Source organism: Muscardinus avellanarius (assembly GCF_963383645.1).
Source record: "Muscardinus avellanarius genome assembly, chromosome: 15".
In the NCBI taxonomy this organism is placed as follows: domain Eukaryota; kingdom Metazoa; phylum Chordata; class Mammalia; order Rodentia; family Gliridae; genus Muscardinus; species Muscardinus avellanarius.
Window position 1 is genome coordinate 20,209,616 of NC_137801.1, and position 144,179 is coordinate 20,353,794.

At 41.8% G+C, this 144,179-nt stretch overlaps 1 protein-coding gene across 2 annotated transcripts; it reads right to left on the bottom strand.

Moving 5' to 3' along the window:
• Positions 1-1,686: 1,686 nt before the first annotated feature.
• On the bottom strand, positions 1,687-117,649 carry ASXL2 (ASXL transcriptional regulator 2; the record flags this gene model as incomplete). Of its 2 annotated transcripts, XM_080711755.1 has the most annotated exons (12): positions 1,687-4,137; positions 5,959-6,676; positions 7,447-7,552; positions 11,772-11,868; positions 17,747-17,910; positions 30,453-30,596; positions 32,393-32,525; positions 35,993-36,108; positions 50,033-50,183; positions 57,774-57,882; positions 79,624-79,706; positions 117,338-117,649. In XM_080711755.1, the coding sequence occupies 12 exons, from the start codon at positions 117,647-117,649 to the stop codon at positions 1,687-1,689; spliced, it is 4,584 nt and encodes a 1,527-aa protein (XP_080567881.1). The 2 variants fall into 2 exon arrangements, with proteins under 2 accessions (XP_080567881.1, XP_080567882.1); XM_080711756.1 differs by lacking the exon at positions 30,453-30,596 and having other exon boundaries at positions 117,338-117,394.
• Between the last annotated feature and the right edge of the window lie 26,530 nt (positions 117,650-144,179).

The following is a 144,179-nucleotide window of genomic DNA, read 5'->3' on the forward strand; positions in this document are numbered from 1 at the left end:
TTGAGCCACAACAAAAGATCCAGAAAAGAAAATGGAAAACAGTGAGTTTCTTTTGGCGTTCTGAGCAGGGACTGTATTTAAATGGTGTCTGATACAGGAGATGGGGAGGGCATAGGTGGGTAGCAGAACGGGGCAAAACAGATTATTGCCTCCTTTCTCCTAATCTGGAATGTGATTTAATTAACAGAACAGTTTAAACTGTTCTGAACTTTTCTAAGCATCACATCTTGAATATTAAGTACAAATAGAACTGTACTAGGTTGTGCTAATATTTTTACTTTACACACTGAATTAGAAGACTTGAAATAAAATATGTGAATGGTATAAACTGACAATCTTCTATTTCATACCAGATTCTGGTAAACTGTAGAATTTTTTTTTAAATGCTTTTCAACCATGACATAAAGAGTAGGTATTCAAAAATCTGCAGTCAATAGAGAATTCAAAAACAACAAAGAGAAAAAAAAAAAAAAACTGGAGTTAACTTCTCGTCTTTTCCAAGCCCAGTGCATTAGGCATGCCTCAAGCAGACAGCAGTGCTTCCCAATCAGCGGGCATGCTTCCTAAAGCAGCAGTGTCCTGTACGGTGCGAGTGTGCATACAAGTGTTTAAGCTAAGATCTAGTAAGATCACTCCATCCTCCTTAGATGCCTGGGAGGCCAAAAGAGATTGACAGAAGGAACCAATGTGTCACTAGGAGCTCTTAACTCTAGGTTAAGGGATGGAAGGGAAGAGAAAAAAAAGGCTACCTTATTTCTAGTGTTAAAATCATTTCCCAAAGTTCTATACATTCAGTTTATTAGAGTTCCTGCAGTTTCATTCCCCTTGTCCAACAGGACACGTTCAAATCACCCAACTCTAACACTTGTCTGTTCATCTTATACTAGTATTTCAACGTGTTTGTGGGCTCTCATGATGGGGTATTTATTGCTGGAACTGCCACTATGCACAGACTGCAGCCACACAGTGGGGCCCACAAAGGCCCTGTCACAGACACATTCACTGTCTCAGGCCAGGGGGTGGGATCAGGGAACAGCAGGGCTCCCCTTGGTGACAGTACTGGTTGACAGGAGCCAAGAACCCCGTCAGGGCTTCCAGGGTCAGAAACACTGCCTGTGACAGTGATACCTTACTAAAAACTTCCACCTCACAAGGTTCTGCCTAAGGTAAAGGACTGAGTAAACCTGCAAATCAAATTGTGTGAAGGCCAAATAACCTATGAATAACCTGCAGCCAAGCTGTGAAAACATCAGCGTGAACAGCTGTTCCTTTATACTCCTCCTCCTCCTCCTGGTCTCAGTTCAAAGGTCAGAAGGGAGAGATAGCTTCCTTTCACCATGCATGGCAATCAACTTTTCTCAGAGTCACATAAAATGGAACATAAATCTGAATTCAAAGTAACACATCATTACTTAAACACTTGGAAAAATGTTAAACAAAATGTGACATATTTACATGATTTTATAAGTGCAAACTTGTCACAAATTCACAAAGTCTTGCTTGACTTAGACTTACTATACAAGGTGCTCTTCCTCTAGAATGTAAAATACCTGTACTCTGTATTCCTGATTAATAGTTGTCTCAAGAGACAGCTGAAACCTTATTTCTGTGATTCTAAAAGAATGTAAAAACACATCTTGTTAATTCTTCCCTCCCCCTCCTATACAGTGTATCTTTCCAGTCTTATTACCGAACCACGAGGCAGGAGACGCACAGCTTGGAGGGCCCGATGCAATCATCGTGGCAGAAAGCCCCACACCCTTTGCACATGATCATGGCTTTCAACCGGCAGTAGCACTTTGAAGGCCTGTCCTCTATGCTATTCTCTTCAGGAAAGGCCTGCACGGGAATCTTCTGGCCATGGCTGCTGGGATTCATAGCTTGGCTAGCAGGGATGGCGGTAACAGTGACTGAGAAGGACATGACATCACCTACATTGCTAGACACCTGGCTGCCTGGCACAGCAGAGCTATGGTCCATGTCCGAGGAGGTGGATACATTGATCATGCCTCTGTAACTTGGCCCTATCTGTGTGGGGCTTCCATACAACTTAGGGGTCTGCAGTGGTGGAAGGAGCAGAGGCTGATGCGTGGGGCTGTCTGCAGGTAGAGAAAGAGCAGTGGAACTGAATAGCTCAGGGCTGCTGCGCATCGTCTTACCTCTCACCGCATGAGCCATTTGTTTCTGTGCTACCTGAATAAAATCTCTGGCTAGGGTCTTTTCATCAAATGTTTGGCCTCTGGTGAGCAGGTAGTTCTCCTTGCTCAAGGTGGTCTGCTCACTCACTGGTGTCTCGGCCTTCACATTCTTGTTAGCTAAGCAATCACTGGCTGATGGGGCTTCCCTACTGTGGGCTCCTGAACTCGTGTCATGCTTGCTAGAGCCCTGGGAAGCCTGGGGCTCCTCCTGCACCGAGCCAGCCTCCTGCTCGTCGCCAGTACTCTCCTCGTCAGTTTCACCTTCTTGGCTGCTGCTGCTATCTCCTGCCGCATTTTTGCAATCTGCGTATCCCATTCTCAAGGCCTCAGTGGGGCTACTGAGACAAAAGCGGTCTTCAGGATTTACGAAATGGGTCCTCCTAACGCTCTCTGAACCCCGGCCATAGGTGGAAATATTAAGTAAGTAGTGGCCTGCCATGGCAGGTTTGGATGTCCGTCTGCCAGCAAAGCCCAGCATGAACCTCTGGCTTGTGGAGATGTCTTCTAACTGGAAACCTGAGTGAGCAAAGTTGAACTGGGAAGGAGGCACAAATGAGAGGACGTTCTCGTTCTGCCTCTGAACCTTCTGGATGAGAGTCTGAAGGATCTGATCCTGGGTTGCTTTGCTTAGTCCTTCTTGGTACTGGTGTGTGTCAGTGCTAGAGTCCCTCAGGTCCTTAGATGAAAACAGCTGCAGGGGCCTAGGAACCTGGGGAAGCTGCTTATTCTGCAAGGTTTTCCCCAGCTGCTGGATCTGTGCCGGATGGGACTGTCTGTCAACAGCTTCCTCTCTGGTGGAATTTTCTGTTATACTGCTACCCATGAGTACGCCCATCCCCTTTTCCTCTTTCGTAGTCAGTGGAACAGTTTTCATCTCAATTTTGGTGAGAGGTTTAGGCAGAATTTGCTCCATGGGAACATCTTTGCCCTGGAGCAGCTGCGTAACTAAAGGATTATTAGCAGGGATATTAGAGCTGGGTCTTGAGATGGGCCCGTTCATACTTGCAGAAGTTCCTGGGGATTTAAGGCTAGAAGCTGCTGGCAAAGTGCTTGAGGATATAGCTGATTCGACAGATGCTACGGTTATAGTGGTCTGGGGGACAGGAAGCTTTTCTAAAGTGGTTGCTGTCAACGAAGATGTTAAAGGGGAGGGAGTTATATCCACTGCAGCACTAGCAGTTGTTTTTGCGGAGGCTGAAGGGTTTGGTGTATTCTTACTTGAACCTGCTTTGGGCTCAACTGTGCCATCAGCTACAAAACCAACAGGTGAGGCTCCTGAGATCATGGCAGGCCCTGCTGGGGAAGGAGCAGTCTCCTGCCTGCAACTACTGGGCCCTTGTGGGTGGCTAGGTGGAGCCACTGTGGCAATGGCTCTGGTGGGGTTCAGTTTTCCATCATTGGACTTCTCTAGGAGGACTGGTGATGGGACGCTTGTGCATGCTCCACTGATGACAGGCGTGGAAGGCACTGAGGGGGTTTGCTGTAGTTGTGCTCCAGAAACACTAGGAGGCTGTGCCTGGCCGGGGGTCTTGATCTCGGGTTGGGGCCGAGTCTCTGGACCACAGGGTAAAAGCTCTCTCGTACTTCCCCTGCTTCCAGTTCCTGCCAGTTCCAGTGTGGGGCCCTTTCCAGTTGCACTGACTCTGTTGGAGCCTGGGCTCCCTCCTCTAGCAGGATTTCTTTCACCACCCTCTCCTGGACCTTGTCCACCCCCAGGGCCAGGTCCTGGAATGGTCCCTCCAACTGAGGCGGCTGCGGCGGCTGCAGCTGCGGCGGCGGCTGCAGCTCTCTGTGCTTTGACCAGCTGGGCTTTTGCTTTGATGTCTGCAAGAGTTCTGGCTCCTGTTCTGTTAGGACTAGTGATGGTGACTGGAAAACGAGCCCTGGGAGAGACCTGCGATGTAGGGAACAGCATGGGGGAGATTCTGGAGACTGGGATCTGAAAGAAGTAGGGGAGGGAAAAGAAACAGCTTAGTGTTCATTTGTAAAACAAGTTTCACTAACTTCTGCATTGTTAAGACCATGAACACAACAGCACCTGTGATAAGATACGGAAGGTCTATAGCTGAGCCTCACACGTGTGTGTCTAGGTTCTCTTCCACTATGCTCATTCACATATAGGTTATATACTAATGTATTTAAGTAATTTTCCTACACTTATCTGTGCAGCCTTTTAAGAATATGTATGGTTTGGGTCCTATCCTAAAAATTACAAATTAGAGACCTTAAGGGAAGAAAAGTTTTTTGTGGTACTGGAGATGGAATCCAGAGACAATCTGCCTCTGAGTTATAACCCCAACCCTATTTTACTATTTTATTTTGAAACAGGGCGTCACTAAGTTTCAGAGGGCCTATGTTGCTGAGGCTGGGTGAGCCCTGCGATCCTCTTGTCTCAGCTTCCCAAGTACTGGGATTACAAGTGTGTGCCACCACACCCAGCTTAAAAATGATAAACTGATACACTATCAGGTTCAAAACCACTAATTTTCATATCATAAGAGAATCTGACTCCTGTCTTACATGATAATTTGAAAGCTACTGTAGTTAATTACAGGCCATCAAGATGTGGGCCTTTCTAGTAGCTGGCTGAGTTTAAAGGGGAGGCAAATAATTGTTAGAAATGTAGAGCATTTTATTTTATTTAAAAAGTAAGCCACTGAGCTCTTTTTGCCTTTTTTTTTTTTTTTTTTTTTTTTGGTGGTACTGGGACTTGAACTCAGGAGCATCTACCTCTAAGCTATATGGCCTTTTTAAATTCTTTTTTTTTTTTTGGTACTGGGGATGGAATCCAAGGGCTTTCTACCTTCAGGCTACACTCCCAGACCTATTTTATATTTTATTTGGAAACAGGGTCTCACTAAGTTGCTGAGAGCCTCACTCAGTAGCTGAGGCTGGCTTCGAACCTGTGTGATCCTCCTGTCTCAGCCTCCCAAGTGCTGGGATTACAAGCGTGCGCCACCACACCCAGCTTTATTCTTTATTTTGAAACAAGAGTCTCACTAAGTTGCAAGAGCCTCACTCAGTAGCTGAGGCTGGCTATGAACCTGCCACCCTCCTGTCTCAGCCTCTCAAATACTGAGATTACAAGTAAGCGCCACCATACCCAGCAAAGTCTGAGTTCTAAGTAAACGCACGCCTTCTTTCTGGAAATCCTTAAATTTATAATAATGAGGTCACTGAAATTTTCTCATTTTCATTTCTCAAAAGATTAGAAGTTCCAGGGGTGTATTCATTTCAAGTCACACCCCTCCCCCCCGTGCCATTTCTATTTTCTGTATTTCTGTCTTTCTAATAAACTTCTTAAAAAAAAAAAAGATTAGAAGTTCCAAAAAAGAAAAATGGATTCTCTTTTTAAAATTAATTAATTCATTATTTTTATGGTACTGGGAATTGAACCCAGAGGCATTTTATCTCAAAGTTATATCCCCAGCCCAATTTTTTTTTATTTATTTGGAAACAGGGTCTTGCTAAATTGCCAAGGCTGGCTTCGAACCTGTCTCAGCTTCCCGAGTACTGGGATTACAAGCATGCATCACCATACCTGGCCAAAACACTGATTCCCAACAATTCAGAAGTCAGAGCTGTAGATTTTATAATAGCTATCACAAAGTTCATGCATTTTAGTATCATGAGGTGTAATCTCAAAGTATCTCATAACTCTTTCTACATTAAGAAATGCCACAAATTACCTGAAATGTATTAGGCATAAACAAAAACTTATTGTTCACACTAGCTCTTTACAATTATCCCCACTCTTTACCTTGAGAGGTGGTACTTTTCGCACCTGGAGCCTGTCCCCTCTATTGAGAAAGGGCTGTGGCGAAACCGGAAATGGCTGCTGGTGCTGGTGATTCTCGGTGACACGCGGCCTTTTCTCCCAGCTCCCAGGGGCTTCTTGTTGAGAGAGAGAGGATTTCCTCTTGAGGCATTCTGGGCTCTGATCACCACGGGCTGCGGGAGCTCCTTTCATACTGGTCTCCTGAGGACCTTCTTCTGCGGTGGGCTTCACTGTTGGCTTTTCCACCTCAGGACTCTTGGGTTTGGTCGGGGATATAACTCGAGTTTCCTGGATCTCACTTTTGTTATCATGAGAAGCTGTGCTCAGATGATTCTCTTTCTCAGACTCCTGTTCAGCAGAGGTGACTGGCTTCTGCTCCAAGGGACCCTCGTCCTTTGGGCACTTGCAGGGGAGAGCGCTGCTGAGCTCTTTTGTGTCACCTGTTGAATCAAGGAGGGGCTCCGTGGGTTTGAAATCGGGCGCCGCCTCATCCCGGCTCTGGTGACCTTCCTTCCCGACTTGTGATGGCATTTGTACTGCTTCTTCTTTACACTCTGACTGGGGAACGCCTGGAACTACTCTGACAGGAGAGGCCTCAGCAGGAAGTGTGGATTTTGGTTGCTCAGATGGAGTCTTCTTAACTTTGAGATCACTGGGGGAAGCAGTCAATTTCTTTGAATCTTCAAGGCTCAAGCCAGAACTAAAACATAGAATATTCTAGTTGAGAAATGATACAACATTGACAAAAGCATTATAAGAAAAAGGACTATAGAGGTTTGTGTTTTGATTCAGTGATATAAATATCTTTATTAGAGAAGACACCTTCTAGTAATCTATATTCATTTTGGGGTAGTACTGGGGATTGAACCCAGGGCATTCTAACTCTGAGCTATATCCCCAGCATTATTTTATTTTTTTATTTTGAAAGTCTCTTTAGTTGCTCAAGCTGGCCTCAAGCCTCCAATCCTCCTGTCTCAGCCTCCCAAGTACTGGGACTACAGGAGTATGACTCCATGCCACCCTAGAGGAGAGCTATTTAATTACATGTTGGGTATAATGGCCCATATTAGAGAATTTCTGAGTGGCTCTGGGTAAATTATATTTTGGGATGATTACTATAAAAATACACAGAACATCAGTTATTTGGGAGGGTGGGATACAGGGGATTGAATCTAGGAAGCATTCTCTCAGAGCTACATCTCCATCCCTTTTTTATTTTGAAACAGTCTAAGACGAGGCTGGATTGAACATGTGATCCCCTCTTTCAGCCTCCCAAGTACTGGGATTATAGGTTTGCAACACCATGCTGAGCGTGTGCACCAGTGACTCTTAAAAAAACCTTCTTGGTAAAGAATTGTTGAAATAAAAATCAAAGGGAAACTGGGCATTAAAATTACTGTTAAGGTAAAGAGATCAGGCACTGAATGATGTGTGCAGGAATCTGGTTTAAATAATCCAGTTTAATATTACCTCTGACCATAGTAACTCTCAAAGAACTGTTCCTTCCATGGCTCCACTCTTTTCTCCTTCTCAATCTCTTGTCGAATTCTCACCTGCATCTCAGGTGTAAACTCGCCTGCAATGTACCCAAAATAAATTGAATAGAAAAATGCTATTTGTAACTTTTAACTATTTATAATTCACTCATGAAAGACTCATATAGGAATTTTAATTTTATTATGTGAAAGCAACAGAAGCTTCTCAGAGCACCTCACTGCAAAGAAAGACCTAAACGCCACCAGGTGAAATAAAAGTACATTTGCAATGTACTCCAAGATATATTCAGTACACAGCTGAGGGCAACAGGGCCTTTCCTCTGGGATTCCCCCATAAAGCTTCCTTCAAGCACCAAATGTCACATTTCAAACATATTTCTTTTATCTCTAACTTTGAAAAAAAAATTGGTACTGGGGACTGAACACAGGAGCATTCTAACCTTTGAGCTACACCCCCAGCCTTTTTATTTATTTATTTATTTTTGGCAGTACTGGGGAGTTGGAACCCAGGGGAATTCTACCTCCAAGCTATGCCCCACCCCTACTTTTTATTCTTTATTTTGAAACAGGGTCTCACTGAGTTGCAAAGGGCCTCACTAAGTAGCTGAGGTTGTCCTTGAACCGCGATCCTCCTGCCTCAGCCTCCCAAGTACTGGGATTACAAGCATGTACCACCACACCCAGCTTTATGTTTTATTTTTATTTATTTATTTTTGGTGGTGCTGGGATTCCTAGAAACCCTTCTTCCTCCGGGCTACACTCCCAGACCTATTTTATATTTTTTTTATTTGGAAACTGGGTCTCTTAACCTGTGTGATCCTCCTGTCTCCGCCTCCCAAGCGCGGGGATTCCAAGCATGCGCCACCATGCCCAGCTATGTTTTATTTTTAAACAGGGTCTAAGTTGTGGAGGGCCTAAGTTAGCCGAGGCTGGCCTACAACATGCAATCCTCCTGTCTCAGCCTCCCAAGTACAGGGATTACAGATGTGCACCATCATGCTCAGCTTCTAACCTTAAGTTTCTAATTTATGTTCTACCAGAAAAATTTTGTTCAAGTTAGGTTTCTCCAGGCCGGGCATGGTGGCGCACGCTTGTAATCCCTGCACTTGGGAGGCTGAGACAGGAGGATCGCACAGATTCAAAGCCAGCCTCAACTACTTAGTGAAGCTCTCAGCAACTTAGCGAAACCCTGTTTCCAAATAAAATATAAAATAGGTCTGGAAGTGTAGCCTGGAGGTAGAAAGCCTCTGGGTTCCACCCCCAGTACCACCGGAAAAAAAAAAAAGTTAGGTTTCTCCAAGGAAAATTTTATCTTAGGATACTTACTTTTAATAACAAAATGAAAAGCTCTGGATTGTTTAAAGGCATTTGAGATTCCAAGAGAAAAGGACGGGGGTTGTTCTGCAGCTGTTACGTTTCTCCCATCCCAGACACTGTACCAGTGCAGTGCCCTACCAACAAGACTCCACACACCCCAACAAGCTGCTCTGCACTGCCATTCACTGCATGTACTACCGACCACCTCAAGCCTTCCCACTCCAACAGCAGAGAACTGACTGCTCGTAGGCCATCTTCAACCTTGGGGCTCAGACAGGCTGCTCCCTTCTATACTCTCATACCCAGGACATCAGGGAATAAGAGGTAGAAATGGCAGATTTTGAAGTTTAAGACCTCCTGGGGGTTAAAAAAAAAAAGGAAAGAAAAAGCATTAGAGGACCATGGACATCACAGTCATGGGCAAAAGAGACTGAGAGAAAAGGAATTCGGCTGTTCGAGTCCAACTCCTGGTATTGATTCTACTGTGTGTCAAAGAATGATGAATAAAAGTATTAAACTCTGTTCACATACTGACAGTGCTCAGAACTTTTGTTGCTCTGAAAACATGATCACATAATTATAGGTCAATTCCTTATAAAAAAAGTAAAAGTAATAACCAAGGTATCATGGTTAATAGTATCTACTTACAAAAAACTGAGGGTTGAGGAAGCAAACTCTTCCTTATCTATGCTTTTTTTTTTTTTTGGTGGTACTGGGGTTCCTGGAAGCCCTTCTACCTCCGGGCTACACTCCCAGACCTATTTTTACATTTTTATTTGGAAACAGGGTCTCCTAAGCCAGCGCCTGCGGCTGGCTTCGAACCTGCGTGATCCTGCTGTCTCTGCCTCCCAAGCGCGGGGATTACAAGCATGCGCCACCACACCCGGCCTTATCTATGCTTTAAAAAAGGTAGCTATAACTGGCATGTTTTAAAGTGCTTGTGATTTCAACTACTTCAGAAAAAAAGTATGAAAAAAAGGACTAAAATTACCATCAGGAGATACCTTTCACATGAGTTTGCTCTAGGAAAGTATGTCAGGGGCTGGCAGTACAGCGCAGTGTGATACGCTTTGGGTTCTATCCCCGGCACAAGAAAGAGACAGAGACAGAGCGAGAGAGACAGGGAAGTCAGCAATCCCAGAGAGCGACATGGGTGTCTGTTACCCCATGCTTCTAACGCTGCCAAGGATATGATCAACGCAACCAGCGAACAGCACTCCTAATGCTCTCCTTACACACACTTTTATTTTAAAGCTCAGAATTAATTCAATCTATTCTTTGGCAATACTATGTCTTTTTAGCAATTATTTTCTATTCCAGGTATATTGAAAAACAGAGGTACTATTTGAAATAAAAACAATATACCCAGTGGCTTCAATTATTGCTGCATATTAGAATCGGTTGGGAAAACTTATAAACAACAACAAAAACCTCAACACTAATGCGCAGGGACTATTTTAGAGTAACTTAAATCTGACAGTGGTGTGAAGACATCGATGCTTTCAAAAACTCCCCAGGCGTTTTTCAGCAGTCTGGGTTAAAAACTGCAAATGCTGACAGATACTTCACATATTGTTTGAACACTCAACCATAAGTAAGATTTTAATAGTCTTGTTATTTGCCTCAGTAAATCTGTTAAATCAGGGCACATGTAGCACTAGTGGCCAGTCAATAATTCTCAGTCATGGCCCGTATTTATTAAAATGTACTACCATTTAACTATACGTTTCAAAGATGCCAATTTTATAAATACACATACAGCGCAGAGCGTTTTTTAAAAGTTTTCATCGATCTCTTTTTCTGTTGGGTACCCTGGGGGCTGGCATAATAAAGAGGTCACCTCACTGCTGACGGACTAGGATGCACAGCACCATACAAGAATCCTAATACTCTGATGAACAGAATCTCAATTTCTGGGCATTAATCTAGAATTGAATCAAAATGTTTAGAGATGGGGCCTACAAGACTGTATTGTTTCCAGGTGACCTAAATAAGAGAAACACATTTGCCCGACCCTTTTCTAGTTCACTTGGTTATACAGGCTCCAGGTAAAGTCCAGCACTGTGTTTCACTCAGATTAATTATTTACCCTTTTTTTTTTTTTTTGTGTGTGTGTGTGTGTGTGTGTGTGTGTGTGTGTGTGTGTGTGTGTGTGTGTGTCAATACTGAGGGCCTAGGAGTGCTCTACCACTGAGCTGTACTCCCAGACTTATTTTGTTCTGGCACCATGTTTCACTCAGATTTATTACTTTACCGTGTGTGTATGTGTGTGTGTGTGTGTGTGTGTGTGTGTGTGTGTGAATACTGAGGGCCTAGGAGTGCTCTACCACTGAGCTGTACTCCCAGACTTATTTTGTTCTGGCACTGTGTTTCACTCAGATTACTTTACCGTGTGTGTGTGTGTGTGTGTGTGTGTGTGTGTGTGTGTGTGTGTGTGTGTGTGAATACTGAGGGCCTATATGAGTGCTCTACCACTGAGCTGTACTCCCAGACTTATTTTTTTCTGAGACAGAGTCTTGCTAAGTTGCCCAAGCTGACCTCAAATTTGCAATCCTCCTTCCTCAGCCTTCTGAATAGCTAGGATTATAGACTTGTGCCACCATCCCCTGCACTTCCTGTCCTTTGCCTTCCAAAATTGTTTAAATACCTTATAAGGTGGAAAATTTCCCATTAATATGCCTTTGTTATGGTTTCAAGTGCACAAAGATCCTGGGCAACAACATAAGGTAGAACTCTTTCTGTCTTCCTTCCTTCCTTCCTTCCTTCCTTTCTTTCTATTGTTATATTTTTGGTGGTACTAGGGCATTCTACCTTTGAGCTACACCCTCAGACAGACCTATTTTATTTTTATTTTGAAACAGTCAAGCTAGGTTAAGAGTCTCACTACTTGCTAAGGCTGTCCTCAAACCTGCAATTCTCCATCTCAACCTCCCAAGAACTGGGATAACAAACGCATACCATCACAACTAGCAGAACACTTACCTTCTGAAAGTCTTTCCTTCCAGCCTTGGGCTGCTGACGTGAAGAACTCATTATTAAGGGCTGAGGCATTCAACTTCATCAAACCATCTGGACCAACCTGGGGCAAAGAATAAGCCAGAGAAAGCTTACAAAGAAAGTGAAAGGTATCACATGGACTTTCACTTTGCTTTCATTTTTTACAGAAACACCACGGCTATCTCCTATCATTCTATTTATTATGAACACCTTTATTTACTAACTTACTTATTTTGGTACTGGGGCTTGAACCCAGGAGGATATGACCTCAAAGATACATTCCTGGCATTTTTATTTTAAAACAAGGATCCACCGGGCATTGTGGTACGCTCCTGTATTTCCACTACCCAGGAGGCTGATACAGGATTGCAGGTTTGACGCCAGCCTCAGCAACTTAGCAAGACTCTTTCAAAATAAAAAACCAAAATGGGGCTGGGTGTGTAGCTCGAAGGTAGAATGTCCCTAGATTCAATTCCCAGCACCACACACACAGAGAATATATAACAAAGATGGTATTTCAAACAGCGAGGAAAAGAATTATAATGTGAAAAAAAATCTAGACAAATTAAAAACCTAAGTATAAATTTTAAGTGAAAACCATTTTTTGTTGTTGTTTGTTTTGGTTTTTGATCCCGAGACTTGAACCCAGGGGCAAAAATCTTGGGATATACCTCTGGACTATATGCACTGCCCTTTTAAAAAATTTTAAACAGCATCATGATAGATTGCCAAGGGTTTCTCTAAAAAGGCTGTCCTTGAACCTTCAATCCTCCTGTCTCAGATTCCCAAGTACTGAGATTCTCAAGTATGCCACCATGCCTGGCCATATTATAAAGAATGGCTTCCAACCTTTAATCTTAATATCAGAATTTTATAAATACTCCAAATTTCATCTGACAGTGAAGCTGCAATTTCATTTCATTATAACTGTATCTTTTCTACACACAAGGACAGTATCGCTCAGATTCTGTGCATTCCTCATATTAATACCTGAAAGAGAATGACTAAGTAAACTATTAAGAATATGCCACATGGAGAGTGTGGTTGGCTCACGCTTGTAATCCCCGCTTGGGAGGTGGAGACAGAAAGATCGCGCAGGTTCGGCACTGGCTTGAGACCCTGTTTCCAAATAAAAATATAAAAAATAGGTCCCTGGAAGCCCTTTTACCTCCGGACTTACAGGAACCCCAGCACCAAAAAAAAAAAAAAAAAAAACAACAACAACAACAACAAAAGCCACAGAGCCAGGTGTGGTGGCACACGCTTGTAATCCCAGCAGTTGGGAGGCTGAGACTGGAGGATCATGGTTCACAAACACCCTCGGCTATTTAGTGAGGCCCTCCGCAACTTAGTTAGACCCTGTTTCAAAATAAAGAATAAAAAATAAGGCAGGAGCTGGGCGTGGTGGTGGAAGCTTGTACTCCCCGCGCTTGGGAGGCTGAGACAGGAGGATCGCATGGGTTCGAAGCCAGCCTCAGCTACTTAGTGAGGCTCTCAGCAACTTAGTGAGACCCTGTTTCCAAATGAAATATAAAAAAGGTCTGGGAGTATAGCCTGGAGGTAGAAAGCCTCTGGGTTCCACCCCCAGTACCACCAAACAAACAAACAAACAAACAAAGGCAGGAGGAGTGGCTCAGAGTCAAATGCCCCTGGATTCCATCCCCAGAGCCGCCAAAAAAAAAAAATAATAATAATAATAATAATATACCATAGGACTGCCCTCTGTGGGAAAGTGAACTAAATGACTTCTAACTAAAAGCTTTTTTGTGGCAATCTTCCATCTGAGAGGACAAGGACCATCAGTTCTGAGGAACTAGCATCAGAGTTCCAAAACTAGGCCTTTAGTTAAGTCAAGTACTATCATTCCCAGTCTACTAGCCATAGTTTAAAAACAAAGGATGGGCCAGGCGTGGTGGTGCACGCTTGTAATCCCCGCGCTTGGGAGGCAGAGACAGGAGGATCGCGCAGGTTCGAAGCCAGCCGCGCACACTGGCTTAGGAGACCCTGTTTCCAAATAAAAATGTAAAAATAGGTCTGGGAGTATAGCCCGGAGGTAGAAGGGCTTCCAGGAACCCCAGTACCACAAACAAACAAACAAACAAACAAACAAACAAACAAGCAAGCAAGCAAACAAACAAACACAAAGGATGAATTAAGTAAAAAAAGAAGCACCAATGAGGTTCTTTAAAAATTCTAAATTCTCGGCCAGGCGTAGTGGTACACACTTGTATTCCCTGTGCTTAGGAGGCGAAGAAAAGAGGATCACGGAGATTCAAAGCCAGTCCTCACTGGCTTAAGAGACCGTTTCCAAATAATATATAAAATAGGTCTGGGAGTATAGCCTGGAGGTAGAAGGGTTTCCAGGAACCTCAGTACCACCAAAAAAAAAAAAAAAATTCTAAGTTCTCAGCTGGGGTGGTGGCCCATGCTTGTTATCTCAGCATTTGGGAGGCTGAGATTGGAGGATCACAGTCTGCACACAGCCTCAGCTACTTACTGAGACACTGTTTCAAAATAAAAAATAACTAATAGGGCTCATTAAGTAGCTGAGGTTGTCTGCAAACCGCCATCCTCAGGTCTTAGCCTCCCAAATTCTGGGCTTAGTGAGACCCTGTCTCAAAATAAAGAATTAAAAAAAATACGGCAGGGAGTGTAGCTCAGAGGCCGAATGCCCCTGGGTTCCACCCCAGAACCGCAAAGAAAAGAAAAAATCTAAGTTCCCCAAGAACCAGCCATCCCCCAAATTATCATTTCTCCAGGAAGAGTTAAGGTCACTGGGAAGAACGTCCCTATGGCAGGAAGAATACCTGCACAATTAAATCTGACCTGACATGTGGTGATTTATAAAAAGCTGGTATCAATGTAATCTAAAAGAAAGATGATTTCAGAATTAATACTTTGCTTTTTTTTTTTTTTTTTTTGGTGGTACTGGGGTTCCTGGAAGCCCTTCTACCTGTAGGCTACGCTCCCAGACCTATTTTTATACCTTTTTAAAATTTGGAAACAGGGTCTCTTTAAGCCAGCACGGCTGGCTTCGAACCTGGGCAATCCTCCTGTCTCTGCCTCCCAAGCGCGGGGATCACAAGCGTGCGCCACCACGCCCGGCTTCAATTAGCTTTCATGAGTTGTATAGCTTACTCTCTGGTATTCTCTTACTGTAAACTAGCAATAAGCCGGGCATGGTGGCACATGCTTGTGATCCCAGTACTTGGTAGGCTGAGACAGGAGGATCAACAGGTTCAAGAGCATCCTCAGCAACTCAATGAGACTCCCAACAACCTAATGAGACCCTCTTTCAAAAGAAAGACAACTAAAATAGAGCTGGGGTATAAGTTGGAGGGAGAATGCCCAGGGTTCAATCCTCAATACCATAAAACAAACACACACTCACACTAGGCAATATAACTAGTCCTTTACTGTGAGCTATGGAGTGCTTTTAGAAAGAGAGTGAAATGATTACATTATTTAGAACATGGTTATAAGTTTGGAAATAATAACAAACTAAAAAAGAAAGACCCTTAAGTAAACAGACCATAGAAAAATTACAGTGGTCCCTTTGTTTTTGTTTTTCTTAGTGACTGAACCCAAAAGTGCTTTTGCACTGAACTACCTCCCAGTCCTTTTTGTTTTGTAAATTTTGAGACAGAAATTACCCAGCTAAGTTACCCAGGCTGGCTTCAGATTCGCAGTTCTCCTACCTCAGCTGCATAAGTAGCTAGGATTTCAGGCAGCTATCTTTCTCTCAGAGGAGAAACAAAAGATCAGAAAGGAGCGTGACTTGGTGGTCACTGATTCATGAATGAAAGACCTTAGACCTGGATCACGCTAAATTTCTGGTTCCTGTCTTAACTCTTCTCAACTTTTTCTGCTTCTTGCAACTTTTCTTTTCAAAGCATAATTTACATTAGATTTTAAGTTCTTTTTTTCTTGGTCCTGGGGATTTAACTAGGAGCATTCTTCCTGATTTATACCTCTAGCCTTTTTTATTTATTATTTTGTTGTTTTTTGTTTTGTTTTTACAGTAGTGGGATTAGAACACAGGGGCCTTCTACCTCCGAGCTACACCCCCAGCCCTATTTTTATTCTTTATTTTGAAGAAGCATCTCACTGAGTTGCAAAGGGCCTCACTAGGTAGCTGAGGTTGTCCGAGAACCTCAATCCTCCCGTCTCAGCCTCCCAAATGCGGGGGTTACAAGCCCGTGCCACCACGCCAGTTTTTTTTTTTTTTTTTTGAAAGAGGGTCTTGCTAAGTTTCTGAGGATGAACTTGAACCTGCAATTCTCTTGTCTCAGCCTCCCAAATACTGGGATTATACTGCACCTGAAAAATAAACTATTTTTGTTTGTTTAAACAAGAGGTTTAAAGTAGGACCTCAAGCATCTAGGCAAGTGTTCTGCCACATTCCTGGCTCAGAATTTTAAGTTCTTTGCTATTAAATAAAAAAAAAGTTTCTTTCAGAACAAATTAACAAGGTAATAAAAATAATGAACATTCCCAATACTACCACTGTTAATCCACATTCTATGTCCTTACATATATATCTGTAAAACTGAATCCTTGTTTTTGTTCAGTTTCCACCCACTGAGGTACTGGACCAAGAAAACTCTTCACAGGAGAGCTAGGAAAACTTATTCTGTAATTACACAATCTAGTAAGAAAGCTCCCCCCACTGTAAGCTTTACGAAGCCCACCTGGTAAGACACTCAAATAAAAATATTCTTGCCCATTACATGCCTATAATCACAGCTACTTGGAAGGATGAGGCAGGAGGACCACAAGTTCAAGGGTAGCCTGGGAAACTTAATGAGATTCTGTCTCAAAATAAAAAGATCCTGGAGTCAGGATCATGTAATCTCAGCATTTGGGAGGCTGACACAGGAGGACCACGGTTCACGGACAGCCTCAGCTACTTAGTGAGGCCCTTTGCAACTCAGTGAGACCCTGTTTCAAAGTAAAGAATAAAAATAGGGCTGGGGGTGTAGCTCGGAGGTAATATGTCTCTGGGTTCTATCCCCAGTACCCCCCCACACACATACACACGAAAAAAAGAAAGAAGATGATGATGATGATCCAGGGGCAAAGGCATATACCTCTAATAGCTACACCTGTGAGGTTGGGGCAAGAGGATCATGGGCTCAAGATCAGCCTGTAGTAGTTAGGGAGACTCTGCTTCAAAATAAAAAATAAGATTGGGGATGTAGTTCAGAGATAGAATGCCCCTGGGTTTAATTCCCAAGTTATTACACACACACGCACACACACATGCACACATGCATGCGCGTGAAGATGCAGAGGCTGAGACAAGAAAAATTCAGGTTTGAGTAAAGCCTCAGCAACTTAGTGAGAGCCTCAGTAACTTAGCAAGACCCTGTTTCAAAGTAAAATAAATAAATAAAAGGGCTCCAGATATAGCTCAGAGGTAAATGTCTCTAGGTTCAAACTCCAGTATCAAAACAAAACTAAATAAATAAATAATAGGCTGAGGATGTAGCTCAGTTTAAGAGTGTCTCTTGGTTCTCTACCATTGGGGAGTATATACGTATTCTATTTCTATTACTTATTTTTATTTATTTTGATATTGAAGGTTTAACTGAGAGGCATGCTATCTCTGAGCTACACCCCTAACCCTTTTTATGTTTTGCTTGGAAACATGTCACCCTATGTTGTTGAGTGTCTCACTGAATTTCTGAGGCTGGCTTTGAAACTGCAATCCTCTTGTCTCAATCTCTCCCAAGTATTGGGATTACAGGTTTGGGGCACCACTCCTAGTTTCTATTTTTTATTTTTTTGTGGTAATAGAGATTGAACTTATGGCCTCATGGCATGCCAATCAAATGCTCTACCACTAAGTGCCTGGCTTAATACCACATCTTTATAGGTATACAGAAGAAGTTTTAAAGGTGATGAGTGAAAAGAGCCCCATTAATTATTATAAAGTTGCTATATTTAAAATGACACACCTGTCTATCCACCTCTGGAAGCAGTAGAAGCAGTCGTTGTTGGCAATCTCCAGGAAGGACTGAAAAGGTGTGTTTGTTTATTAGTGCTCGAAGATTTGTATTAACTAGAATGGAGTCCGGTGTCTCAACATCAATGTCAGCACATTTAGTCCTTTTCATTTGCCCTAAAAAAAAAGGAAAAGAATCATTTCGACCTCCTTAAAGATGTTTGTACCTGAACTATAGCTTGCAGTGCAAAAGAAGTTAAATATCACATTGCGAAGAAGGTAAAACTGAAAAATCTTAGAAATTTCTTCCAAGGCTAACAAAACAAATTGTGTTCATTTATAGAGAATAAAAGAATACAATTTATCCTCCTTACAAAAAGAACAAGGTCTGCAACGTAGATTTTTCACCAGACTAAAGATAATCATTTCCCTTCAAAAGCTGAGGAAGTTTATGAGAAATAATAAATGACACACAAAATATCTTAAAAATAGAAAACCCAAGCCGGGCGTGGTGCTGCATGCTTGTAATATCAGCATTTGGGAGGCTGAAACATGAGGATCGCAGTTTGAGGACAGCCTCAGCTACTTAGTGAGGCCCTTTGCAACTCAGCAAGACCCTGCTTCAAAATAAAGAATAAAAAATAGGGCTGCGGGTGTAGCTTAAAGGTAGAATGGTCCTGGGTTCCATCCTCAGTTCCAGCAAAACAACAAAAACAAACAAACCAAAAACAGAAAGAAAAAAAATAGAAGGATGGGAATATATAGCTCTGTGGTAGTATACTTGCCCAGAATGAGCCAGGCCCTGGGTTCAATACCGAAAAACCTGGAAAAAGAAAGAAAGAAAAAAGAAAAGGAAAACCCAATCTCATCCTACCACCCTTTTTCTCTTTCCATGAATTTTTTTTGCCACTAATTTAATTTAAAATGCTAAAATGTTATAATTGAGTGGCTAAGCATTTTAGGAAATCTGTCTACAACTAGATGGTTATAGTCTTTAAAAACAATGACAGATTTGAGTACACAAAGAATTAAAATGTAAATTAAATATACAAGTAAAAGAATGAATTGAATAAAAACATTTGCAAATTATGACAAAAGTTATTATTCTTAACATAAAAAGTACCTTTACAAATCAGTAAGAAAAAATATCAAAAGAGAAGTGGGGCCAGGCATGGTGGTGCACACTTGTAATCCCAGCATTTGGGAGGCTGAGACAGGAGGATCATGGTTCAAGAACAGCCTCGGCTACTTAGGGAGGCCCTTTGAAACTCAGTGAGACCCTGCTTTTTTTTTTTTTTTGGTGGTACTGGGGTTCCTGGAAGCCCTTCTACCTCCGGGCTACACTCCCAGACCTATTTTTACATTTTTTTATTTGGAAACAGGGTCTCCTAAACCAGCACGCGCCACTGGCTTCGAACCTGCGCGATCCTCCTGTCTCTGCCTCCCAAGTGCGGGGATTATAAGCGTGCGCCACCACGCCCAGCTGAGACCCTGTTTTAAAATAAAAAATAGGGCTGGGGATATAGCTCAGAGGTAGAATGGCCCTGAGTTCAATTCTCAGCACCAAAAATTACCAACAACAAAAAAAGAGAGAAATGGGCAGAGAGAATTAGCAGGCAATTCATTCAGAGTCCACTAACTACAACCAAATGCTAAAATTTTAATTAAAAAATGGAAGTTAGTTGGGCGTGGTGGCAGACAGCCCCAGCTACTTAGTGAGGCCCTCTGCAACTTAGTGAGACCTTGTTTCAAAATGAAGATTTAAAAATAGGGCTGGAGTATGCCCCTGGGTTCCTTCCCCAGTACCACAAAAAATAAAACAAAATTAAAATAGAGCTAAGAGAAATATATAGAGTAAAAACACACAGAAATGAACAAAGTAAAGGAATGCCAGGCAAAAAACAAACATGAGAAAGCTGGTATATGTAACATTTATTAATATCAAACAAAAGAGACTTCAAGTAAAAAGATTTTTAAGTGACTGATCAGGTAAATAAATAATGCTAAAATTTCAATCCAAAAGGAAGATTTTAAATGTGAACTAGTGCTAGGCACAGTGATGCACGCCTATAATCTCAAGCTAGTTGGGAGGCTGAGGCTGGAGGATACTAAGTTTGAAGTCAGTCTAGGCAACTTACTGAGACGTTGTCTCGAACAATAAAATAAAGGATTGAGGATATAGCTCACTGGCAGAGTGCTTGAGGCATTGGATTCAATCCTGAGTTACTAGCTGGGTGTGGTGGCCCACTTTTGTAACCCCAGCATTCAGGAGGCTGAAACGGGAGGATCGCGTTTTGCGGACAACCTCAGCTACTTAGTGAGACCCTCTGCAACTCAGTGAGACCTGGTTTCAAATGCTCCTGGGTTCCATCCCCAGACTCACCCCCCCAAAAAAAAATCCTGAGTTACACACTCCGCCCCCAAAAAGCCTCAGGTATATGAAGTAAAAACTGATAGAATATCAGGGATAACTGGACAAATTCCAGCACATCTTTCACAATTATTACTCAATCAAGCATAATCAAGGTAGCCCTTCCCCCAAAAAAGGTGAATTATTTCAGATTAACAAGCTTGATCCAACAAATTCAGAATTCTGTTGATCAATTAAGAAAATTGTTGATCACTTAGGAAAATTCATTATAATTAGGACAAAAGCCAGGAGTGGTGGCGCACGCTTATAATCCCAGCATTTGGGAGGCTGAGACAGGAGGATCACAGTTTGAGGACAGCCTCAGCTACTACTTAGTGAGGCCCTTGCAACTCAGTGAGACCCTGTTTCAAAATAAAAAATAAAAAATAGGACTGGGGGTGTAGCTTAGAGGTAAAAATGCCCCTGGATTCCATCCCTAGTACTGCAAAACAAAAACAAAAACAAAAAAAAGACAAAAAAGCAGGTCTTGGCGCGTAGCACGCCAGATGGGGCCTGGGTCGTGGGACCCTGGGCCCCAGGCCGAACTGCGAGTAGCACGCCAGACCCCTGGAGAAACCGGGCCCAGAACAGAAAAAGATAAAGAAAAATATCAGAGAGGAGGTAAGAAAGCCCTTATGGATGCCAGGACACTGGAGATGCAGACAAAACTTATCTAAATGCACTGGAACTTATGGAAAAATTCGCCGTGAAAGAGGACTGCTATTTCTCTATATTGTTAAGAATCTCAGACATCACCTGTAAGGAGAGAGTTTAGCGGAGACCAAGGATAAATGCGGTGTTGAAAGAGTTCTCCGTGATGGTGGTGGAGACTCGTATTCAGGAGAAGCAGAAACCGGATCCTACCAACTTTATTTTTTTGGAGAAATTACACCAAATGTCGAATGCTACCATCACGCATGCTTAGGAACACTGGACAACATTCAGAGTGGAAAAAGAGCCTGGGAAGGATTTGAAACGGTGGAGGCAGTGGCAATGCCAGTGGCCAATACTCAGGGGAGGCAGAGATCTGATACATTACACCTGGAACCTTTGAAATAATAACCACAGAGACAGCGATCGGAACCTGCTGAGGGGTTAGGCGGGCGCCGGGGCCAGTGGCCGACATCGGAGCTTGTGTGAGGGAAGGCCACTACTGAGGCCTCCGTGGCTGGGATTGAAACCTGCCGAGGGGTTAGACCGATGCTGGGGCCAGCAAGGCCGGCAATGGAGCCTGCCGTGAGACAAGGCTTGTGCTGGGGCCTCCGAGGTCGGGTCCGGAACCTGCTGAGGGGTTAGGCTGGTGCTGGGGCCAGCGAGGCCGGCATCGGAGCCTGCTGTGAGGCAAGGCCAGTGCTGGGGCCTCCAAGGACTGGACCGGAGCCTGCTGAGGGGTTAGGCCGGTGCTGGGGCCAGTGAGGCTAGCATCAGAGCCTGCCATGAGGCAAGGACGGTACTGGGGCCTCCGAGGTCAGGATAAGAGCCTGCCGAGGGGTTAGGCCGGTGCTGGAGCCAGTGAGGCCGGCATCGGAGCCTGCCATGAGGCAAGGCCGGTACTGGGGCCTCCGAGGTCAGGATAAGTGCCTGCCGAGGGGTTAGGCCGGTGCTGGGGCCAGCGAGGCCGGCATCGGAGCCTGCCGTGAGGCAAGGCTGGTGCTGGGGCCTCCGAGGCCGGGATAAGAGCCTGCCGAGGGGTTAGGCCAGTGCTGGGGACAGCATGGCCGGCATCGGAGCCTGCCGTGAGGCAAGGCCGGTGCTGGGGCCTCCGTGGCCGGGATAAGAGCCTGCCGAAGGGTTAGGCCGGTGCTGGGGCCAGTGAGGCCGGCATCGGAGCCTGCCTTGAGGCAAGGCCGGTACTGGGGCATCCGAGGCCAGGATAAGAGCCTGCCGAGGGGTTAGGCCGGTGCTGGGGCCAGACAGGCCGGCATCGGAGTCTGCCGTGAGGCATGGCCGGTGCTGGGGCCTCCGAGGCCAGGATAAGGGCCTGCCGAGGGGTTAGGCCGGTGCTGGGGCTAGCGAGGCCGGCATCGGAGCCTGCCTTGAGGCAAGGCCGGTACTGGGGCCTCCGAGGCCAGGATAAGAGCCTGCCGAGGGGTTAGGCCGGTGCTGGAGTCAGTGAGGCCGGCATCGCAGCCTGCCGTGAGGCATGGCCGGTGCTGGGACCTCCAAGGCCAGTATCAGAGCCGGCCGAAGGGTTAGGCCAGTGCTGGGGCCAGCGAGGCCGGCATTGGAGCCTGCCATAAGGCAAGGCCGGTACTGGGACATCCGAGGCCGGGATAAGAGCCTGCCGAGGGGTTAGGCCGGTGCTGGGGCCAGCGAGGCCGGCATCGGAGCCTGCCGTGAGGCAAGGCCAGTGCTGGGGCCTCCGAGGACAGGACCGGAGCCTGCTGAGGGGTTAGGCCGGTGCTGGGGCCAGCGAGGCCGGCATCGGAGCCTGCCATAAGGCAAGGCCGGTGCTGGGGCCTCCGAGGCCAGCATCGGAGACTGCCTTGAGGCAAGGCCGGTACTGGGGCATCCGAGGCCGGGATAAGAGCCTGCTGAGGGGTTAGGCCGTTGCTGGAGCCAGCGAGGCCGGCATCGGAGCCTGCCGTGAGGCATGGCCGGTGCTGGGGCCTCCGAGGCCAGGATAAGGGCCTGCCGAGGGGTTAGGCCAGTGCTGGGGCCAGTGAGGCCGGCATCGGAGCCTGCCTTGAGGCAAGGCCGGTACTGGGGCCTCCGAGGCCAGGATAAGAGCCTGCCGAGGGGTTAGGCCGGTGCTGGAGCCAGTGAGGCCGGCATCGCAGCCTGCCGAGGGGTTAGGCCAGTGCTGGGGCCAGCGAGGCCGGCATCAGAGCCTGCCATAAGGCAAGGCCGGTACTGGGGCATCTGAAGCCGGGATAAGAGCCTGCCGAGGGGTTAGGCCGGTGCAGGGGCCAATAGCCAGCATGCCTGGGGTGAGGCAAGTTCACTCCTGCGACCTCCAAGGCCGGAACCAAAGCCAGCTTAGGGGTTAGACCGGTGCAGGGGCCAGCGAGACCAGAACTGGGGTCTCCCATGAGGCAAGGCCGCTGCTTGAGCCAGCGAGGTCTGGATCAGTTCACTGAGTAGCCAGGCCACTACTGGGACCATCAAGAGTGGGATCGGTACTTGCAACGCAGCATGCACAGAGAAATATCGCAGAAAATATAAATCAGACGCTTCTCTTAATCAGCAATAACTAGGAGGAAAAGGGCAATAGGAAGAGATTGAGCTATAGAAAGGGCCCTATAGTGAAGCAACTAATGTGACCAATCAGAGGGTATGTAATACTGGAGGACGGAGCCTCTTTAAAACGCAGGAGGTACATAAACAAATGTATCAAAGTAAATCACCAAAGAAGCGTGGGATGGAGGGAGGGGAGGGAATGGGATGGGGGCTGGAGGAGGACTAATTGGATGATGTGTGCTTGTGTATCCTCTCAAGGCTTGTACTCCAATGTGATTGATATATGACAATGCACCAATTTAAAAAATAAATTAATAAAAAAATTTAAAAAAAAGCATGTCTTAATAATTTCAAGTATTTGCTATAGTAATAATATCTACAATAGATAGGACTTCCGGGAAGATGGCGACAGAGGAAAGCGGGGCTTACGAGCCCCGCTAACAACCAATCTCTTACCACAGAATCAGTGCCTTTCATAGCCAGAAAACACCATCAGCAGAGAAACAAAAAATGTAATTACAAGGGACAGAGAAAAAGAGGGCTGGAAAAACGAGACACCAGAAACCAGACCGCAGTGCTGCAGCCGGAGCCACGGCGTGGAGCGGCGGGTGCCATCTTCTTTTGCAGCACCAGGCACCAGAGAGGAAGGGAACTCATAACAGAGCTCAGAGCCACAGAGGAGATAAGCCAGCCTCACGCCTGAGGACACAGCAGCAGCGCCTTACTGCCGGTGGCAGCGGCGAGCTCACCAGACGGCTCTAGACCAATGCACTCAACAGCCCACCAGGCTCCAGAGAGGAGCGGTGGACAGCAAGCCGAGGTGAGCCGCTGTGGAATAGCCGGGCGGGATTCGGCCGATTTCTCAGCGCAGGGAGCATCTAAAGATCCCAGGGGCTGGGCTCTGCACACCTTGCAGGGACTCAGAGTACATCTCAAAACCAGAGAAGAAATACGCCAGCCTCACGGGCGAGGGTGTGGCAACAGTGCCATATTGCCACTGGCAGCAGCAGCAGCGAATTCACCAAGTCCACTACAGTTACATCTGCGCACTCAACAACAGTGAGTCAAATTGCGGGCCCTGGAGGAGAAATCCCAGTACTGACTCCCAGGGACTTGACCCAGTGGGGGAGTGGTGGTGGCAGAGATATCACACCATAGGAGAATGCCCAACCTGGCAACCCCCATGGTCTAAAGCAGCCTTGAATGACTCCCTGGGTCTGAGACTCTGCCATACAACCCAGTAAAAAAGTAGTGGTGACTGAGATACCACAGACTCGAGATCCAGAGCACCTTAAGTGAAGTCGTAGTGACCCAAGGGAACAACCCAGAGAAGGACAGGTCCAGGAAACTTATAGAACTCCCTTTAGACAGGATCGGAGAAGAGGATCCCCACGCCACATAATTGTCAAAATGACCAATGTGGAAGTCAAGCAGAGAATCTTAAAGGCAACAAAAACAAAGGGCCAAGTGACATTCAGAGGCAAACCAATTAGAATCACTCCAGACTTCCCAAACCAAATCATGAGAGCCAGAAGGGCTTGGAATAACATATTCCAAACTCTGAAAGAAAACAACTTCCAGCCAAAAATTTCCTACCCAGCAAAACTTTCTATCAAATTAGATGGGGAAATAAGAAACTTCCACGACAAACAGAAACTGAAGGAATTTATGTCTTCAAAACCAGCGCTAGAGAAAATACTCAAAGAGATTAACTACAAAGAAGAAATAGGTAACTCACACCAGCACCAGAGAAACAAGATTTTCCATTCAACAGACAACTAAGATTGGTTATCTGTGGAGATTCATTATTTATGTTAGTCTTTCACCTATCTCTAAATTGTATTGTTTGCTTTTATTGTTGCTAATTTTTAAAATTTCTAGTTGGAATACTAATATACCTTCAGATATAGCATTTGGAAATATTTTATCCCATTCTATCAGTAACTTTTAACTCGGTTTACATTGTCTTTGGATATACAATATGCTTTTATTTTTAAGGGAGTTTGTTTACCCTTTTGTTGCCTATGCCATTGAAATCATATCTAAGAAATCACTGCCAATTTCAATGTTGTGAGGTTTTATGACCCAGATTTTCTTCTAAAAGTTTACAGTCTTAAGATTTATATTTAGGTCTTTTATATATTTTGAGTTAATATTTGTATATGGTGTTACGTAAGGGTCCAATTTTATTCTTTTTCATGTAATTATTTTTCAACAATATTTAGTTAAAAGATAATTATTTCCTCCACCAAATGTTCGTGGAAACCTTGTCAAAAATAACTTGACAATATATGGAAGAATTTATCTCTAGGCTTTTATTTAACTCCAATGGTTCATATATCTGCCTTTATAACAGTACTACACTGTTTCAATTATTGTAGCTTTATATGGTTTGAAATCAGAAAATATACATTTTCTAGCTTTGTTCTTTTTCGAGATCATTTTGGGTATCTAGAGTCCATATTCCATATTAGGATAGATTTTTTGTGCAAAATAAATAAATAAATATATGATAGTTTCACCTTAAAAAAGAAAAAGAAAGAAATATTATCTGGTAAGAAAGAAAGCAAAAATAAATATTGAAATGTTATCCTTAAGTCATCAAAAGCTTGGTATCAGACAAATCAAACTGTTATGTGAGATTATCAACGTTAATACTGGATAAATTGCTATAATACTATATGTCAACCACTAAGCCAAGCATGGGAAGGAGGGATGGGGAGGGAATGGGGTGGGGATCGGGTAGGGGCTAACTGGGCGATGTGTACATGTATATCTACAAAAGTATTATTTTTATCCCATTATGATGTATGAATACAGTGCACCAAGAAAATAAATTAAAATAATAAATAATAATATCCACAATAAAAGCATCTGCAAAACACTAAGATAAGAACTGCCAAGGGCCAAGCAGTATTTAAAGCATTTGCATATCCTAACTGACTTGTTATTTTTCACACAATTCTATGATATAGGTAATATTTGGGGTTTTTTTTTTTTTTTTAAGATGGTATCTCACTATGTTGTCCAGGCTGGCCTTGAACTCCTGAGTTCAAACAATTCTTTGTAGGAGTAGGGATTACAGGCAGGCTCCATCATACCTGGCTAAAGTAGGTAATTTTTTTCTTTTTTCTTTTTTTTTCTTTTTTTTTGGTACTGGAGATGAACCCGAGCATTCTACCTCTGAGCTAAACCTCCAGACTTATTTTTTATTCCTTAATTTGAAACAGGGTCTTACTAAGTTGCAAGGGCCTTATTATTAAGTACTTCAGGCTGGTCGTGAACCTGTGATCCTCCTGTCTCTGTCTCCCAAGTACTGGGAGTACAAGCATGAGCCACCACACCCGGCTACATCATAATTATTAACCCATTGCAAAGGTGAACAAAGTGAGGCCCAGATATGAAAATTTGCAAGTTAATTAGTTTCAGTGTAGCACCCTGAATCCTGAAATTATAGTTTCAGAGTCTGGTGCTTACCTGTACCTGCAGGTATCATATGGCGTATGATTGCTAACCAGAAGATACTGCAGTTAAAGCTCATAATAAAAACATTAACAAAAATCCCTATATCTTTGGAAATGGACAATGACAATAACAGAAATTACCAAAATAACTCCTGGGACAAAAAAATTTAAAACTTTTTCAAAAAAATGATAACAAAAATACTACTTGAGATCTAAAGGTAAATGCTGTCCAAACTTTTTTTTTTGGGGGGGGGTGCAGATTGAACCAAGATGTATTCTACCTCTGAGATATACCTCCTGCCCCGCCGTTTTTATTTTGAGACAAGGTCATGCTGAGGCTGGCTTTAAACCTGTACCCCTCCTATCTCAGCTCCAAACACTTGTAGTAGTACCAAGTGGTTTCTACATTCAGTCCCAGTCTTCTTGACAAAAGACACTTTAAATTTAATGAAATGGCCAGGCATGGTGGCGCACGCTTGTTATCCCAGTACTTGGGAGGCTGAGACAGGAGGAAGTTCAAAGCCAACATCAGCAGCTCAGTGAAACTCTCAGCAACTTAGTGAGACCCTGTTTCCAAATAACATATAAAATAGGTCTGGAGGTGAGGCATGGAGGTTGAAGGCCTCTGGGTTCCATCCCCAGTACCACAAAAAATAAAGAAATAAATGAATTAAAGAAATGAAATCACAATATACACACTAATCAGTTTTGTTTAATTTCACTGAATATCTTGAACACCTTTCAAATTATCAAAAAGAAACCAATCTTCAGCCGGGCGTGGTGGCGCACGCTTGTAATCCCCGCACTTGGGAGGCGGAGACAGGAGGATCGCGCTGGTTCGGAACCAGCCTTGCTGGCTTAAGAGACCCTGTTTCCAAATGTAAAATAGGTCTGGGAGTGTAGCCCGGAGGTAGAAGGGCTTCCAGGAACCCCAGTATCACCAAAAAATAAAAAAATAAAATAAAAAATCAATCTTCTTCCCATGAAAAAAGCTGTATCAGCCAAGTGTGTTGGCACATGCTTGTTATCTCAGTACTTGGGAAGCTGAGACAGGATTGCAGGTTCCTGGCTAGGCTTAGCACTAAGTGAGGCCCTCTGCGACTTAATAAGACCCTGTTTCAAAATAAAGAATAAACACAGAACTAGGGGTTATAGCTCAAACGTAGAATGTCGCTGGGTTCAACCCCCAGTACTACCAAGAAGGAAAAAAAACCCACAAAAAACCAAAGACAAAAACCAAAGCCGCACCACACTCCAACGTGCATACCATGACTAATTTAACTGTATTCTGGCTGATGGTCATGCCCATGGTTACAATGGTTTGTAAAAACAAATGTGCTGAGCTGGACATGGTGGGTCCTGTGTTCAATGCCCAGTACCACAAAACAAAAACAAGAAGAATACAACTCAGAGCTTCTGTGACTGGGAAGAACAGCCTTTTTTCCACTTTCCTACATAGTAGCTCATGGAACTGGAGAGTCAGCATTGCTCAAATGATTTTTACTATTTTTGCATTCATTATTCAATATTTTGCACTGCACTCTTCAAATCCGCATCAAACTTCAGTTTAAATTTTAACTGTTTTGCCAGGCATGGTGGCACAGGCTTGTAATCCCAGCACTTGGGAGGCTAAATCAGGAGGATCACACAGGTTTGAACCAGCCTCAGCTACTTAGTGAAGCTCTCAGGAACTTAGTGCGACCCTGTTTCCAAATAAATTATAAAATAGGGCTTGGATGTAGCCCAGAGGTAGAAAGCCCCTGGGTTTTACCCCTAGTACCACAAAATGGGGGGGGGGGGGAGAAACAGGGTCTCACTAAGTTGCAGGTCTCACTAAGTAGCTGAGGCAGTCCTTAAACTCAGATTCAGTCTCAGCCTTCCAAATGCTGGGATTACAAGTGTGTGCCACCACACCTGGCTACTATTCCAATTTTCTTCAATTTACCTTTCTTTTCACTTGATCTTTCAGTATTTCCAATATAACTTTAAATTTCGCTTTCACATTATTGAACATTCTGCTTTTATACCACTGGATATTCTGGAACTCTTTATTCTCTTTTTAAATAATAGTGTCCTGATCTTTCAAGGATTTAATTTCTTTCTTCATTTCTTTCTGTGACTATTAGTTTTTAAAGTCACTTGTTTTTTATATTGCCTTCTTTCTGGACTCTGTATCTTTTGTTCCTATCTCTCACAAAGGAGAGTTTCTTCAAAGATGATTCTTAGTAATCTCTTGAAAAGAGAAACACTAAACAGATGACTGAAATTCTGTGAACATGGGAAGGTCTTGTCTAAGGGGCTTCAATGAGGGGTTATGAAGATAATCTGTTTAGCTGGGAACGTGTACATTTGCTTACAGACTTTTTTCTCTAAGGCTCTAAAATTTTTCTCTCTCTCTCTCTCTCTTTCTTCCCCTCCTTCCCTCCCTTCCTTTCTTTCTCTCTTGTTACAGGGAATGAACAGAGGTATCCCCGGCTCTATTTTTATTTGGAAACAGGGTCTCTCTAGGTTGATGAGTCTTACTACTTGCTGAGGCTGTCTTTGAACCTGTGGTCCTCCTCTCAAGTCCTGGGATTACAAGTGTGCACCACCATGCCTGGCCCCAATCTCTTTATCTCCTGCTGAAGCACTGTGGGAGAAGGAAGGAAATAGTGCTGGTAGTAATATGCCTCAAGATAACATTCTGGAAGCCAAGCAGGAGAAATCACTTTTCAATATTTGTATTTTACTTGATTTCCCACACTTTAGAACAGTACCTTATTATCTACCCTCATCTATTTTTAGTGCTGTCCCTAAAATACAATTCTTTTCATTCAATTTCACCTCAAATTAAACCTCCTATCTTCTGCCTGGGGGAAGCAACAAGCTGCTTCTCCTGTGAACTCTTGCCTTACTTCTCTCTTCTGTAACAGGTCATCTCTCCAAGTCTTGAGGTGTCCTGTGCTCTGCAGCCATACTTGGCTAGGTTATTACTGACAAGGGCTTTTCGCTCCACCCAGTTTTCATCTTTCAGAATTTGTTGACACCTGCCCATTTGGTTATCTCCTTATTTTCTTCACCTGAATGGATTGAATCTTTTGTACTTCCATACTTTTAGTGGAAATTCTGAGGATCAGGAAAAAAAAAGATTCATCTTGCCATATTTAATTATAAAATCTTCCATCTTTTGTCTACACAAATAACATGTAAATAATGTAGGACAAAGCAACCTACGGGTAGAAAGAGAAATAGCCACAAAATGACTGATAACAGAGCTTTCTCTGAAAAGAAGTTTGATATGGGGAGGAATATAAAAATAACATAAAGAATATAAAATAAGAAAAAGAATATAAAAATAATACCTCAAAAGTGAACAGGGAATAAAAAAAAATAGAAAAAAGGCAAATCAATTCTGCCTGTGTTTCATTTTTTAAAAATAATTATGCCAGGTGGCACTGTAGTTCAGTGGTAGAGCACTTGCCTAGCAAAGCACAGGCCTTAGGTTCAATCCTCAGCACCACAATTACAACAAAAAAGTAATCATGTGAACAGAAGAAATACATATGGCTATTCTTTGCTATAAAACTCAGATCACGCATTAAACTGAGCCAAATAGCTGAGGAATTTCAAACCTATAACTGACAAATCATGGCAATGAAAACCAAAGTCTCTATAAACTAACTTACTTGTGTGCAGTCTGTCAGACCTCTGGAAAGACTTCTTCCCCAAGCCTAGCAAAGGACTTTCCACTTTAACTGAGGAAGAAAAGCTGGAGTTTGAATTCTGGGGGCTGCTTGACTGTCCATCAGATTGCTTTCCTTCCCATATTGCTAGGGGAAAAAAATACATAAAGACTGGTGGCACTGAGGTTACAGACAGAAATCAGACAATCAATGCAACAACCATTCCATATTAATCGAAGGGAGAGATGTATGAGGAAATACAGCTCTGGCTAATGTGTTCTGAGTCTGAGAATTTTTTTTTTTTTTTTTTTTTTTTTGGGTGGTACTGGGTGTGGAACCCTTCTACCTACGGGCTACACTCCCAGACCTATTTTATATTTTATTTGGAAATAGGGTCTCTTAAGCCAGAGAGGCTGGCTTCGAACCTGCAGGATCCTCCTGTCTCTGCCTCCCAAGTGCGGAGATTACAAGCTTGCTCCACCACGCCCATCTTAAGAATTTCTTTTTCTTTATGGTAACAGGGATTGATCCTAGGAGCATTCTACTGTTGAACTACACCCCCAGCCCAATTTTATTTTTTAATTTGGAAACAGTCTCGCTAGGCTGATGAATTCCACTACTTGCTGAGGCTGTCCTCAAACCTGTGATCATTGTCTCAGCCTCTCGAGTACTGGGATTATAGGTGGGCACCACCACACTCAGTCTGAGAATTTAAGTAAAATAAAATGCATTCCTTCTTCCAAGCATACTTTTTATCTCCTTTATAACAAAAATACAAAGTTCTACAAGACTAAGAATTTTGATTCCATACCAAATCCATTGAGTAAGCTTATAGCATCAAATTGAATTATGTAGCTGGGAGTTGTGCCACAAGCTTGTAATCCCAGTCCTTGGGAGACTGAGAAAGGAGGATCACCGCAGCCAGCCTCAGCTACTTAGGTCCTCCGCAACTTAGTCAGACCCTGTTTCAAAATAAAGAATAAAGCCGGGCGTGGTGGCGCACGCTTGTAATCCCTGCACTTGGGAGGGGAGACAGGAGGATCGCGCAAGTTTGAAGCCAGCCGTGCTAGCTTAAGAGACCCTGTTTCCAAATAAAAAGTATAAAAATAGGTCTGGGAGTGTAGTCCAGAGGTAGAAGGGTTTCCAGGAACCCCAGTACCACACAAACACACACACACACACACACAAAAGAATAAAAAATAGGGCTGCAGTTGTAGCTTGGAAGGACAATGCCTCTGGGTTCAATCTTGAGTACCAAGCAAAAAATAAAATAAAATAAAAATTGAATTATAAAATATAATATAAAGTCTTTAGGCTAGCTTCAATTAAAACCAAAACACAACAGTGAAATCCAAATGCTTTGTAGATATTCCAATAAACTGAAAGGTCATATGTATTCCTAAAAAAAATCTTTTATTTTTAAAAGAGAACAGTAACAAGTTCACTTTGATTTGATCTCTTAGAAACAACATTTTTTTTTTTTTGGTGCTACTAGGAATTTAACCCAGAGGCATTCTGAACTACACCCTCAGCCCTACTTTATGTTTCATTTTGAAACAGTGTCTCACAAAGTTGCTGAGGCTAGCTGAGAACCTATGATCCTACTATCTCAGCCTCCCAAGTATCAGTATTGCAGCCATGCAAAGCCATACATACCTGGCTAACAACAGACAAAGGTATTGATTAGAAGCTTCCAAATATTATTAGGTTAGATGTACTGGAAGTTGGCCGCTGCATTCCTTCTTACACACTAATCCCACTGATGTGCTTTTAAATAACTGCATATCTTACCTAAACCCTTTTCATTTATAGTAAATACATTTATTTTGACGATTTGGCAGTATAGGATTGTATAAATACAGGAATTTAAAAATGGTACAATATGTAAATTCATAAAACCAACATAGAATTACTGGCCAAAAAAAAAAGGGCAAACTGCTTACCAGGTTTGGCAGGTAGAGAGTCACTGGCTGCTTTGACAGTCTTGAGAGAGAGGTGCTGATTGGAGGAGATGGACATGCTTGGCCTGCATTGTTGCTGCTGCTGCTGCTTCTTCTGTTGTTGCTGCTTTAAAGCCTATAAAGAGACAACTGACTATAAGAAATAAATTAGCTTTTAGTAGTAATAAAAAGTAAATAACTTAAAGTGATGAGAAGCATGCTGCTCATTCAATTTCTTTAAAATCTATCAAGCAAAGACCCAAATTAAACACACTAAACATGACCTAAGTGATCCCTAGAGTTTAGATATTTTCTGCCAATGTTAGTCAAGTCATTAACATTTGTTAGAACTTAAAATCCCACAGTAAGACAAGGACCAAGGACTTAGGAATCTTATAATCAAAGAATTAGGTATTTGTATCAATTCTGGAGGCAGAATTCTAAGCTCTATACCAAGAAGAGTCCAATTTGAATGAACACTACATAGAAATGCAAACTTAAGCTTCAGAGGCACTACATTTTCAACAAAAGATTGTAAATGACTAAGTTATTTTGGGTAAGAGTAATGAGACTGGTCCCAATGATCACATCTCAGCAATTTATAGCAATGCAGTAAACACAAAGGAAGACTAGACGATACTAAGTTTTAAAAACAGTCTGGCTTCTTCTGGCTATTTGAGATTATTCGGTATGATATTTAATTTAATTTAATTTATAGAATATATTTGGCAATGTTATATAAAATTTACAAAAAACAAAGAAATTCCCAAACTTTAATCATGAAAATACATGAGAAAAATTTTCTTACTCAAGATTCAGAAAGAAAACTTACGCATAAGAAAAATTTCCAAAAAAAACCCAAAAATTTATGACTTTGCTAAGTTGCGTGTTTCAAGCTTTTTATTTTTTTCTTTTTCTTCTTCCAGCACTGAGGATTGAACCCAGGGGCATTCTACCTTTGAGCTACGCCCTAGCCCTATTTTTTATTCTTTATTTTGAAACTGAGTCTAAGTTTCAGAGGGGCTCAATAAGTAGCTGAGGCTGGTTGCAAACCTGCAATCCTCCTGTCTCGACATCCCAAATACTGAGATTACAAGTATGCACCAGCATGCCCAGCTACTTGTTTCAGGCTTTAACCTTCAGGACTATCATTCTGAAAAATACAGAATAACCACCTACTTTCCAGTATACCATCAATATTGTGGTGATGGTGAAAAACTAAGGGTTATGTGTTGGGCTTAGATTCACCTAAATCACTTATAATAGGTGATTTAGCCATGATGGTACAGATTCTAATTCCAGCTATTCAGTAGGCTAAGGCAGGAGAATTTCCAGTTCAAAGCCAGACTGGGCAACTTTGCAAGATCCTGTCCCCAAATAAAAAATAAAGGACTGGGATGGAACTCAGTGGTAAAGTGCCCCTGAGCTCAATCCCCCGCACTACACACAAATATAATTTTTTTTAATTATAGGAGAGGTAAAGGCCAACTTTTTTTTGGTGGGGGGGGGTGGTACTGGGGTTTCTGGAAGCCCTTCTACCTCTGAGCTACACTCCCAGACCCCATTTTTAATATTTTTATTTGGAAACAGGGTCTCTTAAGCCAGCACGGCTGGCTTCGAACCTGCGTGATCCTCCTGTCTCTGCCTCCCAAGCACGGGGATGACAAGCGTGCGCCTCCACGCCCAGCAGGACAACGTATTTTTTTTTAAAGCCCCACTAATTATGGTTTACTCTCTCATTCTTTGCAACTGGACCAAAGATGTCAATAGGCTTCTCCAGTGATGAGCCCCCAGTTCTTCATCCTGCTCACAGAGGAGTGACCATGTTCCTGCACATTTGCCAATGCTTGACATAATTAAGTCTCTTCACTTATACCAAAATCTGAGGACAGAGTTATTCTGACATTTTATTTATTTATTTATTTATTTATTTATTTATTTATTTATTTATTTATTTATTTGTGGTACTGGGATTCCTGAAAGCCCTTCTACCTCCAGGCTACACTCCCAGACCTATTTTTTTTTTACATTTTTATTTGGAAACAGGGTCTCCTAAGCCAGATCACATGGCTGGCTTCGAACCTGTGCGATCCTCCTGTCTCCGCCTCCCAAGCGCAGGGATTACAAGCGTGCGCCACCATGCCCGGCCTATTCTGATATTTTAATGTTTCTCTAAATTACTAGTGAGTTTATATTTATTGGTCATTTGCATTTTTAAAAATCCAAAGTTGGTTCTTTGAAAAGCTTGGTAAGACAAGGCACTGGCAAAGAGTACTGGGGAGAAGAAGACACATTATAAATGAGCATCACTGAGAAGCAAAAAGGTAACATGAAAACACGGTATAATTTTATGCCAATATTTTAAAAATTAGGTGAAATGGACCATTTTTAGGAAAAATAAGTTTCTAAAAGTGGCTCAAAAAAGCAGAAAACCAAAAAGCTAATAATAAAATAGTAAAATATTAGAAAAATTATTTCAAAACTATTATTTAAATAAGCTTAGGAAAGGATAATTTTCTACAATTTTATTTTAAAATTTAGAAAAAAGAGAACTATAAAACTTATTTTATGGTATTAAAATAATCCTGGTTTCAAAAGTGCACTTCGGCAAGGTGTAGCGGAACATGCTCATAATCCTTGTACTTGGGAGACTGAGAGTAGGAGGATTTCGGATTTTAGGTCAGCTACAGCAACTTAACGAGATCCTGTTTCAATATAAAAAGGGCTTGGGATATAGCTTAGAGACAGAATGCCCCTGGCTTCAATTCCCAGTGGGTATACACAAAAACAGTGCAACAAAATAGTATAACATTCTGGGGATGGAGCCCAGAAGTATTCTACCTCCGAGCTGCACCCCCAACCAAAAGTGTGTGGGTTTGGGGATAAAACTGAGCTACACCTCCTGACCTATTTTTTTTTTTTTCTTTATTTTGAAACAGGGTCTAAGTTAAGGAGGGCCTCAGTAGCTGAGGCTGTTTGCGAACTGTGATCCTCTCATCTCAGCCTCCGGAAGGCTGGGATTACAAGCGTGCACCACTATGGCCAGCTTATTATTCTACCCCAGTACCACACACACACAAAAAGGAAATTCTATGTTACCTCAATAAAATTCAAAGAAAACAAATCTAAAAATTTCAATATCTATTCATGATTTTAACAAACATACAAATTTATTAGCAAACTTGGAAACAAAATAGGAATTTCAAAAATGTGATTAAAAAAAGAGTAATCTTAGTACTTGGGAAGCTGAGACATGAGAAGCACAGGTTCACAGCCAGCCTCTGCAACTTAGTGATGCCCTCTGCAACTTAGTGAGACTGCTTCAAATTTAAGAAATAAAAAGGGCTGAGGGTAGAGCTTGGAGGTAGAATGCCCCTAGGTTCAATCTCCAGTGGCAAAAAAAGGTGAAAAGATACTATCAAAAACATACAATGGATATTATACACAGAATTGCATAATTACTAACATATAGTTGGGATATTAAATTAAAATGTCCATTTAATAGGACCTAATGTGAAAGCTTTCAAAAATTTTCAGAGACTGCCAGGATCATGTGCTTTTATTGTGGAAATTACTTGAGGTAAACAGAGTAGCGATGCTTACCTGCTTTAGTGCCTTCTTGCTGTGCTTCTGTGATGGAGAAATGACTTTACCTGCTGGGATGGTGGGTGACGGACAGCCAGAATGGGGAGAGGACGGCTGCGACAGTCTAGATGATACTGGGTGAAAAAATGACAATAAAACAATTTCATTATTAGAGTTGGTATCAAGCACCATTCCTTCCCCAGATGATATGCTGCTACCTGTGTTAGGAACTGTGACCAAACACTTTGGGGAAGGATCTTCTTTTGGAGGTCTACTGCAAACAGCCTCCCTTTTCAGTTTATTTCCTCAGAAAGTTCTAGTGGAGGATGATAGGATGGGGAAGGGATGGGTGTTAGTATTCATTACTCTTCATTGTGTGTCTGTGTACACAGTACTGGGGATTGAGCCCAGGGGTGTTCTACCTCCAGCTACACCTCCAGTACTATTTTATATTTTATTTTGAAATAGGGTCTCACTAAATTGCTGAGGCTGGCTTCAAACTTGTGATCCTCCTGTCTCAGCCTCCCAAGTACACTGGGAATCATCACATCCAGCAGTTTTCATTCTTTAAATTTTCAATAGAACCGATTGGAGAAATGGGAAGTAAAGCATAAATTATGAGCCAACTAATTAGATGAAAGTTAGAAAAGATCCTAAGACTCTGTGGACAGAATCTGTGTTCTTAGGGCAAGCCTAAGGTGACATAGTAATATCATACACTAAAAACCCCTCTGCTGACAGTTTAAAATGAAGGCAGTAAGCCCATTCCACCTCCAAAACTCTACCACTGTTTTAATCCTTACATTCCTTCACTTCTTTTCTTTTTCTTTTTCTTTTCTTGTGGTACTGGGGATGGGAACCAAGGGCATTCTACCACCGAGCTACAGCCCCAGTCCTTATTTTGTATTCTTTATTTTGAAACAGGGTCTCATACTGTGAGTTGCAAAGAGCCTCACTAGGTAGCTGAAGCTGTCCTCAAACCACAATCCTCCTGTATCAGCCTCCCAAGTGCTGGGATTACAAGTGTGCACCACCTACACGTGTGCCCAGCTCCCTCACTTCTTAATTCAACAGTTAAGGCTTCTCAGTGTGAGACAGCACTCAAGATTCCTCTAATAGGAGCAATGTAGGTTTGCACAGGATGTAACCACTTTCTACTTCATCACCAGCTGTTCTATGTAACCTGATGGGGTTTGGACATTTGCATTTTATGACAAAAAGACATTTGAAAATTTTAACGAAAAGTTATTATTCTTAATATAAAAAGTACCTTTACAAGTCAGTAAGAAAAAAATATCAAAAGAGAAATGGGGCCAGGAGTGGTGTGGTGGTGCATACCTGCAATCCTAGTATTTGGGAAGGCTGAGAGAGGAGGTTCACAAGTTCGAGGCCAGACTCAGCAATTTAGTGGGATCTTTAGCAACTCAGCAAGACCCTGTTCCAAAATAAAAAGGTCTGTGGGTTTAGCTTGGAGGTAGGATGCCCCTGGGTTCAATCCCAGTAGCAAAAAGTAAATAAGTAAGTAAATTAAACAAATAAATGAAATAGGGCTGCAGTGTATAGTTCAGTGGTAGAATGACCTTTGGTTCAATCCCTAGTATCACATACAACAACAAAAAAAGTTTAAAAGCTACATAAATATGGTTTGATCTATACAGGTTTAACAACTGTATCTAAATTCCTTTTGTTCCAGAAAAGGTCCGTCGGTACGATTACAAGTTGTGGCTGGTCACCTGGGACAGTGGGCAAGAATAGAAGGGCTGGGGGAGTTCCTGGGAAACTGTCTTGCTCCTTGATCTAGATACTGGCTCACTGTGCAACAAGCTGCTGATTTATAACACGTGTACTTTAATGTATACATATTATGCTTCGATAAAACTTTTATTTTGTGTGGATCTGGGGATTGAACCCAGGGGCATTCTATCTCTGGGCTACACCCCCAAATCGATTTTTTATTCTTTGGTTTGAAACAGGATCTCAATGAATTGGGCCTAAGTAGCTGAGGCTGGCCATGAACCGGGATCCTCCTGTCTTCGCCTCTCAAATGCTGGGATTACAAGTGTGTGCCACCATGCCCAGCCATAAGAACTTTTAAAATAGGCAAAGCAAATCTACAATGACAAGTCAAGACAGTGGACACATTTTTTTACCTAAACATATTTAAAAATATAAAAACTGTATATGTTTATAAGGGTACTGTATGTGATATTTTAATACAATAAATCTAAGAGTGTAGCTGTCTCTTCTACATATGATTTCACTTTCTTTGGATACAGATGCAGTAATAGGATTGCTGGGTCATATGGTAGTTATATTTTTCACTTTTTGAGGAACCTCCATATTGTCCTCCACAGTAGCTATATTTGCATTCCCATGAGTACTGCACAAGAGCTCCCTTTTACCACATCTTCCACTTGTGGCCTTGTCTTTTGATAATAGTACTGTTAATGGAGTGAAGCAATATTGTGGTTCTGATTTGCATTTTCCTAATGTTAGTAATGTTGAACATTTTTTCCATACAGCTCTTACTGATTTGTGCATCTTCTTTTATGAAATGCCTATTTAGGCCCATTTAATTATTCATTCACGTATTTATTGCTATTTACTTATTATTTCTATTACTTATTTATTGCTATTCAGTTTTAAGGTTCCCTATATATTCCATATATAAATCTCTTCTCAGACAGATATTTTACAAATATTTTCTTCCATTTTGTAGGCTATGTCCTAATTCTGTTGACTGTTAACCTCTGCTAAGAAAAAAAAACACTTTTTTTTGGTACTGAGGTTTGAACCCAGAGGCATTCTACCTCCAAGTTATATGCCCTCGCCCTATTTCATTTCCTATTTGGAAACAGGGTTTCACTACGTTGCTAAAGGCCTTGCTAAATTACTGGGGCTGGCTTTGAAACTGTGATCCTCCTGTCTCAAGCCTCCCACATAATGAAATTACATGCATGCACCATGATGACTGGCAAAATTTTTAAGTTTGATAAAATTCCATTTTTCTACGTCTTCTTTTGGAGACTTGTCCAAAAAAATCCTTGCTCATTCCATGTCCTGAATTTGTTTTAATCTAGTATTTTGTTTCAGATTTTACATTTAAGTCTTTAGCCCAGTTTGAGTTTATTTTTGTAGCTGATGAGAGAGGGGCAGTGGTTACTTTTAAAGAAGAATAGGTGGTGACTGGCAGATGGCATGAGTCTCTGCAATGCTGGTAAAGGATTATTTTTATTTACTCATGTAGGCAGAATTATTTTCTGAGCCCAATTCAAAATGAGGGCAAGTTAATTTTATATTTTTCTTCCCTTTAAAAGTGAAAGTTGAGTTCTTGGGTTCCATCCATTTTTCTTCAAATGGTATAATTTTGTTCTTTATGGTTGAGTAAAACGCTTACAATAGTCAGGCGTGGTGGCGCACTAGCTTATAATGCCCGCACTTGGGAGGCTGAGACAGGAGGATCGCACAGGTTCAAAGTCTCAGCTACTTAGTGAGGCTCTCAGCAACTTAGTGAGACCCTGTTTCCAAATTTTAAAAATGTATATAAAATAGGTCTGGAAGTATAGCCCAGAGGTAGAAAGCCTCTGGGTTCCACCCCCAATACCACCAAAAGAAAAAAAAAAGAAAAAAAAAAAGCTTACAACTAAAAAATAACAACAACCCACTTAAAAGGGGGACAACCAAGCCAGGCATGGTGGCACATGCTTGTAATCCCAGTACTTGGGAGACTAAGACAGGAGGATCACAGGTTTGTGGCCAGCCTCAAAAAAAAAAAAAAAAAGAAAAAAAGAAGAAAAAAAAAAGAAAAAAGAAAAAATCAGCTAAGACACTGCTATTCAACGTGGCCACAGACTAGTCTGCAACAAGGTGAGTACAAAAGCAAGAACAAACGCTTAATTTCAGAGAAATTTTACAGTGCTGGGCCATTCTTACTGCATTTTACAAAAGTATCGGTCCACATGGATTGAAGGGGAAATCAGGTCCTTTATGATGAACAACCTGAGATAAATAAGCCGATGAGGTGGGAACGGGGGTCGGGAGTGTGCAGGAAGGGCATGAGAACAGAACCACAAAGTTATTAAATATGGAACCAAGTTTCCTAGGACTATGCTTTACAAAGGGAAAAGGTATTAATTTTTTCTTACAAGGTGGCACTTACAGGAAAATAACACCTCAAATTTCTCTATTGCCAGTTTTACTCCAAATGAAACTAATTAATGTCACCAAATTTATGTCATTCTGCACCAAGGAAATATATTAGCAACAACAAATACACCCCCAGCCTTATTTAATAGTTTGAAACTGGGTCTCACTAAATTGCTGAGGCCTGCTATGATCCTGTGATCCTCCTATCTCCATCTCCCAAGTACATGGATTACAGGTGCTCACAACTATACCCGGCTCAAATAATCTTTTATATCATTTAATGGACAAGAACATATAAACAATAGGAAAAGGTCTATCAACCAATCTTGTCCCTGATATTCCTAAGAAATTACTTTGTCTATACCTATTACCTATAAATAAGGAGACTAGCTCAGAAGAGTGCTAATCTGATCCAAATTTATCTCTACAAATCCTGTCATTGTGCCAACTTTATCTTCCTATGGCTTCCTGAAAACACTACACACATTCCTATCTTCTTACCTTTTTATAAATTTCATTCCATAATACATTCTGTCTTCATTAGTAATTATAATCTCAAGGCAATGACATTATCTCAGAAAAACTTTTTTTTTTCTCTCAATACTGGAGATTGAAAACAGGGCATACTATCTCCAAGCTACACACACAGCCCTTATTTTTTTCCTTTTTCTTTTCTTTTCTTTTTTTTTTTTGCAGTACTAGGGATGAAACTCAGGGGCATTCTATCTCCAAGCGACACCCCCAGCCCTATTTTTTATTCTTTTTTTTTTTTTTTAAAGCAGGGTCTCACTGAGTTGCAAAAGGCCTCACTAGGTAGCTGGGGCTGGCTTCGAACCTGCACAATCCTCCTGTCACAGCCTCCCAAATGCTGGGATTACAAGCGTGCGCCACCACACCCAGCTCCAGCCCAAATTTTTATTCTTTATTTTGAAACAGGTCTCACTAAATTGCAGAGGGCCTCATTAAGTAGCTGAGGCTGGCTGTAAACCTGCAATGCTTCTGTCTTAGCCTCTCAAGTACATATATAACAGTAAGTAATCTTGGTAAAATTACATTAGTACTCCTTTTCTAGTGCTGCCAAAAACAGGGTAAATATAAACATGTGTGACTTACTAGGTCATTAGTTAATTATGTCTCCCTCATCGTACCTCGAGATATACTGAGAACCTTAAGGGAGGGGGCCTACAATTTATTCAAACGTGTTTCCCAGCCAGGTGTGGTGGCGTACACTTGTAATGCCAGAATTTGGGAGGCTGAGAAAGAAGGATTATGGTTTGCAGACAGCCTCAGCTACTTAATGAAGCCATTTGCAAATCAGTGAGACCCTGTTTCAAAAAATAAAGAATAAACCAGGCATGGTGGCACACGCTGTAATTCCCGTGCTTGGGAGGTGAAGAAAGGAAGATTACGCAGGTTCGAAGCCAGCTGTGCTGGCTTAAGAGACCCTGTTTCCAAATAAAAATATAAAATAGGTCTGTGAGTTTAGCCCAGATGTAGAAGGCTTTCCAGGAACCCCAGTACTAGAAAGAAAGAAAGAAAGAAAGAAAGAAAGAAAGAAAGAAAGAAAGAAAGAAAGAAAGAAAGAAAGAAAGAAAGAAGGAGGGGAGGGGAGGGGAGGGGAGGGGAGGGGAGGGGAGGGGAGGGGAGGGGAGGGGAGGGGAGGGGAGGGGAGGAAAGAAGCCGGGCATGGTGGCGCACACATGTAATCCCAGCATTTGGGAGGCTGAGATTGGAGGATTGTGGTTCCTGGACAGCCTCAGCTATTTACTGAGGCCCTCCGTAAATTTAGTAAGAGACGATGTTTCAAAATAAAGAATAAAAAATAAGGCAGGAGGTGTAGCTCAGAGGTCAAATTCCCCTGGGTTCCATCCCCAGACCGCAAAAAATAAAGTGTTTCCCAAGTACTGGCAAATAGTACATACTTAAGAATGTATGTAACAAGTTTAAAGGATGTTACTTTGGTTGTTAAAAATAAACTAATGGCTGAAATAATGCTTTTCAAGATTATAACTGGATTGACTAGTCCTTCTAGGTAGATTGTTGAGAAGATTAAAAGAAATTTAACAATTTTTTAATCTGATCAGAAACAAAAATGCTTGCTTTCATATAAACATACATATAACAAAAAAATTCTGACTAGAAGATTAGCAGTTACTGTTATTTGATTTAAAACACACAAATATGCCAGGCCTGGTGGCACATGCTTATAATCCTAGTATTTGGGAGGCTGAGACAGGAGGATCATGCAAGTTTGAAGCCAGCCTCAGCTACTTAGTGAGGCTCTCAGTAACTTAGTGAGACCCTGTTTCCAAATAAAATATAAAACAGGTCTGGGAATATAGCCCGGAGGTAGAAAGCCCCTGGGTTTCATACCCAGTACAACAAAAATAAAAATAAATAAATTAATATAGATAAATAAAACACGACACAAACCTTACAATCTAGTAAGAGAAGCTTGTTTGGTTTTTTATTTGCTTTTGTTTTTGTTTACAGTACTGAGATCAAACCCAGGGTAGTCCATCTCCAAGCTATACCCCCAACCCTATTTTTTCTTAATTTTGAAACAGAGTCTCACTAAGTTGCAGAGGGCCTCACTACATAGCTAAGGCTGGTCAAAACCGTGATATCCTCTTATCTCAGCTTCCCAAGTACTGGTTATTACAAGCATGTGCCACTACACCAAGCCTAGGAAGTTATCTTTATAGCTTAATGTTTTTTGCAGAAAAACATTTAAAACAAACGCTACAACTTGAATCATCACCAAATTTATTTCACATAGTTAACTGAAGTATTTTAGGTTGCTGGCTATTTCTGTAGCACCCATTTAGTATAAAATCAGACACACTAAAAGCACTGAGATTTTTCATTTCCACAGATGATTGTAATGTTGAAAAAGGTCAAAAGAATATGGACAATAAACATTTGAATTAGGAGCTTTAGAATAATCACTAAATAGCCGGGCATGGTGGTACACGCTTGTAATCCCCACGCTTGGGAGGCGGAGACAGGAGGATCGCTCAGGTTCGAAGCCAGCCACACTGGCTTAAGAGACCCTGTTTCCAAATAAAAATATAAAATAGGTCTGGCCATGTAGAAGGGCTTCCAGGAACCCCAGAACCACAAAAGAATAATCACTAACTTAAAATTTTATTTTCTCCTGAAGACATTCAGTTGTCCTCTCTACATCAGTGATATTATCAGAAACACTGAAGCAATAACAACAAAATTGAAATTTAGGAGTTATATACATAATTAAAGAATTCATAGTTGATGAACTGATTAGAAACTGGAGTTTGAAAATAGTTTTAGTCTTTAAAAATACCATTACTTATCTTGAGGGAAAGGTTTTATTCCAAAAGTCTTTCTTTTATAGAATTTCATTTCTAGAAGTAATAGACTATTTTAGTTCTAAGTTCCTTATTCCCATACCAAGAAGTCTACTCTAAGCTGGGCAGGATGTGGTTCCTGATTGTATTCAAATAGTTCCACTAATTAAAACAAGAAAGGCCATAGGAGAACACCTTCTTTGCTTCTGGGTACTTTCATGTCAAAGTTTGAAAAATACAAGACAGAGTTAAAAGCTTCAACTCAGTCACCACCAACAAGGAAAAGAAAACATCTCCCAAAATCTCTGCATGTATCCTTAGCATACTTTTGAAAGGAAACATAATTTTACCCATTCAGTAATTTAATACATATTAAATGTTAGAGGGCAGGTAAGTCAACGGTATTTTAAATAACTCCAGGCAAAATATATGAGATTCCTGATTAAAAGTAATTCTGAAAAAGTAGTAAAGTTAACATTAATTCATACTCCTAGAAATAATTAGTGATCTCTTGTGGTGAATTTTTTTTCTTAAGGCACTTAAAAAGCAGACCAAAATCTAACCAAACTTTTTTCTACTAAAAGGTAAAAATAATACTCCTAAATTTGCTTCATGGTGCAGTATTTAAATTTTGTTTGGGAGGAAAAGCAAAAAACTTCACTTACCTATGATTACAAAACAGCAACAAAAATAGATAATTTTAGTAATCATTTCTCTAGCATTATTCTACCTTACCTTGGCTTGGAATTCCATAAAGTTTTTCTCTGAACATTGTTTCCTGTCTAAAAACTAAGAATCAAAACTACAAACTTTGTAGAGAAATGAATAAATAAACCAATAAGGTAGTTTTAATACTGGAATAAATTTCAAAGTTCTGTTCTCTGTTCCTATTTGGCTGACAGGCATACATGATCAAGAGAGCTTCTATCAATTTCCAACTAGAAGTATCAGTTTTGCTGTCAGAGCTCTTTATTTTTGTTCATAAAAGGAAGTGGGTTTTGATACTATCTCAGTGTTCTTCCTGTCTTACAATGCATTTGAAATAACGTGATGTCAGACTGAGAGTAAAAACCCAAAATAAGAAAAATAAATGGGCTCAATTAGTTTTCATTACCTTTATTGATAACTGCAACTAATTTAGCACTGCCTTGTTGCACGCTACAACTATCACTGTTGGCCACAAGTGTGTTACGTTTATCTCTACTGAACTACAATAGTATGTAATATATAACAAAAAATTTATAGGTGCCTACACCATATGAATGATCCATAAATAACATGTTAATTGATTCCCTGGACTGACTGGCTTGGGTCCTAATATTAGATCTAAAATTTCATTTTATTTTTCCTTTTTTTTTCTTTTTGGTAGTATTGGGGATGGAACCCTAGGGACATTCTACCTCTGAGCTACACCCCCCAGCCCAGCCCTATTTTTTATTTTGAAACAGGGTCTCACTAAGTCACAGAGGGCCTAAGTAGCTGAGGCTGTCTGCAACCCACAATCCTCCTGTTTCTGCCTCCCAAATGCTGGGATTACACGCACCACCACACCTGGCTCTTTTTCCTTCCTTCCTTCTCCCCGCCTCCCTCTCCCCCCATACTAAGGACTGAATTCAGGGGCATTCTGCCTCCATAAGTAAAAAAAGCTATACTCCTATCCTTTTTTATTTTTTGTTTTAAAACAGGGTTTCACTTGGTTGGTTGAGTCTCACTAAATTGCTAAAACTGGTCTCAAACATGAAGTAGCTCTACATATTCAATTTCTAAATGTAAAAAGAAAAGTACAGAGCTGGGCCTTGTGGCCCGTACTTTTTTTCTTTTTTTGGTAGTACAGGGGTTCCTGGAAGCCCTTCTACCTCCGGCTACACTCCTACGGGCTACACTCCCAGACCTATTTTTGTACATTTTTATGTGGAAACAGGGTCTCTTAAGCCAGCACGGCTGGCTTCAAACCTGCGCGATCCTCCTGTCTCCACCTCCCAAGCGCAGTGATTACAAAGCGTGCGCCACCATGCCCGGCGTGGCCCATACTTTTAATTCTAGCATTTGGGAGACTTGAGACAGGAGAAGTGGGTTCTTGGACAGTCTCAGCTACTAAGTAAGGCCCTTTGCAACTCAGTGAGAACCTGTTTCAAAATAAAGAATAAAAAAATAGGGCTGAGGGTGTCACTCGGCAGTAGAATGCCTCTGAGTTCCATCCCTGGCACTGCAAAAAGAAAGGAAGGAAGGAAGGAAAGAAGGGAAGGAAGGGGGGAAGAAAGTATAAATAATGAGAAAGAGGGGGAAAGAAAAGCACTTTTCAGCTGGGGGTGTAGCTCAGAGGTATAATGCCCCTGGGTTCCATCTCCAGTACTAAAACAGAGAATGCTGGACCCTACCTCTTTTCACTACTGACAGGATAACTTTAAAATATCAAGGATGTTGGTCAAAGGCCCCACTTGTTTTGCTTTCATTCCATTTGCCTTAACAACTGAGGTCCGGATGTCTCTCCAAATGGTTATGATCTTAAAGCTAAGATGTAAGCCGGGCATGGTGGCGCAAGGTTGTAATCCCAGTACTTCGAAGCCAGCCTCAAAAACTTAATAGGGCCTTCCACAACTTAGTGAGAACCTGTTTCCAAATAAGAAATAAAATAGGGCTGTGGGTGCAGTTTAAAGCTAGAATGACTCTGGATTCAATCCCCAATGCCCAAAAAAGATGCAGGCGGGGCATGGTGTTGCATGCTTACAACCTCAGCATTTGGGAGGCGGAGACTGGAGGACAGCAATTCCCAGACAGTCTCAGCTACTTGGCGAGGCCCTTTGCAACTCAGTGAGACCATTAAAAAAAAAAAAAAAAGAAAAAAGAAAAAGAAAAAGACTAAAATTTAGGGCTGGGGGTGTAGCTCAGAGGTATAATGCCCCTGGGTTCCATCTCCAGTACTAAAACAAAAAAACACTAAGATGTTCAGTCAGGCGTGGTGGTGCACATTTGTGTAATCCCAGTACCTAGGAGGATCACTGGTTCACAGCCAGCCTCCTCCATAACTTAGAGACCCTATTTCAAAGTAAAACTTGTACCTCAGAGGTAGAATGCTCCTGGATTTAATTCCTAGTACCAAAAAAAAAAAAAAACTAATATGCTCTTATTACAGTTTGCCTAAATTGCACATGCAGTACCTACACCACAGAGCATAGATAAGGCCACCAGTTCTCTCGATTCTCTCTAGGAGCACCACACATTACAGCAGAGATGGTAATGAATCAGAACTATCTTATCACAGTAACAGTTGTGAAGATCCTTTAAATTAATGAATCTAGTATTTGAGGAAGTATAATCTTAGTTTCTAGATCCAAAAAACTCACCTATTATTTGAATCTAAAAGGATAACCAAGCTAGCGAACATCTTAAATGTCTATTTTACTTAGGAAATCAGTATTTTTTTTTTAAAGACTCAAGATTTGGACTAAAATTTGCCTTGCTATAAATTATAAATATTGGAGTAACAAAGATTTGTTCTTTTCGAGGCTAACAAGAACATACGGAATAATTAGCAGGAATAGTTAATAAAACACTCCTTAATTGGAAAATTCCTTATAGCGAAGCTGGTACAATGCAAACATTATTCCCTTTAAAAGCTTTCTGGATCAGCTATGAATCAGGAACCAAACAGAATGAGACCAAAGACGAGCAGACTAAATTTGGTGTTTGTTAGTAGAAATGAAAACCATTCTTTTCCTAGTAAGGAAAGAACTGTAGTAGGTGCACAAAGTTTAGAAAAGAGGACTGCAGTGGAGGGAAAAAAGTACTGAAAGAAAAAAGAGTATATTATGTATGGATAGCCGAGCATGATGGTGCACACTTGTAATCCCAGCATCTGGGAGGCTGAGACAGGAGGATCACAGGTCAAGGAACTCAGCTACTTAGTGAGGCCCTCTGCAACTCAGTGAAATCCCGTTTCAAAATAAAAAATAAAAGATAGGGCTGGGTATATAGCTCAGAGGTAGAATATCCCTGGATTCCATCCTCAGTTCTGCCAAAAAAAAAAAAAAAAAAAAAAGACAGATGGACAATAGGTGAGAGCAAACCCAGGTAAAACCTGAAGTACTATCCAATACATCTGACTCTTAAATTAAAATTTTGGCTTCTAACTGGATATCTACTACAAAAAAATTGAACATAGACACAAATCTCATACCTTTAACAAAAATTAACTCAAAATGCACCACAGACACATAAAACTCAAAATTATAAAACTCCTAGAAGACAACAGAGAAGAAAATCTAGGTGAACTTGGGTTTGTTAAAGACTTTTTAGATACAACACTAAAGACACAACCTACAAAAACAAAACTGATAAGCTATACTACATTAAAATTAAAAACTTGCGCTTGTAATCCTTGTAATCCCTGCACTTGGGAGGCGGAGACAGGATCGTGTAGGTTCAAAGCCAGCCACGCTGGCTTAAGAGACCCTGTTTCCAAATAATATATAAAATAGGTCTGGGAGTGTAGCCCGGAGGTAGAAGGGTTCCATCCCCAGTACCACCAAAAATAAAAAAATTTAAAAAAAATTTAAAAACATTTTCTGTGAAAAGAAATGGCCAAAAGAGTAAAAAGCCACAGTTTGGAAGAAACTGTATGCAGAAGACATATCTAGTAAAATATTGCTCTCAAAATAGACAATGAATTCTTAAAGTTCAATAACAAGCAAAAAACCAGTCTGATAACAAATGGACCAAAGACCTGAATGGACATCGCACCAAAGGACATAAACAAGCCAGGTGTAGTGGCACATGTCTGTAATCCCAGTTCTTGAGAAACTGAGACAGGAGGATTGCAGATTTGAAGTCAGCCTCAGCAACTTAGTGAGATCCTGTTTCAAAATAAAAAATAAAAAGGGCTGCAGATGTGGTCTGGAGGTGAAATGCCCCTGGGTACCAAAAAATATCTAAAAGGCTTATACAGATGGCAAATAAGCCCACAAAAAAATGTTCTAGCCTAGCCGGACATGGTAGCTCACATTTGTAATCCCCGCACATGGGAGGCTGAGACAGGAGGATCGCACAGGTTCGAAGCCAGCCCCGGCTACTTAGTGAGGCTCTCAGCAACTTAGTGAGATCCTGTTTCCAAATAAAATATAAATAGGTCTGGGAATATAGCCTGGAGGTAGAAAGCCTCTGGGTTCTACCCCCAGTACCACCAAAAAAAAAAAAAAAAGTTCTAGCCACACACGGTGGCACACTCCTGTAATTTATTGAGACTCTTAAGCAACTTAGCGAGACCCTGTCTTAATATTTTTTTATAAAGGGCTATGTGTATAATGGTAGAAAACTCCTGGGTTCAATCCTCAGTGCCACTCTCTCCCCCAAAAAAGAGATGTGTCTTATTACATGTAATCAGGGAAATGCAAATTAAAACAACAATAAAATGCCACTATGTGAGAATGGCCAAAACCCAGACCACTGATAACAAATGCTAGCAAAGATATAAAGCAACAGGAATGCAGAGTCACTGCTGGTGGGAATGCAAAATGGCATAGCAACTTTTGTAACATGGCAGTCTACAAAACTAAACATACTTATACCCTATGATCCAACAATCACACTCCTTGGTATTTATCCAAGGAACTGAAAACTTATGCCCACACAAAAACTGAACATAGAAGGTTACAATACTTTATTCATAATTGCAACGAAAGCTGGGCATGGTGACACACACCTTCCCAGTACTTGGGAAGCTGAGACAGAATAGTCACAGGTTCAAGACCAGCCTCAGCAATCTAGTCAGGCTCCCAGCAACCAAACAAGACACTGTTTCAAAACAGAATACCTACCTCTGGCTTCAAACTCCCAGTACAAAAAAAAAAAGTTGGGTGTGGTCATACACACCTATAATCCCAATATTTGGGAAGCTGAGATGAGATGACCAAAGGTTCAAGGACAGCTTCAGCAAGTAGTGAGACTCTCATTAACCTAGCAAGACTATGTTTCAAAATAAGAAATACATATACTTCAGTAGAAAAATAAATAAGCTTTAGTACATCCTATCAATGGAATACTATTCAGTACTAAAAAGAAATAGCCATCAGGCCATAAAAAAACATGGAAGAAGATCAAATGCATATTACTAATCAAGGAATCCAATCTTTAAAGGTTTCAACTTTATGACATTCTAGAAAATGCAAAGCTTCAGACAATAAAATGGTCAACGGCTGTTAGGCGTTAGGAGGAGGGTTGAACAGATGGAGCAGAGAGCTTTTTTAAGATAGTGAAACCAAGCTGGGTGTGGCGGTGCACACTTGTAATCCCAGTACTTGGGAGGCTGAGAGAGGAGGATTGCGGTTCTTGGCCAGCCACAGCTACTTACTGAGGCCCTTCCCAACTTTAGTGAGACCCTGTTTCAAAATAAAGAACAAAAAATAGGGCTGGGGGTATACCTTAAGAGGTGGAATAGCCCTGGCTCAATTCCCAGGATGGCAGGAAACTTCTGGATGATACTGGTTTAGGAAGAGGCACTGACTGGCCTGGGGTCTGAAAATAGCGGAATTACTAACAGAAGCATTGTCCTACTGCAGTTAGTACTTAACTGAGGATCAGGGAGATTTACCTTTCCTTTTCCACCTGCTCTTTTTTCCCTCTTTGTTGCTGCCACCATCGCTGCTGCTGCTGCTGTTCTCAGAACTCTGGGAATCTGACTGACCATCACTGCTTTCTTCCGAACCTTCTGAGAGCTCTTTCACCCCATCCGGCACATCTTTCTGAAAATGTTGGCATCCAATTAGGATTGATTATACTATTTCAGAGAATAAGAATTAAATTTCTGTTATGCAATGTTGCAACGTAATTGCACTGACTGGTTTTTAGTATTAGAGGACAGGGTAATAGTACTAAATAAGTTTTCTGAATTGCTGCCATCTCTCTTTCTGGGTCAAATAAGGTAATGCTTCCATCTACATCCAAAGATAAAAATTATACACAACATTCATATGCAGGCACAAAACAGGTTTAAGTAGACAATAGTTAGGTTAAGTATTAAGCTCAGGAATAAAATATTTATGATAAAAACTATACAATAACAATCTTGTTAAATGCGTGCATGCGTGTGTGTGTGTGTGTGTGTGTGTGTGTGTGTGTGTAACACCATATATTCTGAATTCAATTAGAGAGCAAGTCTAGAGAGCAAGAGAGTACATTATTTTAATCTAACTGGTTCCTAAGTATCAGTTATTAATAACTACCAAAGATCAAATAGGATTCTTATCAATCTCTTTGGCACTTAATAAGAACGTTAATGAGAAAAGATAATTGTGTCAGTTTATTATGTGAGAGATAATATGAATACAAGAGCAAGGACAAAGAAAACAAGATTTTCAATTTTATTTTCAGTTGTTAAGCCTTAATCAAAGTCTTGAGCCCTCAATTTCTCTGTTTAACAGGTGGCGATAACAATACCTACCTTAAAATATCATTTGGGAATGAAATGAACTAATTAATATAAAATACTTAGAATAGTGCCTGCCATAACAACTCAATAAATATTAGTTACTACATATTTATATAAAAACATAAACATAAAAATCAAAAGACTAGTGAATATTATTTCTAAGTTTTAAAACCATGAATTTTTCCCCACGAATATTTTATTTTCTCACATAATTTATTTTTGTAACCAGAATTAAAAAATAACCTTGGGACACAAAATGTGACTCTTCCACATATAACTGGCACCCATATGACATTATATCCAGGATCACCAACTCTAGTCTAGAAAGAAAGTTATTTTCCACTCAAGTTTACATCCTTAGTGCCAGTCTCTCTAAGCCATCTCTTATGTTACACACTTTCTTAAAATACAGACCCCATATTTTTCTATTCTTTCCTTCAAAATGCAGGACAGCTTTTATAGTTAGTTGCCAGCCAGACATCTTGACCTGAAGGTTCAACAAGTATCTGAAATACAAATATAATTATCTTCTTTTTGTAAAAATCTTGTGATCCCTTCTGGGATCAACTGCTCATGCCCCAAATCTTAGAATATTTTCATCCCCCCTTTTCCCCTGCAAAAGCGATATATTCTACTTCTCTAATACCCCTTGCTTCTCTTTACCATTCTCTGATCTGAGGGCCTCAGTTTCTCCTAACAACTACAGCCAGCCATTTATTTTTTTCCCTGCTTCATTCTAAAGTCTATCATACTTGAATTATCTTCTTAAACAGATATTTGATCACAATCTTCTCCTGAAGAACCTCTGCCATGTGCTCAACACATCTACCCTTCTCTCATACACACACATGCCCCAAAAGGCCTCCCAAGTCTGACCACCACCTAATGCTTACATACCTTGACTCCTCACCATGGAAGCTCACCCACAGATTATGGTCTAACTACCCTAGTCTCTAATTACAAATCCATTCTGAATCCATCCTATCTGTGCCTTTGCTTGAGCTATTCTCATGTCAAGGAAGGACTCTACTTACTACCATTACTCATCTGTTGAAGTCCAGCTCAACTATTTTAAGTTAATAACAATTTTCTAGATCCTTTTAGTCAACATTATTCTTTATTTAGTTTCATTTTTTTGTTTTTGTTTTTGTAGTACTGGGGCTTTTCTACCTCCAGGTTGTATTTTATAGACCTATAAAATACAGACCTATTTTATACTTTATTTGGAAAAAGAGTCTCACTAAGTTGCTGAAAACCTCACTCAGGAGCTGAGGCTGGTTTTGAACCTGTGCGATCCTCCTGTCTCAGCCTCCCAAGTGCTGGGATTACAAGCGTGCGCCACCATGCCCGGCTATTTAGTTTCATTTTCAAAGTACCTCATAGCACAGTATGTTTTATGAATGTGCAATTATTTCAGTAACTAAAATATGAGCTTCAAAAGATCAGGAACTACAGTTTATCCTCCTTTGTTGCCGCTAATGTTTCCAGCATAGATGTGAAATTGTGACATAATAAGAAATACAAGTGGACCGTGCGTGGTAGCGCATGCTTGTAATCTCAGCATTCAGGAGGCGGAGACCAGAGGCTCGCAGTTCCCAGATAGCCTCAGCTACTCATCGAGGCCCTTCGCAACTCAATGAGACCCTGTTTCAAAGGTAAAGACTAAAAGAATGGGGCTAGAGGTGTAGCTTGGAGTTACAATGCCCCTGGGTTCCATCTGCAAAAAAAAAGAAAAGAAAAGAAAAGAAAAGAAAAGAAAAGAAAAGAAAAGAAAAGGGAAGGGAAGAGATACAAATACAAATTGGGCTTGATGGTGCATGCCTGTAATCCCAGCACTTGGGAGGCTGAGACAAGACATTCAAGGCCAGCCTCAACAACTTAATGAGGCCCTCCACAGCTTAGTGAGATCCTGTTTCAAAATTAAATTTAAAATAGGACTGGGGATTAGCTCAGAGGTAGAATGCCCTTGGGTTCAATCCCAGTACCACATTAAAAAAAATAAAAGAAATAAATACATCATATAGTTCCTAACATAGAGCTCCAAAACTCTTTCAATTTCCTGAGCAAAAGTGGCACTAGGAAAATCTTTCACTACGATATTTGGTCTTCAACCACAGTTTCTAACACAGAGCTCCTAAAACCAATATAATTTATTAAGAGATAGTCTGACATAACTCCAATATCCTCTGGAATTTCCTGGGTGATAGGAGCATCAATTCTAATGAAATAACTCTTGGTGGACTCCTGGATAGCCTCGGCATAGGAACTGGTTGCCAAGGGAGCCAACATGATGAGAAAGTTGAAACTTTTAGTCCAACCTCCCTGAAAAAGAAAGAAGCCTAAGGTTGCATTGATCACCAATGGCCAATTAAGTCTCCACAAAAACCCAAAAGCCAGGAGTTCAGGTAAGTTTCTGAACAGCTGATCACATGTAGATTCTTAGAGAGTGTGGTACACCGAGAGAGGGTATGAAGGCCCCATGCATCTTCTCCCTACCTCATTCCTTGCATCTCTTCTATAGGACCGGAAGCTTCTATAACAGTCTTAATAATAAATGTGTAAATGAAAGTAAAGTATTTCCCTCACTTGTGTAAGCCAATCTAGCAAATTAACTGAATCAAAGGATGTGAGAGTACTGAGATGCAGGCTCCTGCTTGAAGGGTTAATGAAGCAACTCTGGCTCCTGAGAAGCAGCTTGGAATGCCAGGCTGGGAGGCAATCACACTTCCTCTAATCAGTGAGCTATGAGTCTTGCCAAGTTGGCTTCAAGGACGGGAAAGCCACTCCTGGCCTCATTGAATGTCCTTCCCAGCATAGACATCTCTCAGAAAACTTATTGGTATGATAAACAGCTTGAGATGTTATGAGCGGTTCTTTGCTTCTAATTGTAAAACAAAAAGTTGCTTTGAGACTAGTCCTTTGGCTTTACTCACACACATCCATTGTTGCTTTAAGATAACCTTGTCATGTCTAAAACAGTTAATTTGTCTATGGATCCCATAGAAGCTTTCTCTATAAAGTCTGTTTGCTCTTTCAATAAAACATGCAGTGTACATGAAACCTGCATCCCCTGTATCCCATGAATTGGCTTTACCATTAGGTCTCCAGTGCGCCAGACATTGACAAAAGGACAATGTCAAGAGAACCCTGATGACAGCTGTTCAATCAGTAGAAGCCACAACACAGGACATATAATTAGCAGCTGAAACTGAGGAGGTTGGAGGATGGTAGTCTTGAGAAACTGTGCCCTCTCCCTTTGGGATCTGACACCACCTCCAGGTAAGTAATGTAAGAATTTATTTGAATGCGAGGGCACCCAGCTGGCATTGAAGATGGGAGGGGTGCTCCCACACATCTAGTGATAAAAATATTATATTAAGTGGTATATGAGAACAGGAAAAAAAGGGGGTTTTTTCTGCTCTGTCTACAATAGTAGCATTATAAACAGTATTAAAATTGAAGAAAGTCTAGAACAGCTAAGTAATAATTTTTAAAAAGCTCCATGTGGTGAAAAAAGTCCTTTAAGACCAAAAATTAAACACAATAGACGTGTGTGTGTGTGTTACTGAGGACTCTGAACCCAAGGGCATTCTACCTCTGAGCTACACACCCAGTCCTATTTTATATTTATTTTGAAACAGGGTTTAGCTGGGGTGATGAGAATCTCACTACTTGCTGGGGCTGCCTTCAACCTACAATCCTCCTGTCGCAGCCTCCCAAGTACTGGGATTACAAGCACATGCACCATCATGCTCAGCTAAACACAGTTGAATAAAGAAATAATATAGGAAGGTTAGATGTTTTCAGTGTTAATGGGCTACACATACAACTGAGCAGAGTGATGACTACAGCTCAGAGTTAAAAGGTAATAGGGAACAGAGTTCCACACAGACATAGGCACCGTCACTGCCTGCCAAGAAGTCATTCTCCACCTGATACACTTTTTTTGAAGAACCACTCCTCTCTCTCTCTCTTTTTTTTTTTTTTTTTGTGGTACTGGGGTTCCTGGAAGCCCTTCTACCTCCGGGCTACACTCCCAGACCTATTTTTACATTTTCATTTTGGAAACAGGGTCTCCTAAGCCAGCGAGCGCGGCTGGCTTCGAACCTGCGCGATCCTCCTGTCTCCGCCTCCCAAGCACGGGGATTACAAGCGTGCGCCACCACGCCCGGCTTGAACCACTCCTCTCTTCAATTCACCTGACTGTAGCAGGTTTCATTTCAGTCTCTCATCATGAGTGGTCCTGATATTAAGAATGCTGAGAGTCAAAATAAAATCTATACATTTGGCAAAAGTCATCATTCAGGTATGATCACATGTGCCAGGCCAAACTAATGAAATAGTTTGAGGCAAGAGGTACTTGCTTTTAGTTCCTGGACTCCTCTGTCCAGACTTTCAGCTTGCAGAGTGGGGGCTGGGAGTGATGTCAAGTTCAGTGGGGAGAGTGTGATCCTGAATGAAGCCAAAAGAAAGTAGAGAAACCGAGCCTGAGCACCTGGATCCAGCCTGGGTTTCCACAATTTTCAGCTCCCTTAGTTAATATAGTCTCTATCTTAATCTCATTTGAGTTGGTTTTCCTATTTATAAGTGCAAGAATATTGATAACTAAAGGGTTCTTCTTGGTTTAGGTATATTAGGCAGCTTGTTAAGGTAAAAAGAACATAAGTTTTAAGTCAGATCAGTGTTCATATTCTGGTTCTGATACAAAGTGGTCAACTCTGGCCAAGAAAACTCAATCTTCTGAACCTTAATTTTATCCATTATAATAAAAGAATAATAATACAAGTTATATGGATTGGAAAATCAAATGACAAATTAATGTAAAGCACCTAGACAGTATGCTCCATAGTAGCATCCAGTTATAATTCAAAAGTTGTGAGGTTCTTTAAAAAGTCACTGAAAAGCACAGGTGCCTATGCCTATAATCCCAGCTATCCAGGAGGCTGATTTGGAAGAGAATCTATTGAGCCCAGGAATTCCAGGCCAGCCTGGGTAATGTAACAAGATAACAACAACAACAACAACAACAACAACAACAACAACAACAACTAAATGCAGTGACATATGCTTATAATTCTAGTAACTGGGAGGCCAAGACAGGAAGATCTCAGATTCAAGGCCAGCCTCAACAACTTAGCAAGACTCTGTTTCAAAATTAAAAATTTAACAAGGCTAGGAAAGTAGCGCAGAGGTAAAATGCCCCTGGGTTCCATCCCCAGTATAATAATAATGTCACTAGAAATCACTTTAATTTTTTTTTGTGGTACTGGGGATGGAACCCAGGGGCCTTCTACCTCCAGGCTATTCTCTCAGACCTATTTTATATTTTATTTGGATAGAGGGTCTCTTAAGCCAGCTGAGACTGGCTTCGAACCTGCACGATCCTCCTGTCTCAGCCTCCCAAGCATGGGGATTACAGGCGTGCACCACCACGCCCGACATCACTTTAATTTAATCCTTTCATAATTAAAGTTATCAATCCGGGCATGGTGGCGCACACTTGTAATCCCAGCATTTGGGAGGCTGAGACAGGAGGATCGTGATTCATGGACAGCCTCAACTTCTTAGTGAAGCCCTTTGCAACTCAGTGAAACCCTGTTTCAAAATAAAGAATAAAAAGCCAGGTGCAGTAATCCCCACACTTGGGAGGCTGAGACAGGAGGATGTCGCAGGTTCAAAGCCAGCATCAGCTACTCAGTGAAGCTCTCAGCAACTTAGTGAGACCCTGTTTCCAAATAAAATATAAAAATAGGTCTGGGAGTATGGCCCGGAGGTAGAAAGCCTCTGGGTTCCACTCCCAGTACCACACACACACAAAAATAAAATAAAATAAATAATAATTTTAAAAAAATAGGGCTGGGTGTAGCTCAGAAGTAAAATGCCCCTGGGTTCAATCCCCAGTACTGCAAAAAATAAAAAATAAAAAAATAAATGAAGTTATCATAAAGATAAAATTACTAGCCAGGCATGGTCACCTATAATCCCAGTACTTGGGAACCTGAGACAGGAAGATCACAGATTTGAGGCCAGTCTAAGCAATTTAGCAAGACCTTGTTTTGTTTGGTTTGGTACTAGGAATTAAACCTACAGGCATTCTACCTCTGAATTATACACTCAGTTCTATTTTAAAAAATAAAATTTTTTTTTTTATTTTCAGAGTCCTCACTAAGTTGCTATGGCTGGCTGCAAACCTCTGATCTTCCTGTCTCAGCCTCCCAAGTATTATACCTGCATCCTCTACAAGTATCCACAAGAGTGTGTGTGTGTGTGTGTGTGTGTGTGTGTGTGTGTGTGTGTGTGTGTTTTACTGGGATTGAACCCAGAGGTAGTCTACTTTCGAGCTATCTTCAAGCCCAGTTTTATTTCTTATATGGAAACAGGGTTATCACTAGGTTAATAAGAGTCTCACTACTTGCTGAGGCTGTCCTGGAACCTGTGATCCTCCTGTATCAGTCTCCCAAGTATTGTGATTACAAACCCACACCACCATAACCATATGGCAAGACCTTGTTTTATCATAAAGTTATCATATTTACTTATTTAAAAAGTAAAAATAAAAAGGATGAGTAGCTCAGAGGTAGAACACAACTGGGTTCAATCCCCAGTACCAAAAAAAAAAAAAAAAAAAGTTACTTCTATGACCTACGTACAGATAGTTAAAGATTAGTAAAAATATATAAATATACTGGGGGGCTGGCAAAGTATGTGTGTAGCATTCATGAGGCCCTGGGATGAATCCCCTACAACAGCGAATATGATATATACTGGCTATAGAACTGAAAATATTACCTCTTACTGAAAATAGTTCTTCAAGAACAAAATTCTTTTCTATAACTCAAGTATTACTTATATATTGCCGCTTCCCATTTTTTCTTTTAAATGACTCCCCAATAAAAATATTTACCTTCAAAGTATATACTCCCATTCTACCTGGAACTTTATAGAAGATGCCCTCTTCACCTCGGGAGTTTGTATGTAACATTGCATTCAAGCATGCAAGAGGGGAAGTCCCACTGCAAAACAAAAGAATGAACAGTGATTAGTGTCTGTCTCTGAACAATAGTGTAGGAACACTACTTAAATTTGAATTGGTCAATATTCTTTCAACTTAAACATGTTTTATTACCTATAAGGTTAATATAAAAATAAATATCTGGTTAAGAGGCCATCATGGAGAAAATGGGTGTAAAAGTCATCCTCATATAAGTAAAAAAATAATTCCTTAATCCTGGTCCAGTAGCTAACATTCTTTTTTTTTTTTTTTTTTTTTTTTTGAGAGGGGAGGCACACTGGAGATTGAAGACATTCTATCTCCTAGCTACACCCCCCACCCCTTTTTGTTTTGAAGCAAGTTTTCCCTAGGTTGCTGAGTCTCCTAAATTCCTGAGGCTGTTCTCAAATCTGAGAATTCTCCTGTCTCAGCCTCCCAAGTAAGTACTGGGATTCCAGGCCTGTGCCACAGGGCCTGGCTTAGTATCTAACATTTTGTCTTTCTTTTTGGACTAGAGATTAATTCCACGGCATTCTACCTATGAGCTATATTCTAAGGATAATTTTATTTCTTATTTGGAAACAGGGTCTTGCTAGGTTGTTGAGAGCCTCGCTAAACTGTTGAAGCTACCCTGGAATCTGAGATCCTCCTGTCTCAGCCCCTCAAATACTGGGAAAACAAGTATACACCACCATGCCCAACAGTATCTAACATTTAAGTTAAGAAAATACAAAATTATCAAATATATATTTTAAATATTCGATTTTACTTGGCATAACCTTTAAAAAGATGCAAGAAAGACCAGGCGTGGTGGCGCGGGCTTGTAATCCCTGCGCTCGGGAAGCGTAAACAGGAGGATCGCGCAGGTTCAAAGCCAGCCTCGCTGATTTAAGAGACCCTGTTTCCAAGTAAAAATATAAAAAAATAGGTTTGAGAGTGTAGCAGAGGTAGAAGGGTTTCCAGGAACCCCAGTGCCACCAAAAAAAAAAAAAAAAAAAGGTAAGAAAAATAGGAAACAAACACAAATTCAAATAAACAGTATTTATCCGAGCTTGCATACTGCTGCGCCAAACTAAATCTAATCTGTGAAACTAACATATTGCCATGGTTTTTTTTCTTTTTTCCGGGTCTGGTTGTGGAACCCAGAGACATTCGACCTCCGAGCTACACCCCTGTCCAATATTTTATTCTTTATTTTGTAACAGGGTCTCACTGAGTTGTGGAGGGCCTCACTAAGTAGCTGAGGCTGTCCGCGAACTGCGATCCTCCGGTCTCAGCCTCCCGAAAGCTGAGATTACAAGCGTGCGCCACCATGCCCAGCTTAAGTTTTAGGTATATAGTAAATTATCTATAAAAATTATTATATTTCTTTCCAACTGTAATCAGATTTTATTTTCTCATCCCTGTACTTATTTACCAAAACAAATTATAATAAAAATTGCTAAAAGACATTCTTAGTTTGTCTCTGCATTCAGAAAATGGCACTAATATTTTATCACTAAACCTAATGTTATTTTTAATTACTTATATTCTAAGTATAAGGAAAGGACTGTAAACAAAATACATGATTTTTAAACACAAACAAAATGGAATCAACTGTACTAAAAAGCCTGAGCCAGGCGCGGTGGCGCACCTTGTCATCCCAGAATGTGGGAGGCTGAGACAGGAGGATCAAAGTTCAAGGACAGCCTCAGCTACTTAGTGAGGCCCTTTGCAACTCAGTGAGACCCTGTTTCAAAATAAAGAACTAAAAATAGGGCTGGGAGTGTAGCTCGCAGGCAGAATTCCCCTAGGTTCCATCCCCAATACCGAAAAAAAAAAAAAAAAAAGTATAGTGTAAAATAGCAAATTTTAGACTCACTAGCATAAAACTGACTAAAATAATACTTATTTCAGATGAGAAACTTCATTTTTATGTAACAGAAATTATTGTAAAAATCGGGAAATTAGAGAGTATTAAAGACTTCAAATAAGCATTAAAACAGAAAATGAAAATGCTTTTAAAAATACACCGGGCGTGGTAGAGCACACTTGTGATCACAGCATTTGGGAGGCTGAGACAGAAGGTCTTGGTTTGCAGACAGCCTCAGCTACTTAGTTACCCCATCTACGTTTTACAACTCAGTGAAACCTGTTTCATAATAAAGAATAAAAAAAATAGGGCTTTTGGGGGGGGGGGAGCTCAGAGGTAGAATGCCCCTAGATTCCATCCCCAGCGTCGCAAAAATAAATAAATAAGTAAAATTAAAATTAGGTATTAGCATAAGGCTAAGAGCTATAGTATTTAAAGGCAAAGCTGTAACATACATTATGTATTATATTATAATATATTATAGACATTATATATATATTACATATATATACATATACATATACATATATATATATGGAAAACTGCAAATTATTTCACATCAGAAAAAATCTGAGTACCAAGAAATACATGGGATCCTCATACAAAATCAGTTAGTGGACTAGTATCTTATTACAGGCTCCTTAAAGTTTTTATTTTTAATTTCTCATAACATCTGAGAGATAAGATACATTCCCAACTCTTCTCCCTCTTAATTTTCTGCTATTGCTACTTAATAAAGAAAAATAAGCCTGCTTTTTAAAGAGGCTGTAAACTGGGTGTGGTGGCCCACAATGTAATCCCAGCATTTGGGAGGCTGAGCCAGAACTGTGGTTTACAGACAGCCTTAGCTACTTAGTAAAGCCCTTTGCAACTCAGTGAGACTTTGTTTCAAAAATAAAGAATAAAAAAATAGGTCTGGGGGTACAGCTCAGAAGTAGAATGCCCCTGGGTTCAATCCTCAATGCTACACACAAAAATATGTTTTTAAATTAGAGGGGCTAGCCGGGCGTGGTGGCGCACACTTGTAATCCCCGCGCTTGGGAGGCTGAGACAGGAGGATCACGCAGGTTCGAAGCCAGCCGCGCGTGCTGGTTTAGGAGACCCTGTTTCCAAATAAAAATGTGAAAATAGGTCTGGGAGTGTAGCCCAGAGGTAGAAGGGCTTCCAGGAACCCCAGTACCACCAAAAAAAAAAAAAAAAAAAAATTTAATTAATTAAAAAATAAATTAAGAGGGGCTAGGCCGGGCGTGGTGGCGCACACTTGTAACCCTAGCATTTGGGAGGCTAAGACTGGAGGATCGCGGTTCGCGGATAGCCTCAGCTACTTAGTGAGGCCCTTTGCAACTCAGTGAGACCCTGTTTCAAAATAAAGAATAAAAAATATAACAGGGGTATAGCTCATAGGTAGAATGTCCCTAGGTTTCATCCCCAGACCCACTAAACAAACAAACAAAATAAAAATCAGAGGGGCTGAAAGCAAAATGAGTGAAATGGGAGGACATTATGTTATAATAAGTAGTTAAACCCAAAAGGAAATGCTGCACGTTCTCATGTACAGGTGTTAAAAAAAAATCTATTAGAAGCCCGGGGTGGTGGCGCACACTTGTAATCCCAGCATTCGGGAGGTTGAGACTGAAGGGTCCCGGTTCGTGTACAGCCTCAGCTACTTAGGCCCTCCACAACCTAGTGAGACCCTGTTTCAAAATAAAGAATAATAAAAGCCAGGCATGGTGGCGCATGCTTGTAATCCCAGCATTCGGGAGGCTGAGACCAGAGGATCGTGGTTCATGGACAGCCTCAGCTTCTTAGTGAGGCCCTCTGCAATTCAGTGAGACCTGGTTTAAAAACAAATAATAAAAAACAGGGCAGGGGGTGTAGCTTGAAAATCGAATGCTCCTGGGTTCCATCCCCACACCCTCCCCCCCCCAAAAAAAAAGAATAAAAAATAGGGCAGGGTGTGTAGCTCAGAGGTCAAATGCCCCTGAGTTCCATCCCCAGACCCACACACACACAAAAAAATCTATTAGAAAGTCTAACAGCAATTACTAGAGTCTGGGAAGGAGGGGAGTGGGGAGTGGCTGGTTAAGAGACACCCAAACACAAATACAAGTACTAAGTTGCAGTGTTCTACAAAACAGTGTAGGGACTTCACAATTACCTATATTTTACAGATGACTAGAAGAGAGGTGCTCAATGACACAAAGTAGTAAGGTAGAAACATTGCCTTGATTTGAACTGTACACATCACATATATGTATTAAAATACCGCACTGCACTCTATAAATACAATTATGTGTTGATAAAATCTGTTATAAATGTTTCACATCTTTATCCCAGCTGCTTAAGAGGCTGAGTCAGGAGGATTACAAATTCAAGGCCAACCAGTGAAACTGTAATTCCACTACTTGGGAGGCTAAGACAGAAGGATCACAGGTTCATGACCAGCCTCAGTCAGGCTCTGTTTCTTTCTTTTCTTTTATATTCTCATTCTCATTCATACTCTCATTCATTCTCTCTCTCTCTGTCTCTCTCTTTCTCATGTGTGTGTGTTTATGGGGACTGAACCTAGAGGCATTCTACCTTCAAGCTATACTCCCAGCATTTGGGAGGCTGAGACAGGAGGATTTTACGCCTGATTGTATTTTTTTATTTTTATACGCCTGATTTTATTTATTTGGAAACAGGGCCTCACTAGGTTGATGTCTTACTACTTGCTGAGGCTGTCCTGGAAGCTGCGATCCTCCTGCTTCAGCCTTCCTAGTACTGGGATTACATTCACGCACTACCACACCCAACTAGTACCTGTTTCAAATTAAAAACTAAAAAGGAACATGGCCTCATTATACAAACAAGGGCTGAGCCACATGGCAGCTCCATCTTCCACAGGAGGATCACTGTTTATGAACAGCCTCCGCTACTTACTGAGGCCCTAACTTAGCGAGGCCCTGTTTCAAAATAAAGAACAAAAACTGGGCATGGTGGTGCACACTTGTAATCCCAGCATTTGGGAGGCTGAGACAGGAGGATAGTGGTTTGCGGACAGCCTCAGCTACTTAGGCCCTCCGCAATTCAGTGAGACCCTTTTTCAAAATAAAGAATAAAAAATTGGGCAGGGGGTGTAGCTTGGAGGTCAAATGCCTCTGGGTTCCATCCCCAGACTCGCAAAAAAAAAAAAGAACAATAAACAGGGCTGGGGGTGTAACTTGGGGGTAGAATGTCCCTGGGTTCGGGAGGGAGGGAGGGAGGGAGGGAGGGCGGGCGGGCGGGCTGGGAGTATAGCTCAGAAGTTGCAATGCCCTTGGGTTCAATCCCCAATACCACACATTAAAATAAAAAAGTAAAGTAAATAAAGGGTTGGGGAGCCAGGCATGGTGGTATACAACTATAATCCCAGTACTTTGGAAGGCTAAGAAAAGACATCACAGGTTTGAAGCCAGCCTCAGCAACTTCGTGAGGCCCTCCACACTTAGTAAGACTGTTTCAAAATAAAAAATAATAGCCAGGCTAGGTGTGGTGGCAAACGCTTGTAATTCCACCATTTGAGAGGCTGAGACAGGAGAATCTTGGTTCGCAGACAGCCTCACCTACTTAATGAGGCTCTCCACAACTCAGTGAGACCGTTTCAAAATAAAGAATAAAAAAAAATTGGGCAGGGGGTGTTAGTTCGGAAGTCAAATGCCTCTGGGTTCCATCCCCAGAGCCACAAAAAATAAAAAAAAAAATAATAGCCGGGCGTGGTGGCGCACACTTGTAATCCCCGCATTTGGGAGGTGGAGACAGGAGGATCATGCAGGTTTGAAGCCAGCCTTGCTGACTTAAGAGACCCTGTTTTCAAATAAAAATATAAAAAATAGGTCTGGGAGTATAGCCTGGAGGTAGAAGGGTTTCCAGGAACCCCAGTACCACCAAAAAAAAAATATATATATATATATATATATATATATATATATATATAAATAATGTGTGTTTAGCTCAGAGGCAGAATACCTTGGGTTCAATCCCCAGTACCATAAAGAAAAGGAAAAACAAAAAATAAAGGGTTGAGGATGTACCTTATTGGTAGTGGGTTCAAACCCCAAAACTGCAAAAAATAAAAATCTCTTAAATGTTTAAAGAGATGATAAAAAATGGTAACTGCTCTTGATTTGATCATTACAGCCATATACATGTACCAGTTTATCACAGAATCCCCATATATGTGTATTGTTAAAATAACAATTTTGTATATAAAATATAAAGCCAGGCACAGTGTATATTCCCAGCTACTCAGAAAGCTGAAGCAGAAAGACTGCTTGAGCTCAGGAGTTTGGGGTCAGTCTGAATAACATAAGAAAATGTTAACTTAAAAAAAAAAGATAAGCCAGGTGTGGTGGTACACACTTGTAATCTCAGTATTTGGGAGACTGAGACAGAGGATCTCAGGTTCGAAAACAGTCTCAGCAGTACAGCAAGACTCAGCAACCTAGGGAAAATCTTTTTCAAAACAAAAATAAAGGTTGGGAGTATAACTCAGAGGTTTAATACCCCTTGTTCAGTTCTCAACTCCACAAAACAAAAAAAGAGAAAAAAAATTAGATACACACACACACACACACACACACACACACACACACACACACGAGGCTGTACTATATCTTGGGTATCCCTAAAGGTAACTCAGAGTTGCCTGTTGTTGGAGAGAGCAGAGACATATGAACATTGTCTTTTGCACTTTAAAAGTGCATGGGGGGTTAAAAAATTGGGTCTCCTACAACACAGCTAGAAGACAAGATAAGAGAAACCTTCCTATAAAAGAGAAAAACTCAAAATTATAAAAGGGAAAAAAGACTGAACATACAAAAATAAAATTTCTATATAGAAAAAGATCAACAAAATCATAAAAATTACCTAGGCTGGTTCCACAATTTGGCTATTGTGAATTATGCTGGAATAGACATGAACATGCATGTATCACTATAATACGTCCTTAAACTCTTGGAAAAATACCAAGTGAGGAGTGGTATAGCTGGGTCATGTGGCAGTTCCATTCCTGGTCTTTTGAGAAACCTCCATCCTGATCTCTATAGTGGTTGTACTAATTTAAAATCCTACCAACAGAGTCGGGCGTGGTGACACACGCTTGTAAGCCCCGCGCTTGGGAGGCAGAGACAGGAAGATCGCGCAGGTTCGAAGCCAGACTCGCTGGCTTAAGAGACCTTGTTTCAAAAAAAAAAAAAAAAAATCCTATCAACAATGTAAAGTCTTCCTATTTCCCCACATCCTGGCCAGCATTTATTATTGTCTGTATTCTTTAGGACTGCTATTCTAACTAGAGTTAGATGGAATCTTGGTGCACTCCTGATTTGCATTTCCCAATTGCTAATGTGGTCTTGGTAAACTTTCTCACTGCTGGATCCTATAAACTGACCAATCAACTAAGAGAAGATTTACTTGCTCACAATTTTTGGAGATTCAGAGGTTCAGTCCATGTCAGGTCAGGTTTGCCAAGCTCACAGAATGGTGGCACAGCCAGGGCAGGTGGTGCACATTCAGTACTTGGATTCTCCTGTCTCAGCCTCCCAAATAACTGAGATTATAGGCGTTTGCCTATAATGTCCAGCCAAGTGTTAAATGTTTAAAGTTTTTAATATATTCTAGGTATTAGTTCTCTCTCAGGACTACCTGGCAGAATCTCTCCCATTCTGTAGCCTCTCTTCAGACTCAATCATTTCCTTTGTGGAGCTTTTCAATATGGTGCCATCTCATTTATTTACTCTCAGTTTTATTTCCTGAACTTTGTGGGTCTTACTGATGAAGTCTCTACCAGTGTCTTTAATACTGGAGAGTTGGGCCTATTATGCTCATGTCTAGTGCTCATTTCTAGTAACTGCAGTTTCTGATCTGAGTTCTAGGTCTTTGGTCTGTCTTGAGCTAACTCTTACTCAGGGTGAAAGACTGAGATCTAATTTGATTCTTCTACTTATGGATATACATTTTTCCCAGTACCACTTGTTGAAAAGGCGTTCTTTTCTCCATCATTTGTTTTTGGCTTTTTTGTTGAAAATCAACTGGCTCTGAGTATAGGGATTTGTTTCTGTATATTATATTCTACACCACATTGATCTATGTGTCTGTTTTTATTACTACAGCTCTTTGTATGGGCTGAAATCAGGTATTGTGATGCCTGATTTCTTACTGCTCAAAATTACTTTGGCTGCCGTGAGTTCTTGATTTTCTCTAAGAAATTTAGGACTGTTATTCTAGCTCTGTGAAGAATGACATTTGTGTTTTGTTATGGACTGCACTAAATCTGCACATTGCTTTTGGTATTGTCCTCATTTAATATTCTACCCACCCAAAAATATGGGAACTCTTCCCAGCTCTTTTTTTGTGTGTGTGTGGTACTGGGGATGGAACCCAGGGGGGCATTCTACCTCCAAGCTATACCCCCAAGTCCTATTTTTTATCTTTTTTTGGTAGTACTGGGGTTCCTGGAAGCCCTTCTACCTCCAGGCTACACTCCCAGACATATTTTTACATTTTTATTTGGAAACAGGGTCTCTCTTTTTTTTTTCCCCCGGGTCTGGAACCCAGGGGCATTTGACCTCCGAGCAACACCCCCTGCCCTATTTTTATTCTTTATTTTAAAACCGGGTCTCACTAAGTTGCAGAGGGCCTCACTAAGTAGCTGAGGCTGTCCGCGAACCTGTGCGATCCTCCTGTCTCCGCCTCCCAAGTGCGAGCATGCGCCGCCATGCCCAGCTTTATCCTTTATTTTGAAAGGGTCTCACTGAGTTGCAAAGGGCCTCAGTAAGTAGTAGCTGAGCTGTCCATGAACCACATCCTCCTGTCTCAGCCTCCCAAATGGTGGGATTAGCGTGCACCACCACGCCCGGCTCTCTTCCCATCTTCTAAGGTCTTCTTCAATTTCTTTCTTTTGTATTCTAAGTCTTTTACTTCATTTGGTTAGATTTATTCCCAAGGCAGGTTTTTTTTTTTTTCTTTTCTATTCTTTTTTGAGGTTATTGTGGTTGGTATACAAAAAAGCTAATGTTTTTTCAAGTTGATTTTGTTTCCCTTACTTTGCTAAATACCTGGTTGGTATACAGAAAAGCTAATGATTTTTTTCAAGTTGATCTTGTTTCCCTTACTTTGCTAAATATCAGCCCTAGAAGACTTCTACTATTTTCTGGATGCTTGTTCTTGTCTCTCTCTCTCTCTGCCTGTCTGCCTGTCTGTGTGTGTCTCTCTCTCTCTCTCTCTCTCTCTCTCTCTCTCTCTCTCTCTCTCTCTCTCTCTCTCTCTCTTTTGTGGTACTGGGGATTAAACTCAGGGACATTCTACCTCCAAGCTACACTCTCAGCCATATATATATATATATATATATATATATATATATATATATATATATATAATAATTTGTGTTGGTGGTGGTACTGGAGATGGAACTCAGGGGCCTTCTACCTCCGTGCTGCACTCCCAGACCTATTTTATACTTTATTTGAAAACAGAGTCTCTTAAACCAGCTAAGGCTGGCTTCGAACCACCTCCCAGCGCGGGATAACAAGTGTGCACCACCACGCCCAGCGTTTTATTTTTATTTTGAAAAAGGATCTTGTTAGGTTGATGAAAGTCTCACTACTTGCTGAGGCTGTCCTTGAATCTGTGATCCTTCTGTCTCAGCTTCCAAAGTACTGGGATTACAAGCATGTACCACCAGTCTGGCTTCTGGATGTTTTAAGTATAGAATCAAGTTATCTAAAGACAGATATTTTCACTTCCTGTTTCCCAGATTGTGATTATTAATATAAAAGCATCTTTAGCATTTAGATGACACCTTTAACGTTTGCTATATCAAAATATATTTCAATGCCGAGCATAGTGGCACAAGCTTGTAATCCCCGTGCTTGGGAAGCTGATACAGGAAGATCACACAGGTTTGAAGCCAGCCTCAACTACTTAGTGAGGCTCTCAGCCTAACTTAGTGAGACCCTGTTTCCAAATAAAAAATAGGTCTGGGAGTATAGCCAGGAGGTAGAAAACCCCTGGTCCCAATCCAATACCCCCCCACGCACTATATATAATTTCAACAGAATTACAATGGCTTTGGAAATCCATGATAAGACAGTTTATTCAAACTAGCCGGGCATGGTGGTACATGCTTATAATCCTAGTATTTGGGAGGATCATGGTTGGTGGACAGCCTCAGCACTTAATGAGACTCTTTGCAACTCAGTGAGACCAGTTCAAACTAAAGACCACAGGAAATTGCAAGAAAGGAAGGACGGACAGACGGACAGACGGAGCAAGCTGAAATTATATGCCTGCTGTTATGATGTAGTAAAAGTGACACCGATACTGTGATGATTCTAACAAAAAGTGGATAAGAAAACATTAGCCAGGCGTGGTGGTGCACGCTTGTAATCCCCGCGCTTGGGAGGCGGAGACAGGAGAATCGCACAGGCTTGAAGCCAGCCATGCTGGCTTAGGAGACCCTGTTTCCAAAAAAAAAAAAAAAATTAAGTATAAAATAGGTCTGGGAGTGTAGCCCGGAGGTAGAAGGGCTTCCAGGAACCCCAGTACTACCAAAAAAAAAAAAAAAAAAGAAGAAGAAGGAGGAGAAAGAAAACATTAGCCATAACCAAACTGAGGGATAGTCAACAAAGTAGCTGGCCTGTGCTCTTAAAAATCCAGGCCAGCCGGGCGTGGTGGCGCACGTTTGTAATCCCTGCACTTGGGAGACTGAGACAGGAGGATCGTACAGGTTCGAAGCCAGCCTCAGCTACTTTAGTGAGGCTCTCAGCAACTTAGTGAGATCCTGTTTCCAAATAAAATATAAAATATAGATTTGGGAGTATAACCCAGAGATAGAAAGCCTCTGGGTTCCATCCCCAGTACTACCAAAAAAAAAAAAAAATGTCCAGGTCATGCTGGGTATGGTGACACATACTTGAAATCCCAGTACTTGGGAGGCTGAGACAGTAGGATCACAGGTTTAAGGACAGTCTCAAAAACCTAGCAAGTCTGTTTCCAGAGACTTTTTTGAAACAGGTCTCACTGAGTTGAAAAGGGTCTAAGTAGCTGAGGCTGTCCTCCAGTCTCCGCCTCCCAAATGTTGGGATTTCAAGTGTGCGCCACCACGCCCAGCTTACCTAGCTTTTAATTTAATGCGTGTGTGTGTCTCTCTCACTAGGGTACTGAACCCAGAGGCATTCTACCTTTGAGCTACAGCCCCAGCCCTATTTTATTATTTGGAAACAAAGTCTTGCTAGGTTGAGAGTCAGAGTACTTGCTGAAATTCTCTGTGAATCCACAAGCTGCAAGCCTCCTGTCTTAGCCTCACAAGTACTGGGATTACAGGCTTACACCACTATGCTATTTTTTGTTTTGTTTTGAATACTGAGGATTGAACCCAGGGGCAATTTACCTCTAAACTTCACCCCAGACCTATGTTTTATTCTTTATTTATGGTACTGTGGGTAAAACCCAGGGGCATTCTACCTCCAAGCTATATATGCCCCTGGGTACCATCCCCAGTACTCAAAAAAATAAAAATAAAAATAAAAATAAAAATAAAAATAAAATATATATATATATGGGTTCTTGCCAGGTGTGGTGGCACATGCCTATGATTATAGGCATCCCAGTACTTAGGAGGTTGAGATAGAAGGATCACACACATTTTAGGCCATCCTCAATAACCAACAAGAGTCTCAGCAATTTTGTAAGAACCTATTTCAAAATGAAAAGGGCTGTGGGTATAGCTCAGAGGTAGAATGCCTCAGTGTTCAATTCCCAAAAGCAAAATAAATTCTTATAAATGAACTTAATACAAATTTAACTGGAGATAAAAAAAGATTAAGTTCTAAATATAAAGCCAAGCCTGCTATGTCCAAGTGACATAAAAATACATGAATATAATTCCTGCTCTGAAGTTTCACCAGTAAGTCAGATAATTGTAATAAATAACTATAAGCTATGAGTGGTGCTCATGCCTGGAATCCCAATACTTGAGAAGCTGAGACAGTAGGACCACAGGTTTGAGAACAGCCTCAGCAACAAAGGGAGACTCAATAATTTGTGAGAACCTGCCTCAAAACAAAAAATAAATTATGGCTGGGGGTATAGTTTAGAGTTAGAATGCCCCTGGGTTCAATCCCTAGTAAAACACACACACACACACACACACACACACACACACACACACACACTCTCTCTCTCTCTCTCTCTCTCTCTCTCTCTCTCTCTCTCAACATGAAAACTGATAGAAGGTTATCTAAAATGCTATGCTAATACATACAAAAAACTAATATAGAGTCAGACACAGTGGTGCATACGTATAATCCCAGTACCTGGGAGGCTGAGGCAGGAGGACCACAGTTTCAAGGCTAACCTCAGCAACTTCGTGAGACCCTGTTACAAAATAAAAAACTAAAAGGGCTGTGGGGAAGAGGTATAACTTGGAGGTAGAATGCCCTCAAGTTCAATCTCTAATGCACACTTGTACACAAAAGCCAATTCAGCAAAGAATGAATGCACATTATGAATTTTAACTTGTTCATGCATGGTTTGAAATAATTATCATTCACATAGAGGACTTTTCTTTAAATCAATCAAAGAATAAATATCCATTTTCAATCTTACAGCCAAAAAGCAAATATTAACATATGTATTTTAAATCTCTTATATATTTCATTATTAATGTATGATAGTAGATATTTCAATGCTAATCATCCAACTTTAATGTAGTTAGGTTTCTAAAATTATGACCAAATAATGATTTCAAAATGCAAGGGCCAAAAATTGCAAATATAATGACTAAACATTTACATACTAATATCACTAATAGTTTCTGAGCTAATATAAGTACTTAATTTTATAAAGTAAAAAAAAAATCATATACGCATCCAACAGTAAGTCCAATTAAATGTATAAAAAGTGCTTTATAATTATATAATACTTCTTTAGAATAAAGTTATACTTCTTACCTTCTGGAGTTGGAATGCAGCCCACGAAAATGAAAGGAGAGAGAAAAAAAGGTTTTTAATTTTTCTTTACAAAACAAGGCCAAACAATAAACTATCCCTTCCCCTCCCAGCAGTATTAACAATTCCTCAAATCAGCACCACCACCCCTTTTTTTGCTACATAAAACACTAATTTCTTTAAAATTTACAAGTCAGCTCAAAATATTACCATCGAAAAATGCACAATTAAATTGAGCTCGTCTAAAGCTCTCAAGAAAACAGCTGCGGTATCTTAACTATGTGGCAGAGCAAAGCCATTCGTTTAGAGTTCAGTGGATACACTGAGTATTCCTCATTTTTAATAGTCTTCCCATGCATTTCAATTTTAAGGAGCCATCATCAAGCCATTAGCTATAGACCCTAAGGTTTATTAACTTCCTTTAATACATAATGGAAGTCACTGAACACCTGATAACAATAGATAAGAATACTTTTTCCCTGTAAGTACCCAAGTATTTTGTTTTCGGGGTTTTTTTGTTTTGTTTTGTTTTGTTTTTTGTGGTACTGGGATTCCTGGAAACTCTTCTACCTCTGGGCTATACTCCCAGACCTATTTTATATTTTTATTTGGAAACAAGGTCTCTTAAACCAAAAAGGCTGGCTTCGAACCTGTGCAATCCTCCTGTGTCCACCTCCCAAGCGTGGGGATTACAAGCGTGCTCCACCATGCCCAGCACGGTTTCGGTTTTTAATTAATCCTTTTTGACATCCCTACCAGGTTTGCAGGACTGAAGGCTGACTGCAGAAAGTACAGGCTTATCCACCAAAGCATCAACTAACCTTAGATAAATATGGCATCAGTTTAATCAAAAGTACTCTTCATTCCTAAACCGAGCTCTTTCTAATGAAATCACTTCACCCTGACATATAGACAAGTGATTTACTTTGCAGGGATAAAGATTTCTGCTGACAAGTAATGACAAAAATAACTATTTTCCTTGATACATTTTTGCACAAGGAGAGGTAGGGGGCAAATTATATGCTCTGCTTAGTTTTTGGTAGGAAGTGAGATAAAACATCTTAAATATCATGTAAAAAATTATTTTGTTCATAAATAAACATACGAGTACTCATCAGATTTGATGAGAACATACTCTAAAAAGATATTATTTCAATCTGTTTATTAAATATGATATTTACTTGATGGTTCCCAAAGTTCTTTTTATTTTTTATATTTATTTATTTATTTATTTATTTTTTGCAGTACTGTGGATGGAACCCCAAGCTACACCTTCAGCCCTATTTTTTTATTCTTTATTTTGAAACAGGGTCTCACTGAGTTGTAAAGAACCTCACTAAGTAGCTGAGGCTGTCTGCAAACCGAGATCCTCCATTCTCAGCCTCCCAAATGCTGGGATTACAAGTGTGCGCCACCACGCCCAGAGTTCTTTACAATTCCAACACTAAAGGAGCTTACTACTTTGGTTATGACAGAAAGATGAAATATAAGGAAAACTGTTACTTGGTAGTAATTTTGAGCTTTGCAAAACAGCAATACAAATCTACATTCAGGCAGGGTGTGGTGGCGCACTTGTAATCCCAGCATTTGGGAGGCTGAGATGGAGGATCACAGTTCACGGCCAGCCTCAGTTACTTAGTGAGGCCCTCTGCAACTCAGTGAGACCCCGTTTCAAAAATAAAGAATAAGCCGGGCGTGGTGGCGCACGCTTGTAATCCCAGCATTTGGGAGGCTGAGACCGGAGAATCACAGTTCACGGACAGCCTCAGCTACTTACTGAGGCTCCCTGCAACTCAGTGAGACCCGGTTTCAAAATAAATAATAAAAAATAGGGCAGGAGGTGTAGCTCGGAGGTCGAATCCCCTTGGGTTCCACCCCCAGACCCGCAAAAAAATAAATAAATAAATAAATAAATAAAAAAGAAAATAGAAAATAGGGCTGGGGGTGTAGCTCGGAGGTAGAATGCTTCTGGGTTCTATCCCCAGTACAGAAAAAAAAAAAAAAAAAGAAAAAAGAAAAAGAAAAAAAAAAACACCTACATTCAGGTGTGTGTGTGTGTGTGTGTGTGTGTGTGTGTGTGTGTGTGTACGCGCGCACTTGCTTTTTTTTTTTTTCTTGCAGTACTGGAAATAGAACCCACAGGCATTTGACCTCCAAACTAATCCCCAGCCCTATTTTTTATTCTTTATTTTGAAACAGGTTCTCACTGAGTTGCAAAGGGCCTCACTAAGTAGCTAAGGCTGCCCATGACCTGCAATCCTCCTGTCTCAGTCTCCCAAATGTTGAGATTACAGGCGTGTGCCACCATGCACAGCTTAAAATTTCTGTTTTAAAGCCAGGCATGGTGACACATGCTTATAATCCCAATGTTTGGGAGGCTGAGACAGGAGGATCACACAAATTTGAAGCCAGCCTCAGCTACTTAGTGAGGCTCTCAGCAACTTAGTGAGACCCTTTTTTCAAATAACTATAAAGCAGGGATGGAGTGTAGCCTGGAGGTAGAAAGCCCCTGGGTTCCACCTCCCAGTACCACAAAAATAATTTTTTTTAATTTTAAAAATTAGAGCCGGGCGTGGTGGCGCACGCTTGTAATCTCCGCATTTGGGAGGCAGAGACAGGAGGATCACGCAGGTTTGAAGCCAGCCACGCTGGCTTAAGAGACCCTGTTTTTTTGTTTTTTTGTTTTTAAGAAGTTTATTAAAAGATAAAAATAGAGAAAATAGAAATACAGCCCCATGCCAAAATGGCATGGGGGGGGGGGGATGACTCAAAATGAATACACCCAGAAACCCTGTTTCAAAAAAAAAAAAAAAATGTATAAAATAGGTCTGGGAGTGTAGCCCGGAGGTAGAAGGGCTTCCAGGAACCCCAGTACCACCCCCCCCAAAAAAGTATGTTTTTAAAAAGTATCTTTTGAGGCTGGGCATGGTGGCGCATGCTTGTAATCCCAGCATTTGGGAGGCTGAGACTGGAGGATCATGGTTCACGGACAGCCTCAGCTACTTAGTGAGGCCCTTTGCAACTCAGTGAGACCTAGTTTCAAATTGAAGAATTAAAAATAGGGCAGGGGGTGTAGCTCGGAGGTCGAATGCCCCTGGGTTCCATCCCCAGACCCGGAAAAAGGAAAAAAAAGTATCTTTTGCTAGGAATAGAACCAACATATGACCTAGTTATATCACTCTTCCATATCTTTCTTTTCAAAATAATTAAAGAGAGAATACTATACTAAGCTAGGTGTGGTGGCACACACTTGTAATCCCAGTACTTGGGAGACTAAGAGAGGACGATCGCGGGTTTGCGGCTAGCCTCAGCTACTTAGTGAGGCACTCTGCAACTTAGACCCTGTTTCAAAATAAAGAATAAAAAATAGAGCTGAGGGGTGTATCTTGGAGGAAGAATGCCCCTGGGTTCAAACCCCAGTACCGCAAAAATAATAAATAAGGAGTACTATAATGATACATACCCAAACATGTCTATAGCAACACAATTCACAATAGCCAAGTTATAGAAGCAACCTAGGGGTTTTGCCAACAGATGAGTGGATAAAAAAAAAGTGATAATATGCACACAATGGAGTTTTACTCAGTCATAAAGAAAAACAAAATTGTCACGTGCAAAAACAATGAATGAAACTGGAGAACATCGTGCTAATATGGTGGTGCACACTGCGATCCCATACCTGGGAGGCTGAGACAGGAGGGTCACAAGTTCAAGGCCAACTTCAGCAACATAGTGAGATACTCAGAGACCTAGTGAAACTGTTTCCAAACAAAAAAGTTAAAAAGACTGGGGGTGCAGCTCAGAGAGAGAATGTCTATGGGTTCAACCTCTGGTACCACATCAGAGAGAAAGAGATAGAGAGACAAAGAGAGAAAGAGAGAGACACAGAGAGATACCGCACATGCGCGCCCACAAGAGCAGAGCAAGGGTCACATGTTTTTTCTCATATGTGGAAGATAGAGAGAAGAAAGGAAAAAGGAATCTCACGAAAATTAGGAGACCAGTAGAGCAGTACAAGGGAATTAGAAGAGGGAGGAAGGGGAAAAAGGGAAAAGTTCCTGGAAACTTAAGCGTAAACATTTACGAAATAGAAACATTCAAACTAAGACTTGAAGGAGTTAACTTAATTTTCAAATAAGTAAAGAAAAACTAAGGGGTCAACATTTACAAAAGCTCAGGTGGGTGGGATATAGCTTTCCTACAAATATGAGAATTGACAAAACATCTATGATATTTAAAGCTATGAGAATGGACAGAATTGCATTTCAGTTGGAAAAAAGATTATCAGCAAAGAAACTCCAATACAAAATCTAAAGCAGAGGTGAGCATGGTGATGCACATTTGTAATCCCAGTGCTTGGGAGGCTGAGACAGGAGGATCACAGGTTTGAGGACAGTCTCAGCAAGTAATGAGACTCTCATCAATCTAGAAAGACCCTGTTTCAAAATAAAATAAAATATGGCTGGGGGTATAGCTTGGAGGTAGAAGACCCCTGGACTCAATCTCTAATACCACTACCAACATAAAAATCTAAATGGGAAGGAAGGAAAGTAAGCAATGCTTGTGGTGTCAAAGTAACAAAATTTTCAAGAAGGTAATAGCACTGTACTGTGTAAAATAATTCTGAGAGGTAAGTGGCAAGAACTAAAATTCTGATTGGTAAAATGGAAGTCACTGGTGACTGAGAAAGAGCTGCTCTGTGGTTGCATGACTACCCAACCACAACAATATAGTTTAACCAGAAAGAGCTACTTGGAAGCTGCAATGAAGTGCAGCCAAGGTAGTTCTGATGACTCCACAATCTTGTTACCTTAAAATTTTTACCTTTTGTTTCTAAAAAAAAAAAAAAAAAAAAAAACTTCTTTTAGCCAGACATGGTGGTGCACACTACCCTCAAGCTACATCCCCAGCCCTACTTTTTATTCTTTTCTTTTTTTTTTAAGAAACAGGGTCTCACTGTGTTGCAAAGGGCCTAAGTAACTGAGGCTGTCCATGAAGTGCAATCCTCCAGTTTCCACCTCCCAAATGCCAGGATTACAATCGTGCACCACCATGCAGGCCCTGGTGCACACTTCTAATCCCAGTACTTGGGATGCTGAAACAGGAGGAGGACTGTAGGTTCGTAACCAGCCTCAACTACTTAGTGAGGACCTCCACAACTTAGACCCTGTTTCAAAATAAAGAATAAAAAAATAGGGCTGAGTGTGTAGCTCAGGTAGAATGCCCCTGGGTTTAATTCCCAGTTCTGGGAGGGGAAAAGAATTTTTTTTTTCTGTTCTTCACTTATTCACAATTCTTGACTAATCTCTGGAAATGATAATAGCAAGTCTACTGTTGTAGAATCTTGCTGTGTAAGAGATGAATGACACTGCAATACACATTCAGAGCAGAGATCAATGGAGCCTGTTCCCTATATTTGTATTTGCCTGGTATATTTCAAAAACATAATTTTAGCCAGGTACAGTGGTGCATATCTATAATCTCAGTACTTGGGAATCAGAGAGGAAGAGCATCAGTTTGAGGCCAGCCTCAGCAACTCAAGTGAAGCCTTCAGCAACATTTAAGACCCTGTTTCAAAATAAAAAACAGAAAGGGATAGGGTGCAGCTCAGACACAGAGTACTACTGAGCTCAATCCCCAGTACCAAAAAGGGGACACATTTTCAAAAGCAATTTTTTTTTTTTTTTTTTTTTTGGTACTGGGGTTCCTGGAAGCCCTTCTACCTCCGGGCTACACTCCCAGACCTTTTTTTTTTTTTTTTAATTTGGAAACAGGGTCTCTTAGGCCAGCAAGGCTGGCTTCGAACCTGCGTGATCCTCCTGTCTCCGCCTCCCAAGCGCGGGGATTACAAGCATGCGCCACCACGCCCAGCTTCAAAAGCATTTTAACTTATGTTTACACTCAATTTTCCAGGAACCAGTTATACTAAATATGCTGATTTATATTTGTGTGTGTGTGTGTGTGTGTGTGTGTGTGTGTGTGTGTGTGTGTGTGTGTGTGTGTTTTACCAGAGATTTAACCCAGGGCTTCACTCATGCTAAGTAAACACTCCATTGCTGAGCTATACCCCCAGGACACCCTCCCCTCCCCACATTTTTTTTTTTTAATTTTGAGACAGAATCTCACTAAGTTACCTAGGCTGGCCTCTTACTTACAATCCTTCTGCCTCAGTCTCCTAAGTAGCAGAGATTATATTATATATAGGTGTGGGCATCACCACACCTGGCTATATTTCACTTTTACCATACCAATAAATTGAACCTACTTCCAGCTTTGGCCATAAATCCAAACAAAAAGAATTTTAAACTGCTTTAGAAAAGGAGAGCCAAGTACAGTGTAGTGATGCATGCCTATAACCCTAGTATTTGGGAGGCTGAGATAGGAGGATCGCAGGTTTGAGAACAGCCTCATCAACTTAGCAAGGACCTCAGGAGGATCATGGTTCGCAGATAGCCTCAGCTATTTAGTGAGGCCCTTTGCATCTCAGTGAGAGATCCTGTTTTTAAAGAAAGAATAGAAAACAGGGCTGAGGGTATAGCTCAGAGGTAAAATGCCTCTGGGTTCCATTCCTAGTATCGAAAATGCCCCTACGTTCAATCCCTAGTACCATAAAAAATAGGAAAAGGAAAAGAAGAGTTAATTAAAATCTTAAGTAAAAGCCAAACATGTTGGCACATGCTTGGATTCCCAGTACTTGGGAAGCTGAGACAAGAGTGTCCAGGCTCAAAGCCCAACTCAGCAACATAGCTAGGCTTTGAGCTATTTTGTGAACCCTGTTTCAAAATAAAATATAAAGAGGGCTAGAGATGTGGCTCAGAGGTAGAATGCCCCTGGGTCAAATTTCCAGCACCAAAAAGAAAAAACTCAGCCATGATGGAATAAGCCTGCTATCCCTAGTACTTGGGAGGCTAAGAGAGGAGGATCACTGAATCAATGCCAGCTTCTGCAACTTAGTGAGACACTGTTTCAAAAGAAAAAAATAAAACAGGGCTCAAGTATACCTCAGAGACAGAATGTTTCTGGATTCAATTCTCAGTACCCTAACACCCCCCACACACACACACACACTTAAAAAAAAAAAAAAAATCTCACTTAGAAATGCAAGCTAAAGCCAGGCATGGTGGTATACACTTGTAATCCCCGCACTTGGGAGGCGGAGACAGGAGATGGCGCAGGTTCGAAGCCAGCCACATTGGCTTAAGAGATCCTGTTTCCAATATATATATATATATATATATATATATATATATATATGAGATAGGTCTGGGAGTGTAGCCCAGAGGTAGAAGGGTTTCCAGAAACCCCAGTACCACAATCAATCAATCAATCAATCAATCAAAAATAAAAAGAACTGGGAATATAGGTCAGAGGTAGAATGCCCCTAAGTTCAATCATCAGCATCACTACCACCACCAAAGAGAAAAAAGAAAATTAAAAATAGAACACGCAAGCCAGGCAAAGTGGCACACGCTTGTAAGCCCAGCATTTAGGAGGCTGAAACTGGAGGATCGTGGTTCACAGACAGCCTCGGCTTCTTAGTGAGGCCCTTTGCAACTCAGTGAAACCGTTTCAAATAAAGAATAAAAATAGGGTTGGGGTGTAGCTTGGAGGTCGAATTCCCCTGGGTTCCATCCCCAGACCCGCAAAAAATAAAAATAAAAAATAAAAAGAACATGCAAGAGCTACTTACCAGTTTACAAATATCTGAGCTCAGTCTGCTGTTTCTCAACATGGACTGTCCAGCACCATGCAAGGCATTTAGCATCCCTGTTATCTGCCCATTAAGCTGCATAGTGTGCTCCCCTCACCAGTCACTGTGAACATCAAAAATGGCTCCCTCCACCAAGCTGTTACCTCCCTTACCTAAGGGTAACAACACCACCCATAGTAGAGAATCACTAGATCACTAGTAGCAATTTTTTTTTTTTTTTTTTTTTTTTTTTTGCAGTACTGGGGATGGAACACAGGGGCATTCTACCTCTGAGCTACACTCCCAGCCCTAATTTTTATTCTTTATTTTTTGAAACAGGGTCTCTCACTGAGTTGCAAAGGGCCTCACTAAGTAGTAGCTGAGGCTGTACTTGAACCGCGATCCTCCTGTCTCAGCCTGCCAAGTGATGGGATTACAAGCGTGCGCCACCACGCCGGGCATACCACTAGTGGCAATTTCAAAGCACCACAAATGTTTTACCTTTATGAAAATCTAATATAGACCACCAAATATGTCTTAATATATAAGCAAACAACATAATTTTACCATTTCTCAATGACAAAGGGTCTTGATTATGAATAGTGACTATTATGGACTATTGTAAATATCTCATAAATTAGAGTATGTTATCTTTGATCCTATATTAGTTGACTCCAGTCTGTTATATTTGAACACAACAAAAAATTTTTTTGACACAGGGTCTTATTATGTTACCCAACCTTGTCTGAAACTAGTAGATGTCAGACAATCCACCCCTACACCTCAGCCTCCCAAGTGCCAGGGCTACAGGTCTATGTTGCTACAACTAAGACTTATCTGACACACCTTCTACTTTCTATCTCTTTACCTTTTTTTTTTTTTTTGGGGGGGGGCAAATATTTCTTTCTTTCTAGATTGTCCATCTGCCTCTAGCATTCTCTCTGTACCACAATTCTTTTTATTAAATCCAAAGCCTGAAATGATAGATGAAGGCTTAAAGATGGCTCCAGGCCTTCCTAAGAATTGAAATGCATGGACTTGAAAACAACTAATTTGTTATTAAGAAATGTTTACACTTATTTTTGGTTTTATAACTCTGCTATGACTTAAAAACACCACAGATATGACAACTGAGTAAATAAAAGTTGACAAAGCACTTATTACTAAATAATCTTTAGAACTAAATACACTACTATATGGTATAAAATATTCTAATCAAATATTATGATTGTTACTAATAATATTTAAATAACTCACCTGATTTCTTTTAATCCTTCTCTCTGGATAACTTGAAGAATTTCTTTATGACTCATGGGTGTATTAGGGTATTTTTCTAAGACCTGGGAAACAAGTATATAATAATTATTATTCTTATTTTAAGTTCTTATGCATATAATTCTATTTCTTAATATAATTACATCTTAAAAATCACATTCAAACATATCCAGAGACTTTGCATCCCAGATCTTCTCTCCCTCAAGCACAAAGAGAAAATCATGTCCTAAAGCAGAAATGGATCAAAAAGGCTAAAATTAATAATTCAAAACATTTACTATTGATTTGGGAGGCCAAAACAGGAGGAGCACAAATTCAAGGGCAGTCTTGGCAATTTAGCAAGACTCTGTCTTAAAATAAGAAAAAGAAAGGGATGGGGATGAGCTGGGCATGGTGGTGCATGCCTATAATCCTAGTATATGAGAGGCTGAGACAAGAGGATGACAGGTTCACAGCCAGCCTCAGCAACTTAATGAGGCTCTGCAACTTAGTGAGACCCAGTTTAAAAAAAAAAAAACAACAACAGTAATAGGGCTAGGGAAGTAGCTCAGAGGCAGAGTGTCCCTAGGTTCAATCCCTAGTAATACACACACACACACACACACACACACACACACACACACACACACACACACACAGGAAGGAAGAAGTCAGTTGGTCTGAGGCTATAGCACAGTGGTAGAGCACTACTGAGTTCAATCCCCAGCCCCACACCACCACCAAAATCACTACTACTATAGAAAATGTCTGCTTTCTGCCTATATCCCCACATTGCAACCCACCTGTAACCTACTGTACACATCTTAAATTATCCGTTTTTGGGCCGGTGGCGCACACTTGTAATCCCTGAGCTTGGGAGGCTGAGACAGGAGGATCACACAGGTTGGAAGCCAGCCTCAGCTACTTAGTGACGCTCTCAGCAACTTAGTGAGACCTTGTTTCCAAATAAAATATAAAATAGGTCTGGGAGTATAGCCAGCAGGTAGAAAGCCTCTGGATTCCACCCCCAGTACCACCAAAAAAAAAGAAAAAACTTATCCATTTTCACATTTCCAGCAAAGCCTGGTACAGCATGGACATGCAAGAAATTCTTAACCAAAACAACACAGCAGTAATGAAATTAAAACAGTATCTTTGTTCTTATTCTGATAAAGACAGAGTAACCACAGTCCATTTTTCTCTCTCTCACTACATGTAACTGAAAACTGAGAATGCATTAGGTAGTTGTTTGAGAACTCTGAAAACGGCAGCAGGTGGCTGGGGAGGAAACCACAACTAACAGAAGTACCACGTGCCTGGTAGTGACTTTTCTGGTTTTGTTTCCTCTGGTGCCTCTTGGTGTGGACTCAAAGGTAGCCCCAAACCCAGAACTGCAAACTAAGTAAACAGTGCTCCTAGAAAATTCTCTTGTTTGGTCTGAAGCACAGAAAAAGAGGCCTTTGTTAGATAAAAGAAGAGGATCTAATCCAGGGTGGTTTTGTTTGTTTTACAGTACTGGGGATGGAACCCAGGGGCATTCTACCTCCGAGCTCCACCCCAAGCCCTATTTTTTATTCTTTATTTTGAAAAAGGGTCTCACTGAGTTGCAAAGGGCCACACTAAGTAGCCGAGGCTGTCAATGAACTGCATCCTCCTGTCTCAGCCTCCCACGTGCTGGGATTACAAGCTTGTGCCTGGCTTGTCTTTTGTTTTTGCCCCTGCCCCAGACAAAGTAGCTGTGACTGTGGTAACAATGGCTGGTCTGCGACCTAAAACTCCAAGAAAGGGAAACCCATAATTTTAATAATTTATATTCATTCCTTTTTTGTAGAGGGGCATCCTACCTCTAAGCTTCACCCCCAGCCCTTTTTATTTTCAAACAGGGCTTCACCTACAGATTTTCTTTTTTTGTTTGTTTGTTTATTTATTTATTTATTTTTTGGTGGTACTGGGGTTCCTGGAAGCCCTTCTACCTCCGGGCTACACTCCCAGACCTTTTATATTTTTATTTAGAAACAGGGTGACTTCCAGGAAGATGGCGACAGAGAAAAGCGGCACTTACAAGTCCCGCTAACAATCGATCTCTATTACCACAAAACCAGTGCCTTTCAGAGCCAGAAAACACCATCAGCAAAGAAATAAAAACTGTAAATACAAGGGACAGAGAAAAGAGGGCTGGAAAAACGAGACACCAAAAAGAAACCAGCCTGAAGTGCCGCGGCTGCAGCTGCGGCGCAGGCTACATCTTCCCTCTCAACACCAGGCTCCAGAGAGGAGGGAGACTCAGAATGGAGCTCAAAGCCAGAGAGGAGGTATGCCAACCTCACGGCCGAGGACTTGGCAGCAGCGCCTTACTGCCGGCGGCAGCAGCGAACTCACCAGACGGCTCAAGACCAACGCACTCAACCAGCCACCAGGCTCCAGAGAGGAAGGGTGGACAGCGAGCCGAGGTGAGCAGTTGCTTAACAGTCGGGCGGCAGTCAGCAGTTTTTTCGGCGCAGGGAACATCTAAAGCTACCAAGGGCCGGGCTCAGCAGACCCGGCAGGGACTCAGAGCAGAGCACAAAACCAGAGAAGAAATAAGCCAGCCTCACGGCCAAGGGCCTGGCAGTGGTGCTATATTGCCAGCGGCAGCAGCTGCGAATTCACTAAGTCCACTACAGCTCCATCAGCGTACTCAACAACCGTGAGTCAAATTGCGGCCCCTAGGAGAGAAACCCCACTACTGCACTCCCAGGGACTTGTGCAGACAGTCTCCCTGGGTCGGAGATTTTAGCAGTCCAACCCAGTGGGGGAGTGGTGGTGGCAGAGATATCACACCATAGTCACAACTCCCCACTGGAGAACGCCCAACCTGGCACCCCCCACGGTCTAAGCAGCCTTGATTGACTCCCTGGGTCTGAGACTTTACAATACAACCCAGTAAAGGAGTAGTGGTGACTGAGATACCACAGACTTGAGATCCAGAGCACCTCAAGTGAACTCGTAGTGACCCAGGAAAGAACCCCGAGAAGGTACAAACTTCCAAAATCATGGGAAAGAGAAATAACAATGGAGCAGTGAATGCCCACAACCCCACAACATCACAACCTGATAACACAGAAATCCAGAGATCTCTAGATCAAATCAGGAAAATAACCTTAGAAATAATAGAGGACTTTCTAAAATAATTCAGAGTCAAAAAGAGATAAAGGATGCAATCATTGAAATAAAGGCCTCAATTCAAAGTATAAACAACCAATTAGACCACATCAAGAATAGAATCTCAGCCGGGCGTGGTGGCGCACGCTTGTAATCCCCGCGCTTGGGAGGCAGAGACAGGAGGATCGCGCAGGTTCGAAGCCAGACGCGCACGTTGGCTTAGGAGACCCTGTTTCCAAATATAAAAAAAAAATGTAAAAATAGGTCTGGGAGTGTAGCCCGGAGGTAGAAGGGCTTCCAGGAACCCCAGTACCACCAAAAAAAAAAAAAAAAAAAAAATCTGACAGCAGGAATCTGACATCGAAGAAATATGGGCCCAGTTTAAGAGAGCTAACCTAAGAATAATTGGAATAGAGGAGGGAAAAGAAGGTGAAACCAAAGGGATCAATAATCTCTTTAAGGAAGTAATAGCAGAAAATTTTCCAAACATAGAGCAAAAGGTCAATACACAGGTCCAGGAAACTTATAGAACTCCCTTTAGACAGGGTCCAAGAAGAGGATCCCCACGCCACATAATTGTCTAAATGACTAATGTGGAAGCCAAGGAGAGAATCTTAAAGGCAACAAAAACAAAAGGCCACGTGACATTCAGAGGCAAACCAATTAGAATCACTCCAGACTTCCCAAACCAAGTCATGAAAGCCAGAAGGGCATGGAGTAACATATTCCAAACTCTGAAAGAAAACAACTTCCAGCCGAAAATTTCCTACCCAGCAAAACTTTCTATCAAATTAGATGGGGAAATAACAAGCTTCCATGGCAAACAGAAACTGAAGGAATTTATGTCTTCAAAACCAGAGCTAGAGAAAATACTCAAGGAGATTAACTGCAAAGAGGAAATGGGTAATACACGCCAGAACCAAAGAAACAAGAATTCCCATCCAGCAGACAACTAAGCAAAGAAGAATGAACAGTATCTCAAACAGAAATAAGAACTTAACATGTTGGGAATTAAAAATTACCTCTCTATAATCACACTGACTGTAAATGGCCTCAACTCCCCAATAAAAAGACATAAAATGGCAAAATGGATTAAAAGCCAGAATCCATCCATCTGCTGCTTACAAGAAACACACCTTACAAGTAAAGATAGGAACAAACTCAAGGTAAAGGTCTGGAGCAAGGTAATCCATGCTAATGGTACTCGAAGACAAGCAGGAGTAGGAACTATGATATCAGACAAGTTAGACTTCAAACCCAAACATTAGAAGAGACAAAGAAGGTCACATTTTACTGGTAAAGGGAATAATCCAGCAAGAGGAAAATAACAATAATCAACATCTATGCCCCAAACATAGGGGCAGCTACTTTCATAAATCAAACTCTTTGTGACATGAAGTCACACATAAATCCCAACACAATAATACTGGGAGACTTCAACACACCTCTCACAATACTAGACCAATCTTCCAGACAAAGGGTCAGTAAAGATTCCTCAGAACTAAAGAACACCATTAACCAAATGGACCTGTTGGACACATATAGAATATTTCACCCAACTACAGCGGAGTTTACATTTTTCTCAGCTGCTCACGGAACCTTCTCCAAAATAGATCACATCCTAGGACACAAAATGAGCACTAGCAAATTTAAAAAATGTTACATACTTCCCTGTGTCATTTCAGATCACAATGGAATGAAACTAGAAATCAACTATAAGAAGACCCAGAGAAACAACATAAACATGTGGAGACTGAACACCACACTTCTGAATAAAGAATGGGTCACAGAAGATGTAAGAGGTGAAATCAAATTTCTAGAAACAAATGAAAATAAAGATACAACATATCAAAACCTCTAGGACACTTTGAAGGCAGTATTAAGAGGAAACTTTATAGCACTGAGTGCTCACATAAAAAAAACAGAAAATCTTCAAATAAATAGCCTAATGACACACCTCAAAGCCCTTGAAAAGCAGAAACAATTGAACCCCAAAGCCAGCAGAAGACGGGAAATTATTAAAATTAGAGGAGAAATTAACGAAATAGAGACTAAAAAAAATACAGAAAATCAACAAAACCAAAAGCTGGTTTCTTGAAAAAATTAACAAGATAGATAAACCACTAGCCAACCTAACTAAAAAAAAAAAAAAGAGAGAGAGAGAGAGAATCAACCCAAATTATGAAGATAAGGGATGAAAAAGGAGACATTACTACTGGCAGCGTAGAAATCCAGAGGATTATCAGAAACTACTTTGAAAAACTATACTCCAACAAAATGGAAAATCTGGAGGATATCGACAACTTCCTAGATAAATACAACCTTCCTAAATTGAGTCAAGAAGATATAGAACATTTCAACCAACCAATAACAATCAAAGAGATTGAAACAGCAATAAAGAGCTTACAATCAAAGAAAAGCCCAGGACCAGATGGTTTCCCAAGTGAATTCTATAAAACCTTTATAGAAGAGCTAACCCCAATACTACTCAAACTATTTCACGAAATAGAAAAAACCAGGACTCTCCCAAATATATTCTATGAAGCCAACATCACACTAATACCCAAACCGAATAAAGACAATTCAAGGAAGGAAAACTACAGGCCTATATCTCTGATGAACTTGGATGCAAAACTATTAAACAAAATACTAGCAACACACATTCAAAACCACATCAAGAAAGTCACACCACGACCAGGTAGGGTTCATCCCAGGGATGCAAGGCTGGTTCAATATATGAAAATCAATCCATGTAATTCATCATATAAACAGAATCAAAGACAAAATTCACATGATCATTTCAATAGATGCTGAAAAAGCATTTGATAAAATTCAACATCCATTTATGATAAAAAACACTGCAGAGAATTAGAAGGAACATATCTCAACATTATTAAGGCAATCTACAATAAGCCCACTGCCAACATCATATTAAATGGGGAGAAACTTCAAGAATTCCCCCTAAAAACTGGAACGAGACAAGGATGTCCATTATCACCACTTCTCTTCAATATAGTACTAGAGATTCTAGCCAGAGCAATAAGGCAAGAAAAGGAAATCAAAGGAGTACAAATAGGAAAAGAAGAACTCAAGCTTTCACTATTTGCAGATGACATGATACTATATTTAGAAAACCCAACAAACTCAACCAAAAGGCTTATAGAACTGATCAACAAATTCAGCAAAGTATCTGGATACAAAATCAATCTTAAAAAATCAGAAACTTTCCTGTACACCAACCATAAATCCACTGAAAAAGAAATTTAGAAAACACTTCCACTCAGCATCTCCCACAAAAAATAAAATACCTAGGAATAAACTTGACCAAGGAGGTAAAAGATCTATACAAAGAAAATTATAAAACACTGAAAAAAAGAAATCGAAGATCTTAGAAGATGGAAGGACCTTCCATGTTCATGGATTGGCAGAATAAATATCATTAAAATGGCCATCCTCCCAAAAGTGATCTACAGATTTAGCACAATGCCCATTAAACTACCAAGCTCATTCCTCACAGACATAGAAAAATCAGTCCTTAAATTTATCTGGAAAAACAAAAAGCCCAGAATAGCCAAGGTAGTTCTCAGCAACAAAAACCACACAGGAGGAATCACAATACCTGACTTTATACTACAAAGCCACTGTAATAAAAACAGCATGGTACTGGCAAAAGAACAGATATATAGACCAATGGAGCAAAGACCCAGAAACAAGTCCACACACTTTCAGCCAATTGATTTTTGACAAAGGGGCCAAAAACATACACTGGAAAAAAAAATAGCCTCTTCAACAAATGGTGTTGGCAAAACTGGTTAACCATATGCAGAAAACTGGAAATTAATCCCACTTTTTCACTCTGTACAAAAGTCAACTCACGATGGATCAAAGACTTGGAAATTAAACCAGAGACCTTGAAGCTCCTTGAAGAGGGCATAGGTCCAACACTGCAACACATAGGCACAGATAAACATTTTCTCAACAAGACTCCAAAGGCACAACAAATTAAAAGGAGAACCAATACATGGGATTGCATGAAACTGAAGAGCTTCTGTTCAGCAAAGGAAACTGTCAAGAACCTCAATCGAGAGCCAACAGAATGGGAGAAGATTTTTGCCACCTACACCACCGATAGAGGACTAATATCTAGAATATACAGAGAACTCAAGAAACTCAACACTAAGAAAACAAAGCATCCAATAACAAAATGGGCAAATGAACTAAATAGACACTTCACAAAAGAAGAAATTTGAATGGCCAATAAATGCATGAAAAAATGCTCAACATCACTGGCAATCAGAGAGATGCAAATCAAAACTACCCTGAGATTTCACCTAACTCCAACTAGAATGGCAATCATTCAAAACACAAACAACAACAGATGCTGGCGAGGATGTGGAGAAGTGGGAACTCTAAGACATTGTTGGTGGGATTGCAAATTAGTGCAACCACTTTGGAAAACAGTATGGAGAATCCTCAGAATAATGGGAACAAATCTACTATTTGATCCAGCAATACCACTTCTGGGTATCTACCCACAAGATAGGAAACCAAACTACCAAACTAACGCCTGTGTATCTATGTTCATAGCTGCACAATTCACCATAGCCAAACTATGGAACCAGCCAAGATGTCCATCAACAGATGAATGAATTACAAAACTATGGGATATGTACACAATGGAATTTTACTCAGCCATCAAAAAAAACTCAATTGCATCATTTTCAGGAAAATGGATGGAACTGGAGGACATTATGCTAAGTAAGATTAGTGACAAAAAATAAGAAATCAGATGCTTTCCCTAATATGTGAGAGTTAGGGATTTAACTCCAATGGTTTACATATCTGCCTTTATAACAGTACTATACTGTTTCAATTATTGTAGCTTTACATGGTTTGAAATCAGAAAACATACATCTTCTAGCTTTGTTCTTTTTCAAGATTGTTTTGGGTATCTAGAGTCCATATTCCACATTAGGATAGATATTTTTTCTGAAAAAAAATAAATGTATGATAGTTTCACCTAAGGAAAAAAAAAAGAAAGAAAAATATATTCTCTGGTAAAAAAGAAAGCAAAAAGAAATATTGAAATGTTATCTTTAAGTCATCAAAAGCTTGGTATCAGACAAATGAAACTGTTCTGTGAGATTATCATTGTTAATTTTGGATAAATTGCTATAATACTAGATGTCAACCACTAAGCCAAGCATGGCAAGGAGGGATGGGGAGGGAACGGGGTGGGGATCGGGTAAGCGCTAATTGAGCGATGTGTGCATGTATGTCTACAAAAGTTTTTTTTATTCCCATTATGATGTATGAATACAGTGCACCAATAAAAAAAAAAAAAGAAAAAGAAAAAGAAACAGGGTCTCCTAAGCCAGCATGCGCAGCTGGCTTCGAACTTGCAGGATGATCCTGTCTCCGCCTCCCAAGCATGGGGATTACAAGCGTGCGCCACCACGCCCAGCATCACCTACAGATTTCTATTACCCATTTTTCTTCCCATTCATTTGCTTACTGGGGGGTTAGGGAAGTAGAATATACTATATTTTCCCACATTCCATATTTTGCTGATTGATTGACTCTCTGTTTCTTGTATTTTAATTAGGACTGCTAGCTGGAGAAATTTTAGCCAAAAAAAAAAACATAGGAAGTAATGTATACTTCCTATCATATCACATCAAAACAAACAAAATACTTTAATATTTTTAGTCTCTTTTTGAGAGGCCAAAATGGACCAGTGGTACAGATGTGATCCACGGATTCTCTAAAGTGTCCCCTGACTGGGCGTGATGGCATACACTTGTAATCCCAGTACTTGGGAGGCTGAGACAAGAGGATCACAGGTTCAAGGACAGCAAGTGTCTTAACAAGTAGTGAGACAGCAACCTAGCAAGACTCTGTATCAAAATATAAAATAAAAACATAAAAAAGGCTGGGTATGTAGCTCAGAGGTAAACTCCCCTTGGTTCAAACACTAGTAACACGCACGCACACACACACACACACACACACAAGTTCCCCTCAGCATCTCAACAAAATGGTTTTAGTTGAAACCATGACAATTACTACTTCACAATCTGTTATTTTATTTAGGGGCTAAATAAAAGTGCTCATAGTCCATCATTCCTTTCTTCTTTATAAGCTAGAATGCCTCTAAAAAGAAAGCTTTCCTCCATCAACTATTTGGCTATCTGAGCAACAATTCTTATGGAAAAGTAGAATAAGCCACTTGATTCTGTTCTTGAATTTACCAGTTTTCAAAATAATTAGCTAATACTCCAGCTAGTTCAAAGGGGGCTAGTGATACTGGTGTCTGTGGGTGGGTGAGTGAGTTGATAGGTTGGTTAGCTTTGTTGGTTTGAAGTATCATCATAAATATTACAAATTGCCGGGCGTGGTGGCGCATGCTTGTAATCCCAGCTTTCGGGAGGCTGAGACCAGAGGATCGTGGTTCACAGACAGCCTCAGCTACTTAGTGAGGCCCTCTGCAACTCAGTGAGACCCGGTTTCAAAATAAAGAATAAGCCGGGCGTGGTGGCGCATGCTTGTAATCCCCGCGCTTGGGATGCGGAGACAGGAGGATCGTGCAGGTTCGAAGCTAGCCCCGCGCGCTGGCTTAGGAGACCCTGTTTCCAAATAAAAATGCAAAAATAGGTCTGGGAGTGTAGCCCAGAGGTAGAAGGGCTTCCAGGAACACCAGTACCACCAAAAAAAAATAAATAAATAAAATAAAAATAAAGAATAAAAATAGGGCAGGGGGTGTGGCTTGGAGGTCGAATGCCCCTGGGTTCCACCCCCAGACCCTCAAAAAATAAATAAATATTAAAAATATCATTTTATAAAGTAACATCAGAGGTTTTATTTTTATTGCTTATCTATTTATTTTGGTGATAATGGGAATTGAATCCAGGGATGTTCTACCACTGAGCTACAGCCCCAGCCCTCCCACCCTTTTTTCGGAAACAGGATGTCGCTATGTTGCCCAGGCTGGCCTCAAACTTGCTCTCTTCTTGTCTCAGCCTCACATGAAACATGCACAATAGAAGGAAAATGTACAGATACACTAGAAAAACACAAGGAGAAAAAAACTGCCATATATTTCTAAGTAAAGAATACTGACTGAACTATTACAACCTGCAATGGAGGAGAAACCTCATCAAAGCTAGAATGGAAGGATAGGAGAGGAAGAAGGCTGAGGTTGATTAATGAAGGAGATACATCCAAATTTGTGTAAAAATATAAATATAGCAAGAGCCAGGCATGGTGGCGCACGCTTGTAATCCCCGCGCTTGGGAGGCGGAGACATGAGGATCACGCAGGTTCGAAGCCAGCCGCACTGGCTTAAGAGACCCTGTTTCCAAATAAAAATATAAAATAGGTCTGAGAGTGTAGCCCGGAGGTAGAAGGACTTCCAGGAACCCCAGTACCACCAAAATAAATAAATAAATAAATAAATAAATAAATAAATAAATAAATAAAGGTTAAAAAACTATTACAGTCTGTTATCACAAGTTTAATGTAAATGGAAATATTACAGTAATTTTGCAAAACATTTACCTTATTCTAACCACAGGAGGGCAGTGTTTATCACACAAAACCTCATTTCATTGAAATTGTTCAAGACTACAAAACAAATTTCGAACACTAACTTATGACAATATGAGTAACCACAAAGAAGAATTAAAACCAAAACCAGAGAGAATTAAAGTACAATGAAACAAGATTTTTTTAAGTGTTTAACAAGCCGGGCTTGGTGACGCACACTTGTAATCCTAGTATTTGGGAGGCTAAGACAGGAGGATCACCTTTTGCAGACAGCCTCAGCTACCATTAAAGGCTCTTTACAACTCAGCGATACCATTTCAAAAATAAAATAATAAAAAATAAGGCTGGGGGTGTATCTCGGAGGTAGAATGCCCCTAGATTCCATCCCCAGTATTGCAAAAAAAAAAAAATGTGTTTAACAGCTGGACACCATGGTGCACACCTGTACTCACAGCTACTTGGGAGGTTGAGGCAAGATATAATTTCAAGGCCATAATTTCTTAGCAAGATCCTATCTGAAAATAAAATAAAAAGGGTTGGAGGGTTGGAGATGTGGCTCAGTGGTGGAGTGCTTGTATGACATGCATGAAGCCCTGGGTTCAACATCAGTACCAAAAAAGTAGTAAAAATAAAGTGCTTACTAAACCTTATAGCTTATAAAAATTATATTTTCTGAGTGCTCAAGAATAATCTAGCCAGGTATGGTAGTGCACACCTGCAATCCTAGTACTTTGAAGGTTGAGACAGGAGGATTACAGGTTCAAGGACAGCCTCAGCAACACAGCAAGACTCTCAACAACTTAGGGACACCTTATTTCAAAACAAAAATTAAAAAGGGCTGGGGATGTAACTCAAGAGATAGAATGCTCAGGCCGGACATAGTGGTGCACGCTTGTAATCCCTGCGCTTGGGAGGCTGAGACAGGAGGATCATGTAGGTTTGAAGCCAGCCTCAGCTACTTAGGCTCTCAGCAACTTAGTGAGACCCTGTTTCCAAATAAAAAATATAAAATAGGTCTGAAAGTATAGCCCAGAGGTAGAAAGCCCCTGGGTTCCACCCCCAGTACCACCAAAAAAAAAAAAAAAAAAAAAAAAGAGCTAGAATGTTCCTGGGTTCAATCCCTAGTACACATGTGTATCCACACATACCAACAGACAGACAGACAGACAGACAGACAGACACACACACACACACAGAATAATCTATATCGCTTCTTGTGTGTGTGTGTGTGGTACTGGGGGTGGAACCCAGGGCTTTTCTACCCCCGGGCTATTCTCCTAGACCTATTTTATATTTTATTTGGAAACAGGGTCTCACTAAGTTGCTGAGAGCCTAAGTAGCTGAGGCTGGCTTCAAACCTGTGTGATCCTCCTGACTCAAGCCTCCCAAGTACTGGGATTACAAGCATGTACCACCACACCAGGCTCATCTATAATCACTTCAAAAATTGAGCTTGATTCTAGCTAAGTAACAGTTTTAATTAAATTACTGGTATATAGCCGGGCATGGTGGCACACACTTGTAATCCCAGCATTTGAGAGGCTGAAACAGGAGGATCGCAATTTGAGAACAGCCTCAGCTACTGAGCGAGGCCCTTTGCAACTCAGTGAGATCATGTTTCAAAACTGAAGAATAAAAAATAAGGCTGAGGATGTCACTTGGAGGTAGAATGCTCCTGGGTTCCATCCCCAGTACCACAAAAAAATAAATAAAAATAAATAAGATGGCCATTGCAGTACATTTAGCTCCATAAAGACAGCACCAGGGCAACACTGGGCCTCATGGAAGAAAAACAACTAAAAATGGGTAAAGGAGATCCTAAGAAGTTGAGACAAAAATGTCAGCATATGCATTCTTTATGCAGGCTTGCCGGAGTTCAAGAAATACTCAGATGCTTCAGTCAACTTCTCGGTTTTCTAACTGCTCAGAGGAGTAGAAGACCATGTCTGCTAAAGAGAAAGGAAAATCTGAAAATTTGGCAAAGGCAGACAGGACCCATTATGAAAGAGAAATGAAAACCTAAATCCCTCCTAAAGGAGAGATGAAAAAGAAGTTTAAGGATCCCAATACCCCCAGAGGCTCCTGTCGGCCTTCTCCTGCTCTGAATATTGCCCCAAAATCAGAGAACATCCTGGCCCATCCACTGGTGATGTTGCAAAGAAACTGGGAGAGATGTAGAATAACACTGCTGCAAATGACAAGCACCCTTATGAGAAGAAAGCTGCTAAGCTGAAAGAAAAATACAAAAAGGATATTGCTGCCTACTGAGCGAAAGGAAAACGTGGTGCAGCAAAAAAGGGAACTGTTAAGGCTGAGAAGAGCAAAGAGGAGGAAGAGGAAGACGAGGAGGATGAAGAGGAGGAAGGGGAGGAGGAAGACAAAGATGAAGATGATGAAGATGAGTAAGTTGGTTCTATCACAGTTTTTCCCCCTTGTCTATAAAGCATTTAACCTCCTTATACATAATTTTTTAAAGAAAAAGATTGAAATGTTAAGGCTATGTAAGATTTGTTTTTAAACTCTACAGTGTCTTTTTTGTATAGTTAACACACTACCGAATGTGTCTTTAGATAGCACTGTCCTGGTGGTATTTTCAATAGCCACTAACCCTGCCTGGTACAGTACGGGGGGTGTAAATTGGAATGGAAACTTAAAGCAGGTTCTTGTTGGTGCACAGGACCAATTAGTTATATATGGGGTTGGTAGTTTTTTCATCTTCAGTTGTCTCTGATGCAGCTTATATTATGCAGCTTATATGAAATAAGTGTTAACTAAATGCCATTCTGTAATTGCAAATAAAAAAAAAAAGTTGTAGCTGTTTTTGTTGGCATTCTGAATGCTTCTAACTAATACAACTTTATTAGTATAAATAAATATTTAAAAATTAAGAATAAAATAGAAGCCGGGCATGGTGGCGCACACTTGTAATCCCAGCATTTGGGAGGCTGAGACTGGAGGATCACGGTTCACGTACAGCTTCAGCTCCTTAGTGAGGCCCTCTGCAACTCAGTGAGACCTGGTTTCAAAATAAAGAATAAAAAATAGAGCAGGGGGTGTAGCTCAGAGGTTGAATGTCCCTGGGTTCCATCCCCAGACCCGCCAAAAAAAAAAAAAAAGGACTGGGGCTGTAGCTTTAGGTTCAATCCCAGAAACACACACACACACACACACACACACACACACACACACACACTGTTCATATTAATCAAGCATGGTAACACACACCTAAAATCCCAGTACTTGAGAGGCTGTGAGGATCACAGGTTCCAGACTAGCCTTACAACACAGTGAGACTGGCAGCAACCTAGCAATGCCCTGCTTCAAAACAAAAAGATCTGGGGGTGATACAGTATCATACAACACAGTATCATACGTAGGCTAAAACATGCAATGGTCAACTGATAAAATCAAGAATACAAGTGGTAATATTACCCTTAGACAATAGTTAAAATGCCTTTTTAAATAAAAAGATAAAAGTTGAGGGCAACTACACGTAAGTTTACAGATTTGAGAGCAGAAACTTGAGTGTATTGAATTGTGTTTTGTGTGTTTGTGTTTTTTTGGGGGGAGGGGTTACTGGAAATTGAACCCATGGGCATTCTACCTACAAGCTATACCCCTAGCCTTTTTTTGTTTTGAAACAGGGTCTCACTATGTTGCAGAGGCTGTCCCTGAACCTTGAACCTGTGATCCTCCCGTCTCAGCCTGTCAAGTACTGGTATTACATCTGGCTTTCTGAGAATATTTAAATACCAAATCTATACAGAGAGGCACCTACAGATATACAGAAATGATTATATAGACTGGCTTCATAAATTCAGGGGTTCAGGGTTTGTAATATTTATTTATATATTTAGGTATTTATGTATTTATTTATTTAATTTTATGGTACTAGGGATGGAACCAAGGGGCTTTCTACCTCTGGGCTACACTCTGCCAGACCTATTTTTTTTTTTTTTAACCTTTTGTTTGAAAACAGGGTCTCACTAAGTAGCTGAGAGCCTAAGTAGGTGAGGCTGGCTTCAAACCTGTATGATCCTCCTGTCTCGGCCTCCCAAGTACTGGGATTACAAGCATGCACCACCACATCCAGCAAGGGTTCAGTTTTTACCTAAAAGTCTCCCAATTCTAAAAGTTAGGTCAGCCTGATTTAGTTCATCCTAAATTGAATTTTTTTTATCTGATTATCTAAGAAGTCTGGATGTTATATACACTCACTAGTTAAAAAAAAATTCTCAAAACCTAATTTTCCCCATATAAATACTCATCTAGCATTTTTAAGTATCAGGTACTATTCTAAGTGTTTTACATATACTGACTTATTTAATCTTTACAGTAATCTTATGAAGTGGATACTATTATCTCATTTTTCCCTTATGTGGAAACTGACAAGGACAAAATTACTTAGCTTGTCCAAGGTCACATCATTTATTGTCAAACCTGTCTTCAGCAAAAGCCCTTTATGTTGCAGTTCCTCAAAGGGATAAGCCAAGCATCTGGGTTATAAGTTGATCAAACTGGACCTCTTCCACCTTGAAAGGACAGGAATTTGCCCTTACTGACACTGACAACCATTTCAGAGAAGTCTGCCTGTCCTGCCTTGGACCTCAGCCAGTGATAATACTCAAGGGTATGAGATTTACCAACATGGAACGTAACACAACCTGAGATGCAATGACCCTTTTTGAGCAAAAGTGAGTGTATTAACAATAGACTTTGAGCAGTGATCTCACCAGACACCGTAACAAGAAGTGAGCAGTAAACTGGGATGACCATGAAGACGCAGGAATCTTTAAGAGATTACTGCCAGCCTGTGTTGAGTTGGTAACAAGACTGGGCTCACTGTGTACACCAGTATGCATGTAAAGAAGAGACCATCCGAGTCTTGCATTGCACTCCGACATACTTGTTGGAGCCCCGCAGCCTCTGATCTCCAATGCAGCTCTGGGAGAGAGCATCCCTCACACACCAGCACCCCACCTATGCTCATGCTGCTCTATGTAGCTGGCATACTTTTCCTACTCTTTGTATATTCAAATTTTATCTTCAAGCATAATAGCAAATATTTTAAAAATTGTTCATATTCTATTTTTCAAGAGTGAACAAGCACTTTACACTTTTATCCATGCTATCAGGTTAAGATTTCCTACTGGATCCAGCCAACCAAGAATGAATACGGGAAACCAAGGCCAGTGGTACCACTCTACAGATTTAACGGGTCACAACAAAACAATCTCAGTAACAGAATTTGATGTCTAAGCTAAAAAATTCTAGGGTTGTCAGGCTACCCAATAAAAGATTAATGAACTAAACCATATACTAAATGGAGTGGAGCCTGGCCTGGAGGTGCATCCTATAATCTCAGTTCTTGGGAGGCTGAGACAGGAGGATCACATATTCAAGACCAGCCTCAGCAAATTATTGAGCCCTTGTTTCAAAATAAAATAATAATAAGGGCTGAGGGTGTAGCTCAGAAGTAGAACACTCCTAGGTTCAATCCCCGAGGGTGTAGCTCAGAAGTAGAACACTCCTAGGTTCAATCCCCAGAAACACACACACATGCACGCACACACACATACACGCACACACACGCACGCGCACACTCACCTGTACACAGAGTTGGTACACTCATAGATCCTAAGTAGTGTTAGGATGCATTTTAAACCTAGTTCTCCCTCTAATACAACTCTCATATGTGACTAGAAAATAGAAGAGGAAATGAGTAATAAAAGTCCATACAGTTTATCTTTTTTTTTCCAGTACTGAGAATGGAACCCAAGGGCATTCTACCTTTGAGCTATACTGCCAGCCTTATTTTTTATTCTTTATTTTGAAACGGGGTCTCACTGAGTTTTAAGGGGCCTCACTAAGTAGCTGAGGTTGGCCTCAAACTGCATTCCTCCTGACTCAGTCTCCCAAATGCTGGGATTACAAATGTGTGCCACCACGCCCGACTTACAGTTTATCTTAAAAACATATCCAAATGGGCAGAGTGACATATACTTATAATCCCAGTACTTGGGAGGATCGTAGGTTCTTGGCAAATCTCAGCTACTAAGGCTCTTCCGCCACTTAGTGAGACCCTGGTTTCAAAATAAAGAATTTTTAAAAAGAGGTGGGGTGTAGCTCAGAGGTAGAATGTCCCTGGGTTTAATCCTCAGTACCACACATACACAAAAAATATATATGTATACACACACACACACACACACACACACACACACACACACATTCAACTTTAAACTCTTCTGAAATACTCCACTTTTTCTCCCAGTCAATAATGGAATGACTCACAAAACTGACTGATTAAAAAACTTCAAAAACTATAAAAACTAGAAAGTGGAATACAATAAAGCCATAAACTAACAGAAAAATAATTCTTTTAAATTTTTTAAAATTTCTACCAAAAAGATCTTGGACCAAGAAAATCACATTTATAATACCCAAATAAGAAATGTAAATAAAATGTATAATTCTGGAAAGAAAAAAACAAAAATGTGTGTCAAACCCAGGCCTTGTACATGGCAGATAAGCACTCTACCACTGAGCTACATCCCAGACAGAATGCAATTTACTATTTGCAGATGTCTTTGTGTGTGTGTGGTACAAGGGATTGAACCCAGGGGCATTCTATCTCCAAGCTACATCCCCAGACTGATTTTCTTTCTTATTTGGAAACAGAGTCTCACTAGGTTGCTGAGAGGCTCACTAAATTGCTAAGGCTATCTCCTTGAACCTTGGAGCAGTCTCAGCACTCCCAAGTACTAGGATTACAGTGTGCATCACCACACCCGGCTGTCTTTGTCTTATTCACTTAAACTACTCATTGATATTTTTTGGTTTAGCTTTATTTAATCAATTTGAACAAATATCTAAGCATCTACTACAGTTTTACTGCTTACAAGTCATCCAATTTATGGCTATACCATAACTATCCAAATACACACTTCACTTGATTAAATTAATCCAATCCCATTATCTCTCAAAGATGATTCTCACTAGTCCCTTTGGTAATGAACCTATCCTCAGTTAAAATGTCATTTTCTAAGCTGGGCATGGTGGCACATGCTTGTAATCCCAGAATTCGGGAGGCTGAGAGGGGAGGATCACGGTTCATGGAAAGCCTCAGCTACGTAGTGAGGCCCTCCGCAACTTAGTGAGACCCTATTTCAAATTTAAAAAAATTTAAAAATAGGGCAGGGGGTGTAGCTCGGAGCTCAAAGGCCCCTGGGTTCCATCTGCAAAAAAAAATAAATAAATAAAATGAAATGTCATTTTCTCCCCATACCCATTTTCAATACTTTGTTGTTGTTTTCTTTTTGGTAATACTAGGGGTTGAACTCAGAGCCATCTACCACTGAACTATACCCTCAGACCTTAATTTTTATTCTGAGACAGAGTCTAATTAAATTGTCCGGGCTGTCCTTCAACTTACCATCCACTTTTTTCTACTGTGAAACAGCTATAGCTGGGATTGCAGGTGTGCACCACCGCACCTGGCCATTATCAATAATTTTTAAGGGTGCAGATCACTTTAACAGTTTCATGGCAGGTATAAAGACCCTTCTCGGTTTTTAAAAGCATAATTTTTACTGGTAATTAATGTGACGCCCCATGGTGCCTAAGGTAGATTTGTGTTCTTAGCAATTTACCTACCATTCAACTTTTTTTGTTGTTGTTTTGTTTGGGGTTTTTTGTGATACTGGGGGTGGAACCCAGGGGCATTCTACCTTCAAACTACCTACCCAGCCCTGTTTTTTTGTTTTTTGTTTTTAATTTTGAAACAGGGTTTCACTGAGTTGCAAAGGGCCTAAGTAACTGAGGCTATCCATAGACCACGATCCTCATGTTTCAGCCTCCCAACAGTCAACATTGTTGTAAGAAAAAAGATCCACTCCTTCCTCCATTCTAGGTCTACGAGGTCAGAACCAACATCAGCAGCAAAGCGTGAAACCGATTAGCACTAGCCATTCTCTTGGCCATGGTGACTGGTTTAAAAATGGGCAGAAAACTCAAACCAAGGAAGAAAGAGGCAGAACGTAATCATTTTTTGTTTTGCTTCAATCCAGCGATCACAGAATTTAAAACCTTAAGCTAACAGCTGTCTTAGTCCAATGAGACTCAAACCAACACTACAAACAAAAAGAAACAAAAAAAAAATTTTTTTTTTTTTTTTGCAGTACTGGGGATAGAACCCAGGGGCATTCTACCTCCAAGATACACCCCCAGTCCAAATTTTATTCTTTATTTTGAAACAAGGTCTCACTGAATTGCAATGGGCCTCACTAAGTAGTAGCTAAGGCTGTCCTCTAACCACAATCCTTCCCATCTCAACCTCCCAAATGCTGGGATTACTAGGGTGTGCCACCACACCCAGTTAAGAAACAAAATCTTGATTAATGTTTTTATTTAAACACTGAATCCAACAATATCTAAAGTTTTTTCTCAATATTTTCTCTGAAAATAAAGATCAATAAATCGTTTCTCCTTCCTTCTACCACTTTGTATTAGTTTTTCTAGTACTCCCACAGCAATTCTGAAATACAGCCCATCCCTAGAACAAGATTAAGAACTCTTAGAGCCTGTTATGGTGGCACATGCCTATAGTCTCAGTACTTGGGAGGCTGAGACAGGAGGACTGCAGATTCAAAGCCAGCTTCAGCAATTTATTGAGCCCATGTTTCAAAATAAGGCCAGGGTTGTAACTCAGAGATAGAATGCCTCTGAGTTTAATTCTCAATACCAAAAAAGTAAGAGAACAAACTTGAAAACAGACAACAAATAGATATTCTGAATACACAGAGAGGTTAACAGTAAAACTAATTATGGTGAATAAGCTGGCAATAATTAGTGCTTATTAGTCACAAAAGTTTCAAACCATACTAGCAAAAAGAAACAAACCTTCACATGTTTTTTAAATTTAAACTTTGTAAATTATTGAACTATATGACGAAATATTCCCAGAAACCAGTCAAAGAAATGCCTTGAAGCTACCAGAACAAGACAATTGTCTCTAGATTGCAGTATTCCAGATGTCAAATATGATCTGTGCTTCCATATCCTTGCTCAAAAGAACCAGGACCAGCTAAAACCTCACTTCTCCCATGAAGTCTGCTCTCATCCTCAATGCCACTTTTTCTTCTTAGGTACCTAAAATGGCCAACCTCAGCAATAAACTGCTCATTAACTTGTATTTATGTATTTATTTTTGTAGTACTTGGGGTTGAACCCAGAGACATTCTATTTCCAGGCTACATTTCCAAACCTACTTTGTTTTTATTTTAAAAGAGCGTCTCACTAGGTTGCGAGTCCCACTACTTGCTGAGGTTGTCCTCAAATCTGTAACCCTCGTGTCTCGGGCTCCCAAATACCTGGAATACATGTACCGCCATGCCTGGCATGTTTGTTGGATTTTATTGTTCCTAGTTATCTTATTCTTATTTCCACATAATGAAATGCACTTACAGGCCAGGCATGGTGGCGCACGCTTGTAATCCCCGCGCTTGGGAGGTGGAGACAGGAGGATCGCACAGGTTCAAAGCCAGCCGCACTGACTTAAGAGACCCTGTTTCCAAATTAACAAGTATAAAAATAGGTCTGGGAGTGTAGCCCGGAGGTAGAAGGGTTTCCAGGGACCCCACAAAAAAAAAAAAAAAAAAAAATGAAATGCACTTACTTGCTGAAGCAAAATAGCCAGTTTTTCTCAAGAGAATTGAAAGGAAGGCTCCTGAAGCAAAACTTATTCAGTTTTCCTGAATTTCACCTGGTGTTCTCTGTATAGTTAATACTGCCACCACCTTAATGGCCCCCCAAAGGCACAATGATTTCTATTTAAAATTCTTATTCAAAGCTGGGCATGGTGGCGCACGCTTGTAATCCCCGCGCTTGGGAGGCTGAGACAGGAGGATCACACAGGTTCGAAGCAGCCTCAACTACTTAGTGAGGCTCTCAGCAACTTAGTGAGACCCTGTTTCCAAATAAAATATAAAATAGGTCTGGGAGTATAGCCCGGAGGTAGAAAGCCTCTGGGTTCCACCCCCAGTACCACCAAAAAAAAAAAAAAAAAAAAGTTCTTATTCAAATGTGGAATACAGTACCCTTTCTATGGCTGCCCCTTCATGGTTTAAAAGAAAAAAGCATAAACACTATAAAAAGAGAGTATTACAAAACAGTGAGGGAAAGTTGCACAATAGAATGAAGGGAAAGAAAATACAGCTTGCAATCACTTTTACATGAACAGGTTTCTGAATTTCATCATAATACTCTGTTCCAGCAACTACCCTTCCTAGGTTTATTGAACTATGCCAGAGTTCACACAGAAGTAAAAGCCATACATCTCCTCAGAAGCAAACAGAATACTATCTCTTCAAGGTCAATGACTATGTACTAAGACTCCAAAAACTAGAACAAGGTCAAGTAGGAAGCAAAAACTAGAAGGAAAAACAAAGTATGCGGAAATAGCAATGATACTTGCCACTCAAGGCAAGAACTTAGATGACTTCTTTTTTTATTTTTCCCATATTTCTTAACAAATTCAAATAGTATTCTGACATAGAAATCCTTTTCATTTTTATGTAGTCAAGTCTTGTCTTTTATGGATTCTACCTTTATTGTGCTTTCCCAAAAATGACACAAAACCTAGTCATATGAGGAAAAATATTTGCAAATGTGACAAATAAATATGGTACTTCATGTAGAGGTGTGAAAACACAAGCACGTGCACATACACACAAACACAAACATGCAAAGTCTAAAGAAAAACAAGAGGGGAAAACTAGAAACCATATCACACAGACAAAGCTGTAACAAATCAATGAGAAAAACACCAACAATTCAAAAAAACTGGCAAAAAATATAAAGAAACAGTTCAGAGAAACAGTAAAATAAGCAGCCAATTAACATCTAAAACTGATGTTCAACCAGTCACATAAACATAAATATAGAACTAAAAATCTAAACCAGATTTTTTTCACCTATTGACTTGGCAAAAGATACAAAAAGGTCTGACAGTCCAGTATTCAACTAGGTTTGAAGAACTGACCCTATCGTCTACTGCTGTAAAATGGTACAGACCTCTTAAATACAATTTGGCACTCTCCTGCCTTGGCTAAATACACCTCTGTCACTATAATTTCAACATAAAAATCAATACTATTACTATACTCCACAAGTACACAAAAAAATACGTAAAACAGTATTTACTAAAACCATGTTTGTAACATCACAAAACTGGATATAATCTAAAATTCGGTAAGGAACTAGTAAATCAGACTGTTGAATAACCAAATAATAAAAGAATATGACTCTAAAAAAAAAAATACCTGCTGGGCATGGTGGCACACACACACTTGTAATCCCCATGTTTGGGAAGCTGAGACAGGAGGACCGCGCAGGTTCAAAGCCAGCTGAGGCTGGCTTAGGAGACCCTGTTTCCAAATAAAATATAAAATAGGTCTGGTAGTGTAGCCTGGAAGTAGAACACCCCTGGGTTCTATTCCCAGTACCACCAAAAATAAAATAAAATAAAATAAAATAAAATAAAATAAAATAAAATAAAATAGCACACCACCAAAAGCACAGAAAACTAAAGTAAAAACAAACCACACTACATCGAAATTTAAAACTTCTATGTATCAGAGGACATAATCAATAGAGTGAAAAGATAACCTATGGAATAAGATGTACAAATTGTATCTGATAAGGGATGTATGTAAATAAAAAATTCCTACAACTCAGCAGAACAAGACAGTTTTAAAATGGGCAAAGGATTTGAACTGACACTTCCCCAAAGATACACAAATGTCCACCAAGGATAAGCTGGGCATGGTGGTGCTTGCCTAAAACCCTAGTACTTGGAAGGCTGAACAGGAGGATCCCAGGCTTACAGCCAGCCTCATCAACTTAGTGAGGCTCTCAGCAACTTAGTAAGACCCTGTTTACAAATAAAATAGGGCTGGAGGTATAGCTCAGAGGTAGAATGCCCCTGGATTCAATCCCCAGGACTGCAAATAAATAATTTTTTTAAAAAAGCAAAATGAAATTTCATTTCACATCCATTAGAATAGCTTCTCTCAAAAAAAAAAAAAAATCCAGAAAATAGAAGTGTAAATAACAATATGGAGAAACTGGAACCCTTGGTAGAATGTTAATGGGAATGTAAAATGGTACATATAAATGTAAAATAATATAGCAGTTCCTCAAAAAATTAAAAATAGAATTATATAACCCAGTATTATCAATTCAAAGCAAGATCTCAAAAAGATATTTTGTGTATGGCACTAAGGATTGAACCCAGGAAAGCTCTACCTCCTAAACTCCCAGCTCCTGTCTCTGCCTCCCAAATACTGGGATTACTGCCGTATGCCTTGGCACAACCATATTCACAGCAGCACTATATACAATAGCCAAAAGGTGAGAGCAAACCAAGTGTCTATCAACGAATGAGCAGATAAACAAAACTGCTATATATACACAAGGAAATATCATTCAACCTTAAAAAAAAAAATCTGCCCGGAAATAATGACGCACCATTAAAATCCCAGCTGTTCAGGAGGCTGAAGCAAGAAAATTGTAAGCTTGAGGTCAGACTGAAGAATTTAGCAAGAATTTATCTCAAAAATAAGAAATAGTGAGGCATGGTGGTGCACCCTGTAATCCTAGTACTTGGAAGGCTGATGCAGGAGGATTGCAGATTCAAAGCTGACCTCAGATCACTTCTTGGCCTTTTGGCTAAGATCAAGTGTAGTATCAAAACTAGCCTCAGCAACTCAGTGAGGCCCTGTTTCAAAATAAAGACCAAAACTGGGGCTAGGAGTATAACTGAGAGGTAGAATGCCCCAGAGCTCAACCTCCAGAACCACACACACATACGCACACACACACACAAAGTCAGGCATAATTATATCACTTAATTTAAGAGGCTAAGACAGGGGGATCACAGGCTAGAAACAATTTATTGAGACTCTCAGCAACCTAGTGATACCCTGCTTCAAAACTAAAAATAAACTGGGCATGGTGGCGCACACTTGTAATCCTGGTGCTCCGGAGGCTGAGACAGGAGGATCACACAGGTTCAAAGCCAGCCTCAGCTACTTAGTGAGGCTCTCAGCAACTTAGTGAGACCCTATTTCCAAATAAAATAGAAAATAGGTCTGGGAGTACAGACCAGAGGTAGAAAAGCCCCTGGGTTCCACAAAAAAAGAAAAAAATTACTGTACAATTTCACTTATGTGACATCTTTGAAGTAATCAAACTCACAAAAATTAGAGTGATGACTGCCAGGATCTGGGGGAAGGGGTGAATGGAGAGTTGTTTAATGGGTATAGAGTTTCAGTTTTGCAAGATAAAAAAGGTTTGGAGACTGATTGCACAACAATGCAAATATAGTTAACACCACTGCACGGTACACTTAAAAAGGGGTTAAAATAGCAAATGTCATGGTATGTGTACTTTACCACAAGTGAGTGTGTGTGTGTATGAGAGAGACAGAGACAAAGAGAGAAAGAGAGATTCATACACTCATACATATTTGCATACTGGAGATTAAACACAAACTCTACCTCTGAACTTCACACCAGCCCAATTTCATTTATTATTTTTTTTTATTACTAGAGCTAGCCTTGAACCTGTGATCCTCCGGTGTCTGCCTCCCAAGTATGGGAATTATAGCTGCCCAGTTTTTACAGCAATTTTTTTTTTTTTTGGGGGGGTGCTGGGGATGAAATCCAGAGGCCTTCTACCTCTGGGCTACACTCCCAGACCTCTTTTATATTTTATTTGGAAACAGGGTCTAAGTTGTTGAGAGCCTCACTAAATAGCTGAGGCTGGCTTCCAACCTGCACTATCACCCTGTCTCAGCTTCCCAAGTACTGGGATTGCAAGCATGCGCCACCATGCCCAGCTTTACAATTTTATTTATTTATTTATTATTTACTTACTTACTTATTTTTGGTGGTACTAGGGGTAGAACCAAGGGGCTTTCTACCCCGGGCTATACTCCCAGACCTATTTTTATATTTTATTTGGAAAAAGGGTCTCACTAAGTTGCTGAGAGCCTCACTCAGTAGCTGAGACTGGCTTCGAACCTGTGCGATCCTCCTGTCTCAGCCTCCCAAGCAAGGGGATTACAAGCGTGTGCCACCAAGCCTGGTATTTTTACAGCAATTTTTTAAAAAGCTATGTAAGATGGGCACAGTGGTGTGATCCTGCAATCCCAAACTTAGGGAATTGACACAGAAGGAGGACTGCAGGCTTGAGGATAGCCTCAGCAACTTAACAAGATCTTGTTTCAAAATAAAAAATTTAAAACGGGCTTGGGAAGCCAGGTATGGTTGTGCATACCTATAATCCTATTTTTTAGAAGGCTGAGTCAGCAGGATCACAGATTAAAGGACAACCTCAGCAAATAGTGAGACTCTCATCAACCTAGTAAGACAGTTTCAAAATAAAAATTAAAAATAGGGCTAGGGGTGTAGCTCAGATCTCTAGTACAGAGACAGACAGACAGACAGACAGACAGACAGAGAGAGAGAGAGAGAGAGAGAGAGAAATGTATATAAATGAAGAGATAGGAAATGTTAGAATCTAGGTGCAGGTTTGAAGGTATTCACTGTAAAAATTCTTTCAAGTTATCTGCCTGTTTTCTACTGTCCAGAATAAAAAATTGTGAGGGGAAAAAAGAAAAATGGTGTTCTTGATAGGTAAGGTCCCCCGATGTGACCCTGTGGCAGGGACAGGTGGTAAAACCCTGGAAGCCAAAAGCGGAGATATCGCAAGACTCCAAGTATCAAGAGACTCCAAACATCATGAAACAGACTCCAGAGGTCAAAAGACAACAGATGTTGAGAGAGAATGGGCGTTCTCATGCTTAGTCCCACCCCCTAAATACCTGCTTAAAAGCAGGATCTTTTCTGCCATTTCATGTGGGCTTCTCAGCAGGCCACCTGAACTACTCACGACTCTCTAGGCCGATGGCTCGTGGGTCCCTTCCCCAACTCACTGACCTCACCCTGAACCCCAAAGGTACTGAAGTGATTCTTCTGGTTAAAAGTAGATTCTGAGCCGGGCATTGTGGCGCACGCTTGTAATCCCCGCACTTGGGATGCCGAGACCAGAGGATCGCGTTTCACCGACAGCCTCAGCTACTTACGCCTTCACAACTCAGTGAGACGCTGTTTCAAAATAAAGAATAAAAAACAGGGTACGGGGTGTAGCTCAGAGGTCGAATGCCCCTGGGTTTCATCCCCAGAACCAAAAAAAAAAAAAAAAGTAGATTCTGCTACCTCGCTGGCTGTTTGCCTCGTAATCTCCCAAACCTTCCCAAATCTTTCAGTTCTATGGACAGATATGCAGACACACACATATACTGAGTTAAAATCCAAGTTGCAGAATTATAGTTTAACTTTTTCAACTATTAAAAAAAAGGAGGAGAGTTATGTATAAAGAAGCAATGTAGTTATATATAACAAAGCGGGGCATGATGGCGCAAGCTTGGCCTGTAATCCCAGCACTTGAGAGGCTAAGACAGGAGGATTGCACAGGTTCAGAGCCAGCCTCAGCTACTGAGTGAGGCTTTCAGCAATTTAGTGAGACCCTGTTTCCAAATAAAGTATACAATAGGTCTGGGAGTATAGCCCAGAGGTAGAAAAGCCCCTGGATTCCACTCCCAGTACCACAAAAAAATAAAAGAATGCCGAACTGGTACACTTATAATCCCAGCATTCAGGAGGCTGAGACAGGAGGATCGTGGTTTGCAGGCAGCCTCAGCTACTTAGTGAGGCTCTTTGAAACTCAGTGAGACCGACCCTGTTTCAAAATAAAGAATAAAAATAGGGCTGGGAGCTGAGCGCGGTGGCACAAAATTATCCCCGCGCTCAGGGGGCTGAGACAGGAGGATCGCACAGGTTCAAAGCCAGGCTCAGCTACTGAGTGACCTTCTCAGCAACTTAGTGAGACCCTGTTTCCAAATAAAATATACAATAGGTCTGGGAGGATAGCCTGGAGGTAGAAAGCCCCTGGGTTCCACCCCTATATTACCACCAAAACAAAAGGTCTGGGAGTGTAGCTCAGACGTAGAAAGCCCCTGGGTTCCATCCCAAGTACCACAAAAAAGAAAAAATGCCTAAGCATTACAGGGCATGGTGGCACATGCTTGTAATCCCAGCATTTGGGGGGGAAGCTGGGACAGAAGGATCACGGTTCGAAGACAGCCTCAACTACTACTTACTGAGGCCTGTTGCTACTCAGACAGGCATGGTGGCACATGTTTGTAATCCCAGCATTCGGGAGGCTGAGACAGGAGTATTGCGGTTCGCGGACAGCCTCAGCTCCTTAGTGAGGCCCTTTGCAACTCAGTGAGACCCGTTTCAAAATAAAGAATAAAAAATAGGGCAGGGGGTGTAGTTCGGAGGACGAATGTGCCTGGGTTCCATCCCCAGACACGCAAAATAAATAAATAAATAATAAATAAATAAAATATAAAGAATAAAAAATAGGGCTGGGGGTGTAGCTCGGTTCAAGGACAGCCTCAAAGACCTAGCAAAACTGTTTCAAAATTAAAAATAGGAAGCAGGCATGGTTGTGCACATCTGTATCCCAGTACTTGGGTGGCTGAGATAGGAGAATCACAGTTAAAGGTTGACCTCAGCACTTTAGTGAGACCCTGTTTCCAAAAAAATTTTATTTTTTTATTTTTTTGGTACTGGGGATGGAACCCAGGGGCATTCTACCACCGAGCTACACCCCCAGCCCTATTTTTTATTCTTTATTTTGAAACAGGGTCTCACTGAGTTGCAAAGGGCCTCACTAAGTAGCTGAGGCTGTCCTGGAACCTGCGATGCTCCTGTCTCAGCCTCCCAAATGCTAGAATTACAAGCATGTGACACCATGCCGGGCATAACATTTATTTTCTTAATTTTAAAGGGCTGAGGGTATAACTCAGAGGTAGAATGCTCCTGTGTTTAACTTCCAGTACCAAAAATGTTTAAAATTCCCTAATATATATGATGTACATTCACAAACATATCAAAGTCAATCACTAAGCCAAACATGAGGAGGAGGGAAAGAAGAGGGTGGGAATTGGGAAAAGGCTAAATGAGTGATGTGTTCATATATACCTCTACCATTTTTTTTTTTTTTTTTGGTGGTACTGGGGATGGAACCCTTCTACCTCCGGGCTACACTCCCAGACCTATTTTAATATTTTTATTTGGAAACAGGGTCTCTTAAGCCAGCAAGGCTGGCTTCGAACCTGCGCGATCCTCCTGTCTCCGCCTCTCAAGTGCAGGATTACAGGCGTGCGCCTTCACACCCAGCCTACACCTCTACCACCTGATACACCATTAAGATGTCTGACTAAGCCAGGCGTGGTGGTGGCTCATGCTTGTAATCCCAGTGCTTGGGAGGCTGAGACAGGAGGATAGCACAGTTTCAAAGCCAGCCTCAGCTACTTAGTAAGGCTCGCAGAAACTTAGTGAGACCCTGTTCCCAAATAAAATATGAAAGCCAGTCGTGGTGGTGCACGCTTGTAATCCCAGCACTTGGAAGGCTGAGACCGGAGGATCATGGTTTCTTGGTCAGCCTCAGCTACTTAGTGAGGCCCTCTGCAACTCAGTGAGGCCCAATTTCAAAATAAAGAATTTTAAAAAAATAGGGGAGGGCCCTATTTTTTATTTTTATTTATTTATTTATTTATTTATTTTTTTTTGCGGTCTGGGGATGAAATTCAGGGCCTTTTGACCTCCGAGCTACACCCCCTGCCCTATTTTTTATTCTTTTAATTTTGAAAGAGGGTCTCGCTGAGTTGCAGAGGGCCTAAGTAGCTGAGGCTGTCCACGAACTGCGATCTTCTGGTCTCAGCCTCCCGAATGCTGTGATTACAAGTATGTACCACCACACCCAGCTGTAACTAAATAATAATTTAATTATAATAAGTCACAGTTCTTGAACAGCCTCTGCTACTTAGTGAGGCCTTCTTCAACTTAATGAAACCCTGTTCCAAAGTAAAGAATAAAAAATAGGGCTGGGGGTATAGCCCGGAGGTAGAATGCCCCTGGGTTCTATCCCCAGTACAGCAAAAATTTTTTTAAAAAGTATTAATCCTTTTATGCAAACAAAAAAATAAGTAAAAAGGGTATAGCTCAAAGGTAAAGAGACCCAGGTTCAATCCTCAGTGCCCAAACTGCCCCACACACATACAAAATATAGCTGAGTAGGATTGCAGGTTTGAAACCAGCCTCAACAACTTAGGGAGACGCTCAGCAACCTATGGAGATTCTACTCCAAAATAAAAATTTAAAAAAATTAAGTGCTGCAGGTATAGATCAGAAGTAGAATGCCTAAGTTCAATCCAAAGTTTCTCTTACACACACACACACACACACACACACACACCCTCTTAAGAGGTCAAGGATAGTGTATTCTTTGTTTCCCATAGGCTCCAACATAGTACAGAATAAGTAGTTAAGTATTTGATAAACATAAATAGATGGTAATAAGATGAATTTCAAGACAGGCAGAAGGAAAAATGAAAAATACTGTATTACTGTTAGTTGTGACAAAAAACAATTGATAAATATAAAATAGTTGGACTTAAACCTAAATGTCACTAGCAGCATAGCAGAGGGACTGTGTGTGTCTGAAGATATTTATGCAAAACAGGGCTAAATCTAGAGTAGAAATGTCTGCAACTGAGCCTTGAGGCGGAAGATGGATCTTTCACAGCTGGCTCCCACAGTTGCTCACAGCTCATTTAAGTCTCTGTGGGATGCTTCACTGATGCTGGGAAACAAGCACCAAGTGCGTTGTCCCAGAGATTAAAAGGCTTTTTTTCAGCCAGATGTGGTTGCACATACCTGTAATCCAAACACTTGGGAGGCTGAGACAGGAAGATTAAAAGTTCAAGATCAGCCTCAGCAACCTGGCAAGACCTTTTTTTTTTTTAATTTTTTTGGCAGGTCTGAGGATGGAACCCAGGGACATTTGAACTCCTAGCTACACCCCCTGCCCTATTTTTTATTCTTTAATTTGAAACAGGGTTAGCTGGGCGTAGTGGCGCACGCTTGTAATCCCCGCGCTTGGGAGGCGGAAACAGGAGGATCGCGCAGGTTCGAAGCCAGCCACGCTGGCTTAAGAGACCCTGTTTCCAAATAAAATATAAAATAGGTCTGGGAGTGTAGCCCGGAGGTAGAAGGGCTTCCAGAAACCCCAGTACCACCAAAAAGAAACAGGGTCTCACTAAGTTGCAGAAGGCCTCACTAAGTAGCTGAGGCTGTCCGCGACCCCGATCCTCCAATCTCAGCCTCCCAAATGCTGGGATTACAAGCGTATGCCACCATGCTCGACTAAAACATCTTTATAATATTTAATGTTCCCATTCAAAAACAGAAATGATCCACTTACTAATTTTTTAGTCATATTAACAAACTGCTTATCATATACCAGGCATTGTACACAAAACTCTCCATGCATTTTTATCTCATCACTTTAACACCCCAAATAATAGGTTGTATTGTCATCACTATTTTCAGCTTAGAAAAATGGTGAAAGCATAAATGGTGTAAAGCCTTACAACTCCAAACGTGGTCCTTGGACTGCGGCACCAGCATCACCTGGAAACTTGTGAGGATCTCAGTAAGGGATGGTGGGGCACACCTGTAGAACCAGCGCTCAGGAGGCTGAGGCAGAATTGGAAGGTCAAGGCCAAAGTAGGCAACACAGAAAAACTCACAGCAAAAAAAAAAAGTCAGAATCTGTAGCCACACCACAATGTGAATCATTATAACTGAATTTTCACATTATATTTATGTGTATGTTTGAGCATACATTTAATCAATTTGTCTAAGATAACACAATGAATGGTAAAGCCAAGATCAACCCCATTTATGATTCAAAATCTATAATCCTGCCATGTGTCACTGCATGAAATACCAGTACCTGGGAGAATGAAACCACAAAATACAAATTTAAATCAATCTCAATAACTTAGAGACCCTGTCTCAAAAAATAAAAAGGGCCAGTGGTAGAACACTCTTGAGTTCAATTCCCCATACCACACACATACACCAAAAATAAAAAAATCTGTAAATCCATATACTGAAAAACCAGCTATGTAGTAGGAAAAAACTATGTAGTTTTTAAAATAGGGTCCACCTATTTGTTATTAAGGCTATTTTCATATTACAGTTAAAAATAGTCCATTCAACAGGACACAGTGGCACTGTCTATAACCCATTTCTTAGGGGGTTCAGTGCCAGCCTCAACTTAGTGAGATTATTTCAAATAGAACTTTTTTTTAAAGGGATAAGGGTTGTAGCTCAGAGGTAGAATGCCTGTGGGTACAATCCCCAGTACTAAAAAGAATAACATCACTAACACCATTGAACACTTTATTTGAAATTGAATATGGCTACTAAACCAGCTACTGAATAATTCAAACATCAGTGAGTTAAATATTCAGCATGAAGGGGCCATCCCAAGCTGTGAACTCCAGTGAAAGTCCATTCTAAACATAATTATCAACTGCTGATGTCAGAGACCAAAGAATTTACAAATGAAAATCCTTACAAAAGATGGATCAATGTACTCAGGAGACACTACAACTAGTAATACCCTCTGATGCTCAGGACCAAATTCATATGTATTTACTACTGACCAATTCAGTTCTTTTTTCTTTTTTTCTTTTTTTCTTTTTCCTTTTTTCTTTTTTTTTTTTTTTTTTTTTTGGTGGTATTGGGGATGGAACCCAGAGGCTTTCTACTTCCAGGCTACACTCCCAGACCCATTTTCTATTTTATTTGGAAACAGGGTCTCACTAAGTTGCTGAGAGCCTAAGTAGCTGAGGCTGGATTCGAACCCGTGCGATCCTCCTGTCTCAGCCTCCCAAGCCCAGGTATTACAAGCGTGCGCCACCACGCCCGGCTCAGTTCTTATTTCTTAGAAATAAGAATTATCACAGACATTTTCAATATCCAAAAGATACTAGAAATCCTAAGAGTCGTTGGAAGCAAACAGCCTGATGTATGTTGGAATAATTTTATCTCACAAAGAAAGGTAATCAGTGTTCCTGGGACACAATATGTATATGTAGTTCATTAGTTTTATTCGAATTGTACTAAAACATTAAGAGCATTTGTGGGTTGGGGGTGGTACTGGGGATAGAATCCAGGGGCCTTCTACAGTTGGGCTCCACTCCTAGCCCCATTTTAGTTGTTATTTTGAAACAGAGCCTCACTAAATTGACAAAAGTCTCACGATTTGCTGACCCCGTCCTCAAACCTGCGATCCACCTGTTTCAGCCCCCCAAGTACTGGGACTACAGATGTGCACCACCACACCCAGCAAGAATGGTATTTTCTATCTCAAAATTTTAACTCACCTCTCCTTTTAACACATACACACATAGATTTAGCCCTCCTGGTACAAGTTCAACTCTAGAGGGGAACACCCCCCCACACACACACACCTGTTACTGGGAACTAAAGCCAGAGGACTCTACCACTGAACTACATTCCCAGCCCATTCATTTATTTATTTATTTATTTTTTTTTTTGTGGTGGTACTAGGGATGGAACCTTTCTACATCCGGGCTACACTCCCAGACCTATTTTATATTTTTATTTGGAAACAGGGTCTCTTAAGCCAGCTAGGCTGGCTTCGAACCTCCACGATCCTCCTGTCTTTGCCTCCCAAGAAGCGCAGGGATTACAAGAGTGCGCCACCACGCCCTGCCTTCTTTGGCTATTTTTAAATCCAGTCACTTGTGTTTATTAAGAGCACATATACTATTCCTTATATATTCTGGGTACTAACCCCTTATCCAACATGTTATCTGCAATCTTCTCCCCAATCCCATGGTGTGAGCTGCCTTTTCCCTCTTGACAGTGTCCTTTAATGCACAAGATTTGAATTTTGGATGAGTCCACCACGCCCAGCCCAGCCCTTTTATTTTAAGACAGGGTCTTGCTAAATTTCCCAGATTAGCCTCGAACTTGAAATCCTCCTGCATCAGCCTCCCAAGTTGTTGGTGCAGGTGAAAGCATTTTAAAACAAAGGCTCTGGCCAGGTGAGGTGGCACATGCTTGTAATCCCAGTATTTGGGAGGCTGAGACGGGAGGATCGGGGTTCACAACAGCCTTAATTACTTAGTGAAGTCCTTTGCAACCCAGTGAGACTCTGTTTCAAAAAAAAGAATAAACCAAGCCAGGCATGGTGGTGCACGCTTGCAATCCCAGCATTTGGGAGGCTAAAACTGGAGGATCAGAGTTCTCGGACAGCCTCAGCTACTTAGTGAGGCCCTCTGCAACTCAGTGAGACCCTGTTTCAAAAAAAAAAAAAGAATAAAAAATAGGGCAGGGGATATGGCTCGGAGATCAAATGCCCCTGGGTTCCATCCCCAAACCAAAAAAAAAAAAAGAAGAAGAAGAAGAAAAAAATAATAAACAGGGAGTGGTGGCGCACACTTGTAATCCCAGCGCTTGGGAGGCTGAGACAGGAGGATCACGCAGGTTCAAAGCCAGCCTCGACTACCTAGTGAGGCTCTCAGCAACTTAGTGAGAGCCTGTTTCCAAGTAAAATATAAAAAAAATAGGTTTGGGAGTATAGCCCGGTGGTATAAAAGCCCCTGGGTTCCACTTCCAGTATCAAAAATAAGAAATAAAAAAGAATAAAAAAATAGGGCCGGGAAACTGGGTGTGGTGGCACACGCTTGTAATCCCAGCATTCGGGAGACTGAGACCAAAGGACTATGGTTCATAGCAGCCTCAACTACTTACTGAGGCCCCCCTCAACTTAGTGAGACCCTGTTTCAAAATAAATAGAAAATAGGGCAGGGAATGTAGCTCGGGGGTCAAATGCCCCTGGGTTCCATCCCCAGACCCTCAAAAAAAGAAAAACAAAAATAGGGCCAGGGGTGTGTAGCTAAGGTAGAAGGTAGAATGCCCTTGGGTTCCACCCCAGTACTGCAAAAGAAAAAAGAAAAAAAGGGGGATCTGCCTTTGAAAAGAATAATCTTATGGGTACATAAACAGAACTTCCTAATTGTCCAAAATAAAATGTGTTTTATTTTGAAATATGCCTTCAGAGCTATTAATACTGAAAAGCACTTAAATTATCATCTTTGAGTTAGACTTTTTTTGTGGTACTAGGAATTAAAACTAGGTGTAATCTACCTCTGAGCTACACCCGCACCCATTTTTTATTCTTTATCTTGAAACAGGGTCTCACTAAGTTGCAGAAAGCCTTACTATGCAGCTAAAGCAGGCCACGAACCTGCAATCCTCCCGTCTTATCCTCCCAAGTACTGGAATTTCAAGCATTCACCACCACACCTGGTGAAAAAAACTTTTTTAACAGGACCTAAAGCCTGGCAAGAAAAGGTAAAAACTGATCATCTGTTTATATTAACATTAAAAATGTTTGGGCAGCCAGGCATGGTGGCGCACTCTCATGGTGGCACACTCTCGTAATCCCAGCATTCAGGAGGCCGAGACCAGAGGATCCCGGTTTGCAGACAGCGTCAGCTACTTAGGCCCTTTACAACTCAGTGAGAACCTGTTTAAAATAAAAACTAAAAAATAGGGCAGGGAGTATAGCTCAGGGGTCGAATGCTCCTGGGTTCCATTCCCAGACCCGCAAAAAAAAAAAAAAAAGGTCTGGGCAGCAAAAAAAAAAGCTTCATAAATCAAAAGACAAAACAGAGAAGCAGACCTACAATACATATAGCAAAAGGCTAGTTACCTTTATCCACAATGCATTTAGAATTAGTATGAAAAAGAAGAGGAATAAGCGAATGGGAGTAAGGAGAAAGCAAATGACATGAAGATACAGGTTTTCTGAAAAAAGCACCTTAGTCACAGGAAGTTACATCTGTACTATCCCATAATAGTAGCCATTAGCTAAAGGTGGCTATTCAAACATTTAACTAAAATTAAATATACATTAAAAAGCAGTTCCTAGTCACACTGGCTACATTTTCGGTCCTTAATGGCCACAGGTTATCACATTTGACAGCGCACACACAAAACAACCATTTAAAAACAATTTTTTTTTTACTATATGAAAATGCCAAAGAATGAGTTATTTCTTAGATATAGGGAAAAGGAAGAAAATGGAAACCTTCAAATTTTGGGAAGAGAATACAAATTGGCACAAAGTTTTAAAGACACATAAGGAAATATCACCAGTTCAAGTTTACATGTTTTTCAGTGCTGGGGATCAAACACAGAATCTCCCAGACAAGGGTTCTACCAATGAGCAACATCTCTTATCCCCCCCCAAAAAATAAGAATAAGGTAGCATGCTTATAATCTCAATAACTGCAGAGACTGAGGCAGGAGGATCACCAGTTTGAGATCAGCCTGAGCTACTTGGCAAAACCCTGTCTCAAAATGAAAATATATAAATTGAAGCCAGGCATAGTAGTGCACACTTGTTATCTTAATACTTGGGAGGCTGAGACAGGAGACTTGCAGGTTCACAGTCAGCCTCAGCTGACTGTGAGATCCTCCACAATTTACCAAAACCCTGCTTTAAAAAAAAAAAATAAAAACCGGGCATAGTGGCGCCCGCTTGTAATCCCAGCACTTGGGAGATTGAGACTGGAGGATCACTCAGGTTCAAAGCCAGCCTCAGCAACTTTGTGAGATCGTCTTCAAATAAAGTATAAAATAGGTCTGGGAGTATAGCCCGGAGGCAGAAAAGCCCCTGGATTCCACCCCCAGTACCACACACACACAAAAAAAAGAATAAAAAATAGTGCTGGGGGTGTAGCTCAGAGGTAGAATGCCCCAGGGTTTAATTTCTAGTGCTACAAAAAATAAATAAATATGTCTGAGAATATGTATCAGTGGTAGAGCATTTGCCTAGCATGTGGGAGGCCCTGAGTTTAATCCTCAATACTGGGGGGGAAAAAAAACTAATAAAAACAATAAATTTGCTGATTTTTTTTTTTTGTACATGGGGCATCCTACACCTATACCACCAGTATTTCTTGTTTGTTTGTTTTGAAACAGGGTCTCACTAGGCTCCTGAGTTTCATCACCATACTGAGGCAGGCCTTGAACTGTGATCCTGTGTCAGCCTCTCAAATAGATTACAGGCAGGCTGGCTGAATTTTCTGTGCGTGCGTGACCGAGAATAGAACCCCAGATATTCTACCTCCAAACTACATCCCTGGCCCTTTTGTTTTGTTTGAAATGGTTTCTCACTATGTTGATGAGTGTCTCTAAATTGCTGAGGCTGGCCTCAGTCTGTGATCCTCATGTCTCAGTCTCCCAAGTACTAGGATTTATAGGCATGTGTATTACAGGCCACCACACCCAGCTTTAATGTTTTTTCAAGCTGCACCTTCCTCCCTAGGAGATTGACACATTGACAAATGTAAAACAAATATAAGGCCAGGTGTGGTGGCGAAAGTTTGTAATCCCAGTATTTGGGAGGAACAGACCGGAGGACTGTGGTTAGAGAACAGCCTCAGTTACTTAGCAATGCCCTTCACAACTCAGTGAGTCCCTGTTTCAAAATAAAGAATAAAAAATAGGGTTGGGGGTGTCACTTGGGAGTTACCCCAAAGGTAGAAGGCCCCTGAATTCAATGTCCAGTACCACAAAAAAAAAGAAATATTCAAAAAATTAAAAGTGCTATAATTTCTTCACTTTTTAAATTTTCCAACCAAAGCCAGCATGGTGGTGCACGCTTGTAATCCGAATACTTGGGAGTCTAAGACAGGAGGATGGCAGGTTCCAGGACAGCCTCAGCTACTTAGTGAGATCTTCTGCATCTTAGTGAAACCCTGTTTCAATATAAAGAATAAAAAATAGGACTGGGGGTGTAGCTCAGAGGTAGAATGCCCCTGAGGTTCCATCCTCAGTATTACACACAAAAAAATTTTTTTTTCAACTAAAACAGAAATACCAACAAGCTAAAGACTCATCAACCACCTAACAAGAGTTTACAAAACAGATACAGAGGATTCACAAAACAAATGCACTAGACTGAATAAACAGTAGGATCCAGATTTGGGGAAATAAAACTACACAAAAAGTTAAAATACAGCTCAGAAATGAAATCATTTTTATTTTTCTTCTTTATACTTTCCCATAATTTTCCAAATTCCCCCACAGTATTTACTTTTGTATTCAGACACATCTCATATATATATACACATAAGTGTGTGTGTATATAGATATAGATGTGTGTGTGTATAAAACACATAAGTCTTCCTTTAGGACTCTCCCCGTCCAAATATAACCTCTCACTTCCCAACATTGAACTGCTATCGTTTAATGCCCTGTAACTTTTCTGTTGCACCCTCAATGATAGAATAAACTTCACTTTCTACATGCACGCATGCTTTTCATTTTTTTTCTTTCCAAAACATCGTAAAAGTTCTCACTCATCCTCAATATCCCTGCTTTTTTTTTTTTAAGAGTATCTCTAAGTTTCCCTATAACAAAACTAACGAGTATTCTTTTGCCAACTAATCCTAAATTGCGGGCCACCATCACTTTGGCTCTGGAAAAGTGAAGCCGGGTAAACTACACGTCCCGCCATGCATTGCTACTCCTGTTCTGAGTAGGTCTCTACGGAAACAGAAAAAAAAAAAAAAATTCTACAAGTCCCACCTGTTACTTCGTTTCTAAACACCTCCCGCACTTTCCGCTCCGACAGCAAACACAAACAAAAGCCTCGTGACCTCCCGCCGGCCGGGCGGGCGGCGTGTCGGCGCGGGCGGGTCAGCTCGGCCGGCGCCCGCGGCTGCTTCCCGGGGCCGAGCCGCGCGCCGGCCGCCTCCCGCCGCGTCAATGGGGGCCTCCGGGCGCCGGGGAGGAGAACCGGTTACGGGCGAGCGCCACAGACCTCCCCGCGCCGGGGCGGGGGCCGACCCCGGGCAGCCTCGGAGCCGCCGGGCCGGGGCGGCCAGCCCTCGCCGCCGGCCCGCGGGGACCTGCCCGCCGCCCCGCACGCCAGTGACCTCCCTCCGAGCGCCGGCGGGCGGCGGGAACCTCCCCGGCCTCCCCGCGCGCCTTCCCCTTACCGTCTTGGCGGCCTCCGCCCAGGTCCTGCCCTTCTTCCTACGGCCCTTTTCCCTCATGTCGGGTCTTGAACTGACTGGGAGGCTCCCGTGCCCGGGCTCCGGCCGCCCTCCCTGCCTGCGCTGCTTTTCCCGCGGTGCCGGGAAAGGTGGAGAAAGGGGAAGTCGGGCCGGAGGAGCACCCCAGCGGAGGAAGCGGCGGGGGAGGCGCGCGGAGGGGGGGTCTAGGGGGCGGCGGATCCTCCTGCTGCCGTTGCCACTGCTACCGCCGCTGCCATATTGGGTTCTTACTGTACAGGCAGCCGCTACGGTCATGTGACCGCTCCCGCGCGGCCGTCACTACTGTACGCAGCCGAGCGCGCGCGCGCCCCCGCCTCCCGCGCCCGGCCGCGGAGCGAGCGAGGGGGCGGTCCTCGGCGCTGGCCACGCCCCCGCCCTTCCGGTCCCCGCCTCCCCTCAGGAGCATGCGCATGAGGGAGGGCCCGGAGTGACGTCACCCGGCCGGCGCCCACGCCCCCGGCGAGACTGCGGGCGGAAGCAGAACTTGATCCAGCTGCGAGGCTGATGGAGCGCATCCCCGCCGCGGGAGAGGCGCCGCGGTGGCTTTGGCGACTTCAAAGAGCAGCCCTCTTCCCTCCAGGGGCGGTCCTGCTAGCTATCGCTTCTCTTAAGCCTCGTACTTGTTTCCTCATTTGTTTCTGTTTTTACAGAGGTTATTTTTTCGAAGATTTGCAACAGTTCCTCTACTTTCGTTAATCCTAGTCGATCGAGGAGACAGCTGACTTTGACTTGTCAGACTCTTAGGGAGAATGCAAAGTCAGGTTGCCAGCTCAAGAGCCTCTCCCCAGAATGCCCCTCAAAGTTATTTTTTTTTAAGCTGTTGGCTACATTCACATTTTTACATGTAAATGGTCTCATCAAGAATAAAAAGAGTTTTGTTTTTTTTTTAAGGGACCTCAACCCCTGGCACAGTACCTGTATGTATCAGGCGTCTGGAAAATATTGGCCAAATGATTTATTCAGCTATATCTGTGATCAAAATCATTATTTGCAACATCCATAATAACCTCCTGAATAATCCAGAATATGGCATCTTCCCTCCCATTTTCTGTCTTTATATTTTACAAGTAAATAGAATGTGTAAGGAGCCGGGCGTGGTGGCGCACGCTTGTAATCCCACCATTTAGGAGGCTGAGACAGGAGGATCTCGGTTCGCAAAGAGCCTCAGCTACTTAGTGAGGCCCTCTTGTTTCAAAATAAAGAATAAACAATAGGGAAAGGGGTGTAGCTCAGAGGTAGAATGCCCCTGGCTTCCATCCCCAGACCCCAGTATCTGGTGAGGAGAGGGGACAAAAGAAGTCTGCTACACCACACATGAAAGAAGTGTTCATAGGCCTGCCACGGTGGTACACACCTGTCATCCTAGTACTTGGGAGGTTGAAACAGAAGGATGGCAGATTACTGGCTAGCTTCACTAATTTATCAAGACCCTATTTCAAAAAAAGGGGGAGTGAGGTTTGAGGGTAGAGTTCAGTGGTAGGGCATCTTGTCTTCTATATCCGAGTGGCTATGCCAACAGGCCAACAGCCCATCTTCCTATCTTTTCTATACCAGCCTTCTGCTAAATACAGTTTCCAACAGCCCACCTGATGTAACCGCATATGGATTGCATGCCCCACATACCATAACTGGGTCACAGAGAGAGGTGAGGGGGACACACTGGGGTGCACACGTAGGCTGGGCTGCACGTAATCTCTCTGCCCAAGTGCAGAACAAGTGGCTTCAGCTACTTGTGCATTCTTACTGGCAGTAAACACTGGGTCAGTGACATTTCATCAACCTAGCGAGACCCTGTTTCAAAATAAAATAATAAAATAGGGCTGGGAGTGTAACATAGTCATAGAATTCCTCTGGGTTGAGTCTTTAAAACAACAAAAAATCAAACAAACAAAGTAATAAAAATAAAGCTGTATATGGTAGCACATGCCTGTAATCTAATTACATGGAAGGCTTAGATACAAGGATCCCAGCTTCAAGGCTAACCTCGGCCACTAATAGAGACCCCAACAACTTCGCAAGACCCTGTTTCAAAATAAAAAGTAAGGCCAGGTGTGGTGGCACACGCTTGTAGTTCCCAGTACTTGAGAAGTCGAGACAGGAGGATTGCACTGGTTCGAAGCTAGCTTCAGCTACTTAGGTTCTCAGCAACTTAATGACACCCTGTTTCCAAATAAAAATATAAAATAGGTCTGGGAGTGTATCCCAGAGGTAGAAGGCCCCTGGGTTCAATTCCCAGTACCACAAAAAATTTAAAAAAATAAAAAAGTAATGTCAGAAGCCAGGTGTGGTGGCACACCCTTGTAATCCCAGTATTTGGGAGGCTGAAACAGGATGATTGTAGGTTCTCAGCCAGCCTCATCTACTTAGGCCCTCTGCAACTTAGTGAGACCCTGTTTCAAAATAAAGACTAAAAAGTAGGGGTAGGGGTATAGTTCAGAGGTAGAATGCTCCTGGGTCCAATCCCTCAGTACTGAAAATACATACATACATACATACATACATACATACATACATACATACATAAGGCCAGGCATGGTGGCATGCCCTTGTAATTCGAGTACTTGGGAGGCTGAGACAGGAAGATCACAGGTTCATGGCCAGCCTCAGCAATTTAGCGAGACCCTCCACACCTTAGTGAGAAACTGTTTCAAAATAAAAGACAAGCCGGGTGTGGTGGCGCACGCTTGTAATCCCTGCGCTTGGGAGGCAGAGACAGGAGGATTGCACAGGTTCGAAGCCAGCTGCACGCGCTGGCTTAGGAGACCCTGTTTCCAAATAAAAATGTAAAAATAGGTCTGGGAGTGTAGCTCAGAGATAGAAGGGCTTCCAGGAACCCCAGTACCTGGAGTCATGGAGTCTAAGTAAATAAGACCCTTTTGGAATGATTGATGCTAATTGTTCTGTCTGCTAGTTAAGATTAGGTTTATGTTGTACCAGGGCATTGTTTGACTTGCAAAGTGATATATATATATACTTTGTTTTGTTTTGTTTTTGGTGGTACTGGGGTTCCTGGAGGCCCTTCTACCACCGGGCTACACTCCCAGACCTATTTTTTTGTTTTGTTTTTGGAAACAGGGTCTTTTTAAGCCAGCACAGCTGGCTTCGAACCTGCACGATCCTCCTGTCTCTGCCTCCCAAGTGCGAGGATTGCAAGCGTTCGCCAAACTTTGTCCTTTCAGCCACCACTTCTGGGTGATATATGTACTTTGGACTTGTCTTTTTTACATTCCTGTGCAACCCAAAGTGAGAAACTGTATAAGTACCACAAGAGAAATAAACCTGGGGTCGGCCAGTAAAGATACCGAGCCAGGAGTAGGCTGGCGATTCTCACATGCTAAAATTGAATTCTGTTTGAATTATTCCATCCTCACTCCTCTTTTTGGAACCCGTACTTTTGCCGGCTGGCTCCAGCAAGGGCTGGGAGGCCGGGCATGCTGGCGCACGCTTGTAATCCCCGAGCTTGGGAGGCAGAGACCGGAGGATCATGCTGGTTCGAAGCCAGACTCCCTGGCTGGCTTAAGAGACCCTGTTTCCAAATAAAAATATAAAATGGGTCTGGGAGTGTAGCCCAGAGGTAGAAGGGTTTCCAGAAACCCCAGTACCACACACACACACACACACACACAAAAATTAGGGTTTGGAGGAGCCAGACGCGGTAGCTTGTGCTTGTGGTCACGACGTTTGGGAGGCTGAGACAGGAGCATCAAAGTTCAAGGCCATCCTCAGCTACTTAGTGAGGCCCTTTGCAACTCAGTGAGACCCTGTTTCAAAATAAAGAATAAAAAATAGGGCTGGGGGTGTCACTTGGAGGTAGAATGCCCCTGGGTTCCATCCCCAGTACTGCAAAAAAAAACAAAAAACAAAACAACATAGGGCTGGTAGTGTGGCTCAAAAGCAGAACGCTCCTGACTTCAATCCCCAGTATCCCCTACTCCCCCACACAAAAAAGTACATTGCCTCACTCAGATAAGCTGTCCTCAGGTCTAGATCTGGAGAAGCTGTTTCAGGAAGTGCTAGCAGGTCTATTTGGCCCTTGCATCAAAGCTGGTTTAATTTCATCAGTTTTTTCATTATGAAGGTGACATTTTTATCTCCATCTGCTTGCCTCTTCTATGTATCTTGCAAATTTTTGCCAGAATTGAGCAAGTTGACACCCACAAAATGCAACATATAGCATAATTTTAAATAGCTATATATCTTTTCATTATTTAAATTATGTACAATAATTTTAACCAATCTTCCATAGTTAACATTTTCTATAGCTAGCATTTCAGTGCTATTATAAAAAAGACTGAAGTGAGTATCCTTGTATAAATATTATTACTCATTCATGGAAAGAGAGCTAAGAAATATCAAAGTGAGAGAGCCGGGCTTGGTGGCGCACGCTTGTAATCCCAGCATTGGGAGGCTAAGACTGGAGGATCGCTGTCCAGGCCAGCCTCAGCTACTTAGTGAGGCCTTTGCAACTCAGTGAGACCTGTTTCAAATAAAGAATAAAAAATAGGGGTGGGGGTATCACTCGGAGCCCCTGGGTTTTATCCCCAGTACCACCAAAAAAAAATTTTTTTTAAATTAAAAATAGGGCTGAGCCGGGTGTGGTAGCACACACTTATAATCCCAGTACTTGGAAGGCTGAGACAGGAGGATCACAGGTTCATGGCCAGCCTCAGCTACTTAGGCCCTCTGCAACTTAGTGAGACCCTGTTTCAAAATAAAGAATAAGCTGGGCATGGTGGTGCATGATTGTAATCCCAGCATTTGGGAGGCTGAGGCCAGAAGATCGTGGTTTCGCGGACAGCCTCAGCTACTTAGTGAGGCCCTCTGCAACTTAGACCCTGTTTCAAAATAAAGAATAAAAATAATAGGGCTTGGGGTGTAGCTTGGAAGTCAAATGCCCCTGGGTTCCATCCCCAGTACTGTGAAAGAAAGAAAAAGAAAAGAAGAAAGAAAGAAAGAAAGAAAGAAAGAAAGAAAGAAAGAAAGAAAGAAAGAAAAAAAGAAAGAAAGAAAGAAAAATAGGGCTAGGGAGCCAGGTGTGGTAGCGTATGATCCCTGTGCTTAGGAGGCTGAGACAGGAGGATTACGCAGGTTCGAAGCCAGCCTCAGCTACTTAGTGAGGCTCTCAGCAACTTAGTGAGACCCTGTTTCCAAATAAAATATAAAATAGATCTGGGAGTATAGTCCAGAGGTAGAAAACCCCTGAGTTCCACCCTCAGTACCACAAAAAAAAAAAAAAAAAAAAAAAAAAAAAAAAAAAACTAGGGCTAGGGGTGTAGCTCAGAATGTGGAATGTCCCCAGGTTTAATCTCCATCACCACAAAAAATAATAATAAATAATTAAATAAATTTTGCTCTCTACCTCCGGGCTATACTCCCAAACCTTTTTTATATTTTATTTGGAAACAGGGTCTCACTAAGTTGTTGAGAGCCTCACTAAGTAGCTGAGGCTGGCTTCGAACCTATGCGATCCTCCTGTCTCCGCCTCCCAAGAGCGCGGGGATTACAAGCGTGCGCCACCACGCCCGGCTGGCCTCAGGTTTTCAATCCTCCTGCCTCAGCCTCCCATATAGCAGGTGTGCATTACCATGTCCAGTTCTTTTTTTTGTTTTGTTTTGTTTTGATTTGTAGTACCGAGGATGGAATCCAGGGGCATTCTACCTTCAAGCTACACCCCCAGCCCTATTTTTTATTCTTTATTTTGAAACAGGGTCTCACTGAGTTGTAAAGGGCCTAAGTAGCTGAGGCTGTCCGCGAACTTTGATCCTCCTGTCTCAGCCTCCCGAATGCTGGGATGACAAGCATGTACCACCATGCTCGGCTTGTCCAGTTCTAATGGCTATTTGATATGGGAAATATAAAACCCTGGACTCTCTGTCCCACTCCAGACAACAATGAGTCTTCAGAGCTCTTAGGGGGAGATGACCAAGACCTTTGCTGACACTATATAAAGACCTTAGATTCTCTGCCCAGACTTCCTTTCCTTCCCCCTTAGGTGCTGCTCCTGACACTGCTCCCTCAGTAAACTCTATGCACACTCAGCTCATTTCAGAGTCGGCTCCTTGAAGACCCAGAATGTCATCGTGGCCCTAGTTGAGTCATATGTTGGGCCAGATAATGAATGGAGTATTCCACCGCCTCTGATTCATAGTGGCTCCGCTGTTGGGTGCACCTGATGACCACTTCACTGTTCCCCAGATATTTACAGCAGATTCACTTAGAGGCTGGCACAGTCTATATTTGTTCATTGTTCACTACTGCATTGCCTTGTGGGTAAGAGGCAGTAACAAAGGGAGACAACCAGGTGGAGGCTCTAAAATTGCTTCTACTTGAGCTGGGTGTGGTGGCGCACGCTTGTAATCCCCGCGCTTGGGAGGCTGAGACAGGAGGATTGCACAGGTTCGAAGCCAGCCTCAGCTACTTAGTGAGGCTCTCAGCAACTTAGTGAGATCCTATTTCCAAATAAAATATAAAAAAGGTCTGGAAGTATAGCCCGGAGGTTCCACCCTCAGTACCACCAAAAAAAATTAAAAAATAAAATTGCTTCTGCCTGATTCCCCTACCCCCACAGTAGTCAAGAGGGTAAATCAAAATATTACAACCCATAGGAAATGGCAAATATTGTTTTCATTTCTAAGTACCTAAAGAACTCAAGGGTGTAGTACTCATGATATTTTCATTTTATTTTCTAATCTTGCCCCAATCAAAGCCAGATTGAGGCTGGAGAAAGATAGTAGACTATTGCAAATTGAATCAGATAGTAATTGTAATTGCCACACGTGGTGAAGAAATGCGTAATTTAAGATGCTCTGGGCATGGTGGTGCATGCCTGTAATCCCAGTATTTGGAAGCTGAGGCAGGAGGGTCTCAGATTCAAGGACAGCCACAGCGAGTTGTAAGACCCTGTGTTTTTGTTTTGTTTTGTTTACTGATTGATTGATTGATTTTTGTGGTACTGGGGATGCAACCCAGGTGCTTTCTACCTCTGGGCTACACTCCCAAACCTATTCTTTTTCATATTTTATTTGGAAACAGGGTCTCACTAAGTTGCTGAGAGCCTTACTTACGTAGCTGAGGCTGGCTTCGAACTTGTGCAGTCCTCCTGTCTCAGCCTCCCAAGTGCTGGGATTTAAACCCTGTTTCAAAACAAAAAGTAGAAAGGGTTGAGAGTTTAGTTCAGAGGTAGAATGTCCCTGGGATCAATCCCCAGTACAAAAAGAAGAGGAAGGAGAAGACAAAGAAGAAGAGAAAAAATAGCTCCTGGCATGGTATTGAGCCCTGACACACCTGACCATGTAGTCAAAAAAACAGTCTGTCATGAGCTTGTTTTGCCATTCAGCTAGACCACATCTTAAGGTCAGATGGACCTAGGAGCGACACATCCCATTGTAAAACAGAAGTGGTTCATCTGGGGAAAAAACAAGAAGCCAGAAAGCACGTGTCATCTGCATAAACAGGTCTATGTTCCTGTAACAAACACTATTGGACTGACACTTCTCCTTCAGCTCAATTATTGCTGCATGGGAGGTTTCCTTATGACCTGCTGACAGAGAAGTGAAGCTTGGTTCATGGATGGATCAGCTTGGTATGCAGGAACAAGATGGCTGCAGGCCGGGCTGGGTGGCAGCGCACGCTTGTAATCCCAGCATTCGGAGACCCGAGTATCACAGTTCACCAACAGCCTCAGCTACTTAGTGAGGCCCTCTGCAACTTAGTGAGACCCTGTTTCAAAATAAAGAATAAAAAATAGGGCTGAGGGCGTAGCTCAGAGGTAGAATGCCCCTGGGTTCAATCCCCAGTACCACACATGCACAAGAAAAGATCACATGATAATGCTCACCAGAAAGCATCTGCCATCAAAGAAGACAGGATGGTTCAGCCCATTAACATCAGCCAGCCTCTGCCATTAACCACAGGGCTTACGTAATTCATCCATGAACATAGTAGACATGGTGGCAGGATGGGGCTATTAAGGGCCCACCATCATGGGCTCAGGAAAGCTGACTTACCAGTTGCTGCTTCTCAATATCTAGCCTGCCAGTGACAAAGATGAAATTTAACCCCTGTGTTGACACCATCCATCAGGGAGAACAATCAGCTACTTAGTGGTAAGTTTACTATGTTCAACCCCTAGCAATGTGTGTGTGTGTGTGTGTGTGTGTGTGTGTGTGTGTGTGTGTGTTTTACTGGGACTTAACCTAGGGGCATTCTACCTATGAGTTGCACTCCCAGACTTATTTTATTTTATTTTATTTTATTTTATTTTTTATGTGTGTATAACTGGGGATTGAACCCAGGACCTGGTTTCAAACCTATGATCCTCCTGTCTCAGCCTCCCAAGTACTAGGATTACAAGCGTGCACCACCACACCCAGGAATGACTCCACTTTATAACAAGAGCTATGACAACAGACACGTTCTTACAGAGTGTGTGTGTGTGTGTGTGTGTGTGTGTGTGTGTGGTAATGGGGACAGAACCTAGGGGCATTCTACCTCTGAGCTATTGTCCAGCCCTACTTATTCCTTTATTTTGAAACAGGGTCTTGTTAAGTTGCTGGGAGTCTCACCAAGTTACCGAGGCTGATCTTGAACCTGTGATTCTCCTGTCTCAGTCTCCCAAGTACTGGGATTATAAGTGTGTGCCACCATGCCTGATTAACAAAATTTTTTGGTAGCCTAGCGAGATCCTGTTTCAAAACAAAAAATAAAAAGAGTTGGGGTGTGGGGGTGTAGCTCGGAGTTGGAATACCCTGGGTTCAATTCCTAGTACCAAAAAAGTTCTTTCTTACTTTCTTTTTTTCTTTTTTTCTTTTTTTTTTTTTTTTTTTTTTTGTGTGTGTTGTACTGGGGATGGAACCCAGGGGCTTTCTACCGCCAGGCTACACTCCCAGCCCTATTTTTTTAATGTATTTTACTTGGAAACAGGGTCTCACTACGTTGCTGAGAACCTCCCTCACTAAGTACCTGAGGCTGGCTTCAAACCTGTGCCATTCTCCTGTCTCAACCTCCCAAGTACTGGGATTACAAGGGTGTACCACCACACTCAGCTTAGAAGTTATGTCTTTTTATTCTATTTATTTACTTTTGGGTGTTTTGTTTTTTGGTACTGGAACTCAAACTAAAGCCATTGCATATGCAAGGCAAGTGCTTTACCAATGAGTTATATCCCAGTTCCGAATTCTTTCTTCTTCTCCTTCTCCTTCTTCCTCTTCTCCTTCTCCTTCTCCTTCTCCTTCTCCTTCTCCTTCTCCTTCTCCTTCTTCTTCTTCTTCTTCTTCTTCTTCAGGTCTGGGATTGGAACCAAGGGGCATTTGACCTCTGAGCTACACCTCCTGTCCTATTTTTTTATTCTTTATTTTGAAACAGGGTCTCACTAAGTTGCAGAGGGCCTCACTAAGTAGCTGAGGCTGTCCGCGAACCACGATCCTCCAGTCTCAGCCTCCAGAATGCTGGGATTACAAGCATGCGCCACCACGCCCGGCTTCCCCAAGTTCTTTCTTTCATTTATTTCTTTTTATTTTTTCATGAATTTTTTTTGTTTTGTTTTGTTGCGGTACTGAAGATTAAACAAGGGGCACATTACTATATCCCCAGTGCAATTTTATTCTTTATTTTGAATCAGGGTCTCACTAAGCTGCGGAGCACCTCACTAAGTAGCTGAGGCTGACCACGAGCCCCAATCCTCCCGTCTCATCCTCCCAAGTATTGGAATTAAATTAAAGGCGTAAGCCACCATGCCTGGCTATTTTTATTTTTTCTTTCTTCTTTCCTTCCTTCTTTCCTTCCTTCCTTCCTTTCTTTCTTTCTTTCTTCCTTTCTTTCCTTTTTTTTTTTTTTTTTTTGTAGTACTGGGGAAGGAACTCAGGGCCATTCTACCTCTGAGCTATTATACCCCCAGCCCTATTTCTTATTCTTTTATTTTGAAACAGGGCTTAGACAGGAGGATTGCAGGTTCACAGCCAGCCTCAGCAACTTAGTGAGACCCTACTTCAAAATAAAGAAGAAAAGCCGGGCGTGGTGGCACACGCTTGTAATCCCCGCGCTTGGGAGGCGGAGACAGGAGGATCGCGCAGGTTCGAAGCCAGCCGCGCGCGCTGGCTTAGGAGACCCTGTTTCCAAATAAAAATATAAAATAGGTCTGGGAGTGTAGCCCGGAGGTTGAAGGGCTTCCAGGAACCCCAGGACCCCAGTACCACCAAAAAGAAAGAAAGAAAGAAAGAAAGAAAGAAAGAAAGAAAGAAAGAAAAGAAAAGAAAAGAAAAGAAAAGAAAAGAAAATAGGGCTGGAAATGTAGCTCAGAGGACGGACGAATGCCCCTGGGTTCAATCCAGTGCCCCCCCACCCACACACACACACTTAGCTTCCTTACGAACAAGGCCAGCATGAGCCTAGAGGAAGAAAGAAAGAAAGAAAGAAAGAAAGAAAGAAAGAAAGAAAGAAAGAAAGAAAGAATGAATTTGACTATGGGTTGTCTACTACAGACCCCAGTGATTTTATCAGAACATGACTATTGAGGAACTTCTCAAGAAACATTTTCTTTTCTTCAGGGACATATTCTGTGACCAGCTAGTGCCATGACCTTGAAATAATCCAATTTCAGTTAAACAGATTAATTTTGTATCTTTCCGCTATGAGCCAAGACCCAAAAGGAGTGCAAAACTGCAAGGCAGTTGCGGGTAGGGTCTGTGTTTGCCACATTCATTATCTTATTTTCGGTGCCCAGAACAGCATCTTGTAACAGATGTGTTTTTATTAAATGTTATTGACAGACACGAACTAGCCCGTCTCGTGGGTGTTAAGGGGGAGCCAGAGCCCTGACTTCAACTGCACTGGCCTGCAGGTGTTCAAAGGCTCAGCGCCTCAGGAAGCAGGAAGGAAGGCAGGGGAATTGGAGGCCAGCCAGGCTGCGTGCTCCTTAGTTACCACAGGCTTTGTCCAGCCAGATGTCCTCAGCATTTCCTTGGTTTTCTGCCTGAGGAATCTGACTATTCATTCTGAAGTTGTCTCAAATGTTCTCCATGTTCACAGATACTCTTCAGAGTCCAAATACATTTTATTGTATTTATTTACTTATTTATTTATTTACTTAATGTGATGCTGGGGATGGAACCCAGAGGTTTTCTACCTTCAGGCTACACTCTCAGACCTATTTTCTATTTTATTTGAAAACAGGGTCTCACTAAGTAGCTGAGGCTGGCTTCGAACCTGCGCAATCCTCCTGTCTCAGCCTCCCAAGCACTGGGATTACAAGTGTGCGCCACCATGCCCAGCCTTTATTTTATTTTATTTTATTTTATTTATTTATTTATTTATTTATTTATTTATTTATTTATTTATTTAAGTTGTTGTGGTGGTACTGGGGATTGAACCCAGGGACAACTTACCTCCGGGTTATACTCTCAGCCCTATTTTTTATTCTTTATTTTGAAACAGGGTCTTACTAAGTTGCAAAGGGCCTCACTAAGTAGCTGAGGCTGGCTTCAAACCTGTGTGATCCTCTTGTCTCAGCCTCCCAAGTACTGGGATTACAAGCATGCACCACCACGCCCGGCTATAAACCCTGTTTTCAAATAAGTAAAAATAGAGCTGAGGGTGTAGTTATCTCAGAGGTAGAATGCCCTGGGTCCAATCCCCAGTACTGAAATAAATACTAAATATAATAATTTTAAATATAAAAAAATTTTTTGTGGTACTTGGGGTGGAAATCAGGGGCTTTCCACCTCTGGGCTATACTCCTAGACCTATTTTATACTTTATTTGGAAACAGGGCCTCACTAAGTAGCTGAGGCTGGCTTTGAACCTGTGCCATCCTCCTATCTCAGCCTCCCGAGCGCTGGGATTACAAGCATGTGCCACCATGCCCAGCTTTTAAGTATCAATTTTAAGGTGGGGTTTTTTTTTGGACTGGGGATCGATCCCAAAGCTTGCCAGGCAAGCGTTTTGCCATTGAGCTACATCCCAGCCCTAAGTATCAATTTTAACAGGCTCAGATTTAGGCATTAAGAATACAGAAGTAAGAAGGTAAGTAAGGCCCTACCCTGCACTCATGACATTTTATTCAAGTGGACTTGGAGAAAAAACTAATCATGAAAATATCAAGCCAGGTGTGAAGGTGCATGTCTATAATCCCAGTATTTAGGAGGCTGAGACAGTAAGATCACTGGTTCCAGGTCAATCTCAGCAATTTAGCAAGACCCTGTTTCAAAATAAAATAGGGTTTAGGATGTAACTCAGAGGGAGAATGCCCCTGGGTTCAATCCCCAGTTTAGGATATGTGATACGGATGAGATTTATGTATATCAGATGTTGCTCAACAATAAAACAAGTAGATGCAATAGAGTTTGCCTTGGGAGCATCTTTAGTTCACAAAGAAGGCCTCTCTCAGAACTTTCACATGGGGCTGAGATGGAAGACAAGAAGGAACTAGCCCTTGGGGACGAAGGTGTGGCGCTTCCCAATCAGGGGGAAGGGGGGTTTCAAAGGCCTTGAGGCAGGGCAGAGTTTGGTACACTTCACAAGAATGGAGTGAAGTGGAGAAGGATTTGAGAAGAGGTGGGAGAAGTGGGCGGGACTGAGGAAGTGAGGGAGGATGTGGGAGATCTGCAGAGAACAAGCATGTGTGAAAGAGTTGTTTTGGAGAATGGGGGAGAGAGCATACTGGGAAAGTGTAGTAGGGTTGCTTGGCAGCCTGAGAATCCTGTTAGATGTGTAGTCATGAATTTAAACTAGAGCTGGCTGGCATTGTGGATGTTGTTCTAAGGATTCCATAAAATGAACAGAAGTTTCTGATATATAGTAGGTGTTAAAAAGTGTTAACTAGCTAGCCCAAGAGGCACAACATATTAGAAATGAGGAAAATGAAACGAATTAATTTTTGCTACCATTGAAAAATCAGAGGAGAGATAAGAAAGATATTATATATTTTACTCCTTAAGACTAAGTTTTGCTTCTAAAGTGAGTCTATTGCATCTGGATTTTTGTATATATATATATTAAAATTAGCTGAGTTCCTGTATTTGGAATATAAGGAAGTGGTTCTACAAGAGATTGAACAAATAAATTCACTTCCAGTTTATTCAGATCAGAAAACTTAAAAACCACAGCATTTTACATGAGGTCTGGAAAAACATTCAGGTTAAAAATTATCCAGATGCAGCCGGGCGTGGTGGCGCACGCTTGGAATCCCAGTATTTGGGAGGCTGAGACAGGAGGATCCAGGTTCACGGACAGCCTCAGCTACTTAGTGAGGTCCTCTGCAACTCAGTGAGACCCTGTTTCAAAATAAAGAATAAAAAATAAGGTTGGGGGTGTAGCTCGGAGGTAGAAAGCCCCTGGGTTCCATCCCTAGTACCACACACACACACACACACACACACACACACACACACCAAAAAAATCAAGACGCAAAAGACTCACACCCAGCCCTATTCTTTCTTTTCCTTTCCCTTCCAAGATGCCATCTTTGTTTTGTATCCCGACTTTGCCACCAAAAGCTAACTTATTATTTGGAAAGAGAGTCTCACTAAGGTGCTGAAGGTATCACTACTTTGCTGAAGCTGGCCTTGAACCTGAGACCCTCCTGTCTCAGACTCCCAAGTACTGCAGTTACAAGTGGGCACCACCACACTTGGCTCTCCAAACATTTTATTGTAAAAAATTCCAAAAATATGCAGAAATATCAGAAGTAATATGATGCCAGGCGTGGTGGTACACGCTTGTAATCCCCGCGCTTGGGAGGCTGAGAACAGAGGATTTCACAGGTTCAAAGCCAGCCTCAGCTACATAGTGAGGCTCTCAGCAACTTAGTGAGACCCTGTTTCCAAATAAAATAGAAAATAGGTCTGGGAGTGTAGCCCGGAAGTAGAAAGCCTCTGAGTTCCACCCTCAGTACCATAAAAAAAAAAAAAAGAAGTAGTATATGATGACTTCCTATGTATCTGTCATTCACTTTAACAAGTAGTCATAGCCAATTTTTTTTTTTAGTGATACGAGGGATTGCATGATTGTATCCAGAAGCATTCTACCTTCAAGCTACATCCCAGCCCTTTTTCTTTTTTGTGTGGAAACAGAATTTGACTAGTTTGCTGAGAATCTCACTATGTTGTTGACGCTACCTTCGAACCTGCAATCCTACTGTTTCACTCTCCCAAGTAATGAGATTACAGGTGTGCACCACTATGCCAAGCCACGGCAAATCTTATTTCATCCTTGTCCCTACCCTCTCTTAGGCTCCCATATTGTTTTGATGCAATTTCCAGCTTTTTTTTTTTTCTTCTGGTACTAGGTATTGACCCCATTTACCTTGAGCTACACCCCAGACTGATTTTATTTTGAAACAGGTCTCTCTAATTTGCTGAGGTTGACTTCAAACCTGAAATCCTCCTGTCTCAGCCTACATGTCATTTTATCCAGAAATAGTATTTCAATTTGCATCTCAAAAAATCAGGACTCTTTCACAATGTAATTATAATATCATTAACATAGCCTTAAAAATGAATAATTAGCCGGGTATGGTGACGCACACCTATAATCCCAGTATTTGGGAGGCCGAGGCCGACAGGTCAGTTTCGAGGACAGCCTCAGCAACTTATAGAGAGGCCCTTTGTAACTTAGTGAGACCCTATTTCAAAATTTTAAAAATAAGCCAGGTTTGGTGGCGTGCGCTTGTAATCTCAGTACTTGGGAGGCTGAGACAGGAGGATCCCTGGTTTAAAGACAGCCTCAGCAAGTAGTAAGATTCTCATCAATCTAGTGAGACACTATTTCCAAATTAAAAAAAAAAAATAAAATAGGGCTAGGGATGTGGCTTGGAGATAGAATGCCCCTGGCTCCCATCCCTAGGGTCAAAAAACATTTTGGGAAAAAAAAAGCAGATGAAAAAAATAATAATAAATAGGGCTGGGGCAGAGGTAGCTCAGAGGTAGAATTCCCCTGAGTTCATTCATTACTCAGTTACACACACACACACACACACACACACACACACACACACACAATTCCTTAATATCACACAGCCAGTCTCTATTCAAATTTTTCTAAATATGTTAATGTGTTTATACATACATAACTGCTTTTTTTATTTTTTATTTTTTTATTTTTGCAGTACTGGGGATGGAACCCAGGGGTATTCTACCTCCGAGCTACACCCCCAGCCCTATATTTTATTATTCTTTAGTTTTGAAATGGTCTCAGTAAGTTGCGGAAGGCCTTGCCAAGTAGCTGAGACTGTCGCGAGCTGTGATCCTCCGGTATCAGCCTCCCAAATGCTGGGATTACAAGCGTGAGCCACCACGCCCAGCATAACTGGTTTATTATGTCTCTTAACTTTTATTTATTTATTTATTTATTTGGTATTGGGGATTAAACCCAGGGACATTTTACCTCCAAGCTTCACCCCCAGCCCTATTTTTTAATTTATATTTTATTTTATTGTGGTACTAGGGATGGAACCCAGGGGCATTCTACCTCTGAGCTACACTCCCAGCCCTTTTTTTTTTTATTATTCTTTATTTTGAAACAGGGTCTCAATGCTGTCCTCAAATCGTGATCCTCTTGTCTCAGCCTCCCAAATGCTGGGATTAAACGTGTGCACCACCATGCCGGGCTCCCTTTTTTTTTATTTGAAACAAGGTCTCCCTAAGTCTCTCCAAGGGCCTCTAAGTAGCTGAGGCTGACCTTGAACCTGTGATCCTCCTATGTCAGCCTCCCAAATACTGAGCTTATAAGCAAGTGCCACCACACCCCGCCTAATCTAAACTTTTCTAAAGTTCAATGTATTTTCAAAGACAATTTCCTCCCTACACTTCCCCTATCTGAGCTGGAGTTTGAGCTAGTGCTTTCAGTCTGAAAGTCTGAAACCGCTGGAGGTAGGATCATTTGGTTTTGAGTTTTGTTCTTTTTTTTTTTTTTTAAGATTTCAGAATTGGTATAAAACAGAAAGATAGGGAAGAGAAAGGCACTTTTGTCAATCAGCAGTCACTCTGGAATTAATGTAGTAAGGAGCTGTACAGAATTTTAAAAGAAAAGAGTAATTATACTCATCCTCTAATTGGATATAATCCATAAATGTCCTCATTCTCTGAGGAAGACCTTGGAGCCTACTTGCAGTTTCCAAATTGTAATTAACAGCAGTTAGAACCATAAGGTTTTGTTTGTTGGTTTGTTTACTGTGGTACAGGAGATGGAACCCAAAGGTATTCTACCTCTGAGCCAGTCTCAGCCTCCCGAATGGTGGGATTACAAACCTGCACCACCATGCCTGGCAGAACCACAGTTTTCAAGAGCTTTTACTTCTGAGTCCTTTATTCAGGTTTATCTGTCTTGGGAAATTAATAGATTACACAGAGAAAAGTTCTGGTTAGAAAGGCAGTAGGCAGGTCCCTAAGCCCCATTCTATTGGGCTGCCTGCTAGGTCTCTTCCACATGGCCCCTGAAACACGAAAGGAGAATTTGATCAGTCATTAATGCATCATTCAGTCAACCTCTCAGCACCAACATTTTTCTTTTTGCAGTACTGAGTCTAAGTTGTAGAAGGCCTCACTAAGTAGCTAAGGCTGGCCAAGAACCTTTGATCCTCCTGTCTCAGCCTCCCAAGGGCTGGGATTACAGACATAGGACACCACACTTAGTTCAACAACACTTATTGTCTCTGTGTCAGGTGCAGGGTGTAGTTCACTGAACAAGATACATGGACTTCCATTCTCTGAAGTTTGTTTTCTAGGGCAGAGAGCGGGAAAGGACACAATTATCACTGGAATTCGGTGGTTCTCAGACTAGTTTTCATCAGAATCACTTGCAGAGTTTATTAAAAAGACACATGTCTAGCCAGGCGTGGTGGCGCAGGCTTGTAATCCCACCATTCGGGAGGCTGAGACAGGAGGATGCAGGGTTCGAAGCCAGCCTCGGCTACTTAGTGAGGCTCTCAGCAACTTAGTGAGACCTTGTTTCAAAATAAAGACTAAAAATAGGGCAGGGGGTATAGCTCAGAGGTCAAAGGCCCCTGGGTTCCATCCCCAGACTCACAAAAATAAAAAATAAATAAACAAAATAAAATAAATGCATACGTCTATGCCACATGCCCAGAATTTCTGAATCAGTAGGTCTTAGAGTAGGGTCTGAGACTATACAGTTATAACTAGCTCTTAGGGAGTACTAATGTTATAGGGTGATTTTCTCCTAAAAATAAGTTGATATAAGGTGTGGTCTCTTTCGAAGAGAAAGATTTTGTGTGTGTGTGTGTGTGTGTGTGTGTGTGTGTGGTACTGGGAGTGGAACCTAGAGGCTTTCTACCTCCGGGCTATACTCCCAGACCTTTTTTATATTTTATTTGGAAACAGGGTCTCACTAAGTTGCTGAGAGCCTCACTAAGTAGCTGAGGCTGGCTTCGAACCTGTGCGATACTCCTGTCTCAGTTTCCCAAGCGCGGGGATTACAACCGTGCGCCACCATGACCGGCTGAAGAAAAAGATTTCTTTTTCTTTCTTTTTTTTTTTTTTTTGTGGTACTGGGGTTCCTGGAAGCCCTTCTACCTCCGGGCTACACTCCCAGACCTATTTTTACATTTTCATTTTGGAAACAGGGTCTCCTAAGCCAGCGCGCGCGGCTGGCTTCGAACCTGCGCGATCCTCCTGTCTCTGCCTCCCAAGCGCGGGGATTACAACCGTGCGCCACCACGCCCGGCTGAAGAGAAAGATTTCAAACAGAAAGCACAAATAGGAGCCCAAGTATGGTGGCGCACGCTTGTAATTCCAGTACTGGGGAGGCTGAGACAGGAGGATCACAGGTTCACGGCCAACTTCAGCTACTTAGTGAGGCCCTCCACAATTTAGTGAAACCGTTTCAAACTAATAAATAAAATATAGTGTTGGGGTGTAACTTGGAGGTAGAATGCCTCTGGGTTCCATCCCTAGTACTGCAATAAATAAATAAATAAAGTAATTAATTAATTAAAAGTACAAATAGGGGAGCATAGGAAACTTACCTAAGAAAGTGGGATATAGCTTAAGAGAAGGCTGAAATAAAGGGGTTACATTTCAAAAAAAGGTTTGGGAAAAAGTGTCCCAGAAAGGGCTGCTTCCCAGAATGGAAAATGGCATAGGACAAAAGGATACGTTCCAGAGAGAGGATCTGGAATGGGCAGCTTTCCGAAGCGGAAGGATGGCCAGGAATCTTCCACGAGCTGAGCTTTACTCTGTCTGGAAACCTTTTTTCCCCTTGTCCCTCTGCATTTGGGGAGGTTGCAATCTCTGTTTTCCCAGTTGGAAACTTTTCCATGGGTGTAGAAGCGAAGTCGTGCATGGGACTGCAGTGGGTTTCCTCTCCCGATAGCCTGGCAGTTCTCTAACCTCAGGCAGGCAGGGAGTTTTTCCATTCCTGAGGGCCTGTTTAACTTTATCTCGGGTACGTCCCAGAAGCCTGACCTGCTCATCTCTAGGTACCTACCTCTAGCATTAAGAGCACTGGTTCAGCCGGCAGTGGTGGCACGCGCTTGTAATCCCAGCATTCGGGAGGCTGAGACTGGAGGATCACGGTTCGCGGATAGCTTCAGCTACTTAGTGAGGCCCTCTGCAACTTAGTGAGATCCAGTTTCAAAATAAAGAATAATAATAATAAAAATAGGGCAGGGGGTGTAGCTCGGAGGTCGAATGCCCCTGGATTCCATCCCCAGAAACCCCCCCCCCAAAAAAATAGCGCTGGGACTAGGACCATACTTTGAGTACTATTAAGGTAAGCAATCAAATAAGTAAAATATTTATAATAAGTGCCTTTTTTGTGGTACTAGGGATGGAACCCAGGGGCTTTCTACCTCAGGGCTATACTCCCAGACCTATGTTTTTAATATTTTATTTTGAAAAAGGGTCTCACTAAGTTGTGAGAGCCTCACTAAGTAGCTGAGGCTGGCTTCGAACCTATGCGATCCTCCTGTCTCAGCCTTTCAAGCGCTGGGATTATAAGCATGCTCCACCACACCTGGCACAAGTGCCTTGTTTCTGGGAGGGGGGATACCCAGAATAATGCAGTAGAAAATTTCCTGGTAACTGGTCATGGTGACACACACTTGCAATCCTAGTACTTGGGAGGCTGAGATAAGAGGATCACAGATTCGTGGCCAACCTCAGCTACTTTGTGGGGCTACAATTTAGTAAGACCCTGTTTCAAATAAAAAATAGGGCTGGGGGTATAGCTTATGGGTAGAATACCCCTGGGTGTAATCCCCAGTACTACAACAATAAAAAAAAAAATTACCTGATAAGCTGGGTTCCAGTAATACATGCACACACACACACACACAAACATAGAAATTACCTGGTCAATTGGTCAGTGATTCACACTTGTAATCCCAGTACTTAAAAGGCTAAAACAGGAAGATCACCAGTTTGAGAATAGCCTCAGCGCGTAGTGAGAATTTTCATGAACCTAGTGAGATCCTAGAGGTATAGTACACAGGTAGAATGTCTCTGGGTTCAATCCCCGTACCATAAAAAAAGAAAGAGAGAAAGAAAGAAAGAAAAAAAGTAAGAGAGAGAGAAAAGGAAAGAAAGGAAGGAAGGAAGGAAGGAAGGAAGGAAGGAAGGAAGGAAGGAAGAAAGGGAGGGGAAAAGGAAATAAAATTATCTGGTAGATGGTCACCGGTTGGGTGCCCAGGGAAAGGCTCTCTGAGATGACATCTGATCTCTGAGATGACATCTGATCTGAGCTCTGAGTGATGAAAAGGAACGGGTCATCTGAAAGTCAGGGTGGAGGGGAGGAGGGCTTTCCAAGAAAACAACAAGGTAAGACAAAAGGCCCTCAGCTTTCTACCTCCCCAGACCTATTTTATATTTTATTTGGAAACCGGGTCTCACTAAGTTGCTGAGAGCCTCACTAAGTAGCTGGCTTTGAACCTGTGCGATCCTCCCATCTCAGCCTCCCAAGCGCTGGGATTATAAGCGTGCACCACCACGCCCGGCAAAAGTCTAGTTTTTAAAATGCAATGTACTCTGGGGATGGTGGTACACACTTGTAATCCCAGGATTTGGGAGGCTGAGACAGGAGAATCACAGGTTCACAGCCAGCCTCAGCTACTTAGTGAAACCCTCTGCAACTTAGAGAGACCCTGTTTCAAAACAAAGAATAAAAATAAATGAATAAGATCCAGGCGTGGTGGAGCACCCTTGTAATCAAAGCACTTAGGAGGCTGAGACAGGAGGATCGCACAGGTTCGAAGCCAGCCTCAGCTACTGAGTGAGGCTCTCAGCAACTTAGTGAGACCCTGTTTCCAAATAAAGTATAAAATAGATCTGGGAGTATAGCCCGGAGGTAGAAAGCCCCTCAGTTCCACCCCCAGTACCACAAAAAGTAAAAAATAAAAATAAAGAGCAATGTAATGCATCTTTTTTGTATGTGTGTGTGTGTGGTGCTGGAGTCAAACTCAGGGACCATCTACCTCTGAGGTGTACTGGCCCTATTTTATTTTTTATTTCTAAACAAGATCTCATTAAGTTGCTGAGGTTGGCCTCAAACCTGTGATCCTCCTGTCAGCCTCCCAAGTACTGGGCTTACAGGTGTGTGCCACCACACTTGGCTGACTACTTTTTGGAGACAGGGTCTTGCTATGTTGCTCAGGCTGGCCTTGAACTTGCCATCCTCCTGAGTAACTAGAATTACAAGCAAGTGCCACCAGACCTGGCTGTTGTTTTACTTTATTTAGTTAGTTAGGTAGTTAGTTATTGGTACTGGGATCAAACCCAGAGTTATACCTCAGCCCTACCTCTGTTTTGTTTGTTTGTTTGTTTGTTTTGTTTTGTTTTGTTTTGTTTTTGCAGTACTGGAAATGGAACCCAGGGGCATTCTACCTCCAAGCTACACCCCCCAGCCCTATTTTTTATTCTTTATTTTGAAACAGGGTCTCACTGAGTTACAAAGGGCCTCACTAAGTAGCTGAGGCTGTCCGCGAACCGCAATCCTCCTGTTTTAGCTCCTGAAAACTGGGATTACAAGTGTGCTTTTTTTTTTTTTTTTTTTTTTTTTTTTTGCTATGAAATATCTCACGGGCTATTGTGGGATGGGCATGGGAGACAGCAGGGGCAGAAGTTGGGGAAGATGGGGAACCGGGTTGGGGGGTGTGAGATGCCCGTGGCAGCTCAAGGCTCTCTTGAGGGGTCTTCAGTAAGATTCGATGGGACAGGGAAGCTAGCGGTGGCAATGATGAGAACTAGGAAAGCGAGCCGCCCCGAGGGCTCGCGGCTGAGAGCAGCACTTAGCAAGCCTGACGCCTGGCACCGCGCAGGTATTCAGCACCGCAGACCGAGTGAGTGAATGGACGATGTTGTCTTCCTTTCTGAAATGTCATGATTATAATCCTTCGTTGTACCGAGAAAGTGAAGGCTCTTATGAATTAGTCCCCATCCTGGATTCCATTTTCGAGTTGGTAACAGGGGCTTTGCATAAGGATGCGTGGGTGGGCATGCGTGCGCGAGTTGAATTTTTTTGGGTATCATAGCCCCCTCCACCCTCTAGTTCACTTTTTAAATATGACACGCCTACCCCCTCCCTTTTTTTTTTTTTTTTTTCAGATGGAATGCAGGTTTTCAGCAGCTCCCTAAGAACGATTTTCCCCTTGTAAAGCACATGGCGTGGGGGCGGCCCCAGCGCTCTGCAGTTCCCTCTCAGGAGATGTAAGGGGCTGGTTGATCTCCAGGGACACTCTGGTTGCTGGGAGAGGTGAAGTGTGTGTGTGTGTGTGTGTGTGTGTGTGTGTGTGTGTGTGTGTGTGTGTGTGTGTTCAGAGTGATGAGCAACTCTTTCCTAGGGCATGGAGGGCCATAATCAATTTATTCCTTTCAGTGTTTTGCACTGACTTGTTTTTTATTGTTGTTTCATCCCTACGGGAACAAAATGCCATCAGCATATGGATTTCATCTGACAAGGAAAAAGGGCAACAACTAACTTGTCAAAACAGCTGTGATGTCTGTGAGAATACAGATGAGCACCGCAGCCTGCGTGTGCACATCAAAGGGAACTGTCAGGACCCTCCACCGGCCCTAGTTAGGTGTAGAAGAAGGGATCTGCAACACAAATCGTTCCTCGGAAGGCTAGCGAACTGTTTAGAGTTCTCTGCAGAAGCCGGGCGTGGGGGCGCACGCTTGGAATCCCAGCTTTCGGGAGGCTGAGACCGGAGGATTGTGGTTTACAGACAGCCCCAGCTACTTAGTGAGGCCCTCTGCAACTCAGTGAGACCCGGTTTCAAAATAAAGAATAAAAAATAGGGCAGGGGGTGTAGCTCGGAGGTCGGATGCCCCTGGGTTTCATCCCCAAGCCCGAAAAAAAAAAAAAAAAAAAAAAGAAAGAAGGCCGGGCATGGTGGCGCACGTAATCCCTGAGTTTGGGAGGCGGAGACAGGAGGATCTCACGGGTTCGAAGCCAGCCTCAGCTGCTTAGTGAGGCTCTCAGCAACTTAGTGAGACCCTGTTTCCAAATAAAATATAAAAAAGGTCTGTGAGTATAGCTCGGAGGTAGAAAGCCTCTGAGCTCCACCCCCAGTACCACCAAAAAAAAAAAAAAAAAAAAAAAGGAAAAAGAATTCTCTGCGGAAATAAGCCATTGCTATGTAGCATTAAGTTTCAAAGTGCATCAGTAGTAATAAAAGCAGGAAGCCTGTCTTTTCTTTGCAGATGTGACACTGAAGTTCTTGTACCAGTCGGGAGGACTCCAGGGTCCTTTTTAACCGGCCTTGCCCTGGCTGTCTGGGTGCGGCGCTTGAGCGTGGAGCGCCTGCCGCTGAGCCTCTTCCCGGCCTCAGAGGAGCGTTTCATTTCCCTTTGCGAAGTCTTTCCCAATTCTGCATCTATGTGATGTCTCTGGACATCATAGCCTTTTCAGTATCTTCTTTCTTTCTTTCTTTCTTTCTTTCTTTCTTTCTTTCTTTCTTTCTTTCTTTCTTTCTTTCTTACTTTCTTGCAGTACTGGGGATGGAACCCCGGGGCATTCTACCTCCGAGCTATAACCCCAGCCCTATTTTTTTATTCCTTTTTTTTTTTTTTTTTTTTGGTGGTACTGGGGCTCCTGGAAACACTTCTACCTCCAGACTACACTCCCAGACCTATTTTATACTTTTTTTTTAAAATTTGGAAACAGCGTCTCTTAAGCAAGCGCGGCTGGCTTTGAACCTGCGCCATCCTCCTGTCTCCGCCTCCCAAGCGCGGGGATTAAAAGTGTGCGCCACCACGCCCAGCTTATTCTTTATTTTGAAACAGGATTTCACTGAGTTGCAGAAGGCCTCACTGTAAGTAGCTGAGGCTGGCTTCAAACCTATGTTCCTCCTGTCTCAGCCTCCCAAGTACTAGGATTACAAGTGTGTACCACCACGCCCGGCTCCCTGCCCTATTTTTTTTTTTCAGGTCTATGCATGGAACCCAGAGGCATTCTACACCCCTTGCCCTGTTTTTTATTTTTTATTTTGAAACAGGGTCTCACTAAGTTGCTGAGAGCCTCGCTAAAGGCTGGCTCAAAACTGTGATTCTTCTGTCTCAGCCTCCCAAGTACTGGGATTACAAGCCTCGGCCACCATGCCCAGCTAATACCTTTATTTCTACCACTACCACCTATTTACATGATTACAGTAGTGGGATTTTGCGAAATCTTTTTCATATATCAGCCTCCCCTAACTACTACTAAATCGAAAGTCCCATTCTTATGAATTGGACATTGGGACTACGATTCTACTCTTTGGATGGCTGGATTGTATCAACAGGGAGCTGCTGGCAGATATTGTGTGTGTGTGTGTGTGTGCATTTTACTAGGGACTGAACTTTAGGGTCTTGTGCATGCTAGGCAAGTACCCTACCACTGAGCTCTATCCCCAACCCTCTTTGAGACAAGGTCTCAACAAGTTGCCCACACTGGCCACAAACCTGTGGTCCCGCTTCCCGAGTACCTGGGATTGCAGGCATGCACCACCACGCCAGGCTATAGACACAGTTTCTATGTCATGATCCTGAAGTCCAACTTTAACACCGTGCCTTTTGCCAAATGTGTTAATTTCTCTAACCTTTTTCTAGAAACGAGTGGCAATAATTCCCACCTGGGACAGGTAGTATTTAAAGCCATAATGTTTAGAAAATGCCTCCCAACCAACAGAGCCTCCCCAGCCCTGGAACCTGTTCAAGTGTGGGCTCAAGGCTGGCACAGAAGCAGAAAGTCCATCAGTGACCAAACAACTGGCTCGCTGTACGCTCTTTGCACCAGGCAAACCTCAGTCCCCTCCAGGGGACCAGGGAGCAAGGCTTTGTGTTTGTTTGTTTGTTTGTTTTTAACAGAAACTACTTTTTTGTGTGATAGTGGAGATTAAACCCAGGGGCTGGAAGCTGGGCATGGTGGTGCACACTTGAAATCCCAGTACTTGGGAGGCTGAGACAGGAGGATCACAGGTTCGAGGACGGCCTCAGCTACTTAGTGAGGCCCTCTGCAACTTAGTGAGACCCTGTTTCAAAATAAAGAATAAAAAAAATCAGGCTGGAGGTATAGCTCAGAGGTAGAATGCCCCTGGGTTCAATCCCCAGCCCCACAATAACAAAACAAAACAAAAAACAGGGGCATTCTACCCTTGAGCTACACCCTCAGCCCTATTTTATTCTTTTTATTTTGAAACAGGGCATCACTACATTGTAGAGGGCCTCATTAAGTAGCTGGGATGGGCCACAAGCCTGCGATCCTCCTGTCTCAGCCTCCCAAGTGCTGGGATTCCAAGCCTGCGCCACCACGCCCAGCTCAGTTACTACTTTTTATTTCCTCTGTGACTTAAACATTACAGGGAAGCAGTCTTCTGTTTGGGGTGTTTGTTTGTTTGTTTGTTTGTTTGTTTGTTGCAGTACTGGGAATTGAACCCAAGGGCATTCTACCTCTGAGCTACACCTTCAGCCTCATTTTTTAATTCTTTATTTTGAAACAGGTCTCACCAAGTTGCAGAGGGCTGAGGCTGGCCACACACCTGAGGTCCTCCTCTCTGTCTCCCAAGTCCTGGGTTACAAGCGTGCACCACCACCCCTGGCTTTGTTTTTGTTTGTTTTTTGTTTTTGTCTTGAGGTGCTGGGGATGGAATCCGGGGCCTTACACATGGCAAGAGCCCTGCCACTAAGTTTCACCCCCAAACCAGATGCTAATCTTTTAAATTATTTGAATTCAGCACCCGCTACATGCCAGGAACATCTACGTGCTTCCCATACATTACTTTATTTCCTCTGGGCTGACAAATGGAAGAGCAGAGGGAGTCTGACATTGACGACTAAACTAGACACCACCTACACGGTTCCAAAATCTGCTAAAAATTTAGAATGAATTGGTTGGGGACTGCTAGCTCTCGTCATGGCCCTGGTGCAGACTTCCCACAAGAGCCCCTCAGCCCTCCCGGCACACAGATCATCTTTTATTTAACAGCCAGTTCTTTTCTGTGATGCCGATAACTGTAGCTGGTCTCCAAATACTCTGGTTTTTTTTTTTTTTTTTTTTTTTTTTGGTGGTACTGGGGGTGGAACCCAGAGGCTTTCTACCTCCGGGCTATACTCCCAGAGCTTTTTTATATTTTATTTGGAAACAGGGTCTCACTGAGTTGCTGAGAGCCTCACTAAGTAGCTGAGGCTGGCTTCGAACCCGTGCGATCCTCCTGTCTCAGCCTCCCAAGCGCGGGGATTACAAGCGTGCGCCACCACGCCCGGATCCAAATACTCTTGAACCCCTACTGGAAAAGCCAGGAAGAGAGAGAAGGGCAAAAATGAAAAAGGGAGTGAAAGAAGGAAAGAAGCAGGCAACAGCTCCGCAACGATACTCATTCCTTTATTGTCGACTGTGTTAATTGGAACAGGGCCGGGGCCCGCAGGCTGCTGGCAGCACTGACCTGCGTTGCATTTCCGCTCAACAGAGAGGTCTCCATTCTAAGCCAAGGGGACAGAGGGTAATGTTTTATATATATATTTATATATTACATATGTCCCATACAGTCATATGTGTAGAGTGACAAGAATGGGTCACTGCATTCACGGTTGTCCTAAATAAAGATCGTAGCAACAGACAAGGGAATTTGGTCCTAATCAAGGCTCTTAACTTTGTCAATCAAATGTTTGATACATCAAAAGGAAAAGGAGAGAGAGAGAGAGACACGGAGACTGAGACAGGGCACCAGGGGTGGCCCTGTTCCCAGGGTATCTCACGTGGAGTGGAGTGTCTCCCGTACAGGTAAACACACACACACACACAGACGCGCACACACATACACACGTACACGAAACCGCAGGCAGGGGCTCCTCCTCCGACCACACGTTGGGCCCAGCCCTCAGACCGGGGGTGGTGAGGTTGGGTATATTGTGCTCTAAGACCGTGAGGGACGAGTGACGAGACGGTGCAGTCGATGTGTCCAAGCGATGAATGGGTGACGCGTGCTGTTTCATCCACAAACAAAGGAACAAAAAGCGGTCAGCAGAAGTCCCTCCGCGCCCAGGCCACCTGGGCGATGTCTACACTCAGCTCCGGTCCCAGCCACAGCCAGACCTCTCAGCTGAATCCCGAGTCTCAACGCAACTCTTGGGCTCTGTTGAAAATGGTGATTTCCTTGAGGGACAGGAACAAGTGAGGGGCTCAACCACCTGGTCCAGCAATGAAGTAGCAAAGACAACAAGTGAGTTTGATAAAAGCTTGATCCTTCAGAGAAGATCTTGAACGGCTGCAAGAAGGGTTTATGTCCTACAGGGAAGAAAACAGCCCCCACTGCCACCTGCCGCACGCCAGATTTCAGGCACATCTGCCGGCCTCATGGTTT